Source organism: Brassica napus, chromosome C1, assembly GCF_020379485.1.
Source record: "Brassica napus cultivar Da-Ae chromosome C1, Da-Ae, whole genome shotgun sequence".
Taxonomy (NCBI): Eukaryota; Viridiplantae; Streptophyta; class Magnoliopsida; order Brassicales; family Brassicaceae; genus Brassica; species Brassica napus.
In genome coordinates, this window is record NC_063444.1 from 935,077 (window position 1) to 1,072,291 (window position 137,215).

The following is a 137,215-nucleotide window of genomic DNA, read 5'->3' on the forward strand; positions in this document are numbered from 1 at the left end:
TGGTATAAGGAATTTTAGTCCTACACTAAAAATATAAAAACCACTTCAGTTGAAACATATTTAGGTTCATGAATCACTTTTTGTGAAATATAAAGTACATTAGATATATTTGATTGGTATGTCTATGTCAGTTGAACAGTATATAATGAAAAAAAATATAAAATGAAAAGAATCGAACATCAAAAAAAAATAATAGATAGATAGTTTATTTTTTTTAGTCGTATTTCTATCATGCGCACAATATATTGTTGCATCTGGATGTGTCTTAAATTGTATAAGTAAAAGCGAAATTTATTTTCTATAAATAAGTATGTATTCCTATAGAGAATGAAAATCGGGTTTTTAAAGCTGTTATAAATACAGATCTAAGAGTTTATAAGATTATTCAATTCACATAATAAGAAATCTTAAAGAGGTATTTGCCTCAATTCGTTTTGATCTTTTTTTTGTTTTCTTCAAAGTTGATTCGCGTAGCAGACTAAATTTTCAACATAATAACGTATATGAAAACTTGGTGAATGTTCTTAATGATAACATAAGTAGCATAATCTTCATATAATTTTCCTTTACTTGCTGTTTTATTTATTGAAAGAGGATACTCTTAAAGAATACTTTTAAAAAATAGAATAAAATATCTAAGACTCATAAAAATAAAACCTAAAAGTTAAAATTACTGATTTCTCTTTTTTTTTGTATTGCTTTATTGTTAGCTAAGAAGGATAGGTATATGTGTGAGAACAAGGAAAAATAAAAGAAAACCGTTGGGTTCGGTAAGAAACCCCAAAAGTTGGGTACAATAAATAAACACATTTTTTCTCAAAAATAAAAATAAAAATAAACACAATTTTTGGAAATGCAATGTTGAGTGAATACTATGATATCTCATGATAGGAGCTCTATTCTTATAAAATAATAAAAAGAAATAAAAAAACGAGGAGAGAAGCAAGAAAAAGTGGAGAGACGTACCGGCAAGAAAAAACTTATAACAGTAGCTAGAGAAACTTTTTCATATGTGTTACCATTTCAATGGTTCATTTTTGTTTAAACTTTATTTAAATTACTTAATAATAGTAATATAATATGTGCATAATAGTTAAGGTAGATAATGATGCTTTTAGACCATGATTAACTTCAATCTTTTAATTAGAATTTTTAGTTTCGGATAAGAGACGGTTCTTAACTATTCTTATATTTTAACTAAGAAAATCTAAAAACCGTCTTTTAAATAAAATATATATAAGAGCTGTCTCTTAGCCGAAAAGTGTAAAAAAATAAAAAACAAAAAAATGTTAAATCAAGAATTAAGAACTCCGGCTAAGAAACCGAAGTTAATCATGCCATGCCCTTAACAGGACCTTTAGCTATTTAGTCAGTCGTCACTCGTCACTCGTCCGTATTCAGTGTCACTAACTTGTGACACTGTAATAAATATCCAAAACACTTTTATGAACAGGGTCCAACCCACCTCCCTTGTTGGAGTTGTAGACAAAAATAATGCAGTTAGTGTTGTTTTGCTGCTTTGTCATAATCAAAGAAAATATTGATTCTTTTTGTGGGTTCTTAATTATTCATTTATGCTCCACGAAGCATTTGTGTTCGTTTAATTTTATTCAAATTCGTTAAAGATAATTTTAATATTAATCTTTCAAGCATATGCATTGATTCGCATAGAAAAAATGTGCACTGAATTGTTTCATATGGGAATAGTCTATCCATTTTATATATTAAAAAAAAAATTACCATTTTATATATTAAAAAAGGAATTACAATTTTATATATTAAAAAAATTAACATTTTTTACCTATAACACATGTCATTACAAGAATAATTCTTAGAATTACTAGAAAATTAAATTGATATATCTAAACATATACTGTAGTTTTCATTATACTAATCATAATTTAATTATTAATGTATAAAATGATATTTTTTTATTTTTTTCCTTAAATAAAAGCTACGAAATTACCTAATATGATCAAAATATATATTGCAGTTAATCGTTTTGAGTAATAAAAATTTGGTAGCAACTTTTATATCTTTCATCATTTTTATTAATTTTATATTATTAAAATAAATTAAACAACCATATTCACCATATCAAAAAAATTAGTTTTATTCAATATGTTATATTTTGAATTTAAAAAGCGACTTTAAATTACTAAAATTGTTAAAAATTTCACATTTAAAAATTTGTAATCAATAGTTTAAATTTTTGTTATAACAAGATACAAATGATAATAAAACTATATGAACAGAATTCCCATTTAATAAATATTCATATTAAAAGTATATATATATATATTAACATTGTTTAAGTTAAATTATATACCATATAAAAATAAATATTTTAGTTCTTAAAGTTTCATTGAACAAGTATTGGAACTTAATATTTTGCTTCTGCAATTTGCATTGAATTTTTAAATACAATTATAAAATTTTAAAAGTCCACATTAAAATTTTGTTTTCAGCAATATACACTTTTTTGTTATAAAAATACAAATGATCATAAAATCATAGTCTTATTTAATATATAACCATATTAAAAGTATACTATATATGTATATTAATATCATTTAAATTTAACTATATAGCATATAAAATAAGTAAATATGTTTTTTTTGGTTTATTTATCATTAAAAAAGGTTTATTTTGATTAATGTGTATGTGCCTATTTAATTATATATAATAGTTACTTATCTCTCAATTATTTAATATATATTTATTATTTTATATATTTTATGATATGTGAAAATGCAAAATAAATAACAGTGTAAGTAAAAAAATTTGTATATTGAATGTTCATTCCACGAAAGTACGGCTTTTAACCTTGTTTATATATATTTCAAGAGCTACGTACATGTCCAGAAAATAGTAGTTTGGTTTTTTTTTAACACTGATTTATTATGATCTTACAATTATGATATAGGAAGATTACATAGACGATTTGACAACCGACAATAGTAGTTTGGTTTATGTATATAACAAAAGGGTTTTGTTTGTGTAAAATCAAACAAACCAAATATTTTAAACAATGTGTACGTCTAACGGCTCTATACATATATGTTAACTTTGAAGATTAAAATTTTTAGATACAGTTTTGACGTGTATAATACCAAATGATTATTTTTTGTATATTGAAAATTAACAAGCTACATATTCCCCCATTTTTCTTGCGGATGGCCTTTTTATTGGTTTCCACTATCATTACTAAGATCTGCTGGTTGTCTAGTTACTTCTCTATTCTTTCCTGATTTCTAAACTAACTCATTAATATTAACATGGTCGTGTTATTAGGATGTTTGGAATATACTCAATGAGATGATATTATACAAGTGACCATGATGTTATTATACAAGTGCCCATAACTCCAAACAATTTAATATTGAATTAATCAGAAAATCCCCATGATCTTATCATTATCCCGCCGGTGAAAGATATTTTGATTTGAAAAAGATTTGGGTTATCACATTTGTATCCATTAATAACAATATAAAATTAGTGTTGACTATAGTAGTTATAAAATAATATTGATCTCCATCACCAAAATTATAAATACAAATATCAAATTGATATATTCGATATTGTCTGTAGTTGAGATATGTTTTAGATACGTAAATGTGACATATTTGTCCATTGTTAATTTCTTTAGCTGTAAGAAGAATCTATTCGGAATTTCGGACTATATAAACTTTAGTTATGGCCTAATGATAAGGTTGTGGAATTTTTGTTTACCGAAACACACATTCATCGATATCCATAATTCACATTTTTTTTTGTGATTGCATCATATACAATAAAAATTCTATAAATTAATAATGTTGGAACTATAATATTTTATTAATTTATAGAATTATTAAGTTATAAAAAAATATTTCTAGATTTTTTATTTAAAATATAATTTTTCTAAAATAATAAAAATATTTGATTTAACCGTATGTATTAATTAAAATTTTCAAATGTGACTTTCATATGGCTTGATTATATGATTTGATGTATATAAAATATGTTGACTAGAATTTAAATCTGGTTTTAGATATAATTTTAGTAAATATCATCAAAATATATTGAAATATTAAGATAATATAAAAGTAATGTTATTATAAATTTAAAACAAATAATCCAATGCTTTGTTTAAATTATATATCCATATAAATTATTAATTTATGATTATAATGGGATTATAAATTTATATAATTTTTCTTAAAATTCTTATTTTATTATTTAATCGATTTGTGTCATATTTTGAACCAGATCAATTTAAGATCAGAATTTTTTTCAATTTACTGTGTTTATTAATTTTTCGAGTAGCAATCTATAGAATATCTACTGTATTTGGATCTTTGATATATTTGTGTAAACAAAAACATTGTTACGGTTGGATAAATGCGCTTAGTGTACTGCCAAGTAATAGTAGATTTATCCTTGGGTGAACATTTTATCTGTAAATTTTAATTTGATTCGCTATTCATTTCATTTAATCTAAAAATTTAAATATTTGTAATTTTTCTGAGCAAATTAATAATAAAATCAATATCCGTTAAAAAAAAGGTACATCACAAGTACTATAATTTTCAGGGTGGATTTCAGATCCGCACAGACTTTTATAAAAATAGTTGTAAATCTTATATATTAAAACAGAAGTCACAACTTTGATTCATGTGTGATTTTTTTTTTAAAATGGACCTAATGAACATATTCCTAGAAAATCATATTATATTTAATGTCTAATCTTATCATTTAAATTTTAGGCCTACCAGAAATTTATATTGGGCTATCAGTAATTGGATTTAAACAATAGATGATACATTTTCTCAAAAAAATAAAATAATAGATGATACATTGGATTTATAGATAGTATAAATTAAAAAGATATAATTTAATGTTGTAATACTATACCTCCATATGTTAATTATTTAAATATTTTTCGATGGTAAATTTTAAAATTATAAAGATTTTTTTAAATAACAAAAATCATATTATCTAACAATGATTAATCTTTATTACCTTAAACCAATGAAAACAAATTAACTATATAGTTTATTTTAAAAATTAAACAAAAACTAAATGCTTAATTATTTACTTGATAATATAAATCTATGAAGCGAAAAGTTTAATTTTTTAAAAACTTTCTAAATTTGTGAAATGTTGCAATATTTTTGAATGTGACAATAAAACAATATTTTACTAATCTTTGTATATATAGTTACGATTTTAATAATGAAATAATAATCCTAAAATATATATATGTAAAAGAAGATACAAATACGTGTGAAAGTTTGAAACAATCTATTCAATGAAAAAATATATTGTATACTTATTATGTTTTAAAAAATTAATAGACACATATATATTATAATATATACAAATTTAGAATTGAAAACAAAATGTTTATATAAAATAAATGAAAACAAAAACTCGCGCGGTTGCGCAGGTCGAGATCTAGTCTATATTAAATATAGAGTTTAAAGTATATAAGTTGTCGACAAAAAAAACAATTTATATAACTAATATTTTAACATATATCTTTATTATTTATAAAAAAATTAAGAAAGGAATATAATCTTTATAAATACAACAATTTTTTTTCTTAAATTTTCTGATTTATAGTTAATTTCAAAATTACGCAACATATAGTTTCACTAATAATTTATTTTATATTATAAATTACTTTTTGAAAAATAAACTTGTATATTTTTTTGTATATTTACTTGTATTGTATAGTTTTCTTTATTATTTATAAAAAAAATTAAGAAAGGAATATAATCTTTATAAATACAACAATTTTTTTTCTTAAATTTTCTGATTTATAAAAATATTTAATTTCAAAATTTACGCAACATATAGTTTCACTAATAATTTATTTTATATTATAAAGTATTTTTTGAAAAATAAACTTGTATAGTATTTTGTACATTTACTTGTATTGTATATAATGATAAGATATCCTTAAATATCCGTAAATATATCCATAAATACAAAGAAAATCATAAATGCTAAAAAATTATAGTATTATTCACTGTGCCTAATAGAAAATTTTATCCCCATATAAGTTTATATATTAATTCAATATTAATTTATGTTTTTAATATATTAAGCTGTTGACATACTATTAGGCTTCATTTTGGAATGGGCCGATTGATTGACTAGACTGGACTTTAAGTTGTTCAATAATAATTTTTTGGGTTTAGTCGAGTTTTAGCAAATTCGCGTGACATAAAGTGCTAAATAATTAGAGCACAAAGATTTGATTTTGGATGAAACATGTCAAATCGATGAGCTTGTCTGCTGAAGTGCCGATTGTTTGAAACTAGGAGTATTTACATATACGCTCACTACAATCATAAGAAAACTAAACTAGATGATTTTGTGCATATATTACTTTTTTAATGACTTCAAAAATTTGAGTGAAAATTTTGTTACAGTTTGATTATTTTAATGTTGTTTATTTCTGTTTGGTTTTACAAATTCTATAACTGTATTAAAGCCACAATATTAAATATTTTCAGGTACTTATTTTGAAATACTGAAAACTGGAGATATTTTAAGTAAACTATTTATTAGCTGGATTCCGACAGAAGTGAAAGGAAAAAAAAAAACAGCATCAGTACAGTACGTAATTCAAATTTTATTGTACGATTCGATTCACAAACCCCAAAAGTTAACAACATAATAAGAAAACTAGGACAATAGTCTTAAGAGTCGCAAACATATCTTTCTGCTAGGATCGCACCGCAATGTGCACAAAGAGTTTCGTAAGCCTCATCTAACGACGTCGTTCTGGCGACCAATGCGGCAACGAAGGGCTGAAATGAGCAGACACAACCCTAGAGTCAAGCAGCTCCATGATCGGCGTGAAGCTCACGCACCTCGGGACTTTATACTGATTAATCGAAGCCCCTCTCGAGATTGCATAGTCCATGAGCTCCTCAAACGTACCGCTCTGCACCACACGTATCTCCAACGGACCAATCGACTTATCCGCGACACGGCTCTGCCTATAAACCGAGTTGAGAGACTCCTCCATCTCCAAACAGCACTTAGCCATGACGTCATCGCCAGGAACCGCGTTGGTTAGCTCCCAGTAGATCACGTAGTGGCCCGGTATGGTCTTCGTGTCCGCGTAGCTAGTGTACTCGATCACACGCGTTCCTTGCGCCGCAAACAACTTAGACGCATTCTCCACGGCCTTCTGCAGCTCGGCCTCGTCGGTTTTATCGGACTCGATGCTCAGCAAAACGTTCTTCCTCCTTATGAACTTGAACTGCGGAGCCGAGTTGTGGAACCCCGTGACGCGGAGCACGTCGCCGACTTTGTAACGGCATAGCCCCGCGTAGGTCGTGATCACGAGCTCGTACTCTTTCCCTACTTCAACATCGGCCAGCTCCACGAGCTCGGTCTCATCTCCCGCTGCTCCGTCATGGGGGAGAAACTCGAAGTAGGCCATGTTGGGCATGATCGTGTAAGAAACCTCCGAGGGTTTACACATCGGTTTTAGGTTAATCCCGAAGTAACTTTCTGAGGAAGCATACATCGTGCAAGCCATAGGTAACCCGCCGCTATAGTACTCTAGGGTTGGGATATACTGAGCCATGGCTCCGGTAACGATCACGTCGAGGTACTTCGTGTTGGGCCATATCTTAGTGACGATCCCTTCCCAGTTATCCTGCGAGCAAACCTCTACCAAGAACTCAGCGAGTTCCTGATCCGGTTTGGTCAAAATCTTCGACATGCGGTTTTTAATCGCATGGTCGGAGATTCTTGAACTTAGTGTTCCGGTTGAGATGTCACGAGCCAGCTCCTTCCAGTTGTTCTGGAGGAAGCTTATGGCGCGGAGGAGACCGGAGGCAAAGACTGCTCCGAGACGGAGGACGTCGTGGCGCATGAGCAGGCCGCATAGCATTTGAGCGTACATGCTTTGGGAGGAGTCGGAGCAGAGGATGGCTTCGTTGGGGCTTGTGTAGACGTTGTAGGGATCGTACGGGCGTCTCTTGAAGTGGTCGCTTTTGTAGTAACTGGTGAGAACCGGACGAGCCGGTAACCCACCCGGCGTCTTGGACTCCGACTTCACAAACAGGAAGTATAAGCCTTTGCCTTTGTCTAATCCCGGCACGTAGCTGTAATTAATCAAACATTTTTGGTTAATTTATTATAACAAAGAATAATTAAAGAAATTTTTTTTTTTTGCTATGAATAGTTAAAGGAAATGTTTAAGAGTATTTGTACTAACAGATTCATCACGGGCATGAGAAGACTGTACAAAAGCTGACGCCGGTCTAAGTCTTCGTCAATTGTCGGCATTAATTTTCTTTCACCAGCAGATGTCCCAGAGCTGCATATACGTACAAAAATTATGCTATGGTCAACTATAATGATTTTATAAAAGTGCTATGATATTAACTATTGATAAAGTTGTCTTACTTTGTGACTATAATTATTTTATAAAAAATATGTTATTAACTATTGATAAAGTTGTCTTACTTTGTGAGTATAATCATTTTATAAAAAAATTATGTTATGAAATTAACTATTGATAAAGTTGTCTGACCTTGTGAGAAACTCGGTGATGGGGTGAGAAGACAAGATCGGAGAACGGTCACCGTTGGAAATACGTTGAATCTCCGGCTTTAAATCCTCGTAAGTCACCACGGGAACCTTGGTCTTGAATGTTTTTCGATCAGTGGAGCCATTAAGACCGAAACGTTTCAGATATTCGGTACCTGAGTTACGGCTGAGTATTTCTCCAAGAACCTTCTCCTGAACCGAGTCAGGGTTCCGTGTCATCTCCTCAATGAAACTGAGAGCCTTCACGTCTTTCTCAGAGGTCGTCCGAGATTGAAGAGGTGAATCAACAGCCATGATTGATCGAGTGTTTTCTTGTAAGAAAAGGGAACGTGTGTTTAATATTAGCAAATGCTTTACTCGTTTGATTGATGAGGATAACTCGGCGAAGAGTGGGTTGTATTTATAGGAGGGGAAGTGCCACGTAAGTGTTATCCACGTGGAAGTACGTGTGGGCCCGAGAGTACTTTGGTTAGATTATTTGACTTGATCTTTGTTTGTCACAGGGTTGTAGCCGAGACGGGGGACAAAAGGTACAGTAGACAAGTAATCTAATGTCAGTTTATGAAGACATAGAGGACCTACATGTCCCTGCCATGTAAGCGTTTACCGAAGTTTTGAGTTTTGTCTTTAGTGGTTAGGCGTCATTACGGACTTAAGTGGCTCGTTTTTCTTGTGACTCTTTTGTTGGTCGTCGATTAAGATGGTCAAATACTAATACGCTTTGCTTATAACGCTAATAACGGAGTTACTAAATTAATCGTGATTAAGTAGTAGAATAATATGTAGCTTAGGGGACCACGGTGTTGTTTTGGAGGCAGTTAGTTGATACACTATGACGTAAAGTATTAATCTGTGTATGTTATTTAATTAGTACCAATATCATTGTTCTATAAATTAAGAAGAAACTTATAAAAGATTTCAAAATGTCTAAAACATATATTTCACGCGTGATTATGATCATATATGATTGGTGTCAATGGTGTGGTGTATATAAAACATTGGTTTACTGTTTAGCTAGCGTTTAAGATCGGATTTGGAGTTTGACTGATAGTACAAATATAATGCATAGATTCCTTGAATTCACATTCATCATATCTTTGTTTAGTATATCTTTAATCAATGCATAAGCAAACTCCTAGGACGGATGAGAATCCGGAATTGCAATCCTATGAAAAGATGTATCAAATTCACGTGTATGCATTGAGAGAAAAATTTAAACAAAAGTATAATGAACTAGGGTTTATAGTCAGTAAAAGAGAGATAAAAATATATTTAACAGTCACATTAGTCTGCTAGCTAGGTTTCTTCATGAAGCTGGCAACTATGTAATGTTATGATTAATTAACTATTTGTATATATAGTGTGAATGAGCTTTTATAGAAACTATAATATTTTAACAAAGGAGTGTTCATCGCAGTTAATAGTCAAACATATTGTAATATATATACGTAAGTTTAGTTTAAACCAATATATTAGCACCGTAAAAGCAAAGAATGGTCTGTATAGACATTTCGTTTGAGTTCATGATCGTCGCTCGAGCTGTACCCTCCCCAACTGGCTCCATTTAATTCCTAGGGTTTATTTCTTGTCTATTCTTATTGTTATTTTTTAGATAACAACGGTATTAAGTTATAGTACATTTTTTTCGAGACCTTGATCTTCCACTTCCAGCTGCCCAAGTTCTTCTAAACAAGTTGATCATTACTATCTTTTGTACGTTGTTAGCTCTCTTTTGTTTTCGCCATTCATCAACACACTATACTCTTCTTTTTGATAAAGAACTAAAAAGAACATACGAAGGAGCAACGTTTAATTATTCAGGCTTTAAATAGTATGCCACATTACAGATTGACGTAAATAAGTTGTTGATATGATTAATTTAACATGTTTTCTTGGATTATGAGTTGTTAAAACTAAAATAGACTGATACCGAAATATATAGACATACAACACTATTTTCTTTTTAATAGTCTATTTCTTTACCACCATAGAACACAATTTTAAAAATTTAATGCATCAACTACACATATTTATTTATGTTTGACGCCAGAAACAAACCTAAAAATGCATATATGATATAATACAGATTCAAAAAAAAAAAATATATATATATATATATAATACAGATTCGGTCATAGCGATGGGTCACTCGACATGTGGGCCTTGAGATAATAGTACTATGACTAATTTGAAAGCCAATGAAACAACTTATGAGTGAGTACCTAACGAAATGAAAAGAAGATAAGTCATTATTTTAGGAAGAGACTAATCGCACGGGATCATGCATTATCTTTGATTAGACATTTCGGGAACATTTTTTTTCTTTTGGAAAACAAATTGCTCGTTAGCATAGTCACTTCAAATATCTCGCCCATATAATATCAATAGGTTTCATTAGGATTTATTTATATGAATACTACTATACTATTTATATTATATTAGACTATTCGAAGGTTTATTTACTCGCTAATTAATAGTTTTCTCCCCTAAAGCTACCACCCGATTGTTTAATATGTACTTATTTGTACCTTCAATTAACTCTCACATTATTAAACTAATATATTGACAAAAAAAAACTAATATATGGTATGTATGGAAAATAGTATTTTATCAAACTTAAAATATAAATTATATATAGAATTATATTGTTGGTTTATGTAGTACTTTTCAAATACATTTTAGGTAAATAAAAAGAAAAGAAACTGTATATATATTATTTATGTAAGCAGTCGAATTCGGATACATACATACTTATAAACTACAAATCATATTTACGCGCGTAATACTGTAAGAGTAATATACTTTGTTCGGTATTCAGTAGATACGTACACGTTAATTCGTTGTCAATAGTCATAATTAAAGTCAACATTGTACAGTACCCATATTGACTGTGGTTAACATATATCCTTGAATAAGGTAGACAATAATACTGATAGCTTTCCACGATGCCTTTTTAAACTGCAAATGTAGATTCTTGAATTGGATGTCAAACTAGCTCGCACATTCAACTTGAGCTAATCCATCTACTGGACGGCACGCCATAGTTGAATGAAGTTAATTAAAGTGCCAATGTCAGGATCATTGGACAAAATGTTGAGACATTTTTTGTAACCAAACAAATTTAAGGAAACAATTATAATTGTTTTTGGGGTAATAATTGTTCTTTAAAAAAGAATTCTAGTCGATAAAATTAAATACTAATAATTTTTTATTCTAAAATATCTAGGCTTTTAATATATAAGTTTTAATTATGAATTAGGCCCTAAACTTCCTCCATGAGATATCCAGTAAATATTGGATAATAAAAAGAGTAAAATTTCTAAACTATGGATTTTCATTATGAGAAAAGAAATAATATGATTTATCTGAAAATAATTAAGGGATAATTTATTACTTTCAAAATTATGTTATAAATTTTACCAAAAAAAATTATGTTATACATATATATATATATATATATATATATATATATATATATTAAGTTTGTTCTATATACAACTGCTCTAAAGATCATTACATGTAAAGTGGATATTATGGTGCAACCGTATTGTTATTTTTTAGAATGAAATAATATGGAGTGTTCTACTTCATTAATTTCGTGTATACAAAAATTTATCATTTGTCTTGAATGAAATGAATGTTTATTCCATCAATTTTATCAATAAATAAATAAAGTTCAAAGCAAATTATTTCATTACAATTTTTGAACATATTATATTTTTTGTTTATATTTCCTTTTTCTTATTCTATTCATTTTCATCCCACTAATTTCATTATATATTTACCATAAGGGTCTAAATTGTAATTTAATGGAGCATACAAAAGATCTAGACTACTATGTTTTTTGTTACAATTTTTTTTTGTTGGTTTTTTACATTCTTACCAAAGAAAAAAATAGTAGTAAAAAATATGGTTTTACCTTATTGTAAATAGTCAATCTCAGTGTGAATCGAAGCGTGTGACGGTACTTACAGCCCTATGTTTTCTATCACCATTTAATTTTGTCTACTAGGCTGCTCTATTCCATCGGGTAACTGTATTTACTTATGCTCGAAATAGATAAATTTGACCAGTTCAACAACGTGTCAAAACGAAAGTAAAGAAAGAAACAGAACACGATTCTATGCTAGAGACATATATAGAGATCCAAAGAAGGCATGGCGTCACATTGCTGTGGATACTGGAGACGATACCTTCGGATATTGTAGATTTGGGAGTTAGGACCATTTTTTCTACGCCAACCATTCTGCAATAATTTTTACAGCTTGAAGTTTTTTTGGTATATATCTACGACAATTTGTTTCCACAGTTCAGTTCAATATTATCAACACAAACAAAATATGCGGCACGCGAGGTGGGAAGATGCAAAACTAATGAACTAGCTAGCTACATTTACAACAATAAAGTCTATACGTGTTTACGTAATGTATTTAGCAAAAATAAAGTGTTTACGTAATGCATATGAAATTCTAGTAGTGGTGTTCAGAAAAAAATGAAATTCGAGCAATGAGATGGAAACCCAAAAAAAAAAAACAATTAGCCGAATCTAAGTGTATTTATAACATGCCACTAAAATTGCTTTAGTCAGACACAACTCCATTCTTGATTGAGATGAAGTCCATAACAATATAAAACCTTTAACAAAAAATATATTCATAACAATATATAGCTTAATAGAAATAATAAACCTGATAATTTATCCAAAATAAAATAAAATAATAAAAAACCTGATAATAATCGGTGCATTGCGAAATTAAAGATAACAGATCGGCACATGCATGCACGTTGCCATACTTTGTCCCATTCATTCTATGTATGTGTGTATATATATATTTATTGCATGCATGTTATAAATGTTTGTTTATAAAAATAGATACACTTTTACGTTGGTATGTCACAACTGTTATTTTCACAATTTAATTTATTTTGTTTTTAAATTTATAAATTTTGAAGTTTACTTTTAAACCAAAGTGATCGAGCCCTCAATAATAGTGAAGAACGAACATACTCTGCATTTTTAAAAGGAAAAAGCATGTTTATTTTTGACCAAACAATTGTACATGTATCGGGATCAGAAAGATCGTGTAAACACAAAAGCATAAGTTAATGGGCAAACACTGTCGTTGTTTTTCTTTACAACTGTCCTGTCATTTCTGTTTTTTCCTTTTCTTACATTGTTGGATGAATTTTGATGTGTTTTATAGAAACAAATAAAGCGTTTTCTACCCTCATTTTTTTCGTGGACACAATTATATATCAAACTTTGGAGTTGATAGTTATCCATCAACCCGTAATCAAGTAGTAGGCTTTTCTCCCAATACATTACATTTTATTTGTAACGCCAAAGGGTTGCAAGGATTCTTTTATAACGATTACAAATTATATTAAACCTTTGTTCCAAGAAAATACTAAATTATTTCCTAGTTAATATTTTGAAGCCCATTAAAATGTTAAAACTTCCTTAGTTTGAGAGAAATTCTACATAGTACATGTTCAAGATATTAGAATTGTTTTTTACCAAAAAAAGATATTAGAATTGTGTGCAGTTCTCACTATATATCAGAGCTGATATATTTTGAAAACTACCTAGTAGTAAGTAATCATACACATATAAACTTATCTACAACGTCAACCCCTGACATTGATTAATCAAACTCATTGAACTACAAGTCATTATAAATGATTAATTAATCCGTTTTCAAACTTCCAAATGTTTGAATAAAATGATCTTCTAAGGGTTAAGACTTCGTATGCCAATCAAAAGAAGGATGATCAGAATATGTTTCCCGTATACGAAACTGCTCTAATATTCTATTGGTTGAATTATAATATATATGCAATTTAAAAAACGATCTAGATAATCCATGATTAACAAATGCAATCGCTTTGTTTAAAAAAAATAAAAAATTGGGGACAAATTAATATCAGTCCGTGACATATTAACTTTTATTCCAAACGCTCTACAGTCTACAGAGATCTAACACTGATAAAAGACGATTGCTTTTTCATGGGACGTCCATATATTCTTTTTCTATATAAAAACTATACGAGAGAGCTTGTAAGGATATTATAAATTAAAGAAAGCAATACGTATACGTTATTATATATGTCTATATACCCACAAAAGAAAGAGGATCGAGTCGGATGCGGTATTACGACAAAAATAAGCCGTAGCAAACCAACCACCTTCTGTTCAGTCGCTTTCGTTTCGAGAGACGTCCAGTTTCAGTGTTCAATTCTTTCTCATATTCTTTACATTGTATGGTTATGATGAAACCCACACGTTTTTATTTGTAGACCATGGAGTTTTAGATAGTTGGATCCGGTAAATAAAACTTGAAACTGGACCCGGATATATATAACTTTCTTCCCTTCTATTGATTTTTATAATATCTATTTCACGTAGTCTTCTAATTTAACAGAAGTAAAAAAGAATTTTAAACAGAAGCTGACGGGAACGACACATGACTATAGTTGGACCAGGAGGACAATGGGACAACATATCTTTAGTCTTTAGACACAATTAATATGTTTCTTCTTACACCTTTTGTCTCTTTCCCTCATTTTCTTTTCACCCCTCTCTAGGTTTTGTCTCTCTTCTTGTTTTCTTTTTTCATTTTTCTTAATTACAAATTTTATTGATTAGTACTTTAATTATGTCCATTACGTATTGTCAAATTTCTTTGATATAGATCTTTGTGTCGACCAAAATCTATCTTTGATCTCTCTGTCTCTACCAAAATCTTTGTAGTGTATTGTAAATTGTAGGCTTCCCTCTTCTTTTCATAGTTTGTAGGCTTTTGTTTTGGTCAAAGACAATTTGTATACTTGTTAATTTTTAAAAAAGTATATATAATGAGCTACATTTACTCCTGCTCGCCATATTACAACATACTGTTTAGTCATTTTTAATAAACTAGTTATTCATCTTTAAAAGTAGGCGGAGCCCATACTAATATACAAATCAATGTGCATTTTGTGCTAATATTTCAGAGCAACATAAATTAATTCAAAAGATTCGCAGACATGAAATTTTTTAAAAACAGTATCTAGTAAGCTACACCTACACAGGACCATTTAATTAATTACAAGCATTTGACACTAAGCATGTACGAATATAATAAGCTACATTTTCTTCTGGTTGCTATATTACGTTTTAACCACACAAAAAAAACACAATAATCAGTTTCTTACCTGTTGATGGGCCATAAGAAGAATAAGAAATTGATTATTGTGGACAGGTTGATAAAAATAAAACAAAATCTATTAGTTGGCCGAGCCCATTCAATACAAATATTAATGGCCTATTGTGTATACATACGAATGGGCCTGGATTTCCTTCAAAGCACCACTAGTTAACTGATTGATTCCTCGATGTTGCAGGCTTTGATTGATATGTATCGCAAACGAGACACATGTGCCTAAACAATCCTATAGACGCCATGTGCAGAGCACGTGGCTCTCTGTTTGTAAAATCTCCCACGAGGCCGCTTCTTTTTTTTAAAACTTTTCGTAATATCCTCAAATAATAAATACTCGACCAGGGGCGGATGCACGTTAATGACTACGGGGTCACGTGCCCCCGATTAATTCTAGATAATATTTGTTTCCAACCTAAACATTATCACTTAATTTGCTCAGTTGCTTGCCCCCATTAAATTTTAGAGCGACAGTTTGATTCTTCCGTTGTACGTCTATTTTTTTTACCTTTTCCTTCTTTTTTCTTTCAATTTTATTTTCTCATTCCATCGAGTATTAGACGTAATATATGGATGTCATCTCTTCGTGTATTACTTTGTTACCACGTTTATGTAGATTTTTTGTTTGCTTTTTTCAACCAACTATTTCCTTTCTATTTTGTTTCAACAACTAATCTAACTCATTTTATATATTTACACTAATTTACACTACTAGCAAATTTAATTAACACCCTTGGATAAAACATTTAAACAATACAAAACAACTAAAATAATTTTAAAAATAAATATTAAAATCCAAAATATTTTAACATTTGTGTTTAGTTATAGTTTATGTATGCTATAGGATACCAATTTAAATGTATTATATACTTTGAACTTACTGTTGGTAGTTTATATTAATCATACATATTATTTAATCTTTATAAAAATATGTTATTAAATTATATATATTATTTTAAATATTTGTGCCCCCGATCCAAAAAATTTCTGGATCCGCCACTGTACTCGACAATGATGTTGATAATTGATAACGTTATGGGTCATTCAAATCGAAAGATAGAGTTTGTGACGTTTTCAAAACCCACGTGTATTAATCTTCATCAATCTTAGCCACATCTTCCTCCTTAATAATCCCAAGTCCTAGGTGGAAACAAGAAGCATCATCCAAACACATGGAAGAAGCTCAAACACTAACGTTCACACTAATCTTCGTCGTTCTTACTCTCATCTTCTTCATTGTAACAAACAGAACCAAGAAGCGAAAGCCGAAACTTCCTCCGAGTCCACCTTTCGCGCTTCCAGTCATCGGCCACCTCCGCTTACTCAAGCCACCGCTCCACCGCGTTTTCTATTCCATCTCTCAATCTCTAGGCGGTGCCCCCATCTTCTCACTCCGTCTCGGCAGCCGACTAGTGTTCGTTGTCTCTTCACACTCAATCGCAGAGGAATGTTTCACGAAGAACGACGTGGTACTCGCGAACCGACCAAACACAATCGCTTCCAAATACGTCTCATACGACCACACAACCATGGTCACAGCTCCGTATGGGGAACACTGGAGAAACCTCCGCCGCATAGGCGCCGTGGAGATATTCTCGGCTCACCGGCTTAATAAGTTTCTGTCTATACGCCAGGACGAGGTCCGGCGGCTTATAGTTCGTCTCTCACGGAACTCTTCATACGTAAGTGTGGTTACAACTCATTCAGATTCTGTATAGTGTGAATTAACCTGAAAATCTTAAATTATTAAATTAAGGTAGATATTGGCAACATTCTATTTCTGGAAATGTGTATCGCTAACTTTGGATATAAATCTGTGGAATATTCTTTTTGTTAATACACTACAAGAAAACATGGGGATTCTGATGGCCGAAATCGTCAGAAATTCGTCGGAATACACTGATTCTGACGAATTTCTGACGAACCAGTCCGTCGGTATAATTTCGTCGGAAAAAAAAGATTCGTCGGAATTTCGTCAGACCTTCCGACGACTTTCTGACGAATACCGAGAAACGTCATTCTGACGAACTTCCGACGATATTCCGATGCGGACACACGAGACCAGAGTTCATCGAAAAAACTATATACCGACGGAGCACGTCCCTCGGACAATACCGACGAACCGAGTCCTCGGAAAATACCGACGGATAATGGTTCGTCGGAATTTTCCGAGGAACCATTTCCGTCGGTATTTTCCGAGGACTTCGTTCGTCGGTATAGTCTGATGCCCTCAATTCGTCGGAATATATCAATTTTAAATACGAATTAATTTTGCATTTTTATATATATATTTTTATATTAAAAATTAATTAATAAATAAATAAAATCTGAAATTTAAAACCAATAATATTATAGAATTTAAATTCATACAAACTGAAATAGAAAAAAAATATTCAGAAAGTTAAAAATTCATACAAACCGAAATAGAAAAAAAACATTCAGAAATTTTTAAAAAGCAGAAAAAAACTAAGAACTCAAAGACATCAAACGATCTAGCTTCTGCATTATCTCGGCGTTGAACTTCTTCTGGAGCGGGAGCTGGAGCGGGAATATATGCGGGAACCGAGTTTTGTTCGTGAGACGATCCCGATGCACGGGAACTGCTCACCGAAATACATCGAAGACGGGCTGCGGGGCGGGGTACATCCTCAGACCTAAAAAAAAATTAATACATCAAAAATCTTTTCAAATCATTTCTATTTTTAATGTTTTCATTTATATATTTACAAAAGGTTTTATAAACGTTTTAAAAAAAACTACTAGACCTTTTATTATACATAGTTTATTACTGGAAACTTATAAAAATTATAAAAATTATAAAATTTTTTATTATATATGATTTATATATATATATATGTATACAAAATTATAATTTTTTATAAATATAGAAAAATGTTGTTAAATATTTTTAAAATTAAAAAAAAACATTTTATTATACATAGTTTATTACTGGAAACTTGAAAAACGTTTTTAAAAATCAAAAAACATTTTAAAAATAGTAAAACGTTTTGAATTTTGACAAAAACACAAAATAATTCCAAACCAAAACTAAAACAACAATCCAAACAACAATCCTAACTTATATATCCTAAACTATCCATTCAATCCTAAAATTTTAAATTAAACAACCTAAAATCCGAGATCTAACTTCCAAAACCCTAAAAAATTGAGATAAAACAAGGTTGGGATGATTCTTACATGATTTGGGGTTTGGGGAAGAGATATGAGGGTGAGAAGAGGATTCGCCGGTGATGGGAGCTCGAGAATGGTCGGAATCGCCGTGAAAGGGAGAGAAATCGCGGAAAGGATTGAGAGAGAGGCGGAGGCGGAAATAACGAAGAAGAAAGAAGAAGGGTAATTATATTTAACGTTTCCGACGGACACAGATTCGTCAGTATTCCGTCGGGATCATTAAATATATACCAATTGGCGGTTCGCGAAAATTTTCACGCGGTTTGGTTTTCCCGGGTAAATTGAAATTCCGACGGAGTTGGTGTCCGTCAGTATATTCTGACGGAATACTGACGACCTTTTCCGACCGAATTCCGACGACATAGTGTTTAGGGGTTGATTACAAGTTTCTAAATGCAAAATCTAAATCTTTGATAATATATATAGTATTTGCATAAAGATTTATCGATAAAAATGTTTTTATAACACGATTTTACACAACAACATTTTTTGTAGTGTAAGATTAGATGAATATGATTGTATAAGTATATGAGTGTTAAGATGAGATGTTATGAAAACAATGATATGCATACATAAATATTTTAATGAGTTGCTATATTTGAACGGTTGCGATCTAATACTATGCTAAACACTTATTATGTATTATTTTCATAGTTTTGGCATCTAAATTTATAGATTTTTATGTTTGAAATTTTTTAGAAACACATGTCCTTGGTAATTCGTCGGAATATACCGACGACATTCTGACGAACTAGACAAGTTCGTCGGAATGTCGTCGGTATATTCCGACGAATTACCGAGGACATTTCCAAACTTCAATGGAACCCTTTGTCGTCGCTATGTCGTCGGTATTTTGCGAGGGATTTCCGACGGAAACATGGTTCGTCGGAAATTCGTCAGAAAATTCCGACGGAATACCGACGACGGTAACAGTTATATATGTTAATCGGAATATCGTCGGAAGTTCGTCGGTATATTCCGACGAATTTCCGACGACTACAACGGTTATATGTTTTATCGGAATGTCGTCGAAAAGTCGTCGGAATATTCTGACGAGTCATTTTTCCTCGGAAATTCGTCGAAAATGACCGACGGAATTCCGACGACTTCAAATTTTTTGTTTTCGTCGGAAAGTGGTCAGAAATCCGTCACAAACGTCCGACGACATTGTAGTCCGTCAGAACCTCCGTCGGAATTCGGCGTGTTTTCTTGTAGTGATAAGTTGAGCAATATTATTTTGTAATTAAAGAAAGATTTTTCGAGATACCTAAATATTTTACATTTGAAAATGTTAAATTTTTAATGTTTTAGTTTTTTTTCCTACTGTAAGTAAGCTGAAATGTAAATTCGTGATTACGTAGAAACAGTCAAAACCTGAGTGAAGTCATGTGAATTGTGTCATTGGTTTAATAGTAGATATATATTATTTGTAGGAGTTTGCCAAGGTGGAGATCAACTCAATGTTCTCTGACTTAACATTCAACAACATCATCCGTATGGTAGCCGGAAAACGTTACTACGGAGATGTTTCAGAGGAAAACTCTGAGGCTAAACTCGTACGGCAGCTTATCGCGGACCTGATGAGTATTTTTGGTGCGGGAAATGCGGCTGACTATGTACCTATACTGCGTTGGGTCACGGGTTTCGAGAAACGGGTTAAAGAGCTCGGTGGTAGGTTTGATGAGTTCTTGCAAGGATTGGTTGATGAAAGGCGAGCAGCGAAGGAGAAAGGGAACACCATGATCGATCACTTGCTTTCTCTGCAAGAAACACAACCTGGGTACTACACGGACCGTACCATCAAAGGAACCATACTCGTAAGTTATAGAACGTCATTTAATTTGTTTATGTTATTACAGAAAAATAAAAATAAAATAAAAGTTGGGTATGTCATACTGAATGCTTGTAAGTAACCGCGAGTGTAACGTGTAGTCTTTGATACTGGCGGGGACTGATACATCAGCGGTAACATTGGAATGGGCATTGTCGAGCTTATTAAACCATCCAGAGAAATTAAGAAAGGCGAGAGAAGAAATCGATTGTAAAATTGGTTTAGACAGGCTTGTGGAGGAATCAGACATCTCAAACCTTCCCTGTCTTCAGAACATTGTGTCTGAAACATTACGTCTATACCCTGCGGGACCTTTGATGGTGCCTCACGTCGCATCGGAAGACTGTAAAGTAGGAGGGTATGATATGCCACAAGGCACAACATTATTGGTGAATCTATGGGCTATGCACAGAGATCCTCAGCTATGGGATGATCCCGAGACTTTCAAGCCAGAGAGGTTCGAGAAAGAAGGGGAGGCTCATAAGCTAATGACGTTCGGGTTAGGAAGAAGGGCGTGTCCTGGATCAGGACTAGCGCAACGGCTGGTGAGCTTGACTCTCGCGTCATTGATTCAATGTTTTGAATGGGAGAGGATTGGAGAAGAAGAGGTGGATATGACTGAAGCTGGAGGTGCCACAATGCCTAAAGCTAGACCTCTGGTAGCCATGTGTAGAGCACGTACGACATTGGTTGGTAAAATCCTCCACGAGTCCGCTTGACTTTGCCTTTTTTAAAGTAGTATATCATCCCTAAAAAATTTTTTTGAAAAAAAATATTGTTCATAAACTTTATTGTTGTTGTGAATTTATGCAATTAATAGATAGACTTGGATACTTTATAACACAAAGTCTACATGATAAATTTATATTTTATATGACTTGCAAAGTGATTTTTTGGCTCTAATCTCTCACATTGAAAATTAAATCGGTTAAAACCAATATTGACTCTCCTTAGTAGATAAATAGGGCTTTGAATGGTGACAACGAAAGGAAACGCTGAATTCTTTATCATTTCCAAAAAATTACCATTCACAAGGAATAGTTTTTCTTTTTTTGTTCTTTTCCATTTTTTTTTTGTAGAGAAATATAGAATAAAAACATTCCTTGTTAAATTTAATAAGGAACAAACATTCATTTTCATTCCTGTAATTTTATTCCTATACGTTCATTTCCTATTCGTTCATCGTGTTCCCGAAAAGATCACCAGAACCTAGATTTATTTATTAGATTATTGATTATTGATTATTAATTATTAATTATTGATTATAAATTAATATAATAAAAGTAAATTAAAAACGAATTTCAGATTTATTTGGTTAGATAATTGAACAAAAATTAATATAATATAAAAATTAATCATAAATGAAATTATATTTTAAAATAGTTAGATAATTCTTATATATATTGTGTTATTATTCAAAAATAATATTAGAAAACAAAATATGCATAGTTAAATATTAATCAAGTTAAAAGTTAATTTGGTAAAATCAAAAAGAGGATTTGAAGTTATTTTCAAAGTATTATTAATAATGAATGTTGTGTATAAAAACTTTTAAAATATTTATTATACATGAGAGTTCTTATTTTAACGCAATAACGAGTATATATATTCTGATGATATATTTTTCATATATAAATAGTTTAATATTTATTTTAAACATTTTGAGAATATAAACAGTAACGATAGTCTTTGAATTCGTAATATATGTCTATTAAGTGTAAGATGATTATTTCTGTATGCACTGACAAAACTCAAGTTTGATTTTATGAGAGTGGTATGAAACAGTTGATCACGTTTTTATTAAAAAATACCAAAAGTACTATCACCTGCAAACACAACATTTACAAATTACAATAGTGAGAAAACCAACAAGTCTCTAGCACGTCACCGGCACTGAATCTCGATTACATAACATATATTATCTTTACTCTGTATATAAAGAGAGAAAGAGAATATAATCACATATTATATGGTTTTCGTTGCCTGACGCGAACGGAGGTCTAGGTCACATTTAACAACAAAGTGTCAAAGGCTAAAGAAAGACTTAGAAAAAAGAGAAAGAACAACAAAAAATGGACTTTGCACTAATCTTTATCCTCTCTTCTCTCTTTCTTTTTATCTCCACCAAAATCTTGCTCACAAGATCCAAACGAAAACTTAACCTGCCTCCGTCTCCGGCGATCTCTTTGCCGTTAATAGGCCACCTCCACCTTCTCAAGCCACCGCTCCACCGCTCATTCCGTTCCCTCTCCAAATCCATAGGAAATGCTCCAATCTTCCAGCTACGGCTTGGAAACCGCCTTGTTTATGTCATCTCCTCACGTTCCATGGCTGAAGAGTGTTTCACTGGTAACGACGTCGTTCTTGCAAATCGTCCCAAGTTCATCGTGAGCAAATATGTCGGCTACAACGCCACCCATTTAATCGCGGCATCTTACGGCGACCACTGGAGGAATCTCCGACGCATAGCAGCCGTAGAGCTTTTCTCGACTCAGAGACTTAATGCGTTTCTATATATCCGTAAGGACGAGATCCAACGCCTCATATCACGTCTTTCCCGAGACTCCTTACACGTACGCTCTTCTCATGACATTTTTCTTTACATTGTTTTGATTTTATCCTTTACTAACTACATTTTTTTCTTTTACAAATTTTTGCTATAATTAAGAAACAGATAATCAAAAAAGTGTGTCACCATTTTAATAGTATAAATATTTTTAATAAACTTAAATTATGTAATTCAAAAAAGTTCCAAAAATACACACATTATTTTTCATGTTCTCTTCAATTTGTTTACTAGATTAATACTTTAATAAAAGAAATTCATTAAAAATTGTTTTGTAGTCTATTATTCCCACTAACTCGAGAATCATTTACATAATCGATGTGCTTAGTTTAGTGAGAAAGTAAGTTTTTCCCAAGGCTGGTGTGTATATATATAATCCCACCACCCTTTATACTACTATTATATTAGATAGTGATCCGTGCTTTGTGCATGAAATATTTTTAAAAACTATGCTATATAGTTAGAGGTATGTAATTTTTTTAGTTTTACGTTATCCTGAATATTTTCAATTATTAAAAGTTTAGTTGTTTCAGCTTAAACCAGAAAACAAATTAAAAGCCTTTTAGGTTCAAAATACATGTTTTAAACATGTTTACATTGATCAAATGATTTTGGCCGAATTTATTTTGTACTCGGCTTATGTTAGGATCGGGCAACCACAATGTGGTGACTGTCTCTTGCCAAACCAAATAAGTAAATGAAGTTTGACTCTTATTAGAAAAAAATCAAAAGTATTTGGTGAAAGATTGGTAGGTGTGTTAACTTATCATATTTCTAAAGAAGAGCCAAACTCACACCATGACTAATGGAGATGTATTCAATTGAGAATTTTAGGTGATTTGTATGAAATGACAAATTATTTTTGTTCAAACATAAATTTAAAAAATTTATTTAAATCTAGTATTTTTGAACTTGATATTTTATAAAGTACATTAAAATTCGATGTTATTGGAAATATTTAAAGTTGTGGATTTTAAAGTTTTAAAGTGATTTTAAAATGTTTAGGTGAGGTTTTTTTTAAAAAAAAAAAATTAAATTCAAATTTCATGATTTTAGATGATATTCTAGAATGGTTTAACAAAAATTATTTTAATCTCTTTTAAATCATCTAAAAACTCACGAAAAATCAAATCTCCTTGAACTTTAGATTAAATACACCTCATAAATAAATAAATATATATATGCCAGCGAGCATAAAACTTGCCGACAAAAAAGGAACATAACTCAAACTTGAATCCAACATATATAATAATTTGTATTTAGGTCTGATCGTATTCAGTTGGTTAAATATTTGGTTTCAGTCCAAAATAAACACAACCATATTTTTGTTAATCTTTTTTTTAAACATGTTAACGCAAACAAAACAGAATAATTAAGTATACTTGTTAGTTTCCTAGTATCGTTTACTCTTGTATATATTGGTACTCCCAGGGTTTTGTGCAGGTGGAGATGAAATCACTATTAGCCAATTTGGCATCCAACAACATCATCAGAATGGCGGCCGGGAAGCGATACTACGGTGAAGAAAACGATGAAGCTAAGTTCGTGAGGCAGCTTGTGTCCGAGGTGGTGACCAGCGCCGGTGCTGGTAACCCAGCTGATTATCTTTCGATTGTTCGTTGGTTCACCAATTATGAAAAGCGAATAAAGAACTTGGGGAATCGGTTTGATGCGTTTTTACAAAGAATTGTCGACAAGAAACGTGCAGATAAAGAAAAAGGTGAAACTATGATCGACCGCTTGCTTTCTCTCCAAGAAACACAACCGGATTACTATACGGATGACATCATCAAAGGACTCATACTCGTAAGTACTTATCGATAAGTAGTTATTATATAAATACAATAGAGTTTATTAATAACCAATATGCGCAGACTCTGACAATTGGAGGGACAGATACCTCAGCGGTGACACTCGAATGGGCCTTGTCAAATTTATTGAACCATCCAGAAGTACTAAAAAAAGCGAGAGCTGAAATAGATGACAAGATCGGTTTTGGCCGGTTAGTAGACGAACCGGACATAGTCAATCTCCCTTATCTCCAAAACATTGTGTCGGAAACACTACGTTTGTATCCTGCGGTTCCGCTACTACTACCTCACGTGTCCTCTGATGATTGTAAAGTGGCGGGATACGATGTCCCACGTGGTACGATGGTGTTGACTAACGTGTGGGCTATGCATAGAGATCCAATGTTATGGGAAGATCCAGAGCTATTCAAGCCGGAGAGATTTGAAAAAGAAGGAGAGGCTGAGAAGCTATTGCCATTTGGGATGGGACGAAGAGCTTGTCCTGGAGCTGGACTTGCTCAACGGTTAGTGAGCTTGGTTCTTGCAACTTTGGTTCAATGCTTCGAGTGGGAAAGGGTTGGTGAGGAACTTGTGGACATGACCGAAGACAAAGGAGTAACGTTGCCTAAGCTAGTGCCGTTGCGAACCATGTGCAAATCACGTCCCATTGTTGGTAAACTGATATAATGTTTGTCTTCAAAAGATTTGCCGTTATTTTCTATTTTTATATATCAAAAAATATTTGTTTAAGTGACCATTTTAATTTATATGTTAACATTTTGCTGAACTTTTAAAATCTTATTAATATCGACGTATCAATATAACGTAGTCAATCTCAAGCTATCACAGATATAATTATAAATGTTACAAAAATTACCGAATCCCAGTCACACATTAGTTTGAGACTATATTATATAGCTGTGCTAGTCAATGGGAAGATAGGCTTGTACTGGAGCTGGGCTTTCTCATCAGTTAGCGGGTTTGGCTCTTGTGTCGTTGGTACAATTTTCGAATGGGTATTGGTGTCGAACAAATAGATATGAAGGGAGGAAGGGAAAGGAGTCACGATGCCTAAAGAGGTTCCATTGCGAGCCATGTGCAAAGCCCGTGTAATTCCCGGTAAACTTCTTGTTGTGAATTAGAGTTCTCAAATGTTTCTATGGTATGTAATGTATTTATGTTGTTAATATTGTAATGTGGTAATAGTTTAATTAATATAATATGATACGAAATCTGATGCTGAGAAACTTAGTTAGGTTCTTAGTTTCTTGTTTTTTTTTATATACTTAAATGTGATTGCGTCGTTACTTTAGAATTTACTTGAATACAATTTTTCCGTGAAGTAAAGTTGCGAAACCAAATTTTTTATTCAGATCTCATTTACAACTTTCCCTAGTGATTTTTCATAACAAAAATATCCAATATTTATCGGAGAAAACAATGTTAGGGCTCATGCTATTGCAAAGCAGGACCTTTCAGCTTTGAATCCAATTTAAGTTTATGAACGAAAATTAGAGTTTACACAAAAAAAAAAACTTTGTCAACTTGCTAAGCTAAAACAGGCTTAGATAATAATTCATTATTTGCATATGTTCATAAGTTATGCATAGATAACGATTATGTTTAGCTAACACGTATTTATAATTAAGAATTAGGGACTTTTAATTCTTTTTTATTTACAGAAAACAAATCGTAACTTTATCGAAAAATATGACTTTTAATTCACAATTAAATAACAGTCGTTAGATTGACTTGCATTTCATATTTTGTTGGTGAAAGACTTGCATCTCTTAAATGTTAAAGTCTGATATAGAATTCCTTCCCTCATAGTGATGGGTTGTTTCACTTCCATAAAAACAAGGTCACGATCGTGGAAAGATAATAAAGAAACGTATTATATAATAAATTATGAAAGTCGCCTACGTCTTCCACTCTTCCCATATATTAAAAACGTATATTGTCTAAGCATGATAGCGTTTGTCTAGCAGTTTGGATGTCACGATATCCACACGAAGAAAATAATAGAATTTTAAGAATTTCGAATTTAGAGAGAACTTTACAACATAATTTTCTGGATTGATAAGATGAAAGAGACGTGGTTAAGGTCGTCATTATCTGGATTTAATTTTTGACGTTTGCTAAGTATTATCAGATCATCATAATAAATAGAAAAATTAGCATATCATTATCAGATTACTATAATAGATAGATTGCGTCGTCTCCAATATCTATACTATAAAGATTTATTATTAGTGGTGTATGCTTTCAAAACTAATAATATTTCTTCTTTGCATGTATTTTTACATACTTGTAAGATCATTTATAAGAATATACATTTATAAACGCTCGTTTGATCAAATAATAGAGAATGTTTATAAGGACTTTTTAAGGAAATTATAGAATTGTTTATTTTTGTTTATAAGGTATCTATGGATAGAAATAGTTTTCAACGTGTGTACGTAACTCAGTTTATAAAATGATAATTTAGTTAATTTAATAAACTAATTATATAAATTATATTTAAAACATATTTTCTTATTAATATTTTGAGAAATGGTATCATAAAATAATATTTCTCAAAACACCATTAAAATATCCTTGATCTTTTTTTGTTAATTTCCGGTCATTCTTTGTTAGAAAATCCCTCGAGCCATCAACCTTGACACTCTTGATGTCAAATCGATCGATTTCTATTTGTCAAAAGATTGTTTAATAAGGTTTTTATTTGGTAAATAACTCTAATGTAGCCAGTGCATGTGCAGATAAACGGTAATTAATTAACAACTAGGAGTATTACTTTTGTTACTTTACTTGCAAGTAGGGTTGAAAAATGGGTATATAATGATGGAAGAGACAAAGCTAGAGAAAGAAAAGAAGAAGAAGAGAAAAGTCATGGATTATAATTTACTTATTCCCATCATTCTAATTACTATTCTCATCACCAAGTTGTTACTCCGACTCTACCGTTCCAACAAAAACCTTCCGCCGTCGCCACGTGTCTGTTTTCCGATTATTGGTCACCTTCACCTCCTCAAACAGCCGTTGCTTCACCGCACTCTCCTCCGTCTCTCGCACTCCCTCGGCCCCGTATTCTCTCTCCGCCTAGGCTCTCGCCTCGCCGTTATCGTGTCGTCTCCAGCCGCAGCCGAAGAATGTTTTTTAACGAAAAACGATATAGTTTTAGCGAACCGGCCTCGTTTCACCATGGGCAAGTACGTGGCTTATGACTACACTTCCATGGTTACGGCTCCTTACGGGGACCACTGGCGAAACCTTCGCCGTATCACCGCCTTGGAAGTCTTTTCAACGCATCGACTCAACGGCTCAGCAGAAATCCGACAAGACGAAGTCAAGAGGCTTCTACAAAAGCTTTACGGTTTATCCGTCCAACGTCCAGCTAAAGTAGGTCCAAATATCTCATCTTGATGAATATCAAACTCATAGATAATCAATCATATTGATTGGTTCGCAAAAATTTGTATTATATTATATACTTCCATAATACGAAAAACGAATAAAATCCATTTATTAAGTTTTAACATATTATATGATAATATGTTAAAACTTAATAAATATATCATATATAACATATTATCATACATTAAGTTAAAAAAAAAAAACATATTATCATATATTTTCACGTCGTTTTTAGCTATAACTACTACTTTACAGTTTACAGTTTATTATTTTCTTATAAATTATTGACAGTTTCAAATAGTAAAATGTTGACATAGAAGCATTTTTGTAGTTAAATTCTGTATTGATAAAATATTAATAAAAACAATATGTTATAGTTGAATTACAAAATGCAGTCATTGCTGAATTCAGCTCTAAATCTGTCGGTGTTAATTTTTGATTGCACGAATAGAAATCTAGTTGAAATAAATTATCCTGATTTAGTAGTTGGAGAACCTACGACGGAACGTTTTCTTTCCTATTATACATATTCAGACCAAGAAAAGAAAACTTGATCAGTTTTGATTTTGTATCCGGTTAAAGATAACCAAACCATATCAAACCGTAACAAGACCATATTATTATTCAGGTGGAGTTGCGAACGTTACTAACGGGTCTTACCCTAAACGTTATAATGAGAATGATGACTGGAAAGAGATTCTGCGAGGAAGATGAAGGTGGAAAAGAGAAGATAAGCTTGGAGTTCCAGGAGCTAGTTGCGGAGATTCTAGAGCTCTCTTCGGCGGGCAATCCAGCCGATTTTTTGCCGGCTCTACAGTGGTATGACTATAAAGATTACATCAAGAGAGCAAAGAAGGTTGGAGAAAAGATGGATAGTTTGTTACAAGGGTTTTTGGATGAACATAGAGCTAACAAAGGAAGATTGGAGTTTACGAACACCATGATTGCTCATTTGCTTGATTCTCAAGAAAAGGAGCCTCATTACTACAATGATGTTACCATCAAAGGTCTCATTCTGGTATGTATTTCTAGACCCTATTAAAATATACGAAATCTAACTTATACACAAATGCTAACTTCCCCAAATAATTATATGAAAATATATTCTTCACATTCTTGAAATTTCCGAATATCCTAATATATGTCGCGGTTAAACCACAATTAATATGAAAACAAAATACTTTAACAACGGCTTCCAAACCAAATGATGAAATTATAATTGAAATATCAGACATGAAAATCTATTACGAAACCTATTGATGTTGACACTAGATCACCAATCTTGATTGTTATCTCCAACCCCTGCTGAAGAACAAGAAACCAATGGAACGACGACAAAATACATTTAAAACAAACAAAAATAGGTGAAAAACTATTTAATAATGGTCCCATTTTTAATGTTGGATTCTATTATCAGATGATGGTGATAGGAGGGACAGATACATCGGCCTTAACCGTGGAATGGGCAATGTCGAATCTATTAAACCATCCACAAGTGCTTGAGACAACGAGACAAAACATTGATACTCACATCGTACCATCGTCATCAAGTAATCGTCGTTTGTTAAAAGAAGATGATTTGGTGAACATGAACTACTTGAACTGTGTTGTATCCGAGACACTTAGGTTATGCCCTGTCGCGCCACTTATGGTTCCTCACTTCTCTTCTTCTGATTGTGTCATCGGTGGGTTCGATGTTCCACGTGATACTATCGTGTTGGTTAATTTGTGGGCAATACACAGAGATCCACGTGTGTGGGATGATCCGACCTCGTTTAAGCCGGAGAGATTTGAAGATAGAGATCAGCTTGGACAGTACAATGGTAAGATGATGCCCTTTGGTTTAGGGAGACGGGTTTGTCCCGGGTTGGGTTTGGCTAACCGGGTGGTTGGGTTGGTGTTGGGTTCGATGATTCAGTGTTTTGAATGGGAGAGTGGCTCAGGAGGTCCGGTTGATATGACTGAAGGTCCGGGCCTTAGTATGCCCAAGGCTGAACCATTGGTTGTCACATGCAGACCACGTGAGGTGGCTTCCGAGTTGCTCTTGAGGATCCAATAATATGTAACTTGAGATTTTAAGATATGAAAATCATAATGTTCCAAACAAAAATCATAACTTATCTGTAATAAGATTATTATTATTTTGTGTAATAAGATTATTCAACTACAAAAACAACCAACCATTAAGATACAGTTGATGATATTTTATTTACTATTTCAATTATATTGGTGGTAGTTGAAGAAGTTGACATGACGTCTGAAAGAGAAAAATCATCTAATACAGTCCACAGAAAGTTCGTTCTTATCATAGATATTTTTTGAAAGCTTTAAAGTTTCTCTTATCACTATTAATTATTATTTCAGATTTAATAATAAAAACTTATTTAACTAATTTATTTCGATAATATCTTATTACAATAACATCAAGAAACATCACATCTGGAAGAAGATAAAGTACACACACATTCAAAGATCCGATCCCATTCAAGAATTCTCGCTCCGGTTCGGTTTAGACGAAGATTCTGAACCAAGATCCTCCTCCACCGCAGGAATCCACTCGTTCGTCGCCGGGTTGCTTCTGTAAACAGCCTTTTCACCTCCGTCTCCGATTGCAGCGGCGGCTATCACAGCTTCTTCACCACCGTCTTCCTTCCCCACATTTATAAACCCACTTCCGGTCTAGTTTCATAAACATAACCACATTTACTACAAAGTTAATTTTCTTCAGCTGTAATTTTAAAGAAAGAGAAATAAAAATAAGAACCGTGTGATGTTGCTTATCAATGGCGGTGAGACTCGTGTAATACTCTGTCTCCAGGAACTCATCTTGAACAGCAGCAGAACCTCCTTCATGCAGAATATTACCCTGTATTTTTTTTAACCACAAGATCTCAATTATGACGATAAGTTTACGTGAAGAGCAAAAAGTAGTGAGGCAGTTTTACCCAAAAAAAAAAAGTAGTGAGGTAGAGAAAACCGAACATGAGTTTGGGACTGGAGAGTTTGGAACTTGTCAGCCTCTGGATGGTCAGTGGTTGGCTCGGGAGTAGAGAAACATCCGAAAGGGCCTGGCTCGCTCCGGGTGGGCTTAGTGGGTCGTTTAGGGGCCAAGGAATCGAAACCAGCTCTGATCTGGTTCGTGTTCTTGATCTGTTGATCCGGGTCGGCTATCTCGTCGCTCCGGCTTGGCTTCATCGTACTCATCGTCGCCTTCTCTCTCTTTTTGCTTTGGTTTACAACTGGAAAAGAGATAGAGATAATAGATTTTACTCACTGGTTTGGTTGTGTTAAAAGAAAAATTATAATGGGCCTTTGCGTGGGCCTTTTTGTTTAATGTTCCAAAAAATAATAATTACATGTCAGAACTTTAATGTTTTGTCAAATTTTTCCAAAGCAATTTATTAAAATAAATATTTTTATATATTTTTCTTTTATTCGATTATCTTTTTACAAAGTAATTTCGTAAATTATCAGATTTTGTAGGGAATACGAATTTCAAGAGCTGGATGGCAATTTAACAATGGTCGACATTGGGCCCTATTATAGTATTTGAAGCGTGAAGCTTTCCATTTCCCGCTCCCACAGGACAGTAAACAAAGTGTCCCTTATAATACCCCAAAGGCCAACACTTCGAACAATGAAAAATTGTTTGCATTCAAGATTTGAATCGTGAATTGCGAGCAATTTTAACTATGTAGTAAAACTTGAAATAATCATTGTTTTCCTTATGAAATGATCGTACTTTCATGTTAAAGCTTTATAAGATAATCATGTAGTTGTGTCATTACTCATTTGTATTGCACCATAATGACCAACAACATCTCCTGAATATATATAACCGATTCATGTAGAATTTACACGATAACGTGGATCTCAAAACTATTACTAGTCAAAAATAAAAATTATTTATTGGCACGTACTATATATGGATGTTTTTGAGAAGGAAACCGACTATTGTATCATGATCAACAGGGCCGGCTCAGATGTATTGTGGACCCTAGGGCGAGATTTAAAATATGCCCTTTAGTTATTCATTGGTCCAAATTAAATCACTCAATTTTCATTATTTATTTTTATATGTGTATAAAACCCAAATCCACAAGAAAATTATAAAAATGATGTACTATCGTCTACCGCAATGGTCCATAAAGCCCAATATGTTGAACATAAATTTGATGTTTTTCCTTTGACATTGCCGACAAACAATTATATTAAAAATTTAAAGAGGAACTCGGTTGGAACAGTTTAGACAAGGCCCTTTAATTATTCAACGATTGGAATATATGGGCCCCTATTGAACGTTGGTCTTGGCCCTTTTGTACGTGGACCCTGGGCGGATGCACTGCTGGCCCCTGTCCTTGAGCCGGCCCTGATGATCAAATGAATTTCTCCCTTCTAGACTTTACATTGGTGACTGAATAAATATAATGATCTATAACAAATGAAAAATCCTTTACTATAACCTGAGCTAAATAAATACTGATGTATAAGAAAATAATGTAAGTGAGTAAATAGTCTTTTAGTGACCAGCACCTCTCCTGCTCGGTCCAGAAGCCATTGTGTGCATCCTCTCTCCAGCTGAAGAGAGCAATCGTAACCTTTTATAACCACGTATCACGACCCCTGACAACTCTTTACTTCGAAAATCTTCGACAACATGATTCTTAGATTGACTTATTTCCTCTGATGAGCCACCAAGGAGAACTCTACAGTCCGCGGTTCTTGATTCTGAAAAGGCTGAGACCAAGAACATGACCGTAAAGACCAAGCCAAAGGGTCTCATTTTTGGTTTGTGGTAGCTCAGGTGCTTGGGCCTTAGGGTTTAAGCCAATGAATGTGTTTTGGTGATTGATAGAAAAGGAGTAGCAGAGGAGGAAGTAAAGCTTTATATACACGTATGGAAAGATTCAAAGGTAGATGGAAAAGGATGGAGAGGAAGAAGGATAGGAGCTTATATTGGATATAAAATAATGTTAATTTTATTGTTTTTTTTTAAAGAGAATATAAAATGGAGTAATGTAGAACTAAAACCGTGATATAAGAGGATGGTGCAGGTGCATTAGTTAAAAAGGACGGTCTCTAGCTTCCTTGGAAATGGCCCTTTCAAAAAGTGCTAATTGTTTTTTACCAGCAAACTATATTCCTGTAATTTTATACGGAAATAATAAATTATTAAATTATTAGCTCTGGTACTGTTATAATTCGGCTTTTCTATATTTTTTTGCCTTAAGATGTGAATATGAAATTAGGTCAGAATTCTAACTTGTGCGATTTGGTTCGATGTCAATAATATTAAATAAGATAAGATATGTTTACTGATTAATAAGTAGTATACACAAGATTCAAGTGAATCAAAATTCAACTAGTAGTTGGTAACAATACAATTAAATTATTAGCTTTTGTTAGTGGAGTTAGGCAAGAAAACTACTATCATTCTTGTGGATAACATGGTTTCATGATCTAAGCATTTATACCGACAAAGAGGTTAGTAATCACCGACTTACCATGCATATATAGCAATAGCCAAATGTGTATAGAGTGAACAAAATGAAACTACTAGACTTATAGTCTTATACGACTATTTCATTTCATATCATTAATTGATATAATTCACTATGAACAAAATTACTGTAGATAAATTTGAGCAAAGGTTCATTAATAAAATAATTAACGTTTAGGTGATCATTTAAATCTACGGTCGTGAATCATCGGTGTCTCAATTTCGAACTTCAGAAAATTGGAAGAATACTTCTGAAGGTAGGGCACGAATGCGTAGATGTGACGTAGGAGGAGGTAAAGTACGTATTTTGTATCTCGCTTTCGCGAATAATTTGATCGGAATATATTTGACCATACGAATCCTGGAGACTTTGTTTTTCCATAGAAGAGTGCTTCCCTTGTTTTATGCTACATCAAAACTTTGCATCTTTATATTTATATTTGCAAAATAAACATTTAAATTTTCAGACAAACATGAGTTATAGTTTACGGTTTACCTAATGTTTGAGATATAATTTTCTCAAAATAAGACGCAAGAATTCAGTGAAAAATACAAAATACAAATCTATAAATAAAAAAAGGAACAAAACATAATTGTCATCGTGGCTCGTGGGCGTGAGGAAAGAATGGCGACAACACGAAATACTTGGTATGGACGGACTCTAACTTTGCTTCATAGTTGTCATGAGAGTAACTAAGCATCTATTTATATTCTTTCTCTTTTTGTTTTTAAACGTCACTCCCCCACATGTACCCTCAATTTTATTTCACTATCAATCTTGCATCTTCGAATCTTTTTTTTATAATCAAAGTTTGTAGAACCAAAAATTAAATTCTGTATCAACTTAACTTCGAAACTTGTAGTCATTATGTGGATGTCTTAGTGGTCAAATATGAATATCGTGAGAATGGACGAACCATGGTGTAAACTATCGTTATCAAGATTTGAGACACGTTACCCTTTCTCAAAAAGAAGATTTGAGACACGTATTATAACCTCACATGTTTTCTTACTGTGGTGATCAAAATACCCTATTCATTAACCACATCTAAACGACTTTAGTACATGTACATCCATAAATATTATATAAAGTTACATCTCCAGCAATACTAGTTTAATTAATAGTTTGATCAAGTATATCAAGATGCTAATTGAAATTCAAGTAAATTAAGATGCTAATTGAAATTCTTTTTAGAATGTACATTGTTTCAAGAACTCTTCATATTTCGTGTAATTGGACGGAATAAAAAGACTAGAATCTAGATAATGGATTTGTTAAATGAAGAATTTGATTCCAATATTAATGGACTACCATGTCCGAACTATATATAGTTAACATTTTTTCCTTATTATATTCGTGTGTGGTCTTCCGCCACCTCTAAACTATATTATTTTGGACAACCCAATTAAACTTGATTAATTACTTTCACCCTATTCCAAGAGAGGAAACCGTTAACCGGATTCTAAATAATTTGCCTATAAATTATTTAATAATTTGAATCATAGTGATTAGTGATTTCGCCGCCTCATATTAGTATGGGGAAACAAAATTTCCTGATGCTATGCAAATTGGTTTATTTGTCTTACTCTTAACTCCAGAAATAAAGGAACAAATTTGTTTTAAAAAGGAACAACTTGAGATGATGTTATACTACTTAGAGTATTTCCATTACAATATACTCAAGTATTTTAACATAAAATAAAAATAAATTATTGTAGATGACAAAAAAATTATTCTTAGAGCTAAATGTATCAAATATTTTACATTTTTACTAAAAGTATTCTAAATAAAAATTTAAAATACTTTTGCATACGTTTTTAGCATTAAAAATATTTATTCATCATAATGATATTTCATTTTTAGATATTTATGTTGAGAATCTTGCTAAAGAAATACTCATAAACTATTACTAAAAATGTGGCAGCCATCAATAATGTATCCTCAACACTAAATCAACATCTATTTAAAAAAAAATTGTTTACTACAACTCAGTGATGAAATCACTTTATAATAGAGTTCATCTTTTTTTCCAAAAAAAACTCAGTGATGAAATGTGATAAAATGAAGAAAATACATCGTATATTTGTATTGTAACTAATAACTACGGTCGTAATTCAACAACATATAGCAGCATGAGTTGACTTTTCATAGAAATAACTTTTTTACCTAACAAAAATCATAAGTCTAGATGTTGAAATTTCAGTAAAGTGTGGTTGTTAAATGTTTTTGAAAGGAGAATCACGTGAGAAGAACTATTTATTGGTCGTGCCAGAAAAATAGCAGCAACGTGTTTGAAATTTATAAGCATTGATTATTAGGTTCTGGTGTATCTAACAATATTATAAAAGGGAAATTAAGCAACTACATCGTTTTAATAGTCAAATTAGCTAATAGTCAATGCTTCTGAAGGTCAAACACTTTGCTTAATTGTGTTTTCTGTAACCAACAACCAAGCCGGCTACCAACATGTGTGACTTTCCCAAGTTTGGAATTCAAACTATATTTGGTGCACAACTTCAAAGTCTACTTAGAATCTTAGCTGCCGTCTGCTGCAAACAATCAAAAACTATGTTCGGTCAAGTCTTCAAACTTATGATGAAATTAAATTTGTTTTATGCTTCTTATCATCTCCTCATTGATGGCTTAGTTTTTTCTATACAAACAAGAAAAATACTTATAAACCAATTGGTATTTTCCAGGAAACAGCCTAGTTTCAGTGATCACGTTCTTTTGAATTCAAAACATAGTCAAGAATAAGTGAATAACAATTCAAACTTTGCATCTCCTTGAACATTACTATATAACTGACTGCTCCATCCACAAAACACACGCAAATTTCATTATCTGGTAAAAGAGAGGGAAAAGAACTTAACTAAACTATAATGATGAGCAAAGGTGTTGTAAGTTCCATTCTGTTCTTCATGTTGATCGGTTCCGTTTTTGTTGAGACTCGCCCACTTGGTCTAACAATGACGGAAGAGAAAAAGCTCGTGGCTGGTTTCTTCGATGGCTTATCACTTGGTTCGATGAAAGGCTCAGGTCCAAGTCCAGGAGGCAAGGGTCATAATTTCATAAACCGGAGCGACATGTCTCGATTTGATAAGCACTCCGGTCCAAGCCCAAGCGGACCCGGTCACTAATAATCAATTCATTAGCTCAAACCGAGCCAATTTTAAGTGCACATCCCTGTATCTAAGGTCCAAAAATATTATTTTATTTTTTTGTTACAATTTTTTGTTGCATAGTGGGACAAATCAAGAATTAAATGTCTCGTTCCTTTTTCCTATCAATAGTGTCTTAGTTGTTTGATTCATAATGTACAATGTGATAATAACTTCTGTTTTGGTCAAATATGATTGAATGTAATAATAAAAGATTAATGTACACAAATATACTTCAAATTCAAATGGATCATAGAATTATTTCTTTATCATAACATTACTTCTTTTTTTTTGAACACAACACATCATATAAATTAAAAGTCTGCAGCCCAACTAAGAATAGTTGGTGGAAGCCAAGTACAGAGCTGATTTAGCAAGTGAATCAGCCAAAGAGTTTGAGTTTCTTGGTACATAAGAAAAGACAATACAATCAAAGGAGAGGGATAGGTGCTCGATGTCCCGTGAGATTCCGTAGAGGTCCTTCGGGTGATTCTTCGAGTTGATGATAGCAACAAGTGCTTGACAATCTGTTTTGATACAGATTCTTGTGAATCCAGCTTCGAGGGCGCTGAGAAGAGCCGATCTAATAGCTAACGCTTCAGCTACTAGTGCAGACGAGGTGTAATCGAAAGTAGCCGTACCCTGATGTAGATGCTCGTCCTGCTGAGTGATGAAGATCCACCCACATCCCGCTTTAAAAGTTGTATGATTCCACGCTGCATCAGTATAGCATAGCAGACTTGTGGTTTGTACGGGTGGGATCAAGCTAAGTGAGATAGCAGTGCGAGGTTGTGCGGTCGTTATCTGAGCCTGATGCCATTCTTTAGCATTGCTTACCGCTTTGGTAAAAATCTCCAATGGCGTCCATGTCCTGTTTTCGAAGATCAGGTAGTTCCTTGCTGTCCAAATCCCCCATACAACCCATGGAAAGATGGATCCTGTCAGACCCCACGGCGGTAGTAGAGTCAATGATACGGAGTCTAAGAAGGCTTCACTAAATGAGGTACACTCCGCTGGATTAAAAGTCGATGACCAAATCTGCAGGTTCCATATCTGTCTATAACATTACTTCAAAAGAAAAGTTTCCTTAAACTGAAACTGGCGCTGATTCAAAATGAAGTTTTTAAAAAGTTAAGAGATAAATTGAACCTTTTGGAAAGTTAAGGGACGCAATTGAAAAGTTACGTAATTACAACATACACCCCTAGTCTCGTGGAACCAGCGGGCAGTTTCAGGGACGTAGATTCATTCATTCATATCAAAGACGTGTACGGCCCCCACTGTGATGTGAGTGAGATCTGGTGCCTCTCTCGCTCTCGGTGGCAATGGGAAGCTCGTCGAAGGAAGATACGGCGAGTGACGGAGACACTGCCAGCGGTGGCGCATCGCCTTCCAACGACGGCAGGCTCTTTACGGAGGGCGAGCGTGTTCTCGCCTACCATGGTCCTCGCGTCTACGGAGCTAAGGCAATACAAACTCTCTCTCTCTCTCTCTCTCTCTCTCTAACTCTCGCTAGCCTTTAGATTTGGATGATTCAATCGAATGATTTGGATTCTGGAGATTATCTCGTGTTGATTTCGCAATTGGCTTAGGGTTTTCATAGAGATTTGAGTCGATTAGGTTTGAATTTGAATGTATAGTCTGTGCTTTGCGTATTGGATTCATGGAGCTTCTGCGAATCGAGATTGAAATGCCCAGTCTATATAGATAGATGTTTACAGTGCTTCTCTGAGTCAATTGAGTTTGAGTTTGAATGTATCGCCTGTGCTGTCTGTAGTAGATTCATGTAGCTTCTGCAAGTTAAGATTGAAAGGCTTAGGCGGCATAGATGTTTACAGAGTTTCTTTTGATACAGATTCAAAAAGTGGAGCTACGTAAGAAGGAGTGGAAGTACTTTGTTCATTATCTCGTGAGACTTTCTTTCCTCTAAGCTATTATAGTTGCATCCCCATCTTTGTTTTACTGAGTGATACAGCGATATGTGTCTACAGGGTTGGAACAAAAAGTGAGTCTCTCTCTGCTCTGCTCTCATATATATTCTGGTTTCGGTAGCAAACACAGTTAGATTGACGTGAATGTATTGCTCGACAGCTGGGATGAATGGGTTAGTGCGGATAGGTTGTTGAAACATACGGAGGAGAATCTTGTGAAACAGAAAGCTTTGGACAAGAAGCAAGGAGTGGAAAAGGGTGCCAAGTCTGGGCGTTCGGCTCAGACTAAAACCAGAAGCTCTGCCGGTGAGTTTAAGGTGTTTACTACCAAATATGATAGTTAATGCTAATAGAAGAAACATTATCAAGATAACCTGTCAATGTGAACATTATCTGGCTCAGAGGCCTGCATGTACACTAGAGTTGATGATTTATCCTCCCACATTCACCCTTTTGAGTAGACACAATATATATTTGTCCATCTATGCTAACTTAACTATTTTGTCAAACATGCAGACACAAAGGCTGAGAAAGATGACACGAAAAACAATGGTAAGCAGCACATTAGTTTTTCGCTCACACTGGAAGTCGAAGAACTCCTCACAACTACCAAGGAGTTGATTTCATACCTGTAAAATTATTTGAAGTTGAGATTAGATGAACTTAAAATTTATTTGAGTTAAGCTGGTGTATAGATGAGAATGTATTGTCTGTTGCAGCTGCAAAAGGAAAGAAGCGAAAGAACGAGTCAGGCAATGAGGTTAGGCTTGTACAAAAATCAAGAGATTTTACTTGCTTTAGTTGTACATTGATTAAATTTCCAAGAGCTTGTACATACATGTTGGGAAGAACTCTCTTGTTAAACGCAGTAAATGGCTGGATAAGTTGTCATGCATATATACAATCAGGTTCAGTTTATCAGGTCTTCTAAAATTGGATAAGGTTGCTTGTGTATTATTTTTTGGTCTATAGAAGGATAACGTATCAGCAGATAAGCTACTCAAGATCCAAATGCCTGCAACACTTAAAAAACAGCTCGTTGACGACTGGGAGAATGTTACGCAGAAGGACAAGGTACATGACAATCTACTCTGTCTTCTACAATCTACTCTGTCTTCTAATCTTTGAATGATTATGTAACTCTAGGTTGTGAAACTTCCGCGTTCACCTACTGTCGACGAGATATTGTCCAAGTACCTTGAAATCAAAACCAAGAAGGATGGAATGTGAGCCCTTTATTCAATCATAGAGTTTGATATATCTTTTTAAAAAATTTCAGAATTTAATGAAGCAAATTTTCTGCGCAGGATAACTGATGCGGTCGGCGAAATCTTGAAAGGCATAAGGTGTTACTTCGACAAGGCATTACCTATGATGCTCTTGTACAAAAGAGAGCGGCAACAATACGAAGAAGCAATCGTGGATGATGTTTCACCTTCAACTGTTTACGGCGCCGAGCATTTACTTCGTCTCTTTGGTAAAAAAAAATCTCAGCAAGTTCTCATTCAGACAGTAAAACTTGATGTGTCTGGATTCTTGACTATATTTATCTGCAGTGAAATTTCCGGAGCTTTTCTCATATGTAAACATGGAAGAAGAGACATGGAATCGCATGCAACAAACACTATTAGACTTCCTCAAGTAAGCATCCTATCTAATCTCTCTTTTTTTCGCTGCCATTAGCGTAAAAATTGACGAACGCTCTAAAACCTTCTTTTACAGGTTCATTCAGAAGAACCAGAGCACTTTCTTGTTGTCACCATCAGCATATGAATCTGATAAGGTTGTTTCAGATGGTAAAGGCAAAGGCAAAGATGAGTGAGTGAGAACAAAAAGCCACCTCCATTAATTTGTCGGTATAAATCGCTGACGAGTTGTGTTGTAACTTTAGGATTCCTTCGAATTTTTCTGATGAGTTTTATAACTGTAATCTACATTTTTCACAACGATCAAAATAACTTCCATTTGAACGCGTAAAAGGTTAATACTCAAAGCCGTGGTTTGAAACAGAAGGTAACAAAAAAAAATAAAAAATAAAAGTATATGAGATGAGATTGTTTATGTGGCTAATGTTATCGGAATAATTGTATTGGCTCTCTCTCTCCCTCCCTCGCTCTCTCTCTCCTCTGTGAAACATTTCGCGAGATCAGAATCAATGGTGGCATGAACGAAGAAGAAGACGCTCGAGCTCGAATATGGAACCCGCAGCTCTCACTCGCTCTTCCTCTCTCACTAGATTCCCTTACCGTCGTGGTTTAGCCACTCTCCGACTAGCTCGAGTCAACTCGTTCTCAATCCTCCCACCTAAGACTCCTCCTCTCCCTCTTCGGATCTCCGCCTCGCTTAGCCTTCCGCGACAATCGATTCGTCTACGCGCAGTTGAAGATAACCATCACGATCATCATGATGGTGAGCAAGAGCATCATCATCACCATCACCACCACGGATGCTGTTCCGTGGAGTTGAAAGCGGAGAGCAAGCCTCAGAAAGCACTCTTCGGATTCGCTAAAGCCATCGGATGGGTTCGATTAGCCAATTTCCTCAGGGAGCATCTTCATCTCTGCTGCTCCTCCGCCGCGCTCTTCGTCGCCGCCGCCGCGTGCCCTTACTTCGCTCCTAAACCTTACGTTAAGTCTCTTCAGCACGCGTTCATGATCGTTGGCTTCCCTCTCGTCGGAGTAAGGATTCTCTATAAAGCTCTTTATTAGTTATTGAATCTCAGCCACACGATTTGAGGAATTGGTTTTAATGTGTTAGGTGTCAGCATCTCTCGACGCGCTTATGGATATAGCGGGAGGGAAAGTGAACATCCACGTGTTGATGGCACTTGCTGCTTTTGCTTCCGTGTTTATGGGCAACGCTCTTGAAGGGGGATTGCTTCTAGCCATGTTCAATCTTGCTCATATAGGTCAGAACTTTGATTATTATTAGGATTAGGGATAATGTCAATGTTTAATGTTTTCATGAGACTGATAGACTTTTCCTGCAGCGGAGGAGTTTTTCACTAGTAGATCAATGGTTGATGTTAAGGAGTTGAAGGAGAGTAATCCGGATTCCGCACTGTTGATCGAAGTGAAAAATGGAAACGTTCCAAACATTTCTGATTTGTCATACAAAAGCGTTCCTGTGCACAGTGTAGAAGTTGGGTCATATATCTTGGTTGGAACTGGTGAGGTCTGTGAAGCTTTCATTTTCTGTAATTCTTTAAATATGTGACCTTGTATGTAACTGTTTTTAAGTAATGAGTTTTTTTGGTATTTAGATTGTTCCTGTAGATTGTGAAGTCTACCAAGGTAGTGCTACGATAACTATCGAGCACTTGACTGGGGAAGTCAAACCATTGGAGGCGAAAGCTGGAGATAGAGTGCCTGGTGGTGCAAGAAATTTGGATGGCAGAATGATCGTGAAGGTATTTTAAACATAATGCATATTTGATTTGGCTTTCCTTTGTTTGAAGTTCTCAAGTTTATGGAAAAATTTAATTCAGGCCACGAAGGCATGGAATGAGTCGACTCTAAACAGGATTGTACAGCTGACCGAGGAAGCACACTCTAATAAACCCAAACTTCAGAGATGGCTGGATGAGTTTGGGGAGAATTACAGCAAGGTTGTGGTTGTTTTGTCACTTGCTATTGCCTTCCTTGGTCCATTTTTGTTCAAGTGGCCTTTCCTCAGCACCACAGGTAGATGTCAGAAACAAGTTCTCCGTTTTCAACATACATATATTCCCTTTATTGTCCAGACAGTGAATAATTTCGGATGTTACAAAACTGTTAAGAGAGATATCATTGCCTTCTGTTCTTCTCATGGACAATTGGTTAGCTTACTTTCTTTGCTGGTTAATGATACAGCATGCAGAGGATCGGTCTACAGAGCATTGGGACTTATGGTGGCCGCATCACCATGTGCTTTGGCTGTTGCTCCGTTGGCTTATGCTACTGCTATCAGTTCTTGTGCGAAAAAGGTATCATGCATGAACTCTGTGTAATTACAACCTGAGTAACTGAAATTACCAACTACGTGTTAGCATTCTTTAGTAATTGAAATTAAGCTCACGGCTTTAGAACCTAACGAGTTTTATTTGCAATAGTGAGGATTTTATGATGCCTATGCGACTATTTAGTTCTCTTCTGTTCACGTGTAAGTGTTATTCCTTGTCATAGGGAATATTGCTAAAAGGTGCACAAGTTCTAGATGCCCTCGCTTCTTGCCACACTGTTGCTTTTGACAAAACCGGCACCTTAACAACTGGCGGTCTTACATGCAAAGCAATTGAACCCATTTATGGGCACCACGGAGGTAATAATCCAAGCGTAATAACTTGCTGTGTTCCAAATTGTGAGAAAGAAGCTCTTGCCGTAGCGGCTGCAATGGAGAAGGGCACTACACATCCTATTGGAAGGTATTTTATAAACATCAATTGATGTATACAACTTAACTATCTCAAACGCTAGAACTATCCAATTTTTTTAAGCATGTGGCTCCAATCATTCACATAACAAACTTCTTTTTGATAAAAAGTTAAAACGGGCTCGTGTAAACTCATATGGTTATTAAATCATCTTGTATGACGGTACATTCATTTTTGTCACCACAAACGAATGGGATGGAGCGGAAGCAAATTTTTGCACCATGAGCTCTCTCTGTTTTTTAGACTAGTTTTTTGCACATCCGTTTTCGGCTGCTTCTGACACATTTAAGTTTGCTGCAGAGCTGTGGTAGACCACAGTGTGGGAAAAGACCTCCCTTCTATTTTTGTTGAAAGCTTCGAATATTTTCCTGGTAGAGGCCTTACTGCTACCGTAAACGGTGTTGAGGTGCGACATAGTTATGTACTAGATTCTACATATTTCTTTTTTCTTTCTAATTCCTATAGTGTGTGTGTGTGTATGTATATTTCTGGCTCTAACTCTCATTTCAACTTTTTGGCGTTGTTATAGACAGTAGCAGAAGCGAGCAGATTACGAAAAGCATCACTTGGTTCTATAGAGTTCATAACCTCACTCTTCAAATCAGAAGATGAGTCTCAACAGATCAAAGATGCTGTTAACGCCTCTTTGTACGGAAAGGATTTCGTCCATGCTGCTCTTTCTGTTGATCACAAGGTATGCTATACAGCTACTTACTTTACTGGTCCACAAAAATCTTACCTACTTCGCTGTCAGTATTTTTCTCTCTCGTGTGACCATTTATCAGTCCTTTAAGATTCTCTGTATCACTGAAATTTATGAGCATTGCAACTAACTTCTCCAGGTAACATTGATTCACCTTGAAGATCAGCCTCGTCCAGGTGTCTCAGGAGTTATAGCAGAACTTAAAAGCTGGGCCCAACTTCGAGTAATGATGTTAACTGGGGACCATGATTCAAGTGCTTGGAGAGTTGCAAATGCAGTGGGTATTAGCGAAGTCTACTGTAACCTAAAGCCCGAGGATAAGCTAAACCATGTAAAGAACATCGCTCGAGATGCAGGTGATGATCATTACTCTCGCCACATGTCAAAACACTCGAGACATCTCAATAATCTTATTATTATTACATTTTGGTGAGTGTTTTAGGTGGCGGTTTGATTATGGTTGGAGAAGGAATTAATGATGCTCCAGCTCTAGCAGCTGCAACAGTCGGCATTGTACTTGCTCAACGTGCGAGTGCCACGGCGATTGCTGTTGCTGACATCTTACTGCTTCGGGACAACATCACCGGTGTTCCCTTTTGTGTCGCTAAATCTCGCCAGACAACATCATTGGTATAAGAAAATCAACTTTTTTTTTTCCAAAGCCTATTGCAGATTTAACAAGTGTTTTATCCTGTTGCAGGTAAAGCAAAATGTTGCTCTTGCCTTGACGTCAATATTCTTGGCTGCTCTTCCCTCAGTTTTGGGGTTTCTTCCACTGTGGTTAACGGTATGCAAACCTCTAATAGCGCTGTTAATTTCTATGAAGAAGAATCTGCTAATCCGCAATTTTTTTCTGGAATCATAGGTACTTCTACATGAAGGTGGGACTCTTCTGGTGTGCCTCAACTCAGTACGTGGTCTGAACGATCCATCATGGTCGTGGAAACAAGACATAGCTCATCTAATCAACAAGTTAAGCTCACGTGAATCCACCAGTAGCAACAACTCTTTAAGCTCTGTAGAGACTGCACATTAGGTAACCTGCTCGTCTGTGTGCTTTTATTTGCCTACTCATGCAACAAGCATGAAACTGTGTGTATGTTCGCTTATATTATCCTTAAGAAACATCAATCGTATATAAGTTTCGTTTCTCTGGATCGTTTGATTTTATTTTATTTTTCTGTAGTTATATATATACGACTCATATTTACTAACTTCTTCGTATCATGTTTTAAGAAAAGTTTTGGCTTCCTTTTTGAATCACGAAAGATCATATGATTACAAAAGATTGTTTAGATTTGCTTCCTTGTTCTGTCTCTCTAACCATTGCTGGCTTTGGCTCTATACATAATACATGTAAAGCCTTAAAACTTTTATTTTGCCCGAGAAACAGAGTGAAAAAGTTGAAGAGACTCTTTTGCTTCTTCTCTCTTTACTACTCCATCTTCCCAATACCGATTTGGTTCACTATGAACTCCCTAAACCCGACACGACGGCTGTTTACACTTTGCGGCATACACGAACCACCACCACCTCCTCCACTCCCTCCGATGGAACCGCCACCGCCCACGTTCCCTCTCTGTAAATCCGCCATGTAACTCCTCACCTCCGTCCTAATCATCTCCTGCACCACCGTCATGAACTCACCACCGAATCCTGATATCCCCTTCTCTTCTTCCACCTCTTCCTTTCTAACCGGGAACAGCTCCGCCGTGTAACCACCGTCAGTAACCGTATTCTCATTAACCTGAGTTGGCTCGTTGACTCTAACCGTCTCCGTCTCGCAACGGTTATTCCAAGGAAGAGACAAACTTAGATAAGTCGGGGGATCTTCACCGGACGTTGACGCCGTCACCTCCGTCACCTCCGTCACGGCACCAGATCTAGCCGTCGGTTTGAACACGTGCGGAACACCACAAGATTGCTCGCTGACGTCAGATCCAGATGGACTCCCGGGGCTCATATATAGCCCAGTAGACACACCACCACCGCTCGCCGTGCGCTTCAACGGTTGCTCCTCTCCCAAGTTACCGTCATACCCTCCGTTTCCACCGAAGTCACAGCTCTGTCCTTCTGATGTAAAAGCGCTGCATTTACGCTTGAGCGTCGAGTTCCAATGGTTCTTGATAGCGTTGTCGGTTCTTCCATTGAGGAGACGAGAGATCGTCGCCCACTTGTTACCGAACCGAGCGTGCGCTCGTATGATCGTCTCGTCTTCCTCCGCCGTAAAAGCACGGTGCTCGACCTCCGGAGATAGCTGGTTACACCAGCGGAGACGGCAGGATTTGCCGGACCGCCCAGGGATAGATTTGCTGATCAAAGACCAGTTTCTCGGACCGTGCTTCTGCACCAGACTCTGCAAGAGATCGTCTTCTTCTGGACTCCATGGACCTTTAATCCTCTCCATGTTCTTTCTAGACGGACCTGACATCGCCGGTTGTGTTCTGTTTTTCTTCTCAACACGTCTTCTGTTTTATTTTTTGGTCGTTAGGGAGTTTTTTTTTTTGTTGGGAGAAGAAGAGGTTTTAAGAGGATAAGAGCAAGAAGAGAGAGTATTTATACGAGGAGGAGTCGCGCAAGGGCTACCGGCTCGACCCGTAATCTTTCTTATCGATAAACAGAGAAATTATATTAAAGTAGTTAAATTCTGCAGTTTATTACTAGGATATGTGTTATCTTTTGAATTTTCTAACTGAATAAAATATCTTTAACTTATTTAGGAAACAAGGAAAACCGTTTTGTAATTTTATCAGCGTTAAACGGATAAACATGGTCGTTACTAACTTACTTCGTTACGGTCTTGACTAATTCAGTCAAAACGAATTGATGGGTTAACTAATTTAGCGTTTGATTTATTAATTGTTTAGGCAAGTCATTCAATGTATTGTATTCTAAATAAATTTCATCAATCAAATGTTTAAACTTGAATAACAAAAAAAGGAATTATTGAATATTGGTATATCACAACCAAAACACACGTCCACGATTGAAAAAGTGCGTTTGGGGAGAACAGCGTCTGTGTGAGGTTAACATCGAGCGTGTAGAGCAGAGAATCTTCCAGGAAAAACGGTTGGGGACTTGGGATACAGCTGTATATTAACACGTGTCAAGTAAGTATATGTACTTTGAGTTTGAGATTTGCTTTTATTCATGAATAAATAAATATTATTAGTGTGGTCTTAATTTCAGAGTTGTGTTTTCTTTAAACAGTACGCTCGTACTGGAGCGTCTCTTCCACTCTCCGTTTTACAGGTGGAGCGTTTTTACCCAATCATTTCGTTTTCCATTTAAAAGCATTGTTGTGACACTCACAGAATCGTTAACTTCTACGTTTTTATCTTTTTCATACTTTTTTCTTTAATTTTTTGCATTTTTTATTTCTTTATAATTAACAAAATTAAATAACAGCGAAATTCAAGAATGGCATTATATTTGAAACGCTGAATTATACCAACTTGAAATTTGGGTAAAAAGGAACTAAATATGGAAAATTAAAATATGGTGGCAAACACAAACTGCTTTTCTAAGAATAACTGCAAAAAAAAGACTACATAGAAGTCAATAAAAAATAGCCGAAAGTTTGTTTTGTTTTGTTTATAAACTAAAGTGCGGTGATCTGTTTTCAATATATTACACTGTTCGTTGCATGTCACTGTCTTGTGTGTGTTGATGTGTGTGGTTATAATGAAGCACGTTGGACCGTCGGTTCAACATCCAAATTTGCCTTAGCTTGTACATTGGTGTGATGAACAAGAAGTGGAAATTGTAGACACTAAACACCAAGTTCTTGGCTTCTTGCTACATGCAACGAGTAAATGGAATAATTTTACAATTGTTAGTAAACTATCTTTATACATGCAACGAGTGTTGACAAAAGATATAAATGACTCTTGGGCGTGAAACCGTTGATATATGCACTAAACATAGCTTTACATTCTGAAGCCAAAAATAATTGAAGAATGTTTATATATGATTAATAATGATAGAGAGATGAAGATAAGGATGAAGTTAACGGTTAGGTATGAGGTTTTGGTTCGATTCGGTGACTTTTTGACTGAGGAAGCCAGCCTGTATGCCATTATTATCATTATTATTTTTCGGATATTTTGCCGATCTAAAAAATAAATAAATTAAAAGTAGACTGCCAAAAAGAGACAGTTGCTGACGTGGCGCAAAACGACAAGATAGATCGATCGTTACCACTTTATTTTTTGGGATATTTTATTTTATAATTTGACATTTTTAAGAAAGAAAAATAAAAACAGGCTGTAAATCTCTGCCTCCCTTTAACGGCCACTCCCTCACCTGCCGGTCACCCACCCACCTTCCTTCTTTGTTATTATATTTACATAGACTAGTAGTACTTTCATAAGTCCACTAATTAGTAATTAGCATTCTTTTAAAAGCTATACTTTGGTTTAGTGATTAGCCTAGAAAATAAGTAAAGTATATCAGATGTGTAACTTGAATTCCGGAGATATATATTACACTAATCTGAATTTAGAGTTCTATATCATTTGTATGGTTTTCTGTAATTATATCGTTTATTTGCAGATGATTGTTCATCAGATTCTTACATACATCTCAGCTTATACAAACATTAAGATTTTTTTCAGTCATCAAGCAATAAGATATTATAAAAATTGTTGTATGCATCTTTAATAGATTTTATGTGTATGAATGTATTTCGTATAAAAAATATTCATACTTAATTAATTCACAGTGTGTTATTGAGAAGATAATTTTGTATTAAAAGTATACGAGTAATTTCATAGTATCAAATATATGTTGAAAAACTTACTAGGTCACTCGTATTAAATGGGGTTAATAGTCAACTATGTTCGTCGCTTTGACCCAAAAAGTCAACTATTTAGTTTTGTGAACGTAGAATTGTATTCGAATCGAGAGATATTAAACGCATTGTCATTTTTTTCTTCGTAGATATGATATTATGCAACCTGCCAACGGTTGAGATTTTTTTTTTCTAACCATAAAATTTATGTTGTGGTCAATGTGAAATGCATTCAAACAAGGATCAACCACCACCGTAAGAAATTTGCAAATATTCAAACATGCATGCCTGTCAAAATCTACTTGGCTAAAGAACATCTCGCTCGTGCATAAAATTCATAGGCTAATATAGTAATATGTATATATATTAAGCCGCTGGTGTAGGGATTAGTTGCGAACGTGAACTCAGTCAGGCTGTTCTTTTGCGCCTAGCTAAACGGCTAAACCACATATGATTTTTGAAAGCATGGACGTATCATTTCTCATCACGTACGCAACGTAAATGATACCCATATACGTAATTTTCATTTGCCATAAATAGATAAGTTGCGTGACTTTATCCTAGTTTCACCAACCATTCCACATTGCGATCGCATTATTCCAACCAAAATGACCACAGTAAACGCAAAAGTTTATTTGAACCGCAGTGATTAACTAACTGGTTACAAACATATTTAAAGTGAATAAAACTGGGATCTGTAAAGTGTACGGCACCGTTAGGACACTAATATAGCCGTGTACTGCATAGCACGATGCACATGCTCCGATGCTAATGGAAGTCTCTTGCGAGCTTCCTACTCTTGTCACACGATTTAAATAATTTGATTTATTATTTAAAGTAGGGCAATTATCAATAATAGCACATTTTGAAGTTTATATCTCAAAAATAGCACTATAAGGAGAAAGTCACAAAAATGACATTCATTAAAGGGTAAAATATCACTAATACCCTTAGTTTAAAATTAAATAAACAAACAAAAATAAATAAAAATAAATAAAATAAAAATAAAAAAATGAAAAAAAGAAATTTTTTTATAGTTTCAGATTATATGTTTTCAGATTCGAAATTTTTATAATTTTTTTTTGAAATTTTTTTTTATTTTTTTTCAAATTTTCTTTTTATAATTTAAAAATACTTTTTGAAACTGTTTTTAAAATTTTTTATTTTTTATTTTAGTATTTATTTTTTATAAAATTTTAAACCCTAATTCCAAAACCCCACCCCTTAACTCTAAACCCTAAGGTTTAGATTAATTAACCCAAGGGGTATAAGTATATATTTACCTCTTTAATGAAACCTATTTTTGTGAATTTAAACCTTGAATGCTACTTTGGGAACAAAAACTTCGTTTGGTGCTATCATAGTTTTTTTCTCTTTAAAGTATTCCAAAGTATTCCTGAGGAAAGAAAAAGACGGGATAGGATTCGGTCAGAATTAATTGTATAATTAGTGACCCCATAATTGTGTATTAAGAAAAAGATTAATTGAGTGAACCAAGGGAGACATATGGACAAAACTGAATAGTTACTGACTTACTGGAGATACGGTAAGAGATCTTCCGTTCTAGGTACATCGTAGCTATTACGTAATAATCTATTCTTTTCTAGCTAGCATTATTAGTTTGTTTACTGATAAATTCTACCAATCATTTCCTTTAAAATTAGTCTGGCTATTCATATAAACTTCTAACTTCTAAGAGCATCTCCAATCCATTGCTATTTTCACCTCTATAATAGCATTTAGAGGTGAAATTGCTACAACCCACCTCTATTTCTTTCTTTATAATAGAGATCTCTATTTTTTCCTCTATTTATAGAGGAAGAAATAGCATTCCTCTATTTTTTACTCTATATTTAGAGATTGCTATTTTAGAGGAATACATTGGAGCACATCCCATCTCTATTATAGAGTTCCTCTATTTTAGAGATAAAAATAGCAAAATACATTGGAGATGGTCTAAGTGTTTCAACCAAAAAAAATGTTTCACCTAAAAAAAATTAAACCCTAGTAACAACTCAAGTGGTTTATATTATTTTGTATTTTCATTTTTTTAGCTGAAAACAACTCTACACGTCGACACTATTATCCCGATCAGATTGCTCATGACCCACACCCATCCACTGAAACGTAATAATTCTTAATTTGTTTCCCAAAAAATGCATGTGAGTCGTATATTCTTGCCTTCGAATGGAATTTCCCAAAATGGCTTACAAATACAACCTTCTATAATTATAAGATGATTCCAGGTTCATTGTACGTTTTGACTCCAATCATATGAATGTTTATTCATGCATTATTAGTTCATAATATTTAATAAAAATCTAGTAATCCAAAATCAGAGATTTGTTGAAACGATATTGTCTGGAATATTTCGGAACTGGAACCTAACGAAGACAGATATAGGAGTTCCTTCAAGGAATGGAATATTATTAGGTAACCGTTTATGTTTGTTTGAGGAACTAAGATTCCTCTGATTTAATTATTTAAGAAGGAAAGAATGATCTTACGAGTTTCACCATTTAATTTTACAAATGCTACCATACCATTGCAGGAGAGGACATATATTCACGTGTACAATACCTCGACAATGAAGGATACAACAACACACACACACACTGTAGTCCATGTCGTTTAAAGCGTATATGCAATCATAAAACAACGCACACACACCGAGCGTGTAGAAATAGCAATCACTCGTACTAAATATAATTCACAAAAACACCAATTTGTAGCATACTATTTTGCAAACACACATAAAACACAAACTTATCAGCTTTCAACCGCAGAAGGCACGTACGAGAAACGATTTATCACGTGACGGTGGCGACGCGGTTTAAGCAGACACACGTGCGACTTGCTTCCCACCGCACCGACAAGTATACTGAAGAGATAATTAAAAAAATAAAAAACTGATTTAAAAATATAGGCGGACAAATTTGACCATACGAAAGTCGTATACTTTGACGTGGTACGGAAGGGCATAAAAGTCATTCGGGGAATGAACTGTGAACTAGAAGAGATCTTCTCCATTGATATGGTTGTTGGGTTTATTGATACGACACACGTGAAAACTTTGATCCCCACGCTACCCACATTTTCATTTTATTCTCTATTACTTCGTTTGTTATATATATGATCCAAACTTATGAATTTTGTAGGACAAAGAAGAGAGCTTAATATGTGGCTTTATGATGAACCATATGACCAATAACGAAAGTATTAATGTGAAACTAGTGACGCTTGATGATAGTTAAGAGGTTTTTTTTACTAAAGGCTTTCAAATGATAGCTAAGAGTTGCTTATAAAATTTCAGAAATATACAAGTTAAAGCCGATTACATTTTATTTATATGTCATGATAAGATGGGGGGGGGGGGGGGGGGGGGGGGGGTTAGTTTAAAAGTGTATAGTTGTGGTTACCAACATATGTATGACGTCCCCAGCGCTTGTAAATTACATTTGCACCTTTGAACGTCGATGTTATTAATTACTATTATATTCCATGGCCGTTTTTTATACATGTCTATGCGTAGATGAGCTCTTACTTTGACCACTAATAAGGTCGACCACGGAAACAAACGAACAAAATTCGAAACAAAAGGTCAACAGTAGTATGTTGGGCCTTTTAAGTGAAGAAAAGGTTGATACTACTCGATAAGTGTGACTTCTAGTCTAGGCAAGGTCAAAATTGAGGATATATTTCGTCGTTGATCAATTTTAGAATTGTGGAAAATTGACGCAAGCACTTCTTGAAATACTCCACACTCTGGTCTACAACTTCTGTTTGAAAAAAAATACTCTCTCCGTTTTTAATATAAGTCATTTTAGAAAAACTTTTTTGTTTTAAATTATGTCATTTTCGATTTTTTATGTAACATTTATTAATAATTAATGTTGTCTGACAAATACTAATATATCTTCAATTTTTATATTGGTTGAATTGTGGTTAGGTAAATAATTAATGATGTTTTTGTTTCGAAAATATAAAAAATTAATAATTTTTTAATCTATGTGCATAGTTGTAAAACGAATTATATTAAAAAACAGAGGGAATATATATATATATCTGACGTTTGATATTGTTGTCCTCCGAAACTATTATCAACCGTAGTGATGATATGTTTAACTTTAAATACGCTAGATCACCTCCAATAATAAGTTTTTAATATTTATTATTTTATAATATGTTTAAAACGTTTTTAAGAATTCTGCAATACTCATGTTTTAAAATTATTTTAATTCATTTTAACTAGAATATTTTCAATCCATTTATATTTTAGAGATCTCTATTTTTTAAAAATAAAATAAAATTTTATTTTGTTGTGACGTTCATATAATAGAAAATTCTATATTTTTCTATAAATAGATGAATACTATATTTATATTTATTTTTATTGTTTATACTATGATAGGAATCTCTAGAATATAAATAGATTGAAAATACTGTGACTACTTTATTGTTTTCTGCTAGTCTTGTGACAAATTTCTTTTTATCTTTTAAAAGTTACACATGATAACTTCTGCTACTTTCTTTCAATTAGGTTCGCGTGTAAAATGTTATAAACGGTAATTTTGAATTTTGGGATAAACTGAGTAATAATTTAACCTCGATACGCATCGGATTAATCTCACCGGCCACTATTGTTTTTTTACAATCTCTTTCTCTGCGGTCAAAGAAAACAGAGAATCCATCCACACCGGCCACTATTGTTATTGTACACTATTGTTTTTTTACAATCTCTTTCCCCCAAAGTCAGAGCGTCTGTTTTGCATTATTGCTCCGTTGGCAAAAAGGCACGTGGAACACATGCGCACATTATCACATCATCCATTGACACTTGTCGTATGTGTGGCTAAAGATTAGACTGTTCACGATTCCTCATGATTGATTCATGTCAAGAACAAGGTGGAAAATTCGCAGTTTGTAATAACCTTGATAATATACCAGTAAACGAGTGATTCTATACGCTAGTTTCAGACGTTCAAGACAAGCGTGGCTTATCAATAATGCATCTAAATACCTTATAAAATCGAGACTACCGTTTTTTTGTTGTTGGTGAAATTAACGATGCAAACACGAATATAAATAGGATTTTATTTAACAAATCTCGAATCGAAATTATTAGATACTAGGCGCGCTGGTCTGAATAACGTAACTGGAATAGCACATGAAGTCCAAGCATTATTTGTAACGTTTAATTATGAAATAGCTTCAAATTTGAAGTGTTGATATTTTCCAAGATCTGAATGCCAACAAAGTATATTAGAATGATATTTATCGCGATATCGTATGCCGTATGAGTCGTATTTTTTTTTTTTCAAATTGAAATTCATTCATAATCGATTTACCGATATTTATACACAAGTTGGCAGTAAAACAAAATAATCCCAAAACTAAAAGTTCATAAGAAATGGCAGCTAAAACTCACATTGAAGCGACTAAAACCAATATTAGGGTGACTTAAGAACAAACATAAACCATAAAAACTAAATCAACACTTAGCCATATGAGTCGTACTATCGCCTCACTTTATTTATTTTAGCTTATTTGGTTTACCTTTTTTAGCTACTTTTTATACAAAACCAAAAACGAAGAATGCTTCGGGTCGAAGTAGCTCATAAAGAACCCTTTATATATTATTCGATATACCAAGGTTAGTGATCCATCATACATCACTGTGCGATACAGATAGTAGACTATCGTTATTATATTAATTGCATCATTCTAGATTCACAAAAGATCAGTTTATTACAGATATATAGTTGTTGCACGTTGATGCATCACTAATATCAGCCTATTACCAGAAGTATGGACTTCGTTTAGCGATTCCAAATCGCGTTTCGAATACTTAACTATAGGCAGGGTTTGAGTCTTTCTATTAGAAAACAGATCGTAGCTACAATCTTTTTTTACTGAAGTAAATACAATCTTTATTAGATTTTTAAATGACTGGTTATATTTTCGTGGTATCAAATAAAATTATATAAGGCAAAACATTTTACAAAATCTACAGCGCATGAGACTTGAATAAAAAATAACATCGCACTAGCTATCGACAAAAAGCATCTCATGTAGCTAAGAATTTTACAACCACTGCTAAACAAATCGTCCACTTACGAAATAGATTATACATAATTTGAGAATAAAGCTGACAATGACATTGTCGAATGTCGTCATTGGCCAAAGCTAACGTTCATATAATTAATGAACAATTTACGTTTTTGTTATAAACCATAAACTTTTGTAAGTGCTAGGAATAAGAGTAAATTGGTTATAAAAAAAGGAAAAAGCGAAGAGAAGAGTGTGAGCTCTACTAGAGATTGATGTTATCGTTCGGTGCTCAACGACAACGATAAATCTCGTTCAAAGATGCATGGAAGTGTCAGGAAATTGCAAGTTTGGGGTGTTATTATCAGATTGGGTTTTATAACCTTTCTTGGGGAATTTCTAGTTTCATCTTTGTTTTATTTTATGTCATCTTTGTGTCGGTTCAAGTCGTCCCTGTCTAAGTTCTAGCTGCCGCTTTCATGTAAGCTTCTATGTTTGGAGAATGTTCGATTTCTTCCGTTAGCTCTTGTATTGAAACTATTTTGCTCCTTTGGAAAAATTCCATTTGTTGGGAAAAAAAAATCAGCGTGAGCTCGAAAAGCCCAATGTTGTGAGCAGTTCTTGTTTGGTTACCTGTCATCGTACGTCCTCCCAAGTATATCTACAATTTTCTTCTAATAGATTACACTGCATGGCTATTAGTTTTTTTGTTGTGTGAAAACTTGGCTATTAGTTAGGGTGTGATTATAATGTTTCCATTCAGGTTGAGGCTAAATCCACAATTTTCATGTTTAAAATGAACGATTGGGCCTTTAAGGGCCATATAATATACTTCGGCCCCTAAACGTTTCATTAAGTTGAGCTCATGCTTAAATTTTTCTTCACTTTGTGTGTGTTTACTTTTACAACGACATACACTAATACGAATTCATTATTTTATAGGGTTAACGCATAGATTTAAAAAAAAATTCAAAATATATGACAATATTTTTTAATGTATAATAAACTAACATATGATAATGGTTAGAGAAGTTTAGAATCTTTGTTGTCTCCGCTTTTTAAAATAATGATTTTATTGTGGTTTATCTACTGAATTAGAGTATAAATTTTTTTTAAATTAATTGATAAAAAATAGAACGATGCTCATTTACCATGAAAGATAGTTTAGAATACATTATACAATCGTAAAATATGGTTATAAATTTAAAAAAAAACACTAAAAATTATAGGCTTCAGTATATTAATCATTTACCGAAAAGCTTCATATGCTCCCTAAATGGAGGGACAAAGAGAGTTTATTATACTGAAGCCTATAATCTTTAGGGTTATTTTAAAATTTCTAACCACATTCTACATTCGTATTAATGTATTCTAAACTCTTTTTCAAGGTACATGGGCATCCTTCTATTATTCTTATCAATTAATTTAGTAAAACTTCGTATGCTCCTAAATCAAGGGACAAACCACAATAAAATCGTTATTCTAAAGAAACGGAGACAACAAAGGTTCAAAACTTCTATGACAATATTTATATGTTAGTTCATGATACAGCTATGCATTAAAACAATATTGTATTTTTTAAAAAAATATTAAAATCTATGTGTTAACCCCTATAAAATATTTATTTTTCCGGTAAATGGTTAATATACCTATAATCGTTAGTGTTGTTTTAAAATTTATAACCACATTCCACATTTTTATTAATATATAAATGGTACATGAGCATCGTTTTATTTTTTTTATCAATTAATTTAGAAAAACTTCATATGCTCCATGAATCAAGGGACAAACCACAATAAAATCGTAACTCTAGAGAAACGGAGACAACAATGGTTCCAAACCTCGCTGACCATCATCGTATGTTAGTTCATGATACAAATATTGATTAAAACAATATTGTCATATTTTTTGAATTTTTCTCAAAATTTGTGTATTGACACCCCTATAAAATATTCAGTTTTTCGGTAAATGGTTAATATACTGAAGCCTATAATCTTTAGTGTTGTTTTAAAATTTCAAATCACATTATATATTTGTATTAATATATTTTAAACTATATTTGATGGTAATGGACATTGTTTTATTTTTTTATCAATTAATTTAGTAAAACTTCAAATGTTCGCTAAATCAAGGGAAAAACTAGAATAAATCGCTATTCTAAAGAAACGGAGACATCAAAGGTTCCAAACCTCTCTGACCATCATAACATATGTAAGTTCATGATACAACTACACATTAAAACAATATTGTCATATTTTGTTTGAATTTTTCTCAAAATCTATGTGTTAACCCTCAGTTTTTCGGTAAATAATTAATATACTGAAGCCTATAATCTTTATTTATGTTTTAAAATTTTTAACCACATTCCACATTTGTATTAATATATTCTAAACTTTCTTACATGGTACATGAGCATCATTCATTTTTTTATCAATTAATTAAGTAAAACTTCATATGCTCCATGAATCAAGACAAACCACAATAAAATCGTAAATCTAGAAAAAGGTTACAAACCTCTCTTACCATCATCATATGTTAGTTCATGATACAAATATGTATTAAAATAATATTGCCATATTTTTTTTAAATTTTTCTCAAAATCTGTGTATATAAAATATTTAGTTTTTAAAAAAATGGTAAATATACTGAAGCCTATAATCTTTACTGTTGTTTTAAAATTTCTAACTATATTATACATTTGTATTATTGTATTCTAAACTATCTTTGATGGTACAGTAGCATCGTTCTATTTTTTTAATCAATTAATTCAGTAAAACTCCATATGCTTCATAAATGAGTGGGCAAACCACAATGAAATCGCTATTCTAGAGAAACAAAGACAAAAAAATGTTTCAAACCTCTCTGTCTATCATCATATGTTAGTTCATGATACAAATATGCATTAAAAAAATATTGTAGTATTTTTTTGATTTTTCTCAAAATCAATGTGTTAATCCCTACAAAATATTCAGTTTTTCGGTAAATTATTAATATATTTAAGCATAATCTGTAGTGTTGTTTTAAAATTTCTTACCACATTTTACATTTATATTTATGTATTCTAAACTCTCTTATATTGTACATGGGCATCGATCTATTTTTTTATCAATTAATTTATTAAACTTCGTATGCTCTTTAAATTAAGGGACAAACTACAATAAATTCGCTATTCTAGAGAAACGGAGACAATAAAGGTTCAAAACCTCTAACCATAATCATATGTTAGTTCATGATACAACTATGCATTAAAACAATATTGTAAATTTTTTTAAATTTTTCTCAAAATCTATGTGTTAACCCCTACAAAATATTCAATTTTTCACTAAATGGTTAATATACTGAAGCCTATAATCTTTAGTGTTTTTATAAATTTCTAACCATATTTTACATTTGTATTAATGTATTATAAATTATCTTTGATGGAACATGGTCACCGTTCTTTTTTTTATCAATTAATTTAGTGAACCTTCATATGCTCTATATATCAGTAGACAAACCACTATAAAATCGATATTTTAGAGAAATATAGACAAAAAAGGTTCCAACTATGTTCATGATACAACTATGCATTAAAACAATATTTTCATATTTAAAAAAAATCTCAAAAACTATGTGTTAAATGGTTAATATACTGAAGCCTATAATCTTTAGTGTTGTTTTAAAATTTCTTACCACATTCTATATTTGTATAATGGATTCTTAACTGTCTTTCATGGTAAATGAACATCGTTATATTTTTTTATTAATTAATTTAATACAATTTCATATGTTCCCTAATTCAGTGGACAAACCACAATAAAATCACTATTCTTTAAAACGAAACAACAAAGGTTCCAAACCTCTCTGACCATCATTATATGTTAGTTCATGATACAAATATGCATTAAAAAATATTGTCATATATTTTAATTCTTCTCAAAATTTATATGTTAACCCTATAAAATATGGCCCCTAGTATTTTCTTTTTGGGAATGCGAAAAATATTAAGTAAATTTTCAAGTCATCTAGAGGAGTCAACAGCTGGTTATTTCTTCTTTCAATTTTTCCGTTTCATAAAAAAATATCATTTTGACATTTTTACACAGATTAAAAAATGATTAAAATGCATTAAAAATTTTATTAATTATACATATTTAATCAATAATATTTGAGATAAGTAAAATTATTTATAAAATCAATGATTTATAATTAATATTGAGTTGAAAATTGCATTAAAATTCTAAAATAACACTATTTTTAACATTAAAAAATATATTAAAATGACACGTAATATGAAAAGAATGAATATTTCCCACTCAACTCCAGTAACTAGAGGTAGTTGTGCACATGATTAGTGATTAACTGAAAATAGTAGTTTCCGGGATTATGTTTACATTAATACGAATCAATATGATTTCATATTTTTTCGTGTTTTCTTGTTTTGTTTTGTTATATTAGTAATACATTTGATTATTCCTAATTACTGATACACGTCCCCCATTCGAGAGCTATTAATGCATTTGATACTATTTTAATTGATTGACCAAGTCTCACAGCTATACAACGAATACATGTTTCTCATTAGTTTGAACTTTAGTCAGAAATAAAACGTAGAGGGAGTCAGGGATAGAACATGATCCAAGCATTATTTTATCAAAAACAAATTAAAACATGATCCAAGATTTAGGCAAAAATATAGGTCGGGAATTTGGAATCTTGCTTCAAACGAGGAATATAAACCCTAATTACAAGGTCAAGATGTCAAAATTTAAGATATTCGTGTGATGCCCAAAAGATAAGTGTATATATACGTAATCTATTTATATGGAAAACTTGTAATTACGACGGATATACAGATAACGGATATTATAAATTTTAAAACACAGGGATGAATGTCTTGTCTACGATGCAGTTTTGTATCGGATGATCTACAATGGTACTCTGTATTTTCAGTTTAAAATATAATTTAGTGTAAAAGCAATTTAATGATATTCTATTTTTCACATCCATTTATTGTTTGTTTATCATTTTATTTTTCTTTCTAAACTCTATTATAAAATTATTCTACTTAAAAAATAGAGTGAATCATTCATAATAGTCTTATAACTTGGTGTCTCCCTTTATATTAGTGGGGTGTCAAATTTTCAGGATTTTAGCAAGCAATTTTCTTTTTAGTATTTTTCTGAATCGTGGATATTGTATTTTATATTATTTTCTATTCTTTTACATAGTTTTAGTATCTGTATTTTTATCATCTTGCAACACTTTTTTTTTTTTTCCCAACTGAGTTTATTAAAATTAAGGGACAAGCCCAACCAAGAAACATTACAATAAAAGCCCACGCATCCGGCCCAACTAGTATAAACAAAAAAACGGGCCTAAACTTTAAACCCCACGCGGCCCAAACTTATGGAAACCCTAGTTTTCCAAGCATGCCACCGTAACCGGCGCCGCAAGCCACCAGAACGAGACCGGCCGATCTTCCCCGCTTGAGAACCTTCCTCGGAGAGCATCCATCGATCTAACCTATCGAGATCTCGTCCAAAACCCAAGCCAAACGGTTAACCACACACCAAAGCGGATCTATGAAATCACTCGAGCAAATAACCGCCTACAATCAATCCATCACCTCCGACTTCCATGCAGCGGTTTCAGATGATAGATCAAGAGACAGAGAGACTTTGAAGCGCCGACTCATAGATCGAGAAGAAAGGGAATAAAAAACTGAACCAAAGAAAACGAAACCGAAGAAGGCGATACTAGAGGAGCTACCACCCACCGGGAACACAAGCCGACGACAGCGGTACTGACAAAGCCACCGCCTCCCGGTAGCAAAAGCCGACGCGGCAGAGCTGTGGAAGCCTCTACCTCTCGGTAACAAAACCGGCGGCGGCGGAGCTGTCAAAGCCTCCACCTCCCGGAACCGGAAAACCACCGAAAAACAAATCCCACACAGCTAAATCGAGACGAAAGAAAGCTTAAACGAAAACCAAAAAACAAGAACAAACCGGACCGACGGTGGCTGTGGAAGCCCACTCCGCCGGTCGGCGAGACTTTTTTCTTTTACTCTCTTTCGCTTTCTCTCTCTTTTTAACTTTGGTGTCTCCCTTTATATTAGTGGGGTGTCAAATTTTCAGGATTTTAGCAAGCAATTTTCTTTTTAGTATTTTTCTGAATCGTGGATATTGTATTTTATATTATTTTCTATTCTTTTACATAGTTTTAGTATCTGTATTTTTATCATCTTGCAACACTTATATTCACAATTTCTATTGTAATTACTTTACAAAAAAACACAAAATAATTATAAATAAACAAAAAGACTAATGCGGGAAGGGAGAACGAACAACTAGTACCGACTGGATTAAAAGCAGGGACTTCAACTTTAAAATCATGAATCATTTGATTTGACCTCCCTCGTTAATGCCTTTTTTTTTTGGTCAATGTTAATGCCTTCTTTTGGTCAATGTTAATGCCTTCTTTTGTTTCAAAAAATGTTATTTTAGAATTATTATTTTAATTTCTTATTTACCCTTTTAAATAATCAATAAATTTTATATAAATTAATTCAATAATTATACATTAAATAGTTTTTTGAAATATATGTTATTATTTTTGATCTAAATAAATATATCAAAATTTTGCTTTTTGCAAACGAAAGGATGAAATACTACGTTTAGATATCTATAATCTAAATGCAAAAAATGCTCAAAGCCAAACAAAAATAGACTAATATTTATATTGAATTCCTAATCTAACTAAAAAAAGAATCCCCGCTCTAAATTTATTTAGTTAGGAATTTTTCTCAGTGTCATTTAATTGTAGTTTTTTAGACTTGGCACTTGGGAATCTTGGGTGCAGTTTCTAAAGTCCGAGCAGAAGATATAATGAAAAATAATGGCCCACCACAAACTAACAAGGCTGGGTTTGTGGCTTTTACTGTTGGACTCGTTATAATTAAAGACTTAAAGTGTATCTTATCAACTTTTTAAATCTTTTTCAACTTAAACATTGTATTTTATGCAGAAGTGGGTAAAGATCACCTCCAACTTTACAAAAGAAACTGTTTAAAAATAATTAATCGAGAATGAGAAATGAATCGCAAGAGACTAGAATGATTGGTTATGGACCACGTGTGGCACCCTTGAATCCAATTATTGAAACCATATTTACACATTTTGTTTTAGGGATGCCATAAATATAATTTATACCCACTTTGTGCTAACACAAAATTTAACATATCCGAAACTTTTAAGATATGTAATGTAGGTATTGAATATTAATGATATTAAATGTAATGTTTGGATATGTTGTAATTTGTTATCGTAAAACAATTTTGAATGGACATAAAATAACATAATTCATACGGGAATTTAGGCCAATGGCCAGTTTTCTTTTTCTTTTTTTTTTGCCACAAGTGACCAATTTTCCAGTCTTTGCATCTCAATCTATCAATTCTACTTAAAAAAATTATAGATGTATTAAATGATAAATTAGCTGATTTATTTATAAGTTTCAAAAGTTAATTTTAAACTCAGGCAATTCCTTGCTTAAGAAAGCAAATTTAATATATCTGGCAGATAATATGGACTAGTAGACTTTAAGTGCAGCAGTTTTATAATATTTGAATTTGGAGTATTCCATTTTCTCTCCATATAATCCTTTTAGTTCTCTACTTAATCATATTGCTTGTAGACAATCATAATTTCGTACACATGAAAGCCATCCACAGAGAAAATAAAGCATCCATAAACAAAATAAATCCCCATAAAAAGGAAGACAGCAGAGACATGGTAACCATATTCTTTAAACAAAAACAGAGCATGCCTTACTTCTAAAAGTAAAATAGAACCAAAACGAGCTGCCTGGCTGTGTGAACTCTAAACACAGAAGGAATGAGAATCTGTGTATAAAAGTAAAATGAAAACTCGAAAAACGTTACAACTTTGAGCAAAACTGTAACTGCAGATTATATAAAGTCTTGTAGCTTACTAATCCTAAGGATCTACTCAGCTTCTTCGGTTCAGTAAAGAAAGAGAGAGAAAAAAGTACAAATATTAGTTGTAAAGGGAACAGATTTTATATAATAAATGAAGAAGACTGCAACAAGAAGTGTGTATTCGTATTGATTATAGAATTTAAAGAAACTCTGCGGTCTTTTTTTTCTGCAGACAGAGACAGAGAGATAGCATTTAGAGAGCAAGAAGGGTAATGTGTTTTGGTTACATGAGCTGTTTCTCTCTATCTTTAACTCACTTCACATCTTCTCTCTCTCTTATCTCTCTTTCACAACAGTGATGAAGCCATGAAAATGCAATTAATTACAGCTTTCTTCTTCTTCTTCTTCTTTCTCTGCTTTGTTCTGGGCTCCTCTGGTTTAAGCCCCGATGGATTGCTGTTGATGAACTTTAAGTCCTCTGTCCTCGTTGATCCTCTCTCTCTCTTACAGACATGGAACTACAACCACGAAACTCCATGTTCTTGGAGAGGAGTCTCTTGCAACAACGACTCCAAAGTCATCAACTTGTCTCTCCCCAACTCTCACCTCTTGGGCTCGATCCATTCCGATTTGGGCTCTCTCCGCTCCCTCCAAAGCCTCGACCTTTCCAACAACTCCTTCAACGGGCCGTTACCCGTTTCGCTTTTCAACGGAACGGAGCTCCGGTCACTCGACCTCTCCGGTAACATGATCTCCGGCGAAGTCCCTGCCTCGATCGGCGATCTTCACAGCCTCCAAACGCTTAACCTCTCAGACAATGCCTTGGCGGGAAAGCTACCCGCTAACTTGGTGACGCTTAGAAACTTAACGGCGGTTTCGCTGCGGAGCAACTACTTCTCCGGCGAGATTCCCGGCGGGTGGAGAGACGTTCAGTTTCTAGACTTGTCGTCGAATCTGATCAACGGCTCGCTACCGCCGGACTTCGGCGGAGCTAGTCTCCGTTACTTGAACGTCTCGTTCAACCAAATCTCCGGCGAAATACCGCCGGAGATCGGTGCTAATTTCCCCATTAACGCCACCGTTGATCTCTCCTTCAACAACTTAACCGGTTCAATCCCGGATTCTCCGGTTTTCCTTAACCAGAAATCAATTTTCTTTTCAGGAAACCCGGGTCTATGCGACGACCCGTGTCCCATCTCGTCTTCACCGTCAACCATCTCCGACGCCGATTCACCGACGTCGACGCCGGCGATCGCCGCCATACCGAACACAATCAGCTCAAACCCGGTTACCAATCCAACAACGCAACAAACGAACCGGACTCCTCGAACCGGTTTACGTCCAGGAGTTATAACCGGGATCGTTATCGGAGACATCGCCGGTATCGGAATCCTCGCCGTGATTTTTCTTTACATTTACAGACGCAAGAAGAACATTGCTAACAACATTAACAACAAGCAAAGAGAAGAGACAACAGATACGATTACGTTATCACCATCTTCTTCCTCACCAGACGAGTCAAGAAGATTCACGAAATGGTCGTGTCTACGTAAAGACCCCGAAACGACGCCGTCCGAGGACGAAGAAAGCGGTTACAATGCGGATCAACGGTCGAGAGATAGCGAAGGGACGTTAGTGACCGTTGATGGAGAGAAGGAGATGGAGATCGAGACTCTGCTCAAGGCCTCTGCTTATATTCTAGGCGCCAGGGGGGCGAGTATAATGTATAAAGCCGTTCTCGAAGACGGTACGGTTTACGCGGTTCGTCGGTTAGGTGAGACCGGTTTGACTCAGCGCCGGTTTAAGGATTTCGAGGCGAATATTCGAGCGATTGGGAAGTTGGTTCACCCGAATTTGGTTAGACTCCGCGGGTTCTATTGGGGTACAGACGAGAAGCTGGTTATTTACGATTTTGTCCCTAACGGCAGCCTCGTTAACCCCCGTTACCGTGAGTTTCATAACGTTTCGTCGTTTGCTAAAATACGCTTTTTTTTTTTTGAACAACTCTAAAATACGCTTAAGTTCCATTGTATTTGATGAGCAGGGAAAGGAGGTGGGGCTTCTTCGCCGTATCATCTACCGTGGGAAACTCGGCTTAAGATAGCAAAAGGCATCGCACGTGGGCTAGCTTATCTCCACGAGAAGAAGCATGTGCATGGGAACTTGAAGCCCAGTAGTATACTATTGGGCCACGACATGGAGCCTAGAATCGGTGATTTAGGACTCGAGAGGCTTCTCACTGGTGAAACAAGCTACAGCCGAGCTGGTGGGTCTTCTAGGATCTTTGGTAGCAAGCGTTCAAGGGGGTCTTCACGGGACTTCTCGTCCATCGGGCCCACGCCAAGCCCGAGTCCTAGCTCGTTGGGCCCGTTGTCACCTTACTGCGCACCGGAGTCTTTCCGGAGCCTTAAACCGAGCCCAAAATGGGACGTTTTTGGGTTCGGAATGATCTTACTAGAGCTTCTCACGGGGAAGGTCGTTTCAGCTGAAGAGGTTGGGCTTGGAATCGGACTGACGGTAGAGGATGGACACCATGCCCTGAGGATGGTCGACGTGACGATTCGCGGTGAGTTGCATGGCAAAGAAGACTTTCTCCTCGGTTGTTTGAAGTTGGGATATAACTGTGCGTCTCCTATTCCTCAGAAGAGACCAACCATGAAGGAATCTTTGGCTGTTCTTGAAAGATTCACTCCTAGCTCTGATGCTGTTAAGTCTCCCTCGTTCCACTACATGAATCACTAATTAATGTTTTTTTTTGTTAGTCAATTTGATCTCATTGCTAACTTGTTCTGTGTATAAACCTTAAAAGTTCGAGTGTGTTTTTTCTCCACAAAATTCCATTATTACATTAGTAATCCATAAGTATTTTTCAGTCAATGGAGACCAGTGATTAATCCTGGAAGAGGAAGTAAGCTTTGTTCCTTCAGGTCAGGAAACTCTTATCAAATGTTCAAATATGTTGTGAATTACATAGTGGCAATGAATAAACAGTTTATGAATGCTTAGTTTTATTGATTTTAAGTACCTTTTTTTATATTTTTGCATCCATGTTTCTTTTCTTGGCTTCAGATAGATGTTTCTCACCCTTACAACATCTTTGTCTTGGCTATCTAATCTGTTAACTGAACCCACTTTACCCTGTTACATCTTTTTCGTCCTAGCGAAACCAATGCTGCTGAGAAATATATCATTTTTATTATATTTCTCTTAATACATAATCAAGCCAAAGCAAATATTCTTTGAATGAAATGATATTGACCAACATAGAGATTTATACAGATTAAATCCCTATGGTGAATCAATTTTTTTCGAAATACTATACATACAAACAATAATACAAGATTAATTTAACTTATAACAATCCCAATTTGATTACTGCATGAGATTCTTTTTGTTAACTTCAAACACTGCTGGTTCCACGAACCGGGTTTGGGCTGTACTTAACCGGATACGAGGCTTCAATCGCAATCCCACACTTACCGGATTTGGACGCCACGTTTCTCTCCATCCTAATGTAACCATCCTCTCCCCAGCTTGTACCCCAAGAGTTACGTACAATCCAATAGTCAACACCGTTCTCTGATCCATAACCAACCGCCACAACAGCGTGATCCATAGTCGTACCACACTTTCCAGTGAAGATTCCCTGCCAACAAAAACCAAACCGGTTATTCATAATCCAAAACCTGGTTTGATAACCCCTCTCCCCGGTTTATTTAAGGTTGGTTCGCTTACAGATTGGTAATGTTGGAAAGCTCTTCCACCAGCATCAATAGCAACACTCACAGGCTGGTACGAAACTGCTCTCTTCAACGCGGTTTCATCTTTACTAGGAACATCTTCGTATCCATCGATAGTCACAACTCTCGAATTTTTCTGTAAACACAAGAACAAGATTTTACAGTTCCTTGCAATGGAAAAAAAAACACAGTGTTGCTCTGTTTACTCTGTTTTTTTGTTTTTCTTACAAGTAAAGAGTTGCATTTGCCATTGGTTCCGTGGTAAGGATAGTCTTGCTCGGTGTTTAATCCGCCGTTTTTCATGATGAATTGAAAAGCATAATCCATTAGACCGCCGTTACAGCCTTGGTTGTATGATTTGTCGCAGTCGACAAGTTCTTGTTCGGACAGAGATATGAGCTCTCCTGTTACGATCTTGTTTATGCCTTCTACTGCTGCAGCTGTTGAAAACGCCCAACAACTTCCTGTTTGTCGATCAAAACACAACACACAAACGTTAACATCAATACGTCATGTGCTACGTGGTAAATCAGTGTTCTAGTTTTAGATGAAACAATAGTATTTGTAAATTTAACACATGAAGCTAGAAAACTATATAAGTTTTTGATACATAAATCAAAGTTAGTAAGTAGATATTGACATGTAAGTTTACTAATCAAAGAGAAAGTTGACACCTACAATAAAGACAACGTTTATTTTTGAATTCCTGACATAAATATACCATCTACCACTTTATCAAAAAATATATAGATATATATATATTATACCATCTACCATGTAAATACTTGGCCGAAAAAGCTATGGTCAAAATATTAAATATAAAGTTACTTTGTATATACATAATTTTGTTCAATCTAATATGGATCCTATACAAGTTTACATGTGAAGCGTGTTTAAAATAAAATAGATGTTAATGGCGTTAACGGCTCCTTTCTCATTATTTAGTTCATAGTCCCCCAGCTTAGACTAAAAAGAAGAAAAAAGCAGAATTAGTAGTTACCGCAAGATCCTTGGTTTTTAATGGCATTAACGGCTCCTTTCTGTCTCCAGTCAACCGTCTCCGGAACCTCCACGTCGTTTACTGCGGCTGAGTATTTCATGTTAACGTTCTTGGCCTTAGTGATGCGGCGGACAGGCTCGGTTCTTGCCCCGAGGTATAAACTCCGGTACTCATCGTTAGTGAGATCAGCGAATATGGTTAGACCAAGCTTGTAAGTAGCGTTCTTGTTGTTCTCGTTGTGTAGATCGATGAATCTTAGGTTGTCTTTGAAAATATTGAATCTTTCATCTTGTTGGTTGATAATACCGTTGCTGTTGCTGTTACTTTTCCCGTGCTCCAAGGACCATTTTAAGTAGATGGACATCACTTCTTCATCGGTTCTCCACGAGCGGTCAGATGGAAGAATGAGATGGTTGTCGTTGATGATGGACTCATCACTGGAGGCTAATGAAATGAAGACGTACAAGAGAAGTAAAGAGAGGAGTTTCGCTGACGAAGCCATATTGTATGTTTGTTTTGTTGGTTTTCTAGTTTTGATAGTTGGTATGGCTTGATTTTTGGTGGGACAAGAATGTGAAACTATTTATAACCAAAGTTTAGGTATTTTAATATTTCAAGTTGGTATTATAATAAAAAGTAATAATGGGCATGCAAGATAGTGGACGTTTCAAATGGATTTTTTTTGCCGAAATATGGACAACTGTTTACTAAATATATAATATCTTCACTTTTAATTACTAGATATTTATGTTTGATTTTAGAAATCTAAATTTATTAATTTTGGAGATAATTATTATTTTATTCGGACAATCGGATGGTAAATAGGAAAAAACTACGATTCACTGATCTAAAAAAGAATACAACATCGTAGTATCATGCTCTTAAATACAATTCAAACTCAAAGATCTACGGGGTTCAAACCATTCGTCTGTAATTCAAAGAGTTTACTATTCTTTTCTCATGGAATTATCTCGTAGATGTACGTAATTTTCTTCGTGTAAGTATGATAATACAATTTTTGGGTTAAATAATAACACCATTCTTTTTATATTTTTTGCAGTTATTTATTTTCCGTGGTTTGTTGTTTACATCAACATCTATCGACTCACGAGAGATTTACGTTTATGTTTGATCAACGCTGATCTACTCATATTTGACGTAAATAGCTACCATATATCCTGCATACAGTAGACGATAATATATATACACAGAGCGTTTATTTTTGAAGCGGTCAGAACCATCTTGTAAGCGGTTTATTTTTGACTTTATAACGTCAATAGTATATAGCAAAACAAACAATTCGCTTTGAACCGCGTTTTTTTTGGCTACCGACCACATATCATCAGAGTCGTTCAATTCCGAACACATGGGAACATGAAGATCATTAAATCTTTTCAGCATTTCGAAGCAGCATGATGTCACTTGAGGATCAACTTTTAACGAAATAGCTGCATCTTTTTCGTGTGATTAATTTCTTTACGTCGAATCTAATTGGAGTATTTAGTAAGTTGTAAAGTTAAATCCACAGACATGCATTGTGACAATTATGGTTTGAGAGCCGTATAAATAGGTATAGATGTCTGTGATGTGAATTTCTGAATCTACGTTACATCAATTTCCAATAATCTATATATATGGGACGAAGGAAAAACAATGAATAGAAGAGTTGCAACTACCTCGAAAAAGTTTCATAAGGTACGTACGTATGGGAAAACCTATCTAAATTTTTTGTTTAAAGATACATATATAGAATGATAGCTTTTAGTAAATACAATATATTTACATTCTATATATCGACCACTAGAAAATATGGTTCTGTCTTTCTGGTGAGTGGAAAATAATCTATTTTATCAAAATATGAGGAATATTATTCCTCTATATATTTACATTATGATTCAAAACTGTAGTCTGAATATAGTTTCTATTATGCGTGGTCTTTTTTTTTATAGTTGATGATATAAATAATAAATATACGTACAGAGCTCTGCATGTATATTTAATAGATATATTAAAGTTGAAGATTCATATAGAAGAATCTAGAATGAATGGGTGGACATGATGTTCCAGTTTCACGGCAGATCCTCTTGTCACGAGGCGGTGCCCCATCCTGACCGTTGCATTTGATCCTTTCTCATACGAGCATACTTTATGAAGACATTTTAACAACAAGAAAAAAAGGTGATTGGAGGAAATGGGAGGCAAAGAGTTGTCTTTAACCAAGTTTCAATCCGGAGTGGTGGCTTTTGATAAGGTTTAAGAAACACAAGTGCCTCGCTCGTGTTTCTGACATGGTACAACTAAAGGTGACCGTTTCTGTTTTATAATTCGGTTTGGTTTTGATATCGTTTTGTATGGGCAGCTAAGCTACGAAGCATGGGAGTTCCACCGACTGTTTGGTTTTCGTTTAAGCAACTGAACTAATACTGTTCCAAAGAATGTTAAAAATCGCATAATATAAATTTGATTTTATAAGTAAACATATAAATAGGATATTTTTCGTTAATTTCACTTCTATCCGGATTGATTACCTCATATTAAGTAGTAAAGACAAAATTCCATACTATTAGATATGTTTGGTTTACTCTAGTCACCTGCTTAAATTTTGGTTCACTAATGGGTTTAACATCTTGTGTTTCCTCTCTAAAACTAAATAGTTAAAGAAATGAAGCAAAAAACATCTAAATAAACCTAATCCGAAGAAAATAGAGGTTGAAAACGTAATAAAATCCCATAATTAGAAGAAACCCTAACTCAATCCTGTTTATAGTGGTCAAAGTACATACCTATAGGCTATGACCGCAGTGTACTAAGAAAAAAATCTAATAGAGTGAGGGAAAAGTGGTTAAAGAAGACATGTGATGTTCTGACAAAACCGCCCAATCCTCCATTATTTCAGTTATGAATCTGTTTTCAGTCTTTGTCTCAACTTTCACAAAAGAATGATTCTGTTTTGTATTTACTTTCTTCACAATTCTTTTTTACGAAGGTATCTTTTCCAATGTCTTCATCTCCAATATTTCTTTAGAAAATACTATATAAATACATATGTATTGTTTCCTTATGAAGAATAATAAAAAAGTGTAATTAATTTCTGTGAAACGAACTCGCAGGAGTAAATTGAGGCTTTGAACTTTTAGGTCCATAGTGTGGATTAATTGGGGGATAAAACAGAAATGGATTGAGAAATATGCTTACAAAAGAAACTATACAACCCAAAGTTTTTGTTTCTAAGCCTTTTTTTGCAACTTCAAGAACAATGAAACAAATAATTCTTTGTTACTAATACAGATAAGTTCTTATAAAGACCAAAAGAAAGATATATCGAAAATAAACGAATGATCATCAATTCCCCTAAAAACCCGTATACCCTTTTGCTGTGGGGGCTCCATCATCATAAAATCTAAGCCTTTGTTCTTGCTTCCTCACCGTTGATTCTTACTATTCGCGGTATCTGGAGGAGAATAAGATGATCTCTTGACATTTCTCTATAAAACTTTGGCAAACAAATGAATGATAATAAAATAGTAGAAATGATCTTTCTTCTTCCTCAGTTTCTTTCTTGATGATGTTTAGTGGAAGAAGAAACTTGTGTTGTCGTATCAGTTGGTTTAGCTTCGTGTTTATTTCTCTTACTTCTGCGTTTCGGTTTCCGCACTTTGCTAGAACGTTGCTGTTGCTGCTGCTGCTGCTGCTGCTGCTGCTTCGGTATCACCACCACATTGTTGTTGCCTTGGGATAATGACATTTGATCTTTCTTTTTAGTAGGTGGCTCAGGTGGAACATCTGGCCATGGCGTTCGTTTAGCTGCCACTGTGATCTCTAACGGAGGATCAATTACCCATCTGCACTCATATAACAAAAACAGAACCAAACATCACTAACTAACTCCTAGTTTGAACATTGAGCTAATTAGTTAATATCTTGAGCAAAAAAGGCATATACCCGGGAGGGAACTTGCTATCAGCGCGAGCTTCAACACGAAGCCACCAAAGCAGAACCTGTCTTCCACAGCTTCCAAGAGGCTCAACCATCGAAGGATCATTCAACAGAGACAAAGGACTCTCCACGCCTTCGTTCTCGTTCAACAACCCAAACTCCTTAACCCACTCCGGCTTACTCTCAGCCTCATCCCAAAGAATCCTCGAGTTCAACACAAACCCACACCACTCCAGCTTCTGCGGCAAAACCGCAGCTACATCGTCTATATAAACCGCACTCTTCCCCGCGTATGGCAACGTATTGAAAACATGCCAACCAATCAGCTTATCGGTCGCGTTACACGCAGGACCTTGTACTGGTAACGAAGACCTCTCTTCCACCTCATCAACCATCTCTCTTCTCTTATCCATCGACATAACCATCTCTTCCGCATTACCCGAATGCGCCAAGATTCCAACGGAAACAGCACCGAACCACTTCACGTTCTGAATCTCGTCAAAGAACTCCATACTATGCATGTTGCTATCATCCGCAAACATCACAACCCCATCAAGCTTCTCTTCCTTCACAACTCTGTTCACATCAAAAAAACAAGATCATCACTTTCACCTCTAACAAATTATTAGAGATAAAATATCCCACTTAAATTCAAAAAGACCGTAACTAATATATAAAAAGTCAAGGCCACTCCAGTTACTACCAGCTGATTTTAAGTTGGAAAACTATAATAAATCCAAATCTAATATGGTATCAAAGTCTAGAACTTAAATAATCCTAAACCCCTAATTAACATAACCCTCTACCGTCATACTAAACTTTCTCGACAGAGTATAAATATTTTAAAGTTCCAAAACTTATGGCCAGTAAAAATCATCATTTATCACCTAATTAACTTAAACCCTCTTGACCTCTATCACCTAATTAACATAAACCCTCTCGATCAGGTGTAAGTGTCATACTAAACTCTCTTTAACCGAATATAAATGTCTTAAAGTTCTAAAATTTCCAGGCCTAAAAGAGCAATCATTTTATCCTAATTAGTTTTAAGTTGGAAGTTAATAATAAACCTGAATCTAATACAAATCAAACAAAAGCATTAAGACTCGCACCTCAAAGCTCGAAGTCTCATCAAAACCTCAACTTTCCCACGATCCTCCCAAGTGTTAGGCATCCTCTGATCAAACCCCACGTGGATCACCCTCACCCCCGACTTAGCAACAATCGAAGCCGTCTCGTTACTCACACCCCCAGCTTCCACCACGATCCAAACGACATCGTACGGCACAAGCATCAGCGAATGCATCACCCCGTTCAAATGCAGCGCCTGGAAAGTCCTCACGTAAGTCGGCGTCACGGCGATCACCGTCCTGCTCCCCTTCCCGCCGGCGCCGAACACCGCCTTCTGCTCCCTCTGCACCCTCTCGATGATCCGGTGCGCCTTCATCACCTCCACGGGATCCGGATGCGGCCAGGGGCGGATCAGGATCCCGTGCCTCCCCACGACGACGCGCGACGACGAGGTCTTCACCTCCGCCGTGGTGGCGTTGGATGGAGTAAGATCGATTCGCGGCGGTGGTAAGTCGGGGCGGAAGGGAGGAGAGTAGAGGTTGGAGGAGGAGGGAGTGGAGACGAGGAAGAAGAAGACTAATCTGGAGAATCTGAAGCCGAGGAGGAGGCTTATCAAGCAGCAGAGGCAGTGGAGGACGAGCCAGAAGACGGCGAGGAACGACTTCGAGGGGGCGTCGACGGAGGAATCTAACGGAGATCTGCGGCGGTTTAAGTAGCTTTGATGCAGAGCAGAGAGCTTCATCGTCGTTGACTTCTTTCCTTCTTCAGCTTTAGCTTTAGCTTCTTCTTCTTCCTTATGAAAAGATCTGATTAGGATTACTTTAACCTCAAGATTTTGAAATCAGTTCGGTTATCGCTTTCTTCTTGCTTGCTTGCTCTCTCCCACCATCTGATTATGCTTCGATGCAACGCCATCGGAAGAAACTCTAGCTGAGAAAACGACAACGGTGGACAGGTGTCGGTTTTTTACTGGGTGGTTGTACCTTTTATTACTCTCCCTAATTGAGTAAAATTAGGGTCTGTTTATGATTTTCTGGTTTTTTTTTAAACATTATTAAATGCTGTTTTTAATGTGTTTTGTTTTTTCGCGAGTATATAATGGTTGTGATTAATGACCATTTAAAAAGTGATTACTCACGGATTTGGTAAAATTTGATTAAAATGATTGATTATACGGTTTTTGTTTACTGGGCCGTTAGGAAAAGGCCCATGATAATGACATACGAACCATGTTTGGTGGGGGAAAACACGAGTCAGTTTGTTGCACACGGTTTGGAGGATTTTGGTTAAGGAATGGCTAAACCGGTTTGGTGCGGGGGGGTTTACAGATTGATATCTGTTCGTTTTCACTTGCATACAAAGCATAAGCATGACAACTCTGCGCTACCAATGCTCCTCAAGTCTTTAGGCTAAGTTTGGATTAGGTAGACGACATGTTAAAAAGAGTACATTTCTATTATTTGTTTCTTCAAAATAGTAACTACAGTTAATCCAACTTTGAATTCGGATAATAATACACTAACAACAGTAGTATAGAGTATTAAGCTAAGTGCCATGCTACTGCTATCAGTGCCGTGCGAAGAGTTTTAAGGGCCTAAAGCAAATTTTAAAAATAAATTTATTTACAATCGTAATGAAAATAATTTTTTAATATGATATATTATTTTCACCAAATACACAAGTCTAATACTGTAAAAGAATACATTTATAACGTAAATATGTTATATTATGTCATATAGAAAAAAAATACATGAATTCAAAAAATAAATTAATTAATTTTCGTAGAAATGTTTTTTTTTTAAATAAGTCTAAATCACTATACTAGAAATTATTTTAAATTTTGGGACCCTAAAAACAGTCATATTAATCGGGGACCTGAAACGAATGCATTTTTCGATACACTGCAGGGACTGCTATGTATAATTTTTTCTTTTAGATATATAATCTGACTGGGCCAGATTTGTTATCGAAGGTCATGATTACAGTAGAGAAAATATCACCCATAGTGGTGGACCTACTAACATTCTCAGGTTGTTCATATTGGGCCAACATGTATAATAGATTTATCCAAATTGTAGCTAATAAGTAATAGCCTATAATCATTACATAATATGGACATGCAAATACTTTCAACTCATATAAATATGAACACTTTTCTGTTGATCCATGATAGGCCTATTAACTATTTCCATTTGTTGTTATTGGCCCAACATCTATACAAGATTTGTCCAAGATTGCAGAGTTTTTTTTTTTTTTTTTTTGGTAAAATGTTAAAATATTATTACCAATTTTCAATTTTTGACAGACGATACAATAGATGACTAGTAGCGGAAAAAAAAAACAACAACACAAACAAACTAAAGACAGCAAATAAAGGCTCGGACTGATTAACAACGCAGCACAACCGGTTAAAACAAAGTAATAGCGAGACGAGGTAAGACCTAACAACCCTGAAACTAGATGAGAAGACCGGCCGGTTGCCACGAGCACTGAGAGAAGGGCGCCCTCAAACCCTGAATGCAACAGTTACCTACAGCTTCTAGCCGATAACCCAGAGCGAAGCAGAGCGCAGAATCCAACCACGGACACAGAGCAAGCAAGATAAAAGAGACCACCGGCGGTACGAGGAAAAGCCGAAGACCAACAGTGCCGTCGTTCCGAGGTTTACGCCGGAGATTACCGCCTCCATTGCATTCCAAGATTGCAGAGTTAGTTAATAAAAACCTATAATCACTAAATAATATTGATATGAAAATACTATCAACTCATATAAGTGTCGATATTTTCTAGCAATAAACCTGATTTGTTATGCAGTTTATGTAACAATCCACAGCTTGTTTTCAGCTATATTTTCATTTAAACATGATCTTTGACTATAGAGCGTTGAGTTACAGAATCAGACAAAAACTAACTCGAACGTTTTCAAAAATGTAGAAAATCAGGGGATCAAATATGATCTTGCAGTATCCTGATTAGAAGAAAGATAATCTTATTTTATCATATGTTTCAGAAGGGACATAAAGATAAACTTGTTTAAAAAATCAAGTTAGAGATGGTATTGAGTTTTATATTCATAGAAATACAATGCAGGTGTATAAACAAGTCAATAATTGAATTTCAATAATGCAGTTACGTTGTCGCATGTAATAAGTCAAGTAGTGAAACGCCGAATAACCAGATTTTGGACAATATAAATGTACTTTACCTACGATCTTGACAAATGCAGCTACACCTCCCACAGCACCTCACGAGTCTTATTAATTTTCACATGTGTCCTTTGACCTTCAAAGCACAATTATTACAATTACATATCCTGAAAGAACGGACTGTACATAAATCGACTTTTTGTTTCTACATTCTGATTACATCATTACAATATTACTCTCTAGTAGTATGAGTTATAACTAAAAATGCATACTAATTAACAATGATAACGATCATTGTAGAGACCCACTAGAAGCAGTGTATGCAATTGTAAGCATTTCACTTTTTCTACGCATTAACGTATATTGCGACCGACGCATATCTATATAATAAAACTGATCACATTTAAATATTTTTTTGAAGCCACATAAATACATTTTGCCTTCGCTGAAATATTTGTGTATATACTATTTTTTGAAACCACATAAATAAAATAAATTATCAACTACAATCATTATGTTCATCTAGATAACCGAGGAAAATTGCTTAAGCATACATGTGTATATACTAAATAGCATACGCATACAGGTTCTATAATATGAATCCAAATTGAGAGAAATGACAAAAGTGTCCTTTTAAATTTCAAAATACATCGTACGAATTTATGGATCCACTATATATGTCTACGTCTATAACGAATTTATCATGGTTTAATACGACGAATTGTGCAAGATCAATAAGGTATGGTAAAGTAGATATGTTTGTGGTCAATTATCGAGGGTTTGCTGCTGTTGTATGTCCTCCCAAAAGACTAAAGTTTTGAAATTTGGATAAATGGCATGTTCATGAGCCAACCAGTTCACAGCTAATCCCCACTGCATTATTATATAAGAAATACGCTTGATTCTAGCAAGAATTGTGATATGAAAGCAACTGTTGACTATTCACTAGCATCCAAATTAAAAGAAAATGATAATATGATGTCGATATAATAAACTGTAGAAATGTCATAATCTTTGTAAATATTGTAGATGAAGACATTAGCATTTTAGTGTAACAAGGATAAGGGATAAATCCGGATGACTTTGAGCAGTTAAAGGAGTTGTCAAGCCTGGACTTTATTTATATTATTATTATTCTATTAAGTAAACACAAATTATTACTGTATGTTTTTTTGTATTTGAGCTATTAATACGTTTTGGTGTAATATTATATTTTTTTTTCAGAAGTAGTCGGATATATAATATAGCTGTAAAAGATTCATGTAAGGTATAAAATATAGCTATAATTCCGCACTTATAATTAACAAAACGAATCAATACACAAAATGTTAAAATCAATGTGTTGTATATGATATGATTGGTCCATAAAAATAGAAGAATTATAAATCAATAAAAACGTAAGAAACGAGAGAAAAATAAGAAGAAGCCAAAAGAGTCATCGAACATAATACATCACTCTTTTTCGGCAATAAACAATTATACGTGGCAGATTATAAATATGTAAACAGAATTATGTAAATTGTGCAAAACTTTACGACTGTGGTGAGGATATACTTTGTTGTAATGTTGTTTATCTACTTTATGGCCGAAACATGTCTTATAACTAGTCATAAATTAGTTATACAGAAGTAAAGTTAAAATACCATAGGAATCTCAATAAATACGGATCAATTTGTGTAAAACAAAAACTTACGTTTGAAGCAGAATGAAGAATAAATCAGAAAACATATAATATGTTTTCAGGTGGTCCTGGACAAACTATAAGTAAACGAAGAAGTGAAAGTATACAAGAATAACGTTGTATCCGAACGTAAGTAGGTCATAAGCTCAGAGATGCACTGTTTAGCGTTGTCGGATCCCAATTGAAGTTTTGTCTGTCATCAGATTGTAAAAGCCTAAAAGGTTATGTATATACATGAACTAATAGTTTTCTACTAAAAATGTTTTGTTATAAAATGCTTTTGAACACTATTGGTCACGGTTATGGAATAATACTAGCACAAGTATGTTCTTGTGAGGTACATAATTGCTTTATATCCAAACTAAAACCATTACGATTTGCGTTTGTCATGACCTCAGTGTCGGTCACATAATATTTACGTACTATCTGGACCTACGCGTACGTCTTTTATTGGAAAAATCCCGCATGAATTACTTTCTTCTTATTGGATTTTCTGGACAAGAATCAAAGCTATTTATGACATACTCACACTTAAAAACGCTTTTGCTGCCTTATTGACTAAAGAATTACAATATATGCAGAGGCAAATTTGCTGTAAAATACTAAAACTGAGAAAATTCAACCTGTTTACAGAATCTACGATTTAAAAATAATAATCTTTGACGACAAAATATACAAATAAATAACACACAAACACACATGGTTCCAATAGAACAGCCGATCTACAACGCATTCAAGTTTTCAATAATATGAAACTGACTGTAGAATATTTTTGATTAGTTTGCTGCGATAATGTTCAGGCATAAATATTAACTATTGTTGATGTGTGGAGTGTGGTGTGGCTCGAGCATTAGACTCCAGAGGCACTTTCACTATCTCCAAATAATTAGTTGCCATTTCAAATATTTGGTGAAGTGTAAAAGATGGACTCTCTGAGTTACAATTGTGGCCTTAAATCCATCGGAAAATGAAGATATTTAGAAGGCCATTATACTATAATAAAGTATATCGCTCGCAATTGCGTGGATGGGAACGTCTATTTCCAAACACCATACAATGTCCACCGACCACCGACTAAAACTTTTTTTTTTATTTCGATGTTTAAAATATTCTGTTATTATAACAATTTTTGTAGAGCTTAGTGTTACTATGACATTTGTTGTTTGCAATAATTTAGATTATGCTCACAATTGGAATTCAGATTGCGACATTTTCAGTTGAACTAATTAACGCTTTAAGGTTCGATCACCGATAACCACACGAAATTTGGCTATTTAACCACAACCACAATTTCAAAAAAAAAGAAATAATACAAGGATGTGTGAGGGGTAGAAATCGACTATTACATATTTCCTCCTATGAATTTTGAGTATTTTCATACATATTAAAAAAATACTTTAAATCATTATAATAAATATATTATTTTATGTAATTTTTAATTTTCAATAATTTTTTAACTAATAATAATTTAATAAAATTAATTAATTTTTTAAATATCACAATTTTTCATAAAAAAATACAAAAAATCTCGTGAAACAATTTTTTTCTTTCTAAAAAATAAAACTTAATGAAACGGAAGGAATATATAACTATTATATAAAATTCATTTTTATTATTTACAATTGTAGAAAAATCCTATGAGAATTTATAGTACTATATTTTTACATAAATACTGAGATTAAAAATAGGAAAACAATTAATAGTAAGATGTAAAAAACAAAAACAAAACACCTCAGAAATCCCACTAACTTGTCCCCAGAACAGAAGGAGACACGCGTGTCGTTAGACTCGTTACCGTCCCTTCCCTATTTAATGTTTTAATGCAAGAAAGCAATAAATAAGGTAAAATAGGCGTGTTAAATTGTTAATGCTTTGAACATATTGCAGAATTTTAAAACCTATACAAAATTTAAACTATAAACCCATTTATTATTGTTTCCCAAATTCCACAACAACGACCCACTTCCCTATGTCAATACTATTCCTATTTCATGCAATCAATAATTTCCTCTGTTTACCTGTATTTTTAGTTACTTTTATTGGTTAAGGGTTTTTCAATTTATTGACGATTTGAAAATTTCAACAGATACACTCCAGTGTAATGTAAAGCTCATTTTAGAAAAATGAACAGTTTTTTTTTTCTGAAAAAATGAAAAGTTTTTTTTTTCTGAAAAAATGAACAGTTGTTGACGAGAGAAGTTTAAAAACACTTTAACTGCAGCTGAGAAACTGAAAATATTCACACATGTTCAAAATTAACCTAAAATAATGCAGGTGAAACATGCATCTATCATGAAACGAGATCGGTATATCATGGATTTACACTTGGAAATTTGACTAGACGATGAGGCCTTTTTTTTAATTTTATTAGCGAGAAATTGAATTTTATGCTGTTAAATAAACTAGAGTTTCAAGCTATGTAGTATATGTAAATTGTAACTGATAATACACCTTTTATACACCTATATTTAATACACCTTTTAATAAAAGAGGTATGTTTAGTTTTACTTGACTTCAAATCCTTTTATTGTATAGTAAAAGTATCTTCAACTTCACTCTATTTTTAATCTAAAATAAAATTAGAAATGCTTTAAGTTTATTCTATTTTCAACTTCATAAAATGATAATTTAATAATGATTTTTTATTCTAAATATAGTAAAATTAAAATAAAATTAATTCTATTATGAAGTTGTTTTATTTTAGAATAAAAATAGAGTTTTCCTGCATTTTAAAAAATCTATATTCTAGAAAAAAAATGTTTCAAAAGGATACTTGTTAGACATTTTAAATATATATAGTAGAACCTCTATAAATTAATACTTAATAAATTAATAATCTCTACAAATTAATAAATTTTACCGGTCCCAACTTAAGTCAGTTCAAAATTTGATACAAATTGATAAAATAATAAGATAATAATTTTCTAAGAAGTTTTTTTTTTCAGCACTAATTTTCTAAGAAGTTATATGTAAATATATGGTCTCATTAAAATTATAAATTTATAATTTATATCTATACATATTTCATATAAGTAAGAAACTATTATTATATTGTTTGTTTTATATTCACAATGAAAGTATCTTCATATTTTCTTAACACTTAATATATTTTTGATAAGATTTAGTAATATTATATTTAAAACAAATTTAAGTTCTATGCATATATATTAAATACACCAAATAATATAATAAAATTAATGTAAATGTCAAACTTCAAAAAATAACAATTAATGTATATACACTAAAGTCAAATATTTTTCTTAGAATAAATATATTTTAAAATAAGAAATTTAAATAAGAAAGCTTTTGTAAATTAATAACTCTATAAATTAATAAAATTTCAAAGTTTCAACATTATTAATTTATGGAAGTTCTACTGTACTATTTAATTATAAATTGTAAAATTCAAAAAAATTAATTATATTTATTAAAATCATATTGATTGAAAGTTATTAAAAATAGTTAGCAACAAGAATATGCATTGGTAGTCAAAATTTTATATGTTTTCTAATACATCTGATCGGAGATAATCTAACGTTATGGAAATTAATTTTATAGACATCCAATAAAAAGAGCCGACGAGCTCTATTAAAATAAGGTGCATGAGCGTATTAATTTAACCCAATTATTTTAATTCCGTCCAAACAATAAAGACAAGATAGTATTAAATACTATTTTATCTATATGTGTATATATATTGTCAGGGAAGATGAGATTGTTGTCTCTGTCTTAGAAAATATATAGAGAAAACCGAAAAAAGAAAGGAAAATATATATGCGAAAGTTATTAAGAGATTAGTGTCGGTGATGTTTTGAACTTCTCCTTTGCGGTTTCGTGTTCCTCCCTTCTCTTCTTGGCCCACGTGTTCGTCATATCTCCCTCCGCATGTAATCACTTCGCCGTCAAACTCACATCTTCTTCTTCTTCTCAAGTCTTTAGATCGGTGAAAACGTTGATTCTTACGTGGCTTTTTGGAATCTCCGGCGAAAACCCTTATGGAGACAGCGAGGGAAGTGGCGGCGGCTGTACCTGCTTCGACGGTTGCGTCGACGGCGGCGACGAGAAAGAGAGAGAAACAGTATAAAGGGATAAGGATGAGGAAGTGGGGGAAGTGGGTGGCGGAGATCAGAGAGCCTAATAAACGGTCGAGGATATGGCTTGGCTCTTACTCTACTCCTGAGGCGGCGGCGAGAGCTTACGACACGGCGGTATACTATCTCCGGGGTCCTTCCGCTCGGCTTAACTTCCCGGAGCTTTTAGCCGGCGTTACGGTGGAGGGAGGAAACGGTGGTGGGGATATGTCGGCGGCTTATATAAGGAGAAAAGCGGCTGAGGTTGGAGCTCAGGTGGATGCGTTAGAAGCGGCGGGAGGGAATCGTCATCACCATCACCATCATCATCAACAACAACGTGGAAGTCATGAGTACGTGGATGATGATCATAGTCTTAATCATAGTGATTATCGTCTTAATGATGGTCACAACGAGTGTACTAGTAAAGAAGAGTTTAAGAGGTGTAACGGGTCATGGGAAGCCGTTGATTTGAACAAACTACCCGACCCGGAAACTTCTGATGACGATTAAGGATCTTTCTCCGACCCACCACGAAAAAAACGTTGTAGAAGCAAGGAAGGTTTAGAGAATGTTTATCTTTATGATGCGCCGGAGGTTGCTAACATGCACCTCCACCCTGAGTTTGTGATCACTAGTCCTAAGTGTATTGATATATTTTCCATAAATAGTTTTCATTGATAACTCTTTCTAAAACTTCAATTATCGTACTCAGAATCAAAGTGTTGCATGTTTGGGATATATGAAACAAATTAAACGATCTTCTCGTTTTCTTTTTGCTAGATACCCCTATTATTGATCAATTCGATATGTTTCTTTTGAATATAAAAAAAATTCTTCAAATATACATACTTTTAAAAATTCTTCTCATGATGTTGATTCAACTTGATCGTTAGTTTTCTCAGATATAGAATAAACGAATTAGAACTCAGTTAGGTTTCAACTCTTAAGTACAGATCAGTGTACAGTTTAGTATTAGTTGGAGGATTATATAGGTAGAATATGCGGGTGGAAACACGGCGGCGAGTGAATAGCAAGCAGAAGCAGGAGACTTAGGTAATAGAAGTGAGTGTTTGGAGCTGAGAGGAGGAGCAGACAAAGAGTGTCCTACAAAACAAATATGGTAAGTGGGTCTTCTTGTAACTTGTCCGATCTTAACAACTAAAGCTATGTCTATCTCCATTATCGTAACTACTAAAGTCATTTTGGAATTTTTATTTTTCTGCCCTATAATCTTTTGTTTTTGTGGGGTGAAGACAGCAAAAACTCATTTCAAAAACTTGATCCTTTCTTGTTAATGGTCTTGTTGTGAAAAGACTGACCAGGAACGTGTGGCTTTTTTTTTCTCTATGAGAGCCAAGACGTGAAACCTGACCAACTTTCTAGTTCATAATCCTTTTTTTATTAGTTTGCCTTCTAAAATCAGTGAAAGTTCAGATCCAACGGTGTTTTTGTCTTTTTATACTCCTATAAGATAGCCACAACAAAAGCTTGATTATTTTGCAGTTTCCTTGGACAGCAAATGATGAGCATGACCTTGCAACTAACTCTTTTTGTTTTGCAACTTACTATATTCTTTTTGTAATTAATTGGGCACATCATGTAAATTAAAGTTCCAAATTTTGAAAATGTTGCGCAACTGAAAACGAATAATCACATATACAATTGTACGGACGAAACTTAAGGTGGTGAGGGAAAGATATATTTGGTTGAACCAAAATCAACTAAAAACCTTAAAAGTACGGTTGTTACTTTGGTGGTTAACCAAATGTAGAAAGTGGTTAAATATTTTTTATAAAATAAAATTTATAGAGCATAATTGGACGAGAATCAAATACCCAAAGCATCTGATAACCTAACCCATCAAACAAATGAGAAGCTGATTCTGCAGAAAAAAAGAAAAAAAGAAAAAAAGAAAGTAAGGACTGTACTTACCACTTACCAGAGTTAAACAAAAGCTGCGATGGGATCTTTGATGCTTCTAGAGTTTACTATAGGCTTCACTTAGATGCCGAACTCTTGTAATATAAGTTACATTTCTATATAGTTCTAATACGAGGTACAATGTTGAATACTTGGTTTCTCACGCTTATTTTCTGCATCTACATGCTATTTTCTTGGTTTGGTTTATATCTTATTCAAGCGTTCATTTCACCAGTGCGCTTTGATTGAAGTGCGGTTCTAACCACGTTTCCTCTTGTGATGATACCGACATTTTCCACAGGAAATATAAAAAGGATAAGCGATGCATGAGAAAGATGATGTAACTCAAATTAAATCTGAGATGGGTAGATGTTAAATCTCCCTTACCAATTTGCCAGAATCTACAACAGGAAGTCTGCGATTAAATGGAAACAGAACAAGAAGACTAAGTTAGAGAAAAATGTAAAATCTGGATAAGGAAAAAAATGACGGCACTGAAGATAAAGGTAAGACAATAACTTAGCAGCATCTTCGAGGTTGGTGTTTTCCTCAACAACAACTGGAGCTGGGTGTCCTCAAATGTCCAACAAGCTTCCCATTGGTTTTGCTAACTAAATATTCTTATCGGAATCAATATATTACTATGATACAAGGTCACGAGATATGAAAACAAAAGAAATTTACAAACCAACCATTTGGGAACGTTTAACATTAATTGTTAGATTAGGGTTTATTATGGGCTTCCAACTCAAAACCAATTGGTAATTAGTGGATTGGCTCTAACCCTTTATATAGTAGTAGATTAATTCTTATATTTTCGATGTGAGATGTTTTTTCATCAATACTCTCCCTCACGCTCAGACATCTAGGTCTGAAGCGTGGACAATGTGGGAATAACATCCACAGAGGGCCCAACATCGGTATAGTAGTAGTAGTTGTAGTAAATTAGGTCAAAGGATCTTATCGCTCTGATACCATGTTAGATTCGGGTTTATTATGGGTTTCCAACTCAAAACCAATTAGCAATTAGTGGATTGGCCCTAACCTTTTATATATTACTTAATGTCCCATTGATTTTCCAATATGGGATACATATCCCTTAATACCCCTCCTCGAGATGATGGCTCTTACCGGCCAGAAATCTCAGAAATTTTTTAAGACAGTTATACTCGGTCGAGCGAGTCAATTACGACCTATAAATACCCGGTCGGGTAGGATTAATATTAATTAGGGGTTTAACTTATTAGGATCTGAGCTCTGATACCATGTTAGATTAGGGTTTATTATGGGCTTTCAACTCAAAACCAATTGGCAATTAGTGGATTGGCCCTAACCCTTTATATAGTAGCAGATTAATTCTTATATTTCCGATGTGAGATGTTTTTTCATCAATATTAATTAACATATCTTTGTAGAGGAAACTGAAGTGAATGCACGGTGAAGTTCAATTCACACTATATACTGATGATAATGTGAATCAGGCAAACGAGAACAGCGAGGACAAAAAAAGAAAGAAAAAAAATCAATTTGAGTGTTTAGAAAAGCATTCAGGTTCAAAAATTGCTAATAGGAAAAGAGAGGGCCACATACTTACAAAGTGCTGTCAACCTCAGGGAACATGGCATTTTCTGTTCTTCCACTACCTATTAGATAAGCAAAAAAAAACAGCAAATAACGTTAAGGGTGTGAGAGAAGAAGCTTTTTGTTCATTTCACATTTGAGCGTGCTATCTCTTAACGAATGAGACACCAAGGTCATCATCATAACATTGGAATTTCAGGCTTTATACCACTATGTGAGCAAGTAGCTTTCTTATATCTCCACTTCAAATGGAAAATATCTTGAAAACAAAGGAAATCAAATTACATCAAGTGGTATTAGCTGGCCCATTTACCAGTCCAAAGCCAACAAATCATAATCTGAAACAAGCCCAACCTGCAGCAATAAGGATTCCCTCAATAAGCATCCAACCTAACCGATATTTTCACAAGTTAACCTCAATAAATACAAAAGTGGATACTAACCCATTTCCAGCCTTTATCTAGCACAGGAAACCATGTGACTCTATTCTCCTCAAGGATTTCCAGAGCTGTAGAGAAGGAAAAAAAAAGAGATCCATAGGTTGAAAAAGGCTCGCCTATTTTACGCAGTCCTGATGGAGTTTAGAGAGTATCAAACCATTGTACCTTCATCCACAGTGATGATAGGTTTCACCACGTGCAAGTCATCCTTCTTTAGCATGGACACTCCACTTCTTAGATACAGAAACATTCAAAATATATACAGCCTTATGTGCTTAGTTACTTGTACAATATTCAAATCTAATTCTAGGATCAAACCCAACCAACACTACAGAAACAATCGAATCTCAGATGTGCAATTCACCATGTTTAATCTAAAACATTTTTGATAATATCAGATAACTAACATGAAACATATATACAACAGTTTTGATGCCAAGGCAATGAATGCAGAATTATTTTGCCTACATTTTTAGTTTATGGCTGCAAAAACTTTGTTTTCAATCATTAGATTAGTTACCATTAGACTAAAGTCTCTCCACGTCTGTTCTTTCATATCATTTTTACATGCAAAATTTTGTTTCTCTAGAGAGAAATATAAAATATACTACTTAAATGAGATATTTTCTTCAGACTTAAAACGAAAGAATCGTACTGCATCCTTTACCTAAGCCTCAGTAAGACCTGACCCATCGTCCATCATGTAATTTAGTTATTTTGTGTGAAACATCGAAACAAATTAAAAGCAAATTAAAAAGTGAAAAAGGAAATGATTCCCATATTGATGAAAACTTGAAAAGGCGAAATAACTCGTTGGTCCCTCCATTAACTAACGTGAATTATTGCAAATGGGACCGTTCTAACATTTGGGTGTGGTTTCGAAATAGTACTAAAAACAAGAGATAGAATTAAAACATAATTAAAGGAAATCAATTGTGTGTGTGTGTGTCGTCGGTGTCGAAGGATGCTTGGGAAACCAAGTGGGGTTAATTTCAAAGATTTACAAAAATGGAAAGTCTTTGGACCGCAAAACGTATGGACATCGTACCTAAGTTCCTGACTCCTTGCTATATTTGTACATTAACGTGTTTCCCTTTGTCCCTTATTCATCTCCTTTAGATTTTTTTTTCCTCCTTCTCAATAATTTAACCCTAAGTCTTAATTTTCCCCAACCTATCCGGTGATTTACCCTTCACTTATTATTCCACTGTCTCCATCTTTTATTAACACATGAAGCATCATCATTCAAGTTCTCTGCATATGTTCCTAGTTATTTTAGATTACATTCAATGGCTTTGCTATCACTAATCAGTTTTGTCATTAGAAAGTTAGCTAATCTAGTACTTTCTTTCTTATACATTGCTTATGTAGAAAATTAATTAGGCTCCCCTTTATGTAAATTAGGCACTTGAGCCACAAGAGAACAAACACGTATTACATCATAGAGTAGTAACCTTCAGCTAATGAATAAATTTGGCCGGGTTGGGCTGGAAATTCATCAGAAAAAACGAAGTATTGTGATTTGAAACTTCAACATTCTTTTACTTCAAATTGTTCCCTTCATTCCTATGTTATTTACTGCTCGAGTCGAATCCAATTGTCTAAAAGAAAAGGAAAAAAATGCTCGTGAAGACATCGAGGACTCCAGGACCAGGAGTATCCACTATCAGCTCGCTCACATGGCCCCCACATTTAACGAATAATAAACTACCACGTAAGCAATTAAAAACGGATCCTACTTAAGGATAGTTGGAAACCTATCAAGATTTGGACAACCTCACAAATCGAGATTCTATCGATACCGTCCGATGTTTTCCACGTTCGCTAATCTCGGACTTGATTGCGATTCCAACATTATATATTTTTTTAATAAGACATATGTGGAAACTTTGGATATGAGCTTAGCTGTAAATCCTTATCTCCTAGATAATTAATAACGTTGTATTTGATACTCATGTTATGTCAATGACATATGATTATAGTATTCAAGATATTTACGCATTATCAAACAAGATCCACATATTTGATTTGCACGAATTGAAGCTATTATACGTGGTACTCTCTACGTGTCGACATTCTAGTTCTTTTTTTTTTTGAACACCCGACATTCTAGTTCATGTACCTGAAATTGTCCATGTAGTTTTATGCAATAGACATACTTTCGAAATAATCCATTACACGTTTAATATGAAATTCAATAAAGATATATTAAGAAATCTAATTTATTCTTACTCGTCCAAACTGTGTAATGGATTATTTCGAAATTGAGGTAGATATCATGTAGGCATTGATTCTTTTTATGTATGACATGTTAATGTACTAGGCATATTAACATCCGCATGTGACATCGTTGTGGCTGGTGGGAGTGTAATTTGTATTTATTTACTATGGAAACAGGACGTACAAGTATGTATTTGTTTGTTGGCATCAAATAAGAGTCTATATAGATTGTTGAAATGATCTCCTATGGTGTATATATTGCCTTTACTTAAACGTACATTCAATAATAACAGCTCTTTGAGTACAGTTTTGTCATATCATATATGTCGCATATCGAGGGAGTATAAACTATAAAGATCTAATAATATCAGACGAAATTAAAATAATTATTTCTTTTTATTTGGACATATTTTGTTGCAGTTAAAATTAAATTTCACGGGGTGATTGGAAATAATAAATAGTTTTTGTGGGCCTATTTTATTTGGAAGGAGATATAAGAGACAGAGTACCTCTCTGTAAAGTGGGCCTTGGGCTTTAATTATTATTCACATACAAACGCATATATACATAAAAAGTATACATACATGTTGTACATAGAGATGTATCACAGACACAGACATATCACGTCTCTAACAAATCAAGCTTCGATATGCTAATAATATCGTATGTGGGTTTGTGTATAAATATAGCGAGAGAGAAATAATGGGACATGGAGAGAGAAGAGCAGTAGTTTCCACTTGAGGAAAGCAACATGTTCAACGAAAACCATTATTGGAATGTTTGTTATTGCATCCCACTCAAAATATGGACAACGTGCCTAATGTAAAAAGCTTTTTAGATGCTTAGGTGAAAGATATATTATCGCATGTTTGACTGGTTTTGGTTTGTTACATTAATACCATGCCTCAATATATATCTTATATAAATGTTTTGTGTTGGTTTTGATTGAACATATTATTTACTTTTAAACTATCTGTAGTCATTACAATGATTTTGTAATAAAGTCAGTGGTAAATTCACAAAGTGGGTGGTGACACGGCAACCTCAGATTTTGATTCAAAACGTTGTGAGAGCACAGTCTTTCCTCTGGACCCAACATAAACACGAAATAAAAATGTATGTTTCCCTTTCCGACACAAGTCCTTCTCCTTCATCTTTCTCTCTTTTTCTGTATCTTTCACTTGTTTGTTTTCTCAATTAAAAAGAAAACAAAATGATTATATTTTCATACAGATTTTTGTGGAGGCTTCTCTACAAAAAGTCATGAAGTAACTGATTTTCGTATATTAAGAATAAAAAATGATGGAGGTGATGTCAAGAATGACGATTTTTGTCACAAAAAAAATATAAATAAACGAATCTAGCAATCCACTCTTATTACAATACCAAATGTATAGTTGGCTCCAGCATTGTAGTCAGAAACAAAACAACGTCTCGGGTCCGAGCGAGTGCGAAACACTCAACGAGCGGAGCAAGGAGTGATAACATACGCGTACGAATATCGCGTGAGGTAAAAAATACGAGGTAGAGAGAAACGAAAGGGCATTGGTGGATGAAAGTGGACCCCGCAGTTTGTCCGTACTAATGGATTGATCTTTTCTGGTAACATTTTCCTTTTCTTCTCATAATTCGTTTTTCCCTTTTTTGCTATAACCAAAAATCTCTTTGCTTTTATTTATTTATTTACCTTGATATCCTTGAATGTCGTCATATTTTCAAATTAGCCTCAAGATTTATCTGTGCCACTCGTTTTCTAAGTAATCGAATTTATATTTGTTCTGGACACTGAACAGAACCTGCTTGAGGAACACCATAAAACTTAAAAACTGTGAAATTTATCCAAAAATCATATACTGTTATTTGAAAACTTCACAAAAGAAACATTTGGCCAAAAGTTTCTAAGAGCACCATTATTGGTATAATATCTAAAAATGGGTTTTCATAAGTTTTATATTGATATGTTAATGTGTTATGATTATTTAGTTAATTTTTTTTATTGTGAAATTAAACCATTTACCTAGAGACACGTATGACAAAAGCATAAAAGGAGATTCTGATCAGTCCGCTTTAGAGATATCATCTATTCTCTTTCCAACTGTTTTGTATTTCATTATTTCTATTTGTTTAGATATCCTGTTAAAATTAACTGATAGAGTTGTTCTAAGTTTTTTTATTCTGTTTAGTCTAAAAATTTAGCATTGATAGCGAAAAAATGGCAAAATGATTAAGTGACTACATGTAAATTCACACAAAATAACTATGTAACTGATCTTGGTTTTAGCGTTATTTTTGGTTGTAGGTGAAAATAATGTGAAAAATGGAGAGATGATAATTACTGAAAAATATTTATAGGTGAGAAGAGTAAACCTAAAATCAATATTTACTCAAGTTTTGTGCTGAAAGCTTAAAATTAGTCGTTAGAGAACAATTGTAGGTGTTTTCGTAGATGAAATTAATTATTAAAAATACTTAAATTCGATAAAAGTAATATCGCCACAAAATCAACATAGATGTACTTAATATTCAGAAAAATATAAATTCGATAAAAGTAATATCGCCACAAAATCAACATAGATGTTCGAAACAAAAATCATAAAAGTAACTTTGGTGGTGAATTGTCAAAGTTATGAATTTGTTGTTTACTCATTGCATACGACGTGTTTAGTCAAAAGACTCGAACCCATTAAAACAAGCAAAATAAGAAAGTTAAGAAACATCTATGTCAAAACAAAAGTCTTTACGTTCCTTTTTACTTCTTCTCAAATAAATTTGGAGAAAAAGGGGATCAAATCATGAAATCAACGAGACCTTCATTTGTAAAACATTTATAACAAGTTAGCCTACAGCATTGAGAGTTACTCGTTTGAAAGCAATTATTGCGTTTAGGTACATTGTCAAACATTTTTTAAAAAGGAAGCAGTTCTATGGTAAAGCTCAAGCAAGAAAAAATCTAGATTAGGTGAACAAAGTAGTCAAAGAACCAAGCCTCTGGTTAGAACAGCCTATTTAAAGAAAACGGATAGTTAGAGATCAACTGATTTATGGTTTCAGACATAGTTAAAGTTTGGGCAAAGTATTTTCGTAAAAATAAAAAGCTTTCACCAATCCAGCCTCGGTAAGTAAATACAACTAGAAATAAATTATTATCATTTCGAAATTATTATTAGTACCTAGTAATTTATAACTAGTAACTCCTAAAAACTACATGTGAAGTCTATATATTGCTTGTCTTCGAGAAATTACTGTTTTTGGAACTTAACTTCAAACATACATAAACTTAAATCTCATCTACTTTAATTTGTCCGATCATGAAAACACCTATTAATTGTACATAAATATACACATTTAACATATATAGATCCATGCGTGATCTATCTATGTATATTCTCTTAGCTTTTATTCATATATATAACAAGGAAAAAACCAAAGAAAAAGCTTTGTTCTAAAGCTAAAGTATATCAGTTTCGGCAAAATTGTGGGGTTTTTAAGTAATATATCAAACTATTCATTTCCTTGCAAAAAATACCTTTTGTAGATTGCTTGCCGAACCAAGCCGTGGACTTTACTTTCTTAAAACATGAAATTACATATTAGTGGAATCTTTGATTAATCAGCGATGATGTTTTGTATAATAAAAGTGGAAAATATTTTTTAAAGAAAATAAAGAAACACCAATACGAGGAATTGTTTCGAATATAATCTTTTTTCCAAAGAAAGCAAGTGGTTAGAGAGAGAATAATATTATTTTAAAATAGTGAAGAGAGGGAGAAAGGGCAATGGAAGTAAATACTATAAAGGAAAGGATAAAAATGAAAGTTTTCGTAGAAGCAAACTCTGAAAATAAATTTCAATTTTCTTCTCTCTCTCTTGAAACTCTTTTTCTTTGCTACCAACCAAAGTTCTCTCTTCTTTGGTTTCTCTTATTTAGCTTACAACCTTGAGGAGAATCAAACCAGAGAGAGGATTCAAGTTTGAAACCTCAAAGATCAAAAAAATCTTTAGGACCAAAAAAAATGTGGGATCTAAACGACTCACCACACCAAACACTTGTTGAAGAAGAATCTGAAGAGTTGTGTTATTCTTCACCGGGTAAACGGGTCGGATCTTTCTCGAACTCAAGTTCATCTGCTGTAGTCATCGAAGATGGATCCGATGATGATGAGCCTAACCGGGTCAGACCCAACAACCCACTTGTCACCCATCAGTTCTTCCCAGAGATGGAAACTAGCGTAGGGGACGATGGTGGTGGTGGTCCCGGGTCGGGCTTTCCTCGGTCTCACTGGTTTGGTGTAAAGTTTTGTCAGTCCGATCTAGCTACCGGATCATCAGCGGGTAAACCTGCCACTGTCGCCGCCGTGGTGGAGCCGGCTCAGCCGTTGAAAAAGAGCAGGCGTGGACCACGGTCGAGGAGTTCTCAGTATAGAGGCGTTACGTTTTACCGGCGAACCGGAAGATGGGAATCTCATATTTGGTAATTTATTTGCAGTAAAAAAATTTTCTTTAAATTTGATTAATCGATCGTTAATTAAAAGATAATGAATGTAAGATATGTTTCTCTATATTTCAGGGACTGTGGGAAGCAGGTTTACTTAGGTATATTAACTTTTTTATTTTAGTTTTTTTTTCATTTTTTTCTTGTATTCTGCTGTTGAAAAATGTCATTATATAATTAAAAATATTTTTACCTTTTTTCCCTGAATAGGTGGATTTGACACTGCTCATGCAGCTGCTCGGTATGTTTCTGTCTTTGACTTGCTCTTTAACGCTTTTAATATCCAAAAACAAAAGGCACAAGACCTATAATATAAAGTCTTTTATTTTCTTTTATGTAGAGCATATGATCGAGCTGCTATTAAATTTCGTGGAGTAGAAGCTGATATCAACTTTACCATTGAAGATTATGATGATGACTTGAAGCAGGTAACTCCTTAAACAAAACAAATAAAATACTAATCAATATGAATAGGTTATTATATTGATTAAAACGTAATTTAGCAGATGACGAATTTAACGAAGGAAGAGTTCGTGCACGTACTTCGCCGACAAAGCACAGGCTTCCCTCGAGGCAGTTCAAAGTATAGAGGTGTCACTTTGCATAAGTGTGGTCGTTGGGAAGCTCGAATGGGTCAATTCTTAGGCAAAAAGTACTTTCATTCATTCATTCTTTATTTTTCTAATAGATTTGTTATTGTAACTTGAGTTTTGATGCGTTAACTTTTCATATTAGGTATGTTTATTTGGGTTTGTTCGACACCGAGGTTGAAGCTGCTAGGTAAATGTCTTTCTGATTGATTCCACAACACACATTGTTAGAAAGCTTTAATCTCGTATAATGTTTTTATTTTGTTTTTTGATGACCACAGAGCTTACGATAAAGCTGCAATCAAATGTAATGGCAAAGACGCTGTGACTAACTTTGATCCAAGCATATACGACGACGAATTGAATGCCGGTAATTTTTATTTCAAAATCTTTTTTGAGTTTTTAATCGTATCTTTTTGGGAAAGAACTTGGTTTCAAGATTTTCTTTTTAAATTTGTGTAGAGTCATCAGGGAATCCTATTCAACAAGATCATAACCTCGATTTGAGTTTGGGAAACTCGGTTAATTCGAAGCAAAAGGGTCAAGATATGCGGCTCAAGGTAAAGTGTTTATTAAATTATATACTATAGTTTCTACCTTAAATTTCTTCGTTTGTTATAAACATTTTTTTCTTTTTATTAGATGAACCAACAAGATTCTCTTCATCCTAATGAGATTCTTGGATTGGGTCAAACCGGAATGGTTAACCATATCCCAAATTCAAATCTCCAAGTGAGTAAAAAACACACACAAGAAGATATAAAACATTTGTTTAAATTTCTATCGGTTATGTTTTTACTAAAGAATATGTATATTTTTGTATGGTGTAAATTAGTTTCGGGGCAGCAGCAACATTGGTGGCGGAGGAGGATTCTCACTATTTCCGGTGGCTGAGAACCACCGGTTTGATGGTCGGACCACGACGAACCAAGTGTTGGCAAATGCTGCAGCATCATCAGGATTCTCTCCTCATCATCACAATCAGATTTTTAATTCCACTTCTACTTCTCATCAAAATTGGCTGCAGACCAATGGCTTCCAACCTTCTCTCATGAGACCTTCTTGAATATCTAATATTTTTATCTTTCATTTTATATATGTGAAACAAATTCGGGGAAAATGAACCTTTAAAAGCACCCCTATGGTCTTGGTCATTAAATTAATTATCGGGTTTTCGTGTGTTTATTTCTCTTAAACGTCTTGTTAATTTGGCCAAGAAATTTTCTCAGGAAATTTAATGGAATAAAATTTTCCTCCATTGGGTAATATTTTATATGCATACACATAATCGTTGGATATTTGGGAAATTGGGCAATTGTGTGTGTTTAAGATGTTCTGACTAAAAAGGTTGAGAGGAGATTTGTCAATGAGTTGTCTTTTGTTGTTTCTTCTCGATACATTTATTAAAGATTTTAAGACTTTACTGCTTTATATGTTACCTGCACCTATCTACATATATTTTCAGTCCTAACTTGTTTTGTTATTCCTCTTTCATATCAATATTCATTTAATACCTCCCACCCTTACTTCATTTAATATTTATTTGCATTCTACGACACTTTCACCCAATAATAACACACAAGTATGAAATATTTTCTCAACGATGACAAAAAAAAAAGAAATATTTTCTCAACACAATATAGCTAGTTATTCAAATATTTGGTTTATTTCTTTGTTACATTCTTTAGAAGACTTGCTTGGTGGGTTTTCCTTTTGCTGCAGTTTAATAATAATATATTCAGCAGAAATCAAATCCTAAGATACTTTTAAATTCACTTCTGTAACCATAGAGTCCAAGAAGTTGAACACATTCAATAAGGATCCAACTCGTCAATCAACTAAATTACGAAAATAACAATCATGTATATGTTAGAAACATTTGGTTTTAGTCAAAATATGTTTTGGACTTCCATTTGACATTTGTTATCTTTCGTCAAGACTATAGCACATATTATTGAATAAATTCCCTTAGCAATTTTTTTTTGAATAATTTCAGAAAATAAAAAACTTAAGAAATTTTATAACGTGAATAATACGAAAAAGATGTATAGTAGTACTATCTAACAGAGATTTAAATAATGCTATAGATATTTTACCGACAGAAAAACGGTTATATTTATTTTTACAGCATTAATGGTGAGACGAGAGAGAGAATCAGAAGTAGATTGGTACTGATGTTTCCCTAATGGAGTAAGAAAAAAATTCCTGCAGTTATTTTACGATCTCATAAAAAAATTCCTGCATTCAACACCAAGATCTTTCTTCTTTTTCAGAGGAGTTATATTAAAAAAAACATTTGTAATGTACTTTTCTATTTTCTAAATATAGAATAACTATAATAAAAATACAATGTACTTTCTAAAATAACATTTATCTACATTTAGAGTGAAAATAGAAAAAAATATTTTCCTTAATATAGAAAAATAGAAAAATATTATTTTCCTTAATATAGAAATGAGTTAAAAAATATTCTAAGTTATAAAATACTAGTTTGAAAAAAAACATTAATATTCCATGCCTAATTAATACTCATATGAAGAAAAATAATCTTGGAAATATAAGTGTGTCATAAAGAGAAAAGAGGCCAATTAAAATTGGGTTTTATTAGGGATGAATGGTCATTCTCAAGTAATGTGTCCTTTGAATCAGTTTCTCTCTCTCCCTCACACAGAAACCCAAAAGAAGTCAGACATTGTTATAATGGTGAGAGAGACTTCTCGGCTTCACTTCCTTTCTCCTCTTTTAATTTCTTAAAAAATGTTAGAAGTTTATTAAACGTTCGTACTCGTACACTTATTCATGAAAGCTTTCCTAGATTTCATATTTATTCTGTGTAATTTGTTCCTCCTTAAAATCTAGGTTCATGTTTCTGGTCATATAGTAAGATATTTATATATGTAAGTAAGTACATCTGCCTTTTTGGTAATACCAGGTTAACTTTAACCAACGTAACCTTCGGTTTACACCGGATTATACGATGGTCTTTTACATCGGACTAAACCACATTTTTAAGAAAAATAGAGTGGTAAAATATGACAATAAATATGGTTACAGTATTAAACATTTGATATATCCAATTTTAGCTGGTGTAAAGTTTTAATATGTATCTAATTACGGTATACTAAAACAGAGAATTACAGTTTTTATATTAGAATTATATTCTAACTTACCTGATAAAATGGTTCTAACCTATGTTACATGGAAACGGAAGCGGGTACGTGGAAGCGGAAGCGTAAGGAAGCGCAGAAGCGAGATTTTTTAAAATATTAGGAAGCGGGTACGTGTTGGAAGCGTATATCCATATTTAAATATATATATATGCAAAAAATTTAAAAAATTAGGACTAAAAATTATATGATTTAAATTTGAAATAAAACATTTATTTATTTATAATAATTTTGAAATGATTTTATATTAAAACTGTAAAAATACACATAAATTATGTTTACAAAAAATATTATATTAATTATTTTTAATACTTCATAAATAATTGACACAATATGTTTCAATATGTGCTATATCTTTAATAAAAAATCTCAATGCATAAAGATAATTTATAGTATTATTTTTGATATTTGTATATTTATAACTCAATATTCATTACTATTATTTTTTTTTTTATTTTATATATATTAAAACTATGGTTTTATATTTTATTGATATACATTGTATTTTTTTTTAAAAACGGAAGCGTGATTCCAAAATGGAATCATAAGCTTCCAACAGGTTTTTAAAGAGAATATTTTAGAAACGTTTTGGAAGCGAGATTCCGCAAGCTTCCACGAGGTTCCGATTCCGATTCCGGTTCCGAAGCGGGAAGCAGACGTCCAATGAAGCTTCCGTGCAACGTAGGTTCTAACTTACCTGATAAAATGGTACAAAATGGAATGGAATTATTTTAGCAAAAAAAAAATGGAATGGAATTTTTTGAATTTCTTTTTCAAATTGTTGGAGCCACAATTGTTAAATTTAAGAACAATATGTTCCCTTTTTTACACAATAATATATATTCCCTCTACGTACAAAAGATTGATGTTTAAAGATCATACACATATTAAGAAAAATTAAATTTAGCCACTTACATTTTTACATTTTAAATTTAAATTTTACTTTTAAACAAAACAAATTAATTAAAGCTAGAATATCAATCTTTTGTATACAGGAAAAAAACCGCTAAAACATCAGTCTTTCGTATATGGAGAAAGTATTATATATATCTAGTAGTATTATATTTTCACCAAAAACACTATATGTAAAATTCTGAAACAATAGTATTTCTCTTACAATATATGAAAAGATGATATCAATCAAGAAAAACCTTTCAAGTATTTGAAGAGACATTTGTAGAGGAATCATCACGTGTATACACATGTATATACTCGATGTATACTAGTATGTACAGGTATTTGATTTGGGCATAAAAAATGTCTAGGGTTTGAAGGCAAGTGGAGATTAGTGTACGAGGAAGCGGTACGATGGACCAATGAATGCAGACTTCCTGGGGAATTTCGAAACTTTATATGTAGTTTAGTCAAACAATAATTTTAATCATACGATAAGGAATCAGTTGGTCCATGAATAGAAATTGTCTAAAGAAACATTACAACTTAATATAAGTTTTTAAGGACGAATTTTGTGGAATATTTAATTTGAGATGAACCTAATTTCGTCACTCAAGTCGTCACTTCAGGATTATGATAATCGCATGAGGGCTAGTAATTTAATTTAGTTCATTTCTATAAGTGGCAAGATTTGTAGTCTACGAGGATAATCGTATTACTCAACTTGCTAGTACCCTTCTTGATTGTTCTTAGTGCTTCAATATTAAATTCGTCAATCGAAAAACTTTTTACTAATTAAAAATACATATACTTAAATAATTAGTTGATATGCTTTTTTTGCTTATGGAGTCTCCTAGAAGAAGGAAACAACTTGCAAGGAATAGAATATCAAACCGAATATTTTGTTGTTTTATTATAATTCACACTCAGTTTTCAACTATGACCTGTTAGTACATTAGATATATCATATAATGATTTAAATCTCAATTTCTTGTTCAAATATTATAAAATCAATGTTAAGGAATAATACTTCATGTACGAGGCTGTAAATATGGTTTGTCCAGTTTCACAATCAAATGTGATATTTGACTCGGCATATCAGTAATATTCATTTGTTTTAGATCTTAAATAGGATATGTCTGATCGAACAACTTATTATCAAGATTGGATGAACCATGTGAACCTTTTTGTAAAAAATAGTATTGTTTATTTTTCATTGTATAGTTTATTCACTGGGTAGATGACTCTGTTAGATGGTTTGTTATTTTAAGTTTCGGTATATAAACAATACTATTTTTTATATTTATTTGTGATGTTTATAATTTTAGAATATGATTTTATCAAAAGTTTCAGCATATCTGATCTTTATTTATTTAGGATTGTTTTCTTTTCAGTGTAAATGCATATTATTTAAGCTAAGATTGATATTTTATATCATTTCTTCAGTTTGATCGAAACTAATTGTATTCGAGTTATTCAGACTTTACACTTTTAAGTTATTTAAATATATTAATCGGGAATGCTGACAAAAAAAAATCGGCAATGAATTTTCAAATCTTTTTTTTTTACGTTTCCTTAATTTATTCCCTCCCTTTTATCGTCGACACACGTCCATCCTTTTACCTTAAAATACAAAATAAAATATATATCCACTATGCTGCGTATGCAAAGGAAATTAATCAAACATATATCAACTTGGTACCGAATCATAGTGAAGATATTAATGTAAAAGAATAATATAAAATGGATCATTACTCGGAATACCTCCAGTAATATAAATGATTCGTGAAATAAAACTAGAGTGGTCCCAAAAGAGAACAGGTGTCTCTCATGCTTTGTCGAGAAAGACTCTAAAAACAAAAGAAACATTAGACTGTAATTTACATTATTACTATCACAAGCGACTAGCAAACTCATATTCTGCAGCAACTTTAGTAAACCTAGAAAATTATAATACAATACTTTTGACAACGTAAATTTGATAAAATATCTACCAAGTTACACTTTAAGATCTCTTTTTGCATCGTATCTACGAAGTACTGTTTACTCTGCAGAGACACGTAGTCGATAGATTCGACCTCTTTTCACGAGAGTAGAAAACTCTCTGCAACATATAACATTTTTGTTGTTGTAAAAAGTGGTTTTACCCTGCAAAATTAAAAGAAAATATTACTTTTTACAGTCTGCCATTTTCTTTTCTTTTCGGCTTTGTTTCTTTCAATTATGTATTGCCATTCAAGATGTCAGTTTCCATATTTAGAATATTAGTTTGATGCGTCTTATTGTCCGAAAATATCTAGAAATATAAAGGCAACGAACGAATAGTTTTGATAATTTGAAATTTATAAAAATATATTGATGACTACGCCATTTATTTTTTTACCGGTTAAAATATAAAGGCAATTAATTTACCATCTTGTTGATTTTGGTATCTCGCAAACGTTCATACTTTTTTTTATCGCCTCAGCAAAAAAAAAAAAAATATATATATATATATTATTCCTATAATGTGTATAGTAATTAGTAATTACAGTTTTTTTTTTGTTTTTTCTTGTTATTTTGGTTCTTGAAGAATCAATTAAACACACACAACTTCGTATATTGTTGTCCTTCACCGACAATTTTCTTACCTTATTGCTTTCGTTTTGTTCCATCACTTTCACATATTTTCCATTTATAGTAAAACTTCAATCTGATTTGCATTTTGCTGAATCCATTTTATGAACTCTCTTTTTCAATGGGGACTTTCCCTTTTGTTTTGCGAGGTCAATAGTGTGGGATTTCCATGAATTGAAATCACGTTATAAACTTTTATTATTCACATTTAATCCTCATAGGACCACTAAGTAAAGAGTAGATTCATGTTATAGAATATTTACTATTCATAATTAATCCTTATATACTGTGTGAACTCTGTTTTTACTATCGTTTTCAGATGTCAGAAACCAATAAGAATGAAAGCAAAATATCTAAACCGTAAAACCATATTGAAATTCTGCTAGTGTAAACTTAGTTAAGATAGTGCTTATAAGAAATGATTATTCGGATTTGATTAGGTAGGTGCTGTTAAGTCAATAAAAAAACCGATTTTGCTTTCCGAATGCACCACCAAAGTCTTGACTCTAAACGAATGAAAGGTGTTTTCACATCCTGATATGTTTTAAAAGAGTCAGTATTGTGACATTAAACAGTAAAGACTCTCACGAGTTTCTCATTTGGGTAAAAGGCATTTTGATTCGAGTTTTTGCTTATTTTGACAACTTTATAAAATTTCATAAAAATAGAAAATCTAGTGGTCCATCTAAAATAGCCGTGATGAGCATGGGAACCATCCAAAATAAGGTACAGATAGTGACTCGTACCTACTTTTTCTCTAAATTCAATCCCTTTCATAATTCTCCACCTCGTTTATGAATTCATAAGTTGCAATTTTATCATAAGAGTTGTAGACTGTAGGTTCAAAATACTAACTACGAAACATCCAAATCAGGAAGATGATGTTGATCATTTATCGTATTATACAAGTGATACCTTACGGTTCATACAACTTTCCTATAAAAAGCAATCCAACTTTGTCAAGTTGCGAGAAGTTAGTTTAACTAGTTAGAGAAATGTGGAATCAATAGATGTTTGAGAATAATAAACGAAAATGACCTTCTTGAAGAATGGGCCTATTAGCTAAGACCGTATATATTAAACAGAATCTGAGGATATTGGGCTACAAAATGTAATGGACCTAACCCAAAATAGTTAAATTGAGTATCCATTTTCATTTGCAAAATTACATTTTCTCATTGAATGTAAATCAATTCTAATGTTGGATGAAGCGCAACATAATAGACATAGCCCACAATAGTTTAGTCAATGTTATTAGAGTTTTCAAATTTAATTTTCTTGGATTCGAATTACTTCTTCTCATGTTTTTTTTTCCTTAACAATGATTTGTTCTATTACAAATCACAATATTTATTACAATCGGATTCTACAATCACAAATCTACCTTGTTAATGAAAATTTACACATAAAAAGTAACAAAGAATAAACATTTGTTTTTTTCTTCGTTAGGGCTTAACGATTGTAACCCATATTCTTAAAGAAGATGGACAATTTATTGCAAAGATATTCCGTGGAAAAGATACAAGTCTCTTGTACCGTACTGTCAGGTAAGTTTTTTAGATTAATTTGTGCTTATGAAATTAACTAACTGGTTCTTTTACTGATATTATTTGTTTGTGTTCATGTGTAGCTGAAATTGTTTTTCCCAACTAGCTGTGACCAGGGGCGGATGTAGAGAAATATTTTGTTGGGGGCATAGCTAAAATTACTTATAGATTTAGGGATAAATTTGCTATAAACACAGGGGCATAACTAAAATTACTCATGTTTTACACAGGATTTTGAAAAAGTACTGGGGGCAGTTGCCCCCTTGTTACATAACGTGGCTCCGCCACTGGCTGTGACTTTTGCGAAACCTAAAAGCAGCCGCAATTCTAGTATAGGTAATAAAGAGTATAACTTTCACATGTGCAAATATGATTTGCTTACACTTACATGTTAATCATCAAAGATTCAAGAGATTCTGATTGCATTTATCTACTTGTTTTTGAAATAGAGGCTTTTGCGGTCTGCGAGAATTACTCTCCACCAGAAGAAGGATTTAACCCGAGAGATCTGCATCGTCTCTTGGAGAAAGTCGGAAGCCCTTCAGGTGGAAGCGATCTCGGTAAAAACTCTCTTTTACTTCATATTCAAGATCACAAGCTAACTTGTGCAGTATTGAGTAGTACACTTTCAGATTACTCTTTTCTCAACAAAAAACTCTCGCCTGAAATGGTGAATTTAACTTTTTTGGGCAAGACAAATAGCTATTTTTATTGTTCTTCACTCTTAAAAGAGAGTGCTATTCATGATGATACCCTGCAGATTGCAGCAGTGGTGCTATCTAAAAATCTCCGGGAACCAATGGCCAATCTCCGAGGACTCCTAACAAGCGTATCTTCCTACTGCCAACGTTCCTTCTCCCAATCTATTCTCAAATCCCCGAACAACCTCAGTCAAATCCAAACCCGACAGACACATCACGACGACGTGGAAACACAGAGTTGTGATGAATATCTTTTAAACCAACAATATTTGTGTTCATGTTTGCTTTGATTTGGGATGAGATTACTTTTGTAGTTATACGATTATTGTCTTAGCGTATAAACTACTCTCTCCGTTTCAATATAAATGATGTCTTAGATAATTGTTTTTATTTCACAATAGATAATGTTTTCATATATCTTGGTAATTTTAACTTTATCAAAAACTGTATAGCCAATTATGTATTTATTATTTTTGTTTATAACTAAATAAATTAGTTTTAAATTATATTTTAATGATTTTTGTTTAGAAAATATAATTTTCTTAATATGTGTGCAAAGAACTAAAACTTTATCTATTATGAAACAGATGTAGTATAAAGCAATGTCTTTGATTCTAAAAAAAAAAAGTCTTTGATTCTTGAAATGTAGTTGGTTAAGATAATGAACTGGAACCTCCAAACCAGGAATAATAGTGGGTTGGCGTTTCCCTTTGGAAGGACGACGTTGATCATAATAACCTCCACCTCGGCTGGGATATGTTGGAGAAGTTGAAGAGGCAGTTGGAGTTGTCTTTCGAAGCTACCAAAGAAAAAACCAACTTTAGGTTTAAAATTTTGTGAAAATGTGATTCTTTTTATTTTGACAAAAAAAGTAGATTTAAAACACATATCCATGGTGCCAGAAGCATCAGATTCACCGGAAGTAGGATTAGCAGAAACCGTCGAGAGAACTGTAAAAAAGCACATAATATTTGAAAATAAAAAAATGGAAACTTTTTAGGACAATTCTAATAAATAGACATTTTTCAAGTTTTTGTCATAATAATAGATATTAGATCATAAGGAGGAAAATGGTCAAAATATTTCATTTAATAGGTAAAATGACATTAGTAGCCTAAATATATATATATATATATATATATATATATTTTTAATAGTTTTAGATTATATGTTTTCAAATATATAATGAATATTTTTTTTTTTTTCAAATTTTCTTTTTGTAATTCGAAAATCATCACACTTAGTTAAGAAAAACTAGAGGAAGATTGTATTTTTTATTTTTTTTTATTTTTTTTTCATCTTTTTTTTTGTTTTTTTTTTGCAAAGTCCTTATGTTTTTTTTTGTTTTTTTTTTCAGAGTTTAAGACATTTGAAGAAAGTATAATTATTATAATAAATTGTAATTTGTTTTTCTTTATATTTTAACATTTATTTATATATATATATATATATATATATATATTTTATATATTTCAAAAATTATATAAAAAAATGTATGGACATAAGAAGTGTATATGTAAAATTGTGAACATGTAAGAAAATCATGTTTTTCATGGATAAAACATTTGACTAATGGAGTTTCCACCAACTTTTTAACATGGGTGCACTTTTAATGGTATTTTTATTTTGTCTTTACATTTTTGGGTTCATTGTTCATATCTTTTAACAAGATTCTTCTGACAATTATAGTTCTTCGATTGTCTGAACGCGTGTGACTAACGCATGGAGAATCGCGCGTTCAACGCAGAGAGTCAAAATGATTGGATTGTTGTTGTACTGAGCGAAAGCAAAAAGTTTTAGACTTTATCAACGGAAGTACACACAAACTCAGCATCTCAGCTTCTTTAGACCGTCTGATCCTAGCTAGGGCTTGTACTGATGTAACAATGAAACCGCAACACGTGTACTTTATGCTCGTCTTGGGAACACTCTAAAAGGACGGTGTCACACCGGATCACAGCAACTTCCACCTTCTTCTCTTTATCTCTCGTGAAATCCCCACCGTCAGATCATGCTAGTTTTTGTGACGTAAGCTTATTTTGTTGCGCATCTCTAGGCTCTCTCTATCCACTTGCTTATCCAACCGTCCGATCTTTTTCTTTGTAATGAAAAATCTACAAATTGAAGTATTATTCTTCGAGAATTATTAACACAATCGTCAATACCTCATTGTTTTAATATTTTCGGTTTATTAAGTTATTTGATGAGTGAGATATACAAACCAAATGAGAATTATATGTCAATAGTTTAGGTGTCTTGTTAATATTTGTTTCGGTTCATTTATTTAGATTTATTTCCTAAACGAAATCTATTTTTTACCTTTCTTCTCTTAGCTTACATTCGATTGATTTAAAAGACAGAGAAATGAAATACACCTATTTCAACTCAATGGCAGATCAATTTTCATCGACATACCTTTAATTCAATTTGACAGGGACTGAACACTCTTTTATCAATATTAATGTTGAGTTGTTAACAAGATGATTGTACCATGAATAAACGACGCTTAGGAGGACTTGCGTACTGCCTTTAGTGAAAATATTAACTTCCGATCCATGATTGCGTTGTTTGGTACTATCAGACAATAGTCATTAGCGACTCTAATCTACCAGTACATTGTTAGAATGTTTTATAGTACATACTTTTACCAACCAGTTGCAAGTTGAAACCATCTTTTAAAAAAGCCTTTAAAAATAAATGATGATTAAAGCTTTATACTAATTAGGTTCCAAGTGGGGAGTTATCTCGGGGGTCTCATTTGACGTGTGATGTTGAATTTATGAAAGATATTCTAATGATCTCGTGGTCCCTTTCATAGGGTATGCATAACCACCATGTTATGTTTTAATGTAACTAACAAATTGACAAAATGAGGTGAATGTGAGACTCCGAAACTTGAAAACTTCCATTAAACATGTACGAAAAACATAATCAAACTTGAGTAGTGCGAGTTCATGTTACGTATCTTATCTTGGTCAAAAAAAAAATGTTACGTATCTTATATTATACGTACATATTAGAGGATTATTTGGTGTGTTGCATATGTCATATGATATGCACATAGATCGTTATATTATCCTATCATATTACTGTTTTTTGCAAGTAATTAAATAAAAAGGGACACGAGGATAAAAGGTAAAAGAAAGTTTAGGATCATCATCTTTGTTTTTTATTCGGACTTTCAAATCAGACAAGACAACGAGGTATGGGTCTTTTAACATACAGAGACGAGACTTAAAATCCATCAAACCACCAATAAAAAAAAGGAAACGAGAGAAAACATCCAATTCAACTATCTGTTTGAATCAAGACAAGATATAAAGTGTATCATGCTGATTTTGAACAGATTATTAATATCTCAACCATCCTTTCATTGAGATATTAGAAAACTATAGAGGCTATTAATCTTTTTTTCTTATCATATCATCGTATGCATGCATGTTGAATTCTAACTAGATACTTCAATTACTTGAGATATCATTTGTCGTGTATGTTCTCAATAACATAAATTGTTATATAATCACTTAATCAGACTCTAGCATGTCCCTAGGATTACTTCGGTTTCTTTTTATTATCAAAACAGATAATCACTTAATCAGCTTTTGACCTTAAAATCGTTATAAAAATAATATGAAGGCAGCTGCTGAAAAAATGCTGCAGGCTTTTAGCAACTGCCTCCCATATGCTTTATCTTTGTTTCAGAAATTGTAAATACGAGGATAATTAAGTACTTATGTTTTGAATGTTTCACAGTGAAACAAATAATGCAGTTAGGGCGCATTCATTAATTAAGAGAAAGTGCAGTGATGATGTTTTCTGTGCAAGTTAAAATAAAAGAAAATAGTAAAAGGTATATTCTTACACTACATGTTAGAGCATCTCCAAACCCGCTTTATTTTTCACTCTAAAATAGAGTTTAGAGTAAAAAAATGCTCTAATGGTATTCTATTTCTCACTCTATAATAGAGTGAAAAATATGTTTACTCCAAATATAGAGTAATTTGTTTTTTTTGTTCATCACTCTATTTTCTATTCTAAAATAGAGTACCATTGGAACAAACTCAAACTCTATTATAGAGTTACTCTATTTTAGAGTAAAAAATAGAATAAGCCATTGGAAATTGTTTTATTGTGTAACTTGAATGAGAATATCTTTTTATTTTTGTAACTGGGACTTGAATGAGAATATCATATTGACGATTTCGATTTTACAGCTGATACAATCTATAGTTTACTCTACAGAGCAAGATCGGTTATAAAATCCAGATGATTGACATTTCTTTTTCACCAAACTGTTAAATATACATTACCAAGCTCTTATAAAATCCAGATGATTAACTACGCCGAACAATTGCGACCTGGTTTTATGACCATCTCCAATGATTCATACTATTTTTTACTATTTATAGAATAATTTTATAATAAAATTGAGTTATATTTCAATAATACTCTATTTTAGAGTAAAAAGTATAGCGATGAACAAAGAAAAAACAACTTACTTCATATATAGAATAAATCCATTTTTTTATTCTATTATAAAATAAAAAATAAAGTACCATTGAAATATTTTTACTCTAAACTCTATTTTACAATAGAAAATATAGTAAGAGATGCACTAATAATACTAAAACATATATGGATATATCATATATGTATATATAAACTTTTTGTTAATATTAACTGCAGAATTGTAAACATTTAAGTCAATGAATTGTATAATTGAGAAGAACAGTAAATTCTATAATTTTCATTATTCATCGTGCAATACAAGAACTGATTTAAAGTCGCACGTTAATTTAACGCATATGTCAGTAGCATGGGCTTAAAAGTCCATAGAATAAAATAGCAACAACCAACTACGATGTATATTCTTTATTATCACGACACGAGTCGTAATATTTTTTAAATATATAGCGTTTCATACAACAGAATTAACGTCTGTGTTTCTCCTAACAAGTAAGAATTGGAATTGTCGTTCAAATTACCAAAAAAAAGGAATTTTTTTGTCAAACACAAAAGACGTATTACTTCATTTTCTATAAACTAATGGAAGTTTTTCAAAATTTCCCCGTCAAAATTAAACTCTGATATATAAAATTCATTTTATTAGAGTTTCATCCGTGGTAGCACAGAGAACATGCTTGACATTTTATACAGACTTCTATTTTAAACAATGGGTTACAAGAAAGCATATAAAAGCTTGTATCATTTGTTACCCAATAAAATAAAAACTAACTGCTAGTACTAGTTTAGTAAGTGTATCTCACGTGCGACGAGGAATTGTTTTGGGAGAAGGAGAAAGAAAGAAAACACTCTTTTTATAATTTTTAGGAATTTTTATAATGTTACTTGCCTTGTTTGAAAAACCGTGAGAAGAAAAAAAAACACGAACTCATTGCTTTTGCTACAGTAACAGCTAGTCTAAACTTTTAACTCGGTGACAGTCCAATCATTATAACCCCTGTGTCTTAGCTGGCGCGTGACAGTTACTCTATTTTCTCTTCTCCATTGCCCATAAAAATCAAAAACTCTGCTTTTAATTGTTCACAGAGAGAGAGAGAAGTGAAGCAACAAAAAAAAAAGAAGAGATAATGGGAGATAATAAGAAACTGATTTCATCTTCTTCTTCTTCAACTAATACCTCGATTTACGACACTCGTGGTAATAATAGTAACAATCATCATCATCATCATCCTCCGTCATCTTCCGACGAGATTTCTCAGTTTCTCCGGCATATTTTCGACCGTTCTTCTCCTTTACCTTCTTACTACTCTCCGGCCATGACCACGACGACTTCCACGGCGGCGATAGGTGTTCAGGGAGACCCGCATGCAGACAACCCGAGAAGCTTCGTTTCTACTACACCGGCGTCGAAGCGCGCCGTTGATTTCTCCGACGTTTTGATCGGCTCCGCCGCCGCCGCCGCCGGGTGTTATGGTTTCCCCGGCGGTGGTAACAACATTGCTCAAGGGAGCAGCTCGGGGACTCGTGTTTCGTCTTCTTCCATTGGAGCTAGCGGGAACGAGACCGACGAGTATGACTGCGAAAGCGAGGTTTTGCTTTGAAACTTTGTCTCTTTGCATGTTCTAAGAGTTTCCATCTTTGTCTGTTTTCCGACAAAATTACCAACAGTGATTTTTCTCTTAACGGATCTGTACGCTTTTTTTTTTCCCACCTTAATTGTCTGAATGTTGATAATTAATTATAATGCACACCTTAACGTGGTTGGATGAAAAAAAATAGGAAGGAGTAGAAGCTGTGGTTGATGATGAGCTTCCCTCGAAGTCTCGTAACTCATCTAAGAGGTGCAGAGCTGCTGAAGTTCATAATTTGTCTGAAAAGGTTTAGTTTAACTAGGCTCTCCCAAAATTATAAGTTTTTTCAGACACAATCAATGCTATTGTTACTTGAGACTAATGTTACCTACTTTTTATGACAGAGGAGAAGAAGTAGAATCAATGAAAAAATGAAAGCTTTACAAAGTCTCATCCCTAATTCAAATAAGGTACTATTATGTATATAAACACACATTTACATGAATCATTTTTTTTCCTCCGATTCTGATGTACAATATACATGCCGTTGTTTTCATTGGGGGAAGACGGATAAGGCTTCGATGCTTGATGAAGCCATAGAGTATCTGAAACAGCTTCAGCTCCAAGTTCAGGTCACTTAAAGATTAACTAATTAATTTGTTATAACGAAATATATATTGGTCTATTATCTGTGGCGGGTGATGATAAGTTTTCTTATTTATTCTGATATTTGAAGATGTTGACAATGAGGAATGGGCTAAACTTGCATCCTTTATGCTTACCTGGAACTTCATTACACCCACTGCAACTCTCACAGATCCGACCTCCAGAAACAAGCAATGATCCTCTGCTTAACCACTCCAACCAATATGCTTCGACTTCTAATGCACCGGATATGATCAACATGCCTTCCGCGTACACAATGGAACCTTCCATCCGCAGTCACTTTGGACCTTTTCCCCACTTCACTCCACCTGTGGTGTGTTAGTTAAATTATCACATTTTCACTCTATAAACTTTAGATTCTTTTGAAAGCTAGTTTGCTTATTAGAAATATATTTGTTTCTTGAAAGGAGATGAGTCGAGAAGGCGGGTTAACTCATCAGAGGTTGAACACTAGTGGTAAGATTGGCTCTGAATCTTAAAGAAGTTTATAATATTGACGGGAGACAATGTTAAAAAATGTTCCGACATTTTGGCAATTTGCAGGAGAACATGCTGCGTTTGATGGACAACATCCTGAGATAAAAGATCGACTTACTTGAACCTCATTCTCAGTTTGGGGGGCTCTATGCGTTCTTGTTTCTTAGGTCGCAAGCAACGAAGCTGCATGACAATGAAAATGCATTTAGCGTCTTTTATATTTTTATAATTCTCTATATCTTTGTTGTTGTTAACATGAATTCTAGAGACTAGTCATTGGACCTACTAGATATTATATAAAAGAAGACTTAACTTTTATTATGTTCATGGTGTAATGTAAATTTTCTAGATCATCGTCGCATTGTATTGGGGCCTCTAGTTATAGATAAATGTCTAAATAACTTTTCTAATCAAATGATAATGATGTTGTAAGATATTTTTTCGATATATCGTCAAACATTCTGCATTGATTCGTAAGCATCCACTCATATTATAGATAAAATAAATTTTCATTGCACCATCAAGAGAAAGTAGAACTGAGAAATTTTGAAAAATCTCAAATTTATTACTGTATTAAAAAAAGAACGTAAAGGGGAGAACCTATTTTGTCTCAGGAAAACCTAATTGGTTACTTACACTTTACAGGTTAGTGTAAGTGCCAAGTTGTATGACTTCATCCATTTCCTCTGGCTCAATGAAGCTCCTGTGTCCTGTCGGTGAGCTGCATTTAGATTTCACAGTTGTAGTTTTGTCTGCTTCGGTCTTTGTATAAAACAAAGATATAACCATAGTATCAGCCTTGCCATTTTCTGAATTCTTGATCTCACCTTTTTGTATAACAACATTGTCTCATAATGATATTCACCAACATCTCTCCGAATAAAAATTCAGAATTTAGATTCCAACGTCATTGTTATTTGTTTGATTATTGGTTTATTATTTAGCTTATTATTATTACATACTCAACATGTATCCTAAAAACTAGAAATTGCAAGATGTAAAAGCAAAATGTATTATGGAATCAATATGAGACGTTATCACAAGGTAGGAAAATATTTGAAGGTAATTTCAAAATTAACACATATTATAGGGGTCATTGACCTAAAATTTACAAAACTTACCAAGTTTTTGATGAAATATACAAGTAGTTTTTTTTTAATAAGAAACACCTGGGTCAATTGACCCACATGGTAACACTGTGGCTCCGCCACTGGTTTGCACTGTCTTTCCTCAGTAACAAGTTCATGATAGTTTAAATGTATTAGGACTAACCCAATTATAATGTCTAAAAAACCAATCCAAATGCCGAAATTCTATAGCTACATTCTTAGCTCAATTGTTCTGTTTTTTTTTTTTAACTGAAAATTATTTATTATTTAGATAGTAACCAAATTACATAAATACATATACAACAACGAGAAACAAAAAAAAACTTTTTCAAAAAAATAAAATAAAATAATGAGAAACAACAAATCTCCAACCTCATTGTTATTTGTTTGATTATTGGTTTATTATTTAGTTGTTTATTACATACTCAACATGTATACTAAAGAATAGAAATTGTAGGACGTAAAAACAAAATGTATTATAGAATCAGTATGAGACGTTATCACAAAACTCGTTTGCACTGTTTTTTCTCAATAACAAGCTCATGAGAATCAGCTCAAATGTATTGGGCCTAACCCAATTATAATGTCTAAAAACTAACCTAAAGGCCCAAATTCAAGGAGAAGCGGATGGTGTTCGCGCAGCAGCACATGATGACCCTTTCAAACTGGCTCCCCATATCAACAAAATGAGCAACGAAAGGAGATAGAAACACATGCGCTCTCTTGCTCTCTTGCTCTTTCTCTTTCTCTTTCTCTTGATTTAAGTTACACTCGAAACATTTCACACATGTAAAACAAGCTTCGAGTCCATTAATACAAGGTTTGGTGACTTTACTTGGTGGCAAAAGAATTATTCCATCTTTCAACATATGACACTTTCATTAGTTAACTATAACCGACAAATAACAAATCAAACTTTTTTTTTATCTTTGGTTAACACTAAGCAGAGTATATAAATGGCAAAAAAAAAAGTTTTGTGTTCTTTCAAAAAATAATCTAATATTCATTTACAATAGTCAACGAGCTAATTAACAAAAGATTAAATCAAGACCGTCAATTCTCTAATTAACCCCATAATTATCTCCATCATGTGACTTGGTCTTTCTCCACTAATTAAACTACTATACTACTCCCTTCAACCTCACGTACGTTGACCCAATCACATGAAACCGACCAATCAGGTACATTCTCGGAAACTAACCCACTGATTCTCTCCTTTGGTAAACATACCAAATAACTGAACGGTGAACAATTAACCGGTGAGCAAACCGTAACTGAATCGTTAACCGAGTTCCAATCAGGAAAATCAAAAGGATCTCTCGGTGAAACCGAAGCCTCGTCTTCATCGCCACACCTCAGTGAACCACTACTTCTCTCATCATCATGATCAACGGCTAAGAACGGATGATCCAAAAGCATCTGAGCCGTCCATCTCTCCACCGGGTCTTTGACAAAACACCTCCTCACGAAATCTTTCCCTTCCTCCGACAACTCAACCGGAATCTTCGGAACATCTCCCGAACCGATACGAACCATCAAAGACATTACGTTCCCAACTCCTTCCTCCAAACACCATGCCGTTTTGCCACTCGACATCTCAACTACACACCATCCCAACGCCCAAACATCCGCCGGAGACTCAAACTCGCCGCGATTAACCGCTTCCGGCGCCAAATATAACGGCGTTCCTCTTATCTCATCCACGGTCTCGCCCCTCCGTTTCGCCAACCCGAAATCGGAAATCTTCACGCCTCCGTCGCCGAACACCAAAACATTCTCAAGCTTTACATCGCAATGAGAGTAACCATTCGCGTGGACGCGACGCAACCCTTTAACAATCGACCTCGTGAACCGCCGCACTTCGAACTCCGGCAGCCCCTCGCCGGAGTTCTTGATCCTATCCCTCAAGTTTCCGCCGGAAGCGTACTCGAGAAACAGATTGTATACCTCCTCTCCGTTCTCCACCGTCGTTGCTCCTCCGAAACACCGCACGATCTCCGGACAGTGGCCGAGATCGTCAAGAACGTCTCTCTCGTTGCGTAACGCGGCGGAGCAGACTGCTCCGGAGGATTTCACGGCGATCAAGGGAGGAAAGGAGGTTGAGCTTGCGGAGGTAGTGGCTAGACTAACGGTGGAGAAGCTCCCGTGACCTATTGTCTCTCGACGAACCCACTCCATTAATTGTAGAACTCAAAGCACAGAGAAATAAAAAGTCTACGAAACAGTTAGTTTCTCTCTGTACTTTCTTCTGCAACTCTACTTGTTCTGTCTTTATATATACTAGGGGTTTGCCGGCGCTACGCGCCGGTTTTGCTAACATTGATATGGTTTATCTATAATTTTATAATCAAGAACATTTTCAACAACATTTTAGAAAACAAAATATGTATAGATCATATGGAAGTATATTAATTTGATTGTAGTTTGTGCATAGTTATTATAAAAAAAATTTAAGTTTAAATATATGCATGACAATTTGAAAGTGTAATAGCTGGACTATTTATTATTTAACTGAAAATTATTAATTCTAATGGGTTAGAAAACATGTTTACCGAGTATGCTCATGTTCCGCTCTAGAGAATCATCAATTCATCATCCTATGATTCATCACCTTCTCTCTTAACATGTACACACAAAAAGTGAAAACAAATTCATAGTGAGATTTTTCATATGATTATATGTGTCACGGACCGACGGGTCTAAAAATACAGATTACATTGAGGGGAGCTTGTTGTTTTGGTACCTCAGTTTGCTGAGAAAATGAAGTATTTTGAACAGAGATGATCTCATCATCTTTCTCGCATCTTGAATACTCGTTTAGATATCTCTGCATAGTCATATTTCTCGCATCTTGAATATTCGTTTAGATATCTCTGCATAGTCCAAATATATATATGGTTTGTTAGTTGTTGACAGCCAAAACTTCATGATTCTATTTAAAATTTTTATCGGAAGATATGCAGTTTCCTTCCTATTGATTGGAAAACACTGAAGGAAAGATATACTAAAAATTTTAGAGAAAAAATGTAGTTGGATTAATTATAAAACTGGTATTAAATTAAGTCGGAAGTAACAAAATTAAAGAAAAAGCTATCTTTTGTTTTGCCATAACGTCTTCTAGATAGAAGGAAACAAAATGTAAACAAAATTTGGGACAGAAATTTAAAAAACCCCTAGTTTAAAATAAAAATAGTCTTCTGTAGTTTCATTCTTTAATATAATAGGATTGTAGGATTCGTACCTTTCAAAAAGGCTTTTTGCTTAAGTTGATATTTGCAAGCCTTAGCACAATATATTTGTTTTCATCAGGACCAAGTACATAAAATATGTATATCTTAACTAATAAAGTTGCCTTTTTTAACTAATATTCCACTCTAAAATGCACACGAAGACATGTTTACAATGAGAGAGACCACATAATGCATATTTCAATTTGATCATTTTTAAGACTTTCAATATGAGACATACTCACGACTCTCTATGACAGTCTTTAGCAAAGATCTCAAGACCTTCTCTACAATATTCTTTAGCAAAAGAAACTTGTAACAGTTGTTTTCACATACTGCACAAACGGTCTTTGGAAGGTGTTCTCTATCTGAATCAGTCATCACTCATCACATTATCAGTGTCGTTCACGACTCTAACGTTTGGACCATCTTGATACTTTCCCATGCATTTGCAAGTCAATCAGATCTTTTCATGCTTGTCATTGCCTTCTGAGTCATCCAACAACACAAATCATCCTACTTCTTGCAATTTCCTCACATACAAACTCTTACCCTCTTTAATGCTAATCCAACTTCTGGAACTGCTTCTACAGCAAAAAAAAAAAAAAGAAAAAGTTTATACAGCTTTCACTGTGCGTCCATGATTAACAAAGTAGAAGCTGATTGCAGCAGAGCAAGCTTCAAGTTGATTGTTTATTTATAAAGAGAAAACGGAATCTATCGCTTCAAGACCTTAATAAGATTAATCTTACTGGTTTCCTGAAGACGTCATGCAAGATCTCCAACGCAACTCATATGATCAACTGAGCTCCCAGTACACTATAACACCATGAAAGATCCCTCATTACCTACACAAAAAAAAGAACTTTAAGCAAATAAGCCGTCCGGAGAAAGAAAGAAAGAAACAGCTTTTATGACCACACACAGATCAAAAGCATCAGACTTAGACTTGGCAATGTTTTCATCGTTCTGCAGAAACCTTCATTCCAGATCCCTGGCATCCACCGCAAGTCATCGAAGCTCCAGACTTCAAACCCTTTCTGCCATCATAAAAATCAAATTAACGTCACCAAACAACTCTTTCATAAACCTAAAAAAGTATTAACCCGTTACACTTTGAGCACAAAGCCTTCCTAGAAAGCGAGAGCTTCTTCGTTATCCCGAGATAAAGATCCTCAAGGGAAACCTTCAGAGGGTGAACAACATCTTCACCACACCTCTGCCTCCTTCCACAGCTGCTGCTACCTAATCAAAACCAAAAAAATCAAACCTTTATCATCTATTCAAAAGTCAAAAACTCAAAACCGATTGGGAGATGAGAGACTAACCTTCGAAAGGGTGTCCACCACCATCACCAAAGAAGGATGAGAAGATATCAAAGGGGTCATGACCACCGCCTCCACCACCCATTCCTTCCTTGAGCGCATCCTCACCGTACTGATCATAGATCTCACGCTTCTCCGGATCGCTGAGAACCTCATAAGCCTGAGCTAGCTCCTTGAACTGCACATAGACGAAACCAGTTGACCTAAAGCTCGCGATTTTCAGATCTAATCGATCGGACAAATCCAAAGAAGGAAAAAGAGAGGAAGATGGAACGAAATCATTAAGAACGTATTGATTGTGTAGAAATGGCTCGATTACTACTTGGTTTCTTTGCTCTTCAATTGGAGAAGACGAACTGGTAGAGGTGAAGCAAAGCCTCATCCCGTGTTTCTTTGTGTGTTTTGGGTCCAGTTGGACCAATTAAAAAAACAATTGTGAGGCCTGGCTGACGTGTTCAAACGAAATGTTCTGATTGGCTGATTATTTTTGGTGACGTGGCAGCCTAGAAACTCAGCATATTGCCCTTTTAGTATTGTGATATACTCACTTTAATTAATTTTAATTTTTTTTTGTAAAAAGAAGGAAAAATGCAAAGTTTGTTGTGAACACTAGTGTATTGTTGTGGAATTGATGCACGTGATATAAGGCCTATTACTGTATAGTATTTGTTATTTGGTCTTGGCCACGAGATAAAATAGCGGCAAATGAAGAAAACGTGGGTGGTGAGAACGAAGAAGAAGACTCTTCTTGTTGCCTTCTTTAAGATATTTCTTCCTTGCCATGCGCATCACGCGTTTTTTTTAACAAAATATAAAAATATCGCTTATGAAACACAACTATAGATTTGCACCATACCTAAACAGGTTTATATAATGATTTACTACAATTTTGTCTTGTGAATACAGATTTTTGATGTTTTTCCATCACGTAAGCATAAAGGAATATGAATTTAGTTATGATTTTATATACTTTGGAAGAAATGCATGAGGTAGATTCGTAGTTCTACACGTTTGTTTCAAGATCTACCATGTGAATTGCGTTTTTTCAAGTAGGGTAAATATCCAGAGGAGAGATCTTGATTGTTTTTTCCTGACGTGAACTATTTTTCATATGGCTGTGAATATTGATTATCTTTTAGAATAAATTATATAATGGTCAAAATAATTGTAGAACAGCTTCTCTTAGCTTCTTGACAGACTCTGAAGATGTTTACAAGCTTTGGGCTTTCGTAGGCAAGTTCCTAAACCCTGGTTTTAGCAGAGAAGGTTCGCTTCCTACTGTAGAAGAAGAAGAAGAAGATGCAGAGGACTCAGAGACGTGAGTTCTTAGTAGAAATGCACAAAGCCACAACTTTTTAGAAGAACTGTGAATGAATAGATTTGGTATAGCTTATTATTAAAAATCAACAGTTTATCATTCATTATTAGATGCACCAACCTTGACTAATTTTGAGTTAGAATTTTAAGCGATGTATAAAAGTATATAATCTTTTGCCATGAGGGCTACCAGAATGAACTTGAAACGTCACCATGTAGTTAATTTATCACCTACTACTATATGCCAGAGAAAGAGACTCATACAAACATCACATATATATATGAGAATTTTGCCGATATAGAACAAAAGAAGCATATCTTTGTCCCCTTACAATAAAAAACTCAATCTTTGTCCCTTTAGAACAAAAAAAAATGAAAAACCTGTTTTGTCCTTTTTAATAAAATAGGTTAAAAGTAATAAGTTAAAAATTCCTGGATTCAGTAAAAAAGACGCATCACTTTCTTTGTCTCCGACTCCCCTTTTCTAAAACTCAGAGGCGATTCCACCGTCGACTCTCTCTCTCTATTGTGTCCGTTTAAGTTCGTCGGAGACGACGAACGCGTCGTCACATCTCTCCGTCCTCCTCCTTCTGTCGTCTGTACTCTTTTGAACCATCGATTACAAGGAATTGAAGGTTAGGGTTTGGAAATCCCCTTTCTGTTTTTTTTTTCGTTTTCGTTTACGTGTATGTAGTATAAAGAGGTTGAATTGTTTAAAAATACAAATCGATTCGCGTTTATGGTTTTGATTTTCGTTTGTGGGTTGAGTTGATTGTGAGGTCATTGTAGTTCTTGTTCTATACGATTCTGAACTCTTTTTTTGTTTGGTATTGACTTTGCTTTGTGTTTTGAATTCGTAATGGACTTAAAAGGCTAATGAGTTGATGTTTTCTGTTTCATGTTTTATAGGAATGGATTACCAGTTTCCAAAACGCATTATTGAAGAAGGAGCTGAGACCAAGATTGATAAGATTAACAACACCTGTAGACGCACGATTCTGGGGACGCTGAAGGTGGTTCTCAGGGATGAGTATCAAGAAGTTTTGAAAGACCCTGTCTTTGGTCCGATTCTGGCAATAGTAGAGAACAAGCTTATTTACTCAGGGAAGGTTATTCACAGCTTCATATGCAAGCAGCTCAAGGTTTCCAAGCTTCACGAATTGTGGTTTCTATTTGCAAAGAGGCCTCTCAGGTTTTCTATGCAAGAGTTTTATGCTGTGACTGGATTGAAGTTCAAAGAAGAACCCGACGTAGACTTCAATAACTGGAAGAGTGATAAAGGGTTCTGGAGCACTGTGCTGAAGGAAAATAAGAAGATCAACTTGTTGGTTATAAGGGATGAGCTCCTTAAAGTCTGTAAGGAGTGGACGTATGTGGACAGGGTGCGACTAGTGTATCTGTGTATTATACATGGATTCCTCATTGCTAAGGATTTGAGAGTGTTTATCCCTCACGAGTTCATCCGTTTGGTGATGGATTTTGAGAAAATGAGGATGTATCCTTGGGGTCTTCGCGCGTATGATGAGCTGCTTGCATCAATATTCAAGGCAAGGGAAGATGTGCATCTGAAGAACAGCTATGTGTTGGATGGATTCTCATATGCGTTTCAGATATGGATTATGGAGGCAATCCCAGACATCGGTTCTATGGTGGGTAAAAAGATCAAAAACAATGTGACGAAAGTGAGATGTAGGAATTGGAAAGGAAGTGGAAAAGTATCATATCAAGATATCACCAGCCTAGAGTCCAACTTTGATAAGGTAGTTATATTTCTTATATTAATGTTGAGTTCTATAATCGAACAACTGAAGCTTACTGTTTCGTTTTTTATTCCCAGGGAGAGTTGTTCCCGTTTATATCATCTACTGGGAGCTTGGATGCAACTGATAATGCTGAGTTCTTTAGGGAAGATGAGAAGAATGACGAAAGAGTCAATCGCATTGTTGCTCTGATCAGTGCCAAACAAGACTGGAAGCAATTCACTTGGGAAGTTGAGACTCTGCCTCCAAATATAGAGTTATCTGACGCAGAAGAGGATGTTGAAGTTGAAAATGTCACAGAAACACCTGTGGAGGAACCGACTGTTGTTGAAGAGGAACCGGGTGTTGTTACAAAAAGGGGCAAGCGTAAGCTTATTGATCCTGGTGTCGAGTCTCGAAAGAAACAACTTCTTTGTAAAAGGGCGGCTGAACATAACAGTGTTGTCTCCGGTGATATGAAGACCTTCATTGAAGGTTTGTTCAACTCTTCTTTCAATTCTTTTAAGGAGCTGCTGCAGAAGGATATACAAGAGCGTTTTGACAAGGTCGACAATGAGATGGCTCAACTGAAGGCAACAGTGTCGCAGATTACGGGTCCTTCAGTTTTTGTGGGACGAGACCTAGCCTCTGAGATTCCCTGTCCTTCTGCAACACTTGGGAAAGAGCAAGAGAAATCATCACAGAGTCCGGGTCCTTCAGGAGCAAAGGGAAAAGGCAAAGGCAAGGCATCTGTGAGTGTTGATCCTCCTCCGCTTCGTCGTAGCCCTCGGCCAGTAAGAAAGGTAACCAAAACATGAAGCTTTGAATTAGGTAGGACGAATCATCTTCGGTTGTAAGTGTTTCTGTGGTTTGACTATTTTGTAATATCCTTGTATTGTGCTATGTTGCATATCGGCTTGTAATGTATCTTGTTGTTTGCTATGAAGTGAACTGATAACTATGACATGTTGGCTTGGCTATTTTGTAATGTAATTTTGTCACTATGTTGACTCTATTTGCTATTAATGTTGTTATGCTTGGCTTTATTTACAGGAATTTAAAACTGATGACGATGACATGTTTGATTTTTTGAAGAATTTGTCACAATCATCGAACTATGTAGATAAGGGGACGCAAGAATCTTTACAAGACGCCGTGGGAAACCTTTCTCAAGCATCACATGTTAAAGGCTTTGATCCCTCACAAAAAATCAAGGACGACGAACCAGCAGAATGGATTACTCCACTGTCTTCATTTAAGCCTCCGAATTGGAAACCACCAACTCTGAAAGATGAGGAATTACTTGAGGACCGGGTGCATGACATTGATCACTCACTAGTGTTTGTCCCTGAGGATGCATGGGCCAAAATAATTGAGTGGTCCTCAACTTCCAAGTAAGTTTATATTGTTTCTCAACACGTTAGATACTGTATCATTTTGAACTGACTTTTGCATTGCAGGGAACTGAAAATTGGACCTTCTATGTTAACAAGTGTGTTAGCAGCACGCGTCATGGGACCTACAGAATGGCTTTTGAATCACGTGAGTCTAAATTTGTTCCTTAATATTTTCATTACACGACTTACAATCTATTATAAAATTTTCAGGAAATTGATGCTATGATGTACTTATTCACTGAGAGGACTACTTTGCGACGATGGGAACCAACAAAAGTAGCATTCATGAGCTGCATGTTCAGTAATCAAATGAAGACCTCTTTCGAAGAGTTTCGGAAGGACAAGAAGAAATTCAAAGTATCAGAATTGCTTCACCGGTACGGCATTGGTGAACTTCCACCACACGGACGAACAGGACTGATGTGGGATCTTGACGTCACACGCATGTATGTGCCTCTTAATGTCGGTAAACACTGGATCTCTATGTGTGTCAACTTTGTTTCTCGGTCGATAGAGGTCTTTGACTGTGAGGGATTGAAATACAACAAGGAAGTAGAGCCATTTGCCATTCTCATCCCTAGAATTGTCAAATGTGTTCACTCTTCAAAGAGTCGGCAGCAACTCACGGTCAAGCAGTATACTGTCAGTTACGCCCCAATGCCCTACTTACTAAACAAGAGTAGCAGTGATTGTGGAGTATATGCCTTGAAGCACATTGAATGTCATCTTCTAGGCTTGGACTTCTCTCTGGTGAATGACAGCAACATTCGAGAAGCGCGCCAAAAGATTGTTTACGACCTATGGGAAGCTGCCAATGATCCTGAACTTATTTTGAGAATGGCACAATACATTCCACCGAAGTTGATCACAAATCCTCTAGTGGAACTTGATTGAAGTAGCTTTCGTTTATTACTTGTTAAGGAATAGATTGGTATTGGCTCTCTTATTTGACTCTTGACTTTGATTCTTGTAGTTACTCTTTAGTTTTTACTTTATTTGAAATATTTAGTTGCTTGATTTAACTGTTGTGACAAACCATTTGAACCCCTATCTATGCCCTAAAAATTCATATCAATTTCTAATCTCGAGATCGGACTATTGCTTGATTTTACTGTTGTGACAAACCATTTGAACCCTTATCTATGCCCTAAAAATTCATATCAATTTCTAACCTCGAGCATAACCCAATGAATCCACACAAACCTTATAAATCACAAAAAAATCTAATAATCAAGACAAATTTTATTTGAAACCTTATCGATGCCCTAAATGCCACTAAAGAATCACAAACCATTTGAACCCCTATCTATGCCCTAAATGCTACTAAAGTATGACAAACGAAGGTAACCCAATGAATCCACACAAACCTTATAAATCACAAATAATTCTTAATAATCACGAGAAATCTTATTACTCAAAACACGTTTTACGTTTACCCTAAAATCAAACCAGAGTGTAAGAACTTTTGACCTAAAAAAATCTTATATAAGACCATCAAATGGCCTGAAACCCTACATACTCCATCGTTTGTTTCTCCTACATCTCAAAAAAAAACTTCTCGTTCCTTCTGAACAAAGAATGTCGAACATGAATCACAGTGAAGGAATCCCTTCCAGATGCTGGTGTGGGAAGGGGATTGTCACATATGTTTCAAAAACCAAAGAGAACCCATACAGACGGTTCTTCAGATGCGAGATTGGTATACAGGTAAATCTTTAATTACTTATTCATCATTATTCAATATGATCGAAGAATAAACAGATGTGAGATTGACTTGTTTTTGTGTTTTCGAACAGAGAAAGAACGAAAACCATATTTTTAAGTGGGTAGACGAGGCTCTGTTAGATGAGATTCAGAGGATGGATGAGCATCAGACGAGAATTAGCGAGGAAATTGAAGATCTGAGAAGTTCCATGAAGAAGACAGTTGAGGAGGAAGTTATGAAACATAAGAATTCGATCGATGTAGGTTGTTTAGGATCCATTCTCACTATTTTATGTCTCTGGTCCAAACGTGATTGATAATGTAATGGTTCTCTGTTTCATTTTAAAATAAAACTTCTATTGAATTCTAATGGCAAAACCTATTGGATCATTTGACATGAACAAACTGAAACACAACTTCCAATCATCATCTGAAGAAGAAAACGCATAGTCTATTAAACATAAAATTCAACATGAAAATACTGAAACATAACTTGCATAAAACGAGATAAAAGGAAAAACACAGTCTCTGAAACATAACTTGCATTGAACGAATTGAGAATCCTATATTGCTCTATCACATGTTCTCCTATTGTGACCTTCAATCCCACATCGACTGCATTTCCGAACTGTAGAGCGTTGAGTTCCTTGTGACGAACGGATCTTGTCTTCGGCTGTCTCGTATCTGCGTTTCTTTCTCCTACCCGCAGCTCGTCTACTCTCTGGAGGAAGCATTTTCGACTTCTCCACATGAGATGGAACTTTCCATGTATCTTCAGGGACGCTAATAGGATTTATGCTTTCTTCATAAGCCGAGCGCCATGAGGCAGTAGTGTACATGTCGTCTGTGAGTGTGTGTGGTCTTATTCCAACACTGAAGCCTGCTTTTATGGCGTGCCTGCATGGGATTTTCATCAGATCGAATTTCCCACAAGAACACGTGCGTCTGACCAAGTCTACCGAGCAGTCGAAAGTGTCACCTTGAACTAAAAACCGATGATCGCTAACTGGAAACACCTTAAATGTTTTACCCTTCTCAATCCTTCTGTCAATCTTCTTCTCCACGGCAATGGTCAGTGGCTTCGAATGCTTAGAACTTAAAGTTCTACGCTTGAAAAACCATCGAGTCATCATTTCCCTAATGCTGTCCAACAAAGGTATCACTGGAAACTCTCTAGGCGTACGCAAAGCTGCATTTATCGACTCCGCAGGGTTAGTAGTCCTCATATCATATCTGTAACCCGGAAACTGACAACGAGCCCACTTCCTCACATCGGCATCTATGAGATACTGACCAATTTCAGGACTAATAGCAAAAATAGCAGTGAAGACCTTACGAAAATCAGCGGCTCGATAAGCTTTAGAAGCCTTTGCAACCAAACCAGCCACACCTTTTCCGCTGAAATATGTTACAACATTATTCAGCAAGTGGTGAATGCAAATTCCATGATGAGCTTGCGGATACACTCTCGCAATAGCTTTAGCAATTGAGGAATTCCTATCAGACACAAAAGCTAAAGAATGGTCGTCAGCAATGACCATATTAAGTTGTCTCATAAACCAGTTCCACGCGAGGTCATTCTCTGAGTCAACAATTCCAAAGGCAATAGGATATAAACTCGAGTTTCCATCTAATGCAGTAGCAACTAGTAAGACTCCTTTGAATTTGCTCTTCAAAAACGTCCCATCCACCACAATAACTTTTCGAATTGCAGCATAGAAACCGCGAACACTCTGACCAAACGAGATGAAGAGGAATTTGAATCTCCCTTTTGTATCCCTTTCATAAAACGTGTGTGAGCCTGGATTAGCTTCCTTCATCATATGCAAGTATTTAGGAATTTTTTCGTAACCTTTCTCTGGAATACCTTTCACTGCGTTGATTGCATATTCACGGGCATCCCATGCCAAAGAATAGGATATCTCAACTCCATGTACCATACGCATATACTGGATTATGTCATCCGATCTCGGTCCTTCTTTAGCAGTTTCATACTTATGCATAATCAAAGTGCCCACTGTTTTTGCAGAAACTGTCCTAACAGAACCCTTCCTATTGGATGCAGCACATGAATGATCAGGTACATACTTTTTGATGATAAAATACGATGAGCCTGTTAAGCCCTCTGCACGAACACGCCAGGTGCAATCATCATCTGAGCAACGAATATACCACACTTTTTTATCCGATCTGACAACCACGTAGTCGAAATTATTTTTCATTGCACATATTTCGAATGTTGCCTTCAAAAGTGTTTTGGAAGTAAAAGATTGACCCTTCTTCACAACATCCACCAAAGAAAAGCGAACACCATCTTCATTGATCTTCTCTTTGTCACACTCTTTGTCATCTTCAGTGTCAGGTACCTCAACATCTTCTTCTGAATCCATATCACTTGAATCGTCGGACTCCATTGGCGCTTCCTCTCTATTATGCGACTCCGTACCTCCTTCCGCTATGTTAGAGGGTTGAGTACTCACACACAACTGCGTCGAAGCTTTGTTCTTTACATATGTCAGAAAATTTTGAACTTGTCTTTCACTGGTGATGATAACAGGGGGTGAGTAGATGCTATTGATCAAATCAGAAGGTAAATAACTCAGCTCGATATTGACCATGTTAATATCAATTCCAAAGTCTTCACACACCATAACCTTTAGGTTTTCAAAGCTTGAACTTGTGTCCAAAGTAAGTAACCTGCCTCCTTTTGCTTCATCGACAAGAAATCCCCATCCATTGTTCAGAGACGATTTCCACAACCCACATGAAGCATATACGTTAATCTTCATATTTTAGAATGACAAAAGTTTGAAAGAACTAAAAAATGAAGAAAACTTCCACGTTGAATTTTAGAAATCGTGGTATGTTGAAGAAGATGACAAGATTTTAGGAAAAAAAATTAAAAAAGGAAATTAAAAACATTTAAAAGATTTTCTGTATATTTCCTAACCGTTTTTGGCTAGATTTTCGGATTTTGTAATTTTATTAGGTAGAATTTGCATTCTGTCTACTTAGAAATTAGAAGGCCCGGTAGAATATTGTATACCACCGGTGTAGACAAAAATACAATCCGAATAATGCATTTCCTACCTTAGTAGGTTAATTTGTTTTTGTAGTGCATCAAATCTACCAGTTACGTAGAGCATAAAGGAAACGAGGAATTTATATTCTTCCCTAGTAGTTATTTATGTTTTCGGTGTATTGCGCATGCTACGACAGGTAGATCACTATGTCTTTGTTAGATTATATATTCTAAACCTCCGTAGATGGTAGATCTGCATTTCTAACCCATTTACCCCATTTTTGAAATTATTATTCAAACATTTTTTGAATACAAATTTATTTTTCTTCTATGCAGTTGCTTATCTACATCAAATATACAATTTTCCAGAATTTTTTGCTTTCTAAAAAAATTGATATGAATTTTTATATACAAAAAGGGTAGTGAATGTCCAAAAGTGACAAAAAATGATTTTGTTCTAAGGGGACAATACTTTACTTTACTTGTTCTATATTCCCAATTTTCCCTATATATATATATATGCCCACAAAATTTGGTGCCTAAAGTATGGGTCTTACGAGCGTTAGGCCATGACCGGCCTTGAGCACCAGGAAGTTGAATTTGTGCTGTAAACCAGAGACGGTATTAGTATGATCATGATGATAGAGTTAGTGCCCAAATGAGCTAAAGCTGCAGCATGAAACGAGTATACATAAATGCACCAAATGGTTACAAATATTTGCTTTGTTATGTATGATTTTAAAATGAAATAAATCAAAGATAACTGAAGGTCCAATTATGAGGGATCAGTTAAAAGGCCTAAATTTTAGGCCCATTTTGCTCAATATACATAGGGAGATTCTAAATTGCAGAAGTGAGCTTTATTTTTAATAATTGGCGAACTTGTACCTCGACGGCGGTGGAATGACTGATTTGCCCTCATGGCAGAAAAGCTTATCTAGTAGCCAAAAAACCTGCAACCGGTTATAGTTTTAGTTGAATTATTTAGTTTACATTTTGCGATGGTCATACGTGTTTGGGTTGTATATAACACCACATGTTAAATAGGTTTCGTTTCCAATATAATCAACAGGTGTAGTTATAATAATGACATCCTATTTATAAAGGAGAAGGCCACTCTCCACGTTTTCCATTGCATAAAACTCAGAAAGTGAAGAATATGAAACTCAGAGTAATGCAGCCTCGTAAGATTTCTTTATACAATCAAAGTTGTAAAAGTCACCCATATCCCGGTACTTCCAAATCTCTTCGCATCAATCCATGGAGATCCAAATGGTTAAATGTGAAAGGGAGTGATTATGATTAAATGAGAGTCAGACTTTCTCATTAACATTACAACATTCGGAGGTACTTTAGTTTTGTATACCACATATTCGTCATTAATTAATATTGGAGGGTTACTATTTTTCAATACTGATTTGAATGATGGATGATAAACAGAATTCAGATTGGATAAGTAGATCCGTAAACGACAGCGTTGAGAGATAGGTTAATAATGTTTGCTAGATATTTTTTGTGAAACAAGTGACTGTCGTTGTTTTGTGTACTATTCATTCGATTGTGAAATGTTAAAATTCTTTGGGTACTCATCAAATCGGTGTCTAAAATCCAAAATAAAATATAGTTTAATTAAAGGAGGGGGAGGAGCCACGTTTCCATAATAAGTAGCATACGTTTAAGTTGGGTTCCCCCTCGCAAACTGCACTATAAATAAGGATTAAAGGTGCGATAGATAAGACACAACATCTTTTCCAGAAATCTGAAGTTCGCGTTGAAATATAGGAATCAATTGTGAGGGCTGTAAAAGAGAGCTACCAAATATAAGTGAGTTCTACACTTTACTCATTGACTGCAAAAGTTTTAAATGAGCATGGCGTGGGAGTATCATAAATATTTAAGATAACATAGGACAATTAATTAAGTTTCATAATTTCTCAATTAATTATCATCGTCGTTACCTTGTCCACAGATGGGTCAGCTTGTACGAATTAGTATTGGGGAGTGGAGTAAAAGTGCAGCCGGGTGTTGGCAATTCGAGGGAGATCCTTCTGCAGTGGACAAGTATATCGTTGCACGCAGCAACGAAAATATCAACTCCTTTACGTCTCCCATATGGTCACATGTAGTTCAATGGTATGGTCACATGTTTCGTTTTCATCTGTTTTGGTATGCATTAATCGAACCAGGGTAGAAGGGATGTTAAGTTTGAGTGTTTAATGTAAAATATATGTAAAACACTCTTTAAGATGTAAATGTAAAATATTATTTAAATTAAAAATCAAGTTCCTCCTTGCTAACCAGACCAAGTGGATTTCAGACCAACAATTTCCTTTCCACATATATAACTGTTTATTAACTGACATAACTGTATTTCTGTATTATATCCGTGTTTGTGTATTATATCCGAATATCAGCGCCGTTAAAATGCGACCCCAACAACAGAGTAATTATTCGTGTTGGCCGTTGACCCTAAAACAGTAGTATATATCTGTTAACAAGTGTTTCAGTAACGGAAAGTATAGCATAGGAAGTAAAACAAACATATGACATACATGGCTCAAGATTACGGAAGCAAACAGAAGTAGTTAGGAAAATGACAGAGACCACCAACTCGAACAGCAAATTAAACCATAATGAAGATAGTAAGTATAGTTTAAATCAGAAGCATAGACATTTTAAAAACACACCAAAGGAAAGACGGTATTATGGCTTCAACCGTAAACAGAGTTTAACAACAACAACAGCGGAACACACTAGAGCTTCTTGTGGAACTCATAAATCAGCACAGCTACCCTTTGTGACTCGTCGGGAATGATTGATGGAGTGATAGTACTACAACTTTCTGGCCCATAGAGCGCATGAGTACACATCAACAAACAAGCAGTCAAGGCCGCTTCTGCGGGGTTGGTGTTGTGCACCATACCTTTTACTGTCTCAACAGCGAGGGCCGTCTCCAGATAGTCAGGCAAGCAACCACAGTGTTTCAGCAAGCATGGGAACATTTCACATAGGGGGGCAACCTCCTTGGTTAAAACGTTTGCGTTCGTAACCTCCGGATTGCAATCAAGAACATATATTTTTCCTGCATTGAAATCAACGGAAATTCCGACCCAGTGTTTTCGGCTCAGGGAGAGAGGCATGTAGAACCGTGAGGCAGCAGTGTTAGAATTCAAACTCTTCACCACCATATCGACGAGGGCCTTTGTGAATATATACGGAGTTCCGGACTTTGCTCTCCTGAACTTTTGAAAGTTCCTAGCCAACAAAACTTGAAGTCCACTATCCAGGAAAACAGGAGAGGAATGTGAGGTACCACAAATTTTGTTGTTCACAGATGCAGAAACTACCCTCAGAAGAATGTCCATAACCTGTAAACAGCAGGACACTGGTGATCCAAAATGGGTAGAAAGATTAATTCACTATAAGTTTGAAATCTAACGTTACATACTCTGCCTGGGAGAAACCGGTTTCTTTCTCCAATGTCCGTGATGTCCTTCCCCGTGACGGATAGGCCAGCGACGTTTATAACGCTGAAAGGAAAACATTTTCCAAAACGTCAGTCATTTTTACCACAGTTTTAATAATAACAAAAAAATACCAATAACAGTAATACATTATAAAGGTTCATACCAATGATTCTTGAGTAGAATCTTCAGACGGCTATACTTTTCATGAATAACTCCTACATCATAAGCACCATTACCAAAAATCTGGCCTTCTCTCGCACGGTTAAGTAACGCAGTTCCACATTGGTAGTCGGTGAGCAACTGAGGTGGGACGGTGCGTATGCGCTTGCTCTTACGGCACAGTAATGCCTCTCCTCCATCTACTACAACCTCTCCATTGCCTTTCCCACCACCCTGATCTTCGTTCTCTCCCATCTCATCATCATCTTCATGAGGATGTTCGCGAAGCTCCTGAGTTAGGCCAAGTGAGAATGACGGAACCTGCAGTCGAATACAATATACAACACATAGTAGCAGCCGTCAAACAATAACATAGAAACAAAGTAATAATTGAATGAAATATGGGAGGAGAGGATGTGATCATACAATTGGATCAACCTGTTGTTCCGTCTGGCTATGACCAGACCTCGATGATTGATCTTCCACGGACTTTCCCCCTTTTCCATTCGAATGCATGTTAGACAGATGCTTGTGGATAGATTCAGGTTGAACATGCACCTAAGCGAACCGGGGTTCATAACAGATGGACAAATTGACCGTTAAAAATACATTATTGAATTTTGAATACGCAAATACTAAAAGAAATTGCTTGCTAAAAAGGTATGTTGATAAAATTTTAATTTACAACTTATGTATATGAAGACGCGTTATTTATAATTTTGGGGGAAAAATGATATCTGATAGTGGAGACGTATCATGTCGATACTGAACACAATGTGGTAATATAAAAGACGCCTAAGAAGTTTATAAAGGCATGAACGAATTTCAAAACTTACCGCCTCGTTCTCCATCATTTGATTTCCACTGTTGTGGTCATCCGCAGCTCCATCGAAAGGGTTGACCGATTTTTGGGAGCATGATTTACCAGGTGATCCCTGAAATGACAACATTAACACGTTCACAGGCCGTATATATACATCCAGCTAATAAGGAATGTAAATTTGGTAATGCGTTGTTCAATATCCGGATATAAACTACGTATTCACGATATATATATAGGGTTCCGGATATTTAACTATCCCAAATTGACTTCCCAACAGTTTACTTAACATGGAGAACCACATAGAGAGTAAATAACTAAAGTGTGAGGATTACCACTTACCGGGCATTCGTTTTCTGCAGCAGGTGGCGTTGAGTAATGACTAATGTTTTCCATCACATTTTCGATTATCTCATCATTATCATCAAGAGGAATGGGAGTCGTCTTTGAAGGAACACCTTCCACTCCCGGTTCTTCACCCGCTGCAGTTGAGTTTGGATGCGCAAAAGCTGATTGTGTATGTAAAGTCGGCATAAATTTCATCATCTCAGTCTTGAAAGACTGCAACATTCCTTCAACTATTGCAATAACCTTATTTTCACATCCAACAGACTGGGCAGACACCTCTTTAACTGAAGAAACAACATCAGCAATATTCCCATCGATCCTGTTTACCTCCGGTCGCAGTATGGCATTTACAATAGACGTTATTCTGATATCGCCTTCCAAGCAAACTGGTGGAGCTTTATCCTTTCTCGGAATTCCTTTCTTTTTCCCTGCTGTTTTAGCCTTCTCACGCATTCTTTCCACATCAGCTTTTGTTACCCCTCCTCTGAACATATCTTTTGTAAAGATATGGTTATCGTTTATGCAACAAAGCATAAACGATACTTTTGCGTCATCAACTTCATCGGACCATACAAGCACAGACTCGTCCACCGGCCTAGCTGGGTCTTGAGGTATTATACTCCGCACCATAACCTAACATACCAATAAACGACGAAACAACATTAAAGCTAATATAGTAATTAATTCATATCCTACATAAGTGGACTATACAAGTGGGGACCATACCTCTTCTTTCTTGTCAACTTCGCGAGCATGTGCAGGACTTAAAGTCTTCTTCTTTGTCTTCCTTGTACTGCGATCAACATCATCTTCATCGCTATCAGACTCAGATGAGGAACAAGACTCTTGCACTACTTCCGTGAGCGAAGGAACAGCTTCGACAATTACGAGCTGCAAGGCGAAAGCAAAGCCTTTGAGAGCTACTGAATTTTGGGACAGGGAGATCTCATCCTTTTTTTTGATACTAGTCATCAACATATCAAATGCTAACCGACCCCAAGGGAAAGAAAAGAATTCGTCGATGTCCTCAAGCAACTCAGCGTGTTCCTTCAACATCTTCATCTTCAGATTAGTAGATAACAAAACAGATGATACAATTGCCAGACAGGCCAATTTTATCCGGATATCTTTGTCGGTGACGGTTTTTTTTCGCAGCATCTTAACCGCCTTCGACACACGCAGCTCTTCGACACTTCCGAAGAGCTCAGGCCAGTAGGGTTTGTCGTTAATCTTTTTCTTCTTCTTCAGCTTCTGTTTTTTGGGAAACTCGCCACATGGAAGACCGGTGACGATAGCAAACTCTCGGAGGGAAAATCTTATGGGCTTCCCAGCAAATCGGAACCAAGCTTCATATTTCTTCTCAACTTTAAGTTGCCTGGAAAGAAGGAATCGGGCAAATCTACCTGAGAAGCCGGGTTTGTCACCAATATCGACTAGCTTACCAAAGGAAGATTGTCGGATAAACTGAATCTCCTCTTCATCGAGAGCACTCAAAATGGAGTTAATTGCGCGAGAAGACTGGTATGTAAGAACCCTAACTCCCACGGGCTCCTCGCCGTCGGCGAACATCATACCAGGCAGATTCATCCTCGTTTCTTCGACTTGATCTTCAGGAAATTGAACAGACGGATTCATCGCCTTGGAATTTTGTAGTGAAATTTTTTGGGGAAGGTGAACAGAACGTGACAAAGATCTGTGAAAGACGAAAAGCCAATGAAAGAAGAAAAAGAAACAATAAAATTCTTTGAAAATGTCGGAAAGTTTATTCAGTAACAGTTGTCACGCGCATAATCATTAATTGCAAGGGAGTTTTACCGGCTAGCTCTGCGGTGTGTCAGACCCAAAAACTTTTTTAGCCTAAACCCTAGGTATCAATATTTTATGATAATAGGCCTATTTTCGTCATTATGAAAATGTGAACAGAAGCATAACCATTTACCTAATATAATAAGTTAACGTAGTCATACGATGCAAAAACCCTAAATTTTATGTAACTATTAAGATGGGCTTAAGACAACAAAAAAGACAAATGTTGTTTCGGTTGCTCATCTCATGGAAAGGAAGCTTGTGGTTTTTCTTTGCTCAATCGCATTGATATTTTTTATATGTTTTTGATTTTGTGAACTTTTGAATGATTACTTGTAGGTGTTAAGATTACATGTCCAAGTTCGGTGACTTTGAGGATTGCATCGTCATGAAGGTGTTTTGCTTTTCAATTACGAGTCATCATCTGAAAAACTTGTTTTTGTGTGTTTAGGATCGATCAACTGGAAGATCTCGTGGCTTTGGATACGTCACCTTTGCTTCATCTCAAGATGCTTCTTCCATTGGCATAACTGTGATGAGTGCTTTGTAGGAAGGACGCTCTGAAATGTGAACATGTTTTGGGGAACAGAATCTTGGAAGTCAAAGTTGCTACACCAAAGGTTAGTAGTTTCCATATGGCTTATGTTCTTTTATTCAAAAGGGGTTGGTTATGTTTCATAACTTATGTTAATTGTGACAGGAAGAGATGAGACAGCCTGCCAAAAAGGCGACAAGGATCTTTGTTGAGAGGTATGGTGAAATCACTGACCTGTACATGCCTAAGGTGAAATCTATCCTACTTATTTAATTGCATTTCTTATAATACTTTGAAGATTTTGTGGTCACATCTTTAGCTTGGTGTGTCTCCTGGATTTGATAGAGTTACACTGAGAACATTTGGTGAACATGTTTGCACATTCATCTTTTTGTTGTTAACAGGACCCAAAGAGAAGTGGACATAGAGGTTTCGGGTTCGCTACCTTTGCTGAAAACGGTGTTGCAGATCGTGTATCCCGGAGATCTCATGAAATCTGTGGACAAGAGGTAAATAAAAAAAGCTTTGTAGTTGAGGATTTGATTCTTATGCTTTTTGATTAAAAATCTCTACTTAGTTGGGATATGGAATGCCGAGCGCAAGACAATCAAGATCAGACTGGAGGTACCGGCCATACTAATAATGCACACCTTACAAACATTATCATTGAGCTTTTGGCTTTGTCAGTTGTATTGAAACTTCACTTGTCAGATAGATTTATTGAATCCTCAATGATCAATTTATTTGTTATGTTTCTTTCCCTTTGGGAATAACTGAAACCTGCTTTCGTGATGGTATTACTAACGCTGGGATTTTTAACCGAACAGAACCGACCCAAAAAGTTTAGCAATACCAATTTTTAACCAAAATTCCAAACCAAACTAACAAAAATCCGAATCGAAATAACTGAAATTAACCATTCTTTTTTTCAAATTTTATTCAATTGTAACAAAAATATTTAACCAAAAATTTTGGTTAAATTTTTTGAAACCGAACTAACCGGAAACTAATTTTATTTTTTGTTCACTTAGATTTTGACCGACCCGAACTAACCGAATTAAAAGACCCAAACTAACCAAAGAAACCGAACCCGCAGACCTAGGTACTGTGAAGAGAAATGAAAGTTGGGAACAGATCAAAAGCTTTACAAGAAAATTTTGCAGTGTACAAACGTTTTTGTTTTTGTTCAAATATGTCTTTCACAACAAAAAAAAAGAATGGAAACTAGAGAGCAGATGGAGACTTTCTGCAATCAACGCGAGGAGCAAAGCAAGCCATGAAAGGCGTCATGAAAGTATGTCTCCGGACAAGATGAGTGATCTTCACTGAGTTTCTAGAGACTTGTTGCTGTTCTTGTTGATGGTCACTGGACACTGAAACTGAACTTCTCCTCATCTCCTGCGCCTTCAACTTCGCTGATTGAAGCTTGTTCAATATCTTATCCATAGATGCTGACTTCTTCTTCTCCAGTTTCACCTGTCATTCAAAGATTCAATACAATGCTGTTCATGCTGACTATACAAAAGGTAGAGAAGAAGGAGGACCTCAAGTTTTCTAATGGCAGCTTCTGCTTTAGCTTTCTGAAGATTCTCCCAAGCTGCTATCTTCGCTTCCTCTCTTTGCAACCTTCAACACAAAGATAGAAACATTACTAAGCTAATCCAATAAGAAGAAGTCATTACTAAGTTAATTACTTAGAACGAGTCATGGCAGGTTCAGAGATATCCCAAGAGGAAGAAGAAGCAGAAGCTTCAGAGTTGTCTTCAACCTCAGGAGGCTGCTCCTCTCTCCTCATAATAACCCTCGAAGAAGAAGACATGACTCTTCTCTTTGGACGCTTAATCATCTTAGCTCCTTTATCCATCTTCACTTCCCTCACTTCACCTCCTCCTCTACAAGGAGGAGGCTCATCAATCACAGAAACAACCAACGGTGGAGATAATAATAGCTCTTGAGGATTATTATTAGGACTCATCTCTTCTGGACTCATCTGAGTAGCTATGTCTCTTCTTGACACCACCGGAGATTGCGCCGCCGTCTCCTTCCTATCCTCTGCATAAAATTCAATAAAGCTTAGATCTTTGGACATAACTACACAACAATCACCTCAAAGTTTGGTCCTTTTCAAGATTATCTTGATTGGGTTTGTCAAAAGTTTGTCTCTTTTGATGTAAAGACTGAAACTTTCTAAGAGGAGAGAGAGAGAGAGCTTACCAGTATCAGTTTTGGAGCTGAGAGAAGAAGTCTCTTCACTCATCAAATCAACCCAGCTCCGGCTATGTCCATGTCCACCACCACCACCACTACCACCAACACTCCCTCTGAAAACCCTTTCAGCCTCCAAGACTCCGGTAGAGAACGGCGAGCCAGACACCATTAAACCTTTAGGAGCTGCTTCCATAGCCCTCAACCTCGGAGAATACGGCGGAGGATGAGGGAGCGTGGGAGGAACAATGGGGCCGCTTTTGGACTTCTGCCGTCTCTGTTCGGAGAACTGAGAGCTCAGGTTTGCGCAGACGCCGGGCGGGTAAGCCGCGACGGGGCTGCAAATCCACCGCTCGGCGTCTTCCCATTTGGAAGGTACGGCTCTGCCGCTGTAGAACGGCGTCGTTAAAGCGGAGGAGGAGCCGAGGTGGCGGCGAGGGCCGTGGCCGTTGTTGAGTGTGGGAGTGGAAGAAGCGGTGGAGGAGGAAGGGTGGGGGACTCTCTCGGAGCTCCAGCCTTTGTTGTCGGAGTAGCTACTCGGAGCTGCTCCGGGGCTTAGGAAGCCGCCGAAGCTGTTTGAAGAAAGAGATGTCTTCCTCATCTCTTTGTCTGCAGAGAATAGTGAAAAAGAAAGAATCTTTCAGATTTAAAGGTGGAAAAGCTTTATTATGAAGAAACTGAACTCATTTTTCTTTGTTGACCGGAGAGATTTGAAGTGTGTTCAAAGAGAGAGAGAGAGAGAGTGATGATGTAAACTGAATAAAGAGTAGAGGAAATGTACTTTTGTGTTTCTCAAAAGGTGAGAACTTTGAGAGAAGAGAGAGATAGAGATGAGGAGAGAGAGAGAGAGAGAGAGAGAGAGAGAGAGAGAGAGAGTCAAATCAGATCAAACCAAAGAGAGAGGGGAGAGTTTTTGTTTTGTAAGCATTAAGACAAATGTCCGTGGCCGGTCCGATCATAAACTCAACAATTAAAAGGTGATAAAAAGCTTGGTGTGTATTTTTGATTAGGTGATAAAAAGCTTGGTGTGTACTATTTTTTATTTCCGTTCGAATTAGATTATCATCATTTTTGGTCAATTTTGATTTGAGTTTTGGTATAAGTGGTTTATATAGTGAATTGTAACAGATGATCGGTTCACCTTCTGACATTAGGTGAAAAATATTTTAAATTCGGATCAGACAACGTAGTAGCCAGCAATTCACTATGTATCATTAAGCGTGTTTCGACCGACTCTATCGATAGAATTTATAAAAGAAAAAAAAAGATGATAAAAGAAAACAAGATATCTCTTAACATTAAAATCAATTTAAAATTGACTTCTTTTGAGGTAATGCAATTTAAACTTTCTTAAAATGGAAAATAAAATTAATGAAGAAAAATGATTAACAGATTTGGACGGGGAAAAAAATTTCCGTTATAGCTTTTATCCTTGTTATTTGTTTTGATCCTCTGCAGCGTTACACAAAGCCACAACTCTTCCCATGTGACCATTCTGCTCTTTTGTTTGTTCTTTCGATACATTTCAGACACTTTTTTGTCGTTTCTGTTAATAGGCTTCCCGCTTTTTCCTTTTTAACTTTTTTTACGTTATTTAACTGTTAACTATTTTTCTTATATAGATTTGTATGTACTGTAACTTCCTGCAGACCTAGAAAGAAGGATCGTAGCCACTCAATAAAGAAACACTGCTTTTAGTTCTAATTGGTGGAGGTAATATAAGTTGAAATAACTCCGTGAGTTCGTAAATTCTAGAACCTTCATTTAGTACTAGTTCAATACTAACATTATAGACTTTGTGTTTACGGATGTTTAACAAGTTTATTACTAGTTACCAAACTAGTAGTTTGTTTTATACACTACAGTTTGAGCAGTACTTAGCAGTTCGAAGTAGCCACTTTTGAAGACATTTCACATGTAATATACGACGGATATACCAACATACTTAATTCGTCATTGTTTTAATAATTACTTACATCCTTTAATAAAGCAATCTCGTTTGTCGTGGCATTTCTCATCTCGGCTTTTAGTACTTACAGTTCCAAAGATCTGAATTCCTCAAATTGTTGATTATTCATGAAGTTGCGAAATTTGAAAGCGTTAGTAAAAAATAACACGGAGTCATTATCACGTTATGCTACTATGTATTGAAAGCATAGGGATGATCAAGCACAGAGACACAGACGACAAAACACACTAGTCTCTCGTTGTTATTTAATGTGGCATTGATTTTTCGAACAAAACAAACCCATCAATTTGTCTAAAAAATATTTCTGAATATGGGTCTAATTATAAAAAAAAAAACCACGTATCATATTTGACGCATGACAAATAGCGACTCCGCTCCTACCACATTCGACGTTTGATCTTTTCTTCTCCTTCATTCAGATCGTTCTTATCTTTTGTCACAGATATGTTATGAAAAATATCTACAGAGAGAGACCAGACTAATCGTTTAAGGTCGCATGTAAAATAGCGAATCCTCTCATATCACATTCAACGTTAAACTTCTTTGTTTTTCCTTCATTCAAATTTCAAACCATTATAAGAATATCATATCCGTATTGAAAGAAACACAGAGAAAGAGAGATTTCAACTAACACATTTTTGACTACATAATAATTAAATTAAATGATTGACAAAAATATCAATCAATGTTCAAAACTTTATTATTGTAGATTTGTAACAATTATAGCTGATGTATTATTACCTTTACATCCATTGACTAAAACAAGCTTTATATCTTTATTCATTTACTAAAATTAAGCTTTTAGTTTCAACATCTGATAAACTACCAAAACAAACCATCTGAAAGCTTAATTCTTGTTTGCTACCATTGATGCAAAACAGCTATAGTATGACACAATGTCGCAGTCGAACTTTATTCAGGATAGAAAAGTAAGAAAACAAGAAAACACACATAACAAATATATAAAAATATAGGACAAGAGGCAAACATATAGTCTTTTGGCTTCAATAATCCTCTTCATCTGTTTCCCTTCATAGTTCAGTGCCTTGTCCTGCTTCTTCGCCTGCAAGATACTCAACTATGTTAAACGAGGCAAAGCAACCATTTTGTTCAAACATGTAAAGCTTGCATTTGCTTCTTACCTCGGAGACCTTGAATACGAGGAAGAGCGTCTGCGCGAGCGTTTAGGAGAGCGTGATGGTGACCTAGACGGGGACCTAGACCGTGATCTTGAACTGTGCCTGCGGGATCTCCTGCTTCGGCTTCTACTTCTGCGTCGTCTGTGTCTTCTGCAAACAAAAACATGTTTACAAGTTAAAGAAAACCAAATTGGAAGGAGGACATGATGAAATCTGTGTAGGTGAGTGTCTCGATAGAGAGCAGATCCAGTCAGAGCTTTTAAGAACCGAAAAAGTCTTCTGACTTCCTTGTCATCTTCATAAATCCCCACTCTAATCACGAAGCACAAAATGATAACTTTATTAACAACCTCGGTGGTGGTGATCGACTATAACTCCTACTACGGCTGCGATGTCTACTCCGACTTAACCGGCTTGTTTCCGCTAGTTTCTCCAGCCTTTGCTTCTCTTGTTCTCGTTTTTTAGCAGTCTCCGTTGCAGTGTCCTTCTTAACTGTACACATATGATCCATCCACCATCTCAGTTTCTAATAGCAAATGGGAGTGAACTTATATGCAAAAGAACACTTTAAGTTCTTACTCTGTTGCGTTAGCTGTTTGTTCATGATTCTCTTCAGTCGTTCTTGCGGAGTTTCTTTCTTCTCCGCTGGCGTTTGCTTCGAAGATCCTCCCAAGGAGGTACCTGCTTTTGAAAGCTTCGCTAGTGCTGAGGAAGTACTGTAAATACAAAAGCTAAAGGATGAGACAGATGCCACCAAAATAAACTTGATATACGCAATCATGACAATACCTCACTGACGGTTTAGGTAGTTTAACAATCTTGTCTTTCTCAAGCGATACACCAGATGCAGGGTCAACATGCAGCGCCTCAAGAATATGTCCTGACGATGGTCTGCAGGGAAATACAAAATTA

At 34.5% G+C, this 137,215-nt stretch overlaps 27 protein-coding genes and 1 long non-coding RNA gene across 31 annotated transcripts in view; 15 read left to right on the forward strand and 13 right to left on the reverse strand.

Moving 5' to 3' along the window:
• Positions 1–6,610: 6,610 nt before the first annotated feature.
• Positions 6,611–8,938, reverse strand: LOC111214866 (indole-3-acetic acid-amido synthetase GH3.2). Its single transcript, XM_048745015.1, has 3 exons — positions 8,546–8,938; positions 8,228–8,329; positions 6,611–8,114 (listed from the first exon to the last, which is right to left on the reverse strand). The coding sequence occupies exons 1-3, from the start codon at positions 8,854–8,856 to the stop codon at positions 6,764–6,766; spliced, it is 1,764 nt and encodes a 587-aa protein (XP_048600972.1). The 5' UTR covers positions 8,857–8,938; the 3' UTR covers positions 6,611–6,763.
• A 7,879-nt stretch (positions 8,939–16,817) lies between these two features.
• LOC106426859 (cytochrome P450 81D11) lies at positions 16,818–21,669 on the forward strand. Its single transcript, XM_048745016.1, has 3 exons — positions 16,818–17,443; positions 20,387–20,770; positions 20,886–21,669. Exons 1-3 carry the CDS (start codon positions 16,934–16,936, stop codon positions 21,501–21,503), a joined length of 1,512 nt encoding a protein of 503 aa, XP_048600973.1. The 5' UTR covers positions 16,818–16,933; the 3' UTR covers positions 21,504–21,669.
• Positions 21,670–22,729: 1,060 nt separating this feature from the next.
• Positions 22,730–26,242, forward strand: LOC111199855 (cytochrome P450 81D11-like). Its single transcript, XM_022690366.2, has 3 exons — positions 22,730–23,357; positions 24,782–25,156; positions 25,225–26,242. Exons 1-3 carry the CDS (start codon positions 22,857–22,859, stop codon positions 25,825–25,827), a joined length of 1,479 nt encoding a protein of 492 aa, XP_022546087.2. The 5' UTR covers positions 22,730–22,856; the 3' UTR covers positions 25,828–26,242.
• A 1,724-nt stretch (positions 26,243–27,966) lies between these two features.
• LOC106426863 (cytochrome P450 81Q32-like) lies at positions 27,967–30,730 on the forward strand. The gene is made up of 3 exons (XM_048745017.1): positions 27,967–28,542; positions 29,186–29,575; positions 29,975–30,730. The coding sequence occupies exons 1-3, from the start codon at positions 27,982–27,984 to the stop codon at positions 30,614–30,616; spliced, it is 1,593 nt and encodes a 530-aa protein (XP_048600974.1). The 5' UTR covers positions 27,967–27,981; the 3' UTR covers positions 30,617–30,730.
• Positions 30,731–30,922: 192 nt separating this feature from the next.
• On the reverse strand, positions 30,923–32,074 carry LOC106426815. Its single transcript, XM_013867545.3, has 3 exons — positions 31,540–32,074; positions 31,322–31,423; positions 30,923–31,236 (listed from the first exon to the last, which is right to left on the reverse strand). Exons 1-3 carry the CDS (start codon positions 31,759–31,761, stop codon positions 31,042–31,044), a joined length of 519 nt encoding a protein of 172 aa, XP_013722999.2. The 5' UTR covers positions 31,762–32,074; the 3' UTR covers positions 30,923–31,041.
• A 532-nt stretch (positions 32,075–32,606) lies between these two features.
• On the reverse strand, positions 32,607–33,530 carry LOC106433004. Its single transcript, XM_048745018.1, has one exon. It carries the CDS (start codon positions 33,338–33,340, stop codon positions 33,077–33,079), a length of 264 nt encoding a protein of 87 aa, XP_048600975.1. The 5' UTR covers positions 33,341–33,530; the 3' UTR covers positions 32,607–33,076.
• A 3,356-nt stretch (positions 33,531–36,886) lies between these two features.
• Positions 36,887–37,370, forward strand: LOC106369722 (PAMP-induced secreted peptide 2-like). The gene has a single exon (XM_013809840.3). The coding sequence runs from the start codon at positions 36,941–36,943 to the stop codon at positions 37,196–37,198; it is 258 nt and encodes an 85-aa protein (XP_013665294.2). The 5' UTR covers positions 36,887–36,940; the 3' UTR covers positions 37,199–37,370.
• Positions 37,371–37,552: 182 nt separating this feature from the next.
• Positions 37,553–38,135, reverse strand: LOC125580850. The gene is made up of 2 exons (XM_048746099.1): positions 38,057–38,135; positions 37,553–37,935 (listed from the first exon to the last, which is right to left on the reverse strand). Exons 1-2 carry the CDS (start codon positions 38,133–38,135, stop codon positions 37,553–37,555), a joined length of 462 nt encoding a protein of 153 aa, XP_048602056.1.
• A 305-nt stretch (positions 38,136–38,440) lies between these two features.
• On the forward strand, positions 38,441–41,129 carry LOC111215017 (protein MRG1). Its single transcript, XM_022718016.2, has 11 exons — positions 38,441–38,685; positions 39,075–39,128; positions 39,211–39,224; positions 39,311–39,456; positions 39,667–39,702; positions 39,870–39,910; positions 40,123–40,224; positions 40,297–40,376; positions 40,458–40,627; positions 40,707–40,791; positions 40,873–41,129. The coding sequence occupies exons 1-11, from the start codon at positions 38,545–38,547 to the stop codon at positions 40,970–40,972; spliced, it is 969 nt and encodes a 322-aa protein (XP_022573737.2). The 5' UTR covers positions 38,441–38,544; the 3' UTR covers positions 40,973–41,129.
• Positions 41,130–41,213: 84 nt separating this feature from the next.
• On the forward strand, positions 41,214–45,515 carry LOC111215004 (probable cadmium/zinc-transporting ATPase HMA1, chloroplastic). Its single transcript, XM_048745019.1, has 13 exons — positions 41,214–41,828; positions 41,908–42,058; positions 42,140–42,324; positions 42,413–42,559; positions 42,638–42,833; positions 43,002–43,114; positions 43,314–43,552; positions 43,862–43,967; positions 44,091–44,255; positions 44,404–44,620; positions 44,707–44,894; positions 44,965–45,051; positions 45,130–45,515. Exons 1-13 carry the CDS (start codon positions 41,346–41,348, stop codon positions 45,298–45,300), a joined length of 2,448 nt encoding a protein of 815 aa, XP_048600976.1. The 5' UTR covers positions 41,214–41,345; the 3' UTR covers positions 45,301–45,515.
• Positions 45,494–46,798, reverse strand: LOC111197725 (transcription factor MYB73). Its single transcript, XM_048745020.1, has one exon. The coding sequence runs from the start codon at positions 46,693–46,695 to the stop codon at positions 45,700–45,702; it is 996 nt and encodes a 331-aa protein (XP_048600977.1). The 5' UTR covers positions 46,696–46,798; the 3' UTR covers positions 45,494–45,699.
• A 16,197-nt stretch (positions 46,799–62,995) lies between these two features.
• On the forward strand, positions 62,996–65,857 carry LOC106426786 (probable LRR receptor-like serine/threonine-protein kinase At4g37250). The gene is made up of 2 exons (XM_013867518.3): positions 62,996–64,970; positions 65,067–65,857. Exons 1-2 carry the CDS (start codon positions 63,389–63,391, stop codon positions 65,762–65,764), a joined length of 2,280 nt encoding a protein of 759 aa, XP_013722972.2. The 5' UTR covers positions 62,996–63,388; the 3' UTR covers positions 65,765–65,857.
• A 338-nt stretch (positions 65,858–66,195) lies between these two features.
• On the reverse strand, positions 66,196–68,329 carry LOC106439437 (cysteine proteinase COT44-like). Its single transcript, XM_013880915.3, has 4 exons — positions 67,763–68,329; positions 66,991–67,226; positions 66,758–66,898; positions 66,196–66,668 (listed from the first exon to the last, which is right to left on the reverse strand). The coding sequence occupies exons 1-4, from the start codon at positions 68,262–68,264 to the stop codon at positions 66,423–66,425; spliced, it is 1,125 nt and encodes a 374-aa protein (XP_013736369.1). The 5' UTR covers positions 68,265–68,329; the 3' UTR covers positions 66,196–66,422.
• A 2,588-nt stretch (positions 68,330–70,917) lies between these two features.
• LOC106426865 (beta-1,4-xylosyltransferase IRX14) lies at positions 70,918–73,674 on the reverse strand. The gene is made up of 3 exons (XM_048745022.1): positions 72,811–73,674; positions 71,705–72,274; positions 70,918–71,604 (listed from the first exon to the last, which is right to left on the reverse strand). The coding sequence occupies exons 1-3, from the start codon at positions 73,509–73,511 to the stop codon at positions 71,310–71,312; spliced, it is 1,566 nt and encodes a 521-aa protein (XP_048600979.1). The 5' UTR covers positions 73,512–73,674; the 3' UTR covers positions 70,918–71,309.
• Positions 73,675–81,297: 7,623 nt separating this feature from the next.
• Positions 81,298–82,426, forward strand: LOC106369717 (ethylene-responsive transcription factor RAP2-10-like). Its single transcript, XM_013809836.3, has one exon. The coding sequence runs from the start codon at positions 81,592–81,594 to the stop codon at positions 82,177–82,179; it is 588 nt and encodes a 195-aa protein (XP_013665290.2). The 5' UTR covers positions 81,298–81,591; the 3' UTR covers positions 82,180–82,426.
• A 9,221-nt stretch (positions 82,427–91,647) lies between these two features.
• On the forward strand, positions 91,648–94,170 carry LOC106423299 (floral homeotic protein APETALA 2). 2 transcript variants are annotated; one of them, XM_048745023.1, is made up of 10 exons: positions 91,648–92,301; positions 92,398–92,423; positions 92,533–92,563; positions 92,663–92,750; positions 92,826–92,974; positions 93,058–93,102; positions 93,194–93,282; positions 93,375–93,472; positions 93,555–93,644; positions 93,748–94,170. In XM_048745023.1, the coding sequence occupies exons 1-10, from the start codon at positions 91,844–91,846 to the stop codon at positions 93,976–93,978; spliced, it is 1,305 nt and encodes a 434-aa protein (XP_048600980.1). In that variant the 5' UTR covers positions 91,648–91,843; the 3' UTR covers positions 93,979–94,170. The 2 variants fall into 2 exon arrangements, with proteins under 2 accessions (XP_048600980.1, XP_048600981.1); XM_048745024.1 differs by having other exon boundaries at positions 91,649–92,301; positions 92,829–92,974.
• A 6,673-nt stretch (positions 94,171–100,843) lies between these two features.
• On the forward strand, positions 100,844–102,252 carry LOC111199856. Of its 2 annotated transcripts, XR_007318217.1 has the most exons (3): positions 100,844–101,472; positions 101,586–101,696; positions 101,897–102,252. It is a non-coding gene; the product is annotated as an uncharacterized LOC111199856 (long non-coding RNA). The 2 variants fall into 2 exon arrangements; XR_007318216.1 differs by lacking the exon at positions 100,844–101,472 and having other exon boundaries at positions 101,490–101,696.
• A 5,103-nt stretch (positions 102,253–107,355) lies between these two features.
• On the forward strand, positions 107,356–109,460 carry LOC111202023 (transcription factor SPATULA). Its single transcript, XM_022694413.2, has 7 exons — positions 107,356–107,890; positions 108,081–108,179; positions 108,277–108,342; positions 108,439–108,504; positions 108,609–108,851; positions 108,946–108,994; positions 109,082–109,460. Exons 1-7 carry the CDS (start codon positions 107,429–107,431, stop codon positions 109,135–109,137), a joined length of 1,041 nt encoding a protein of 346 aa, XP_022550134.2. The 5' UTR covers positions 107,356–107,428; the 3' UTR covers positions 109,138–109,460.
• Positions 109,461–111,087: 1,627 nt separating this feature from the next.
• LOC106369710 (mitogen-activated protein kinase kinase kinase 20-like) lies at positions 111,088–112,392 on the reverse strand. Its single transcript, XM_013809832.3, has one exon. It carries the CDS (start codon positions 112,300–112,302, stop codon positions 111,238–111,240), a length of 1,065 nt encoding a protein of 354 aa, XP_013665286.2. The 5' UTR covers positions 112,303–112,392; the 3' UTR covers positions 111,088–111,237.
• Positions 112,393–113,532: 1,140 nt separating this feature from the next.
• On the reverse strand, positions 113,533–115,058 carry LOC106448689 (chaperone protein dnaJ 2-like). The gene is made up of 4 exons (XM_048746100.1): positions 114,680–115,058; positions 114,458–114,596; positions 114,104–114,391; positions 113,533–113,938 (listed from the first exon to the last, which is right to left on the reverse strand). The coding sequence occupies exons 1-3, from the start codon at positions 115,056–115,058 to the stop codon at positions 114,313–114,315; spliced, it is 597 nt and encodes a 198-aa protein (XP_048602057.1). The 3' UTR covers positions 113,533–113,938; positions 114,104–114,312.
• Positions 115,059–116,331: 1,273 nt separating this feature from the next.
• On the forward strand, positions 116,332–118,747 carry LOC106356000. 2 transcript variants are annotated; one of them, XM_022689234.2, is made up of 3 exons: positions 116,332–116,628; positions 116,903–117,753; positions 117,831–118,747. In XM_022689234.2, exons 2-3 carry the CDS (start codon positions 116,905–116,907, stop codon positions 118,548–118,550), a joined length of 1,569 nt encoding a protein of 522 aa, XP_022544955.1. In that variant the 5' UTR covers positions 116,332–116,628; positions 116,903–116,904; the 3' UTR covers positions 118,551–118,747. The 2 variants fall into 2 exon arrangements, with proteins under 2 accessions (XP_022544955.1, XP_048600983.1); XM_048745026.1 differs by having other exon boundaries at positions 116,332–117,753.
• Positions 118,748–118,809: 62 nt separating this feature from the next.
• LOC111199410 lies at positions 118,810–120,242 on the forward strand. The gene is made up of 3 exons (XM_022689466.2): positions 118,810–119,126; positions 119,193–119,274; positions 119,340–120,242. The coding sequence occupies exons 1-3, from the start codon at positions 118,810–118,812 to the stop codon at positions 120,021–120,023; spliced, it is 1,083 nt and encodes a 360-aa protein (XP_022545187.2). The 3' UTR covers positions 120,024–120,242.
• Positions 120,243–120,716: 474 nt separating this feature from the next.
• On the forward strand, positions 120,717–121,150 carry LOC106359213 (uncharacterized protein At4g04775-like). The gene is made up of 2 exons (XM_013798943.1): positions 120,717–120,836; positions 120,926–121,150. The coding sequence occupies exons 1-2, from the start codon at positions 120,717–120,719 to the stop codon at positions 121,148–121,150; spliced, it is 345 nt and encodes a 114-aa protein (XP_013654397.1).
• Positions 121,151–121,396: 246 nt separating this feature from the next.
• Positions 121,397–123,622, reverse strand: LOC125580851. The gene has a single exon (XM_048746101.1). It carries the CDS (start codon positions 123,620–123,622, stop codon positions 121,397–121,399), a length of 2,226 nt encoding a protein of 741 aa, XP_048602058.1.
• A 2,986-nt stretch (positions 123,623–126,608) lies between these two features.
• On the reverse strand, positions 126,609–130,284 carry LOC125580852. Its single transcript, XM_048746102.1, has 7 exons — positions 129,376–130,284; positions 128,644–129,282; positions 128,318–128,416; positions 127,908–128,039; positions 127,486–127,802; positions 127,304–127,385; positions 126,609–127,223 (listed from the first exon to the last, which is right to left on the reverse strand). Exons 1-7 carry the CDS (start codon positions 130,282–130,284, stop codon positions 126,609–126,611), a joined length of 2,793 nt encoding a protein of 930 aa, XP_048602059.1.
• Positions 130,285–130,807: 523 nt separating this feature from the next.
• LOC125580853 (RNA-binding protein Musashi homolog Rbp6) lies at positions 130,808–131,630 on the forward strand. The gene is made up of 6 exons (XM_048746103.1): positions 130,808–130,849; positions 130,907–131,001; positions 131,045–131,075; positions 131,156–131,239; positions 131,395–131,499; positions 131,568–131,630. Exons 1-6 carry the CDS (start codon positions 130,808–130,810, stop codon positions 131,628–131,630), a joined length of 420 nt encoding a protein of 139 aa, XP_048602060.1.
• A 482-nt stretch (positions 131,631–132,112) lies between these two features.
• LOC111202024 lies at positions 132,113–134,143 on the reverse strand. Its single transcript, XM_022694415.2, has 4 exons — positions 133,205–134,143; positions 132,685–133,042; positions 132,535–132,616; positions 132,113–132,466 (listed from the first exon to the last, which is right to left on the reverse strand). Exons 1-4 carry the CDS (start codon positions 133,794–133,796, stop codon positions 132,215–132,217), a joined length of 1,284 nt encoding a protein of 427 aa, XP_022550136.2. The 5' UTR covers positions 133,797–134,143; the 3' UTR covers positions 132,113–132,214.
• Positions 134,144–136,004: 1,861 nt separating this feature from the next.
• Positions 136,005–137,215, reverse strand: part of LOC106438848 (CLK4-associating serine/arginine rich protein) — a 3,270-nt gene continuing 2,059 nt past the window's right edge. Inside the window, exons 9-13 of the mRNA XM_048745027.1 lie at positions 137,093–137,194; positions 136,883–137,019; positions 136,654–136,795; positions 136,307–136,453; positions 136,005–136,227 (exon numbers count right to left, since the gene is read on the reverse strand). Coding sequence (XP_048600984.1) covers positions 136,203–136,227; positions 136,307–136,453; positions 136,654–136,795; positions 136,883–137,019; positions 137,093–137,194 — 553 coding nt within the window. The 3' untranslated portion in view covers positions 136,005–136,202. The remainder of the gene's footprint in view (positions 136,228–136,306; positions 136,454–136,653; positions 136,796–136,882; positions 137,020–137,092; positions 137,195–137,215) is intronic.

Excerpts from the sequence above, each read along its gene's own strand:
- LOC111215017 (XM_022718016.2), top strand. The coding sequence starts at position 38,545 with ATGGGAAGCTCGTCGAAGGAAGATACGGCGAGTGACGGAGACACTGCC. Across the intron at positions 39,457-39,666 it reads TAAAACCAGAAGCTCTGCCG|ACACAAAGGCTGAGAAAGAT; the intron begins GTGAGTTTAAGG and ends TCAAACATGCAG. Across the intron at positions 39,703-39,869 it reads AGATGACACGAAAAACAATG|CTGCAAAAGGAAAGAAGCGA; the intron begins GTAAGCAGCACA and ends TGTCTGTTGCAG.
- LOC106423299 (XM_048745023.1), top strand. The coding sequence starts at position 91,844 with ATGTGGGATCTAAACGACTCACCACACCAAACACTTGTTGAAGAAGAA. Across the intron at positions 92,564-92,662 it reads ACTGCTCATGCAGCTGCTCG|AGCATATGATCGAGCTGCTA; the intron begins GTATGTTTCTGT and ends TCTTTTATGTAG. Across the intron at positions 92,751-92,825 it reads ATGATGATGACTTGAAGCAG|CAGATGACGAATTTAACGAA; the intron begins GTAACTCCTTAA and ends AACGTAATTTAG.
- LOC125580850 (XM_048746099.1), bottom strand. The coding sequence starts at position 38,135 with ATGGGGGATTTGGACAGCAAGGAACTACCTGATCTTCGAAAACAGGAC. Across the intron at positions 37,936-38,056 it reads TGGAGATTTTTACCAAAGCG|CGTGGAATCATACAACTTTT; the intron begins GTAAGCAATGCT and ends ATACTGATGCAG.
- LOC106369717 (XM_013809836.3), top strand. The coding sequence starts at position 81,592 with ATGGAGACAGCGAGGGAAGTGGCGGCGGCTGTACCTGCTTCGACGGTT.
- LOC111214866 (XM_048745015.1), bottom strand. The coding sequence starts at position 8,856 with ATGGCTGTTGATTCACCTCTTCAATCTCGGACGACCTCTGAGAAAGAC. Across the intron at positions 8,330-8,545 it reads ATCACCGAGTTTCTCACAAG|CTCTGGGACATCTGCTGGTG; the intron begins GTCAGACAACTT and ends ACGTATATGCAG. Across the intron at positions 8,115-8,227 it reads CTCATGCCCGTGATGAATCT|CTACGTGCCGGGATTAGACA; the intron begins GTTAGTACAAAT and ends GATTAATTACAG.
- LOC106356000 (XM_048745026.1), top strand. The coding sequence starts at position 116,878 with ATGTTTTCTGTTTCATGTTTTATAGGAATGGATTACCAGTTTCCAAAA. Across the intron at positions 117,754-117,830 it reads TAGAGTCCAACTTTGATAAG|GGAGAGTTGTTCCCGTTTAT; the intron begins GTAGTTATATTT and ends TTTTATTCCCAG.
- LOC125580851 (XM_048746101.1), bottom strand. The coding sequence starts at position 123,622 with ATGAAGATTAACGTATATGCTTCATGTGGGTTGTGGAAATCGTCTCTG.
- LOC111199855 (XM_022690366.2), top strand. The coding sequence starts at position 22,857 with ATGGACTTTGCACTAATCTTTATCCTCTCTTCTCTCTTTCTTTTTATC. Across the intron at positions 23,358-24,781 it reads TTTCCCGAGACTCCTTACAC|GGTTTTGTGCAGGTGGAGAT; the intron begins GTACGCTCTTCT and ends TGGTACTCCCAG. Across the intron at positions 25,157-25,224 it reads TCATCAAAGGACTCATACTC|ACTCTGACAATTGGAGGGAC; the intron begins GTAAGTACTTAT and ends CAATATGCGCAG.
- LOC106369722 (XM_013809840.3), top strand. The coding sequence starts at position 36,941 with ATGATGAGCAAAGGTGTTGTAAGTTCCATTCTGTTCTTCATGTTGATC.
- LOC111197725 (XM_048745020.1), bottom strand. The coding sequence starts at position 46,695 with ATGTCAGGTCCGTCTAGAAAGAACATGGAGAGGATTAAAGGTCCATGG.
- LOC106439437 (XM_013880915.3), bottom strand. The coding sequence starts at position 68,264 with ATGGCTTCGTCAGCGAAACTCCTCTCTTTACTTCTCTTGTACGTCTTC. Across the intron at positions 67,227-67,762 it reads TAAAAACCAAGGATCTTGCG|GAAGTTGTTGGGCGTTTTCA; the intron begins GTAACTACTAAT and ends ATCGACAAACAG. Across the intron at positions 66,669-66,757 it reads CTTTCCAACATTACCAATCT|GGAATCTTCACTGGAAAGTG; the intron begins GTAAGCGAACCA and ends TTTTGTTGGCAG.
- LOC111199410 (XM_022689466.2), top strand. The coding sequence starts at position 118,810 with ATGTTTGATTTTTTGAAGAATTTGTCACAATCATCGAACTATGTAGAT. Across the intron at positions 119,127-119,192 it reads GAGTGGTCCTCAACTTCCAA|GGAACTGAAAATTGGACCTT; the intron begins GTAAGTTTATAT and ends TTTGCATTGCAG. Across the intron at positions 119,275-119,339 it reads CAGAATGGCTTTTGAATCAC|GAAATTGATGCTATGATGTA; the intron begins GTGAGTCTAAAT and ends TAAAATTTTCAG.
- LOC111215004 (XM_048745019.1), top strand. The coding sequence starts at position 41,346 with ATGGAACCCGCAGCTCTCACTCGCTCTTCCTCTCTCACTAGATTCCCT. Across the intron at positions 42,834-43,001 it reads GCCTTTCCTCAGCACCACAG|CATGCAGAGGATCGGTCTAC; the intron begins GTAGATGTCAGA and ends TTAATGATACAG. Across the intron at positions 45,052-45,129 it reads TTCTTCCACTGTGGTTAACG|GTACTTCTACATGAAGGTGG; the intron begins GTATGCAAACCT and ends CTGGAATCATAG.
- LOC106433004 (XM_048745018.1), bottom strand. The coding sequence starts at position 33,340 with ATGAGACCCTTTGGCTTGGTCTTTACGGTCATGTTCTTGGTCTCAGCC.
- LOC106426786 (XM_013867518.3), top strand. The coding sequence starts at position 63,389 with ATGAAAATGCAATTAATTACAGCTTTCTTCTTCTTCTTCTTCTTTCTC. Across the intron at positions 64,971-65,066 it reads CCTCGTTAACCCCCGTTACC|GGAAAGGAGGTGGGGCTTCT; the intron begins GTGAGTTTCATA and ends TTTGATGAGCAG.
- LOC125580852 (XM_048746102.1), bottom strand. The coding sequence starts at position 130,284 with ATGAATCCGTCTGTTCAATTTCCTGAAGATCAAGTCGAAGAAACGAGG. Across the intron at positions 127,386-127,485 it reads ATTCTACTCAAGAATCATTG|CGTTATAAACGTCGCTGGCC; the intron begins GTATGAACCTTT and ends TTTTCCTTTCAG. Across the intron at positions 127,224-127,303 it reads ACCGGTTTCTCCCAGGCAGA|GTTATGGACATTCTTCTGAG; the intron begins GTATGTAACGTT and ends TGCTGTTTACAG.
- LOC106448689 (XM_048746100.1), bottom strand. The coding sequence starts at position 115,058 with ATGAGGCTTTGCTTCACCTCTACCAGTTCGTCTTCTCCAATTGAAGAG. Across the intron at positions 114,597-114,679 it reads TGGTGGACACCCTTTCGAAG|GTAGCAGCAGCTGTGGAAGG; the intron begins GTTAGTCTCTCA and ends GGTTTTGATTAG. Across the intron at positions 114,392-114,457 it reads TTGTGCTCAAAGTGTAACGG|AAAGGGTTTGAAGTCTGGAG; the intron begins GTTAATACTTTT and ends TTATGATGGCAG.
- LOC111202023 (XM_022694413.2), top strand. The coding sequence starts at position 107,429 with ATGGGAGATAATAAGAAACTGATTTCATCTTCTTCTTCTTCAACTAAT. Across the intron at positions 107,891-108,080 it reads AGTATGACTGCGAAAGCGAG|GAAGGAGTAGAAGCTGTGGT; the intron begins GTTTTGCTTTGA and ends GAAAAAAAATAG. Across the intron at positions 108,505-108,608 it reads AGCTTCAGCTCCAAGTTCAG|ATGTTGACAATGAGGAATGG; the intron begins GTCACTTAAAGA and ends TGATATTTGAAG.
- LOC106426815 (XM_013867545.3), bottom strand. The coding sequence starts at position 31,761 with ATGAGTACGATGAAGCCAAGCCGGAGCGACGAGATAGCCGACCCGGAT. Across the intron at positions 31,424-31,539 it reads CTCTCCAGTCCCAAACTCAT|GGTAATATTCTGCATGAAGG; the intron begins GTTCGGTTTTCT and ends AAAAAAATACAG. Across the intron at positions 31,237-31,321 it reads TTGATAAGCAACATCACACG|ACCGGAAGTGGGTTTATAAA; the intron begins GTTCTTATTTTT and ends TTATGAAACTAG.
- LOC106369710 (XM_013809832.3), bottom strand. The coding sequence starts at position 112,302 with ATGGAGTGGGTTCGTCGAGAGACAATAGGTCACGGGAGCTTCTCCACC.
- LOC106426859 (XM_048745016.1), top strand. The coding sequence starts at position 16,934 with ATGGAAGAAGCTCAAACACTAACGTTCACACTAATCTTCGTCGTTCTT. Across the intron at positions 17,444-20,386 it reads TCTCACGGAACTCTTCATAC|GAGTTTGCCAAGGTGGAGAT; the intron begins GTAAGTGTGGTT and ends TATTATTTGTAG. Across the intron at positions 20,771-20,885 it reads CCATCAAAGGAACCATACTC|TCTTTGATACTGGCGGGGAC; the intron begins GTAAGTTATAGA and ends TGTAACGTGTAG.
- LOC106359213 (XM_013798943.1), top strand. The coding sequence starts at position 120,717 with ATGAATCACAGTGAAGGAATCCCTTCCAGATGCTGGTGTGGGAAGGGG. Across the intron at positions 120,837-120,925 it reads GATGCGAGATTGGTATACAG|AGAAAGAACGAAAACCATAT; the intron begins GTAAATCTTTAA and ends GTTTTCGAACAG.
- LOC111202024 (XM_022694415.2), bottom strand. The coding sequence starts at position 133,796 with ATGAGGAAGACATCTCTTTCTTCAAACAGCTTCGGCGGCTTCCTAAGC. Across the intron at positions 132,617-132,684 it reads CCTGCCATGACTCGTTCTAA|GTTGCAAAGAGAGGAAGCGA; the intron begins GTAATTAACTTA and ends TTTGTGTTGAAG. Across the intron at positions 132,467-132,534 it reads CTGCCATTAGAAAACTTGAG|GTGAAACTGGAGAAGAAGAA; the intron begins GTCCTCCTTCTT and ends TTTGAATGACAG.
- LOC106426863 (XM_048745017.1), top strand. The coding sequence starts at position 27,982 with ATGATGGAAGAGACAAAGCTAGAGAAAGAAAAGAAGAAGAAGAGAAAA. Across the intron at positions 28,543-29,185 it reads CCGTCCAACGTCCAGCTAAA|GTGGAGTTGCGAACGTTACT; the intron begins GTAGGTCCAAAT and ends ATTATTATTCAG. Across the intron at positions 29,576-29,974 it reads CCATCAAAGGTCTCATTCTG|ATGATGGTGATAGGAGGGAC; the intron begins GTATGTATTTCT and ends TTCTATTATCAG.
- LOC125580853 (XM_048746103.1), top strand. The coding sequence starts at position 130,808 with ATGTCCAAGTTCGGTGACTTTGAGGATTGCATCGTCATGAAG. Across the intron at positions 131,002-131,044 it reads ATAACTGTGATGAGTGCTTT|AATCTTGGAAGTCAAAGTTG; the intron begins GTAGGAAGGACG and ends TTTGGGGAACAG. Across the intron at positions 131,240-131,394 it reads CTGACCTGTACATGCCTAAG|GACCCAAAGAGAAGTGGACA; the intron begins GTGAAATCTATC and ends TGTTGTTAACAG.
- LOC106426865 (XM_048745022.1), bottom strand. The coding sequence starts at position 73,511 with ATGAAGCTCTCTGCTCTGCATCAAAGCTACTTAAACCGCCGCAGATCT. Across the intron at positions 72,275-72,810 it reads ATGAGACTTCGAGCTTTGAG|AGTTGTGAAGGAAGAGAAGC; the intron begins GTGCGAGTCTTA and ends TGATGTGAACAG. Across the intron at positions 71,605-71,704 it reads GATAGCAAGTTCCCTCCCGG|ATGGGTAATTGATCCTCCGT; the intron begins GTATATGCCTTT and ends ATATGAGTGCAG.